The 139,584-nt window shown below is 47.1% G+C and overlaps 12 protein-coding genes, 1 long non-coding RNA gene, 1 other non-coding gene and 1 pseudogene across 24 annotated transcripts; 9 read left to right on the top strand and 6 right to left on the bottom strand.

Moving 5' to 3' along the window:
• Window positions 1-4,542: 4,542 nt before the first annotated feature.
• On the bottom strand, window positions 4,543-9,897 carry LOC120702371 (cellulose synthase-like protein D2). Its single transcript, XM_039986143.1, has 4 exons — window positions 9,464-9,897; window positions 8,046-9,045; window positions 6,751-7,558; window positions 4,543-6,530 (listed from the first exon to the last, which is right to left on the bottom strand). The coding sequence occupies exons 2-4, from the start codon at window positions 8,993-8,995 to the stop codon at window positions 4,773-4,775; spliced, it is 3,516 nt and encodes a 1,171-aa protein (XP_039842077.1). The 5' UTR covers window positions 8,996-9,045; window positions 9,464-9,897; the 3' UTR covers window positions 4,543-4,772.
• An 8,832-nt stretch (window positions 9,898-18,729) lies between these two features.
• Window positions 18,730-20,363, top strand: LOC120702370. The gene is made up of 2 exons (XR_005686357.1): window positions 18,730-19,771; window positions 20,085-20,363. It is a non-coding gene; the product is annotated as an uncharacterized LOC120702370 (long non-coding RNA).
• A 10,273-nt stretch (window positions 20,364-30,636) lies between these two features.
• On the top strand, window positions 30,637-34,696 carry LOC120702369. Its single transcript, XM_039986141.1, has 4 exons — window positions 30,637-31,399; window positions 31,463-31,604; window positions 31,716-31,850; window positions 33,372-34,696. The coding sequence occupies exons 1-4, from the start codon at window positions 30,780-30,782 to the stop codon at window positions 34,509-34,511; spliced, it is 2,037 nt and encodes a 678-aa protein (XP_039842075.1). The 5' UTR covers window positions 30,637-30,779; the 3' UTR covers window positions 34,512-34,696.
• Window positions 34,697-49,111: 14,415 nt separating this feature from the next.
• On the bottom strand, window positions 49,112-51,611 carry LOC120702368. The gene has a single exon (XM_039986140.1). It carries the CDS (start codon window positions 51,468-51,470, stop codon window positions 49,239-49,241), a length of 2,232 nt encoding a protein of 743 aa, XP_039842074.1. The 5' UTR covers window positions 51,471-51,611; the 3' UTR covers window positions 49,112-49,238.
• A 2,566-nt stretch (window positions 51,612-54,177) lies between these two features.
• LOC120702367 (thioredoxin H5-like) lies at window positions 54,178-55,297 on the top strand. Its single transcript, XM_039986139.1, has 3 exons — window positions 54,178-54,538; window positions 54,626-54,828; window positions 54,928-55,297. Exons 1-3 carry the CDS (start codon window positions 54,463-54,465, stop codon window positions 55,207-55,209), a joined length of 561 nt encoding a protein of 186 aa, XP_039842073.1. The 5' UTR covers window positions 54,178-54,462; the 3' UTR covers window positions 55,210-55,297.
• Window positions 55,298-63,655: 8,358 nt separating this feature from the next.
• Window positions 63,656-68,757, top strand: LOC120702365 (pentatricopeptide repeat-containing protein At1g11290, chloroplastic-like). Of its 4 annotated transcripts, none has more exons than XM_039986133.1 (3): window positions 63,656-65,976; window positions 67,805-68,035; window positions 68,380-68,757. In XM_039986133.1, the coding sequence occupies exon 1, from the start codon at window positions 63,686-63,688 to the stop codon at window positions 65,885-65,887; it is 2,202 nt and encodes a 733-aa protein (XP_039842067.1). In that variant the 5' UTR covers window positions 63,656-63,685; the 3' UTR covers window positions 65,888-65,976; window positions 67,805-68,035; window positions 68,380-68,757. The 4 variants fall into 4 exon arrangements, with proteins under 4 accessions (XP_039842067.1, XP_039842068.1, XP_039842070.1 ...); XM_039986134.1 differs by having other exon boundaries at window positions 68,367-68,757; XM_039986136.1 differs by lacking the exons at window positions 67,805-68,035; window positions 68,380-68,757 and adding an exon at window positions 66,529-66,733.
• Window positions 66,426-69,522, bottom strand: LOC120702366 (bark storage protein B-like). Its single transcript, XM_039986138.1, has 6 exons — window positions 69,020-69,522; window positions 68,097-68,164; window positions 67,851-68,006; window positions 67,306-67,497; window positions 67,036-67,209; window positions 66,426-66,922 (listed from the first exon to the last, which is right to left on the bottom strand). Exons 1-6 carry the CDS (start codon window positions 69,255-69,257, stop codon window positions 66,731-66,733), a joined length of 1,020 nt encoding a protein of 339 aa, XP_039842072.1. The 5' UTR covers window positions 69,258-69,522; the 3' UTR covers window positions 66,426-66,730.
• A 1,482-nt stretch (window positions 69,523-71,004) lies between these two features.
• Window positions 71,005-74,026, top strand: LOC120702363 (5'-methylthioadenosine/S-adenosylhomocysteine nucleosidase-like). Of its 2 annotated transcripts, XM_039986130.1 has the most exons (9): window positions 71,006-71,193; window positions 71,313-71,382; window positions 71,668-71,745; window positions 72,079-72,170; window positions 72,379-72,485; window positions 72,568-72,642; window positions 72,998-73,072; window positions 73,282-73,374; window positions 73,541-74,018. In XM_039986130.1, the coding sequence occupies exons 1-9, from the start codon at window positions 71,112-71,114 to the stop codon at window positions 73,736-73,738; spliced, it is 870 nt and encodes a 289-aa protein (XP_039842064.1). In that variant the 5' UTR covers window positions 71,006-71,111; the 3' UTR covers window positions 73,739-74,018. The 2 variants fall into 2 exon arrangements, with proteins under 2 accessions (XP_039842065.1, XP_039842064.1); XM_039986131.1 differs by lacking the exon at window positions 71,668-71,745 and having other exon boundaries at window positions 71,005-71,193; window positions 73,541-74,026.
• Window positions 74,027-74,086: 60 nt separating this feature from the next.
• On the top strand, window positions 74,087-75,220 carry LOC120702364 (B3 domain-containing protein Os06g0112300-like). The gene is made up of 3 exons (XM_039986132.1): window positions 74,087-74,211; window positions 74,283-74,513; window positions 74,602-75,220. Exons 2-3 carry the CDS (start codon window positions 74,283-74,285, stop codon window positions 74,911-74,913), a joined length of 543 nt encoding a protein of 180 aa, XP_039842066.1. The 5' UTR covers window positions 74,087-74,211; the 3' UTR covers window positions 74,914-75,220.
• Window positions 75,221-76,257: 1,037 nt separating this feature from the next.
• On the top strand, window positions 76,258-79,673 carry LOC120702362 (binding partner of ACD11 1-like). 2 transcript variants are annotated; one of them, XM_039986128.1, is made up of 5 exons: window positions 76,258-76,431; window positions 77,530-77,633; window positions 77,753-77,828; window positions 78,222-78,305; window positions 78,880-79,673. In XM_039986128.1, exons 1-5 carry the CDS (start codon window positions 76,387-76,389, stop codon window positions 79,384-79,386), a joined length of 816 nt encoding a protein of 271 aa, XP_039842062.1. In that variant the 5' UTR covers window positions 76,258-76,386; the 3' UTR covers window positions 79,387-79,673. The 2 variants fall into 2 exon arrangements, with proteins under 2 accessions (XP_039842062.1, XP_039842063.1); XM_039986129.1 differs by lacking the exon at window positions 76,258-76,431 and adding an exon at window positions 76,866-76,884.
• Window positions 79,674-79,850: 177 nt separating this feature from the next.
• On the top strand, window positions 79,851-79,922 carry TRNAD-GUC. The gene has a single exon. It is a non-coding gene; the product is annotated as a tRNA-Asp (tRNA).
• A 21,450-nt stretch (window positions 79,923-101,372) lies between these two features.
• Window positions 101,373-103,282, top strand: LOC120702361 (transcription factor MYB53-like). Its single transcript, XM_039986127.1, has 3 exons — window positions 101,373-101,806; window positions 101,936-102,673; window positions 102,885-103,282. Exons 1-3 carry the CDS (start codon window positions 101,538-101,540, stop codon window positions 102,931-102,933), a joined length of 1,056 nt encoding a protein of 351 aa, XP_039842061.1. The 5' UTR covers window positions 101,373-101,537; the 3' UTR covers window positions 102,934-103,282.
• Window positions 103,283-108,163: 4,881 nt separating this feature from the next.
• LOC120704706 lies at window positions 108,164-110,193 on the bottom strand (annotated as a pseudogene).
• Window positions 110,194-113,052: 2,859 nt separating this feature from the next.
• On the bottom strand, window positions 113,053-119,203 carry LOC120702360 (late embryogenesis abundant protein 6-like). 2 transcript variants are annotated; one of them, XM_039986125.1, is made up of 5 exons: window positions 118,895-119,203; window positions 115,495-116,359; window positions 114,579-114,678; window positions 113,719-113,841; window positions 113,053-113,611 (listed from the first exon to the last, which is right to left on the bottom strand). In XM_039986125.1, the coding sequence occupies exons 1-2, from the start codon at window positions 118,979-118,981 to the stop codon at window positions 116,093-116,095; spliced, it is 354 nt and encodes a 117-aa protein (XP_039842059.1). In that variant the 5' UTR covers window positions 118,982-119,203; the 3' UTR covers window positions 113,053-113,611; window positions 113,719-113,841; window positions 114,579-114,678; window positions 115,495-116,092. The 2 variants fall into 2 exon arrangements, 1 of the variants encoding a protein (XP_039842059.1); XR_005686356.1 differs by lacking the exon at window positions 118,895-119,203 and having other exon boundaries at window positions 113,724-113,841; window positions 115,495-115,699.
• A 369-nt stretch (window positions 119,204-119,572) lies between these two features.
• Window positions 119,573-124,445, bottom strand: LOC120702358 (eyes absent homolog). Of its 5 annotated transcripts, none has more exons than XM_039986121.1 (6): window positions 124,174-124,445; window positions 122,871-123,120; window positions 122,188-122,412; window positions 121,391-121,484; window positions 120,627-120,782; window positions 119,573-120,301 (listed from the first exon to the last, which is right to left on the bottom strand). In XM_039986121.1, the coding sequence occupies exons 2-6, from the start codon at window positions 123,111-123,113 to the stop codon at window positions 120,051-120,053; spliced, it is 969 nt and encodes a 322-aa protein (XP_039842055.1). In that variant the 5' UTR covers window positions 123,114-123,120; window positions 124,174-124,445; the 3' UTR covers window positions 119,573-120,050. The 5 variants fall into 5 exon arrangements, with proteins under 5 accessions (XP_039842055.1, XP_039842056.1, XP_039842054.1 ...); XM_039986122.1 differs by having other exon boundaries at window positions 124,195-124,445; XM_039986120.1 differs by having other exon boundaries at window positions 124,147-124,444.
• Between the last annotated feature and the right edge of the window lie 15,139 nt (window positions 124,446-139,584).

Below are 139,584 nucleotides of genomic sequence, written 5' to 3'. Positions count from 1 at the left end.
CGTGGTGGTCCCGGACCCCCTGGTGGGAGTGCGGGCGTGTACACTAGAAGGTCCGGGGGACACGTGGAAGTCCCGGACCCCTTCCCCAGTGGGAGGCGAGTCCGGATGGTTGGCGTCGGCAGAACAGTAATGGGAGCAGTGCCGAGCCCATCTTGTTCCCCGTGCAGGTCCCAAGGCACTGCTACAGCATCCAGGATGGCGGAATGGTGACCGGAGTCAGCGGATAGGGACCCCGGTCACATCCACTGTGGGAGTGGCAGTCTGACGCCGCCCGTCCTTTGAGCCGTGGCGGAGTGGCTGGCCTTTAATGCCTTCGTACGGCGGTCGGTTGGGCGGCGGGGCCGTTTGTCCCTTGTGCCGAGAGACGGCCTCGAGCGAGGCGGAGATGAGTCACCTGCTCGATGGTAGATCCGCTACCCTCGAGCGAGGCGGAAGTGTGTTGCGCGGTCGAGGGTCCCGAGGGGGGCCCTCGAGCGAGGCGGAGATGAGTCACCCGCTCGAGGGTAGATCCGCTACCCTCGAGCGGGGTGGAGATTGCCCTGCGGGCCCGAGAGGGACCCTCGAGCGAGGCGGAGGTCGTTCCACTGGCTCGAGGGGGACATGAATGGGCCGCACACCGGGCTTCTTTGAGTCCTTTCCTTTCTTCCGAATAGGGAGCAGGCCGTGGGCCTTCGTGGGCCTAGTTGTCTTTATAGGTGTTTGTGTTTTAAAGCGATCTTATCACCCCAATTAGGGTGTCCCTAATTGTGGTACCCGACAGAGCCATATATACACATTTAAAACCTTTATACATATGTTGCTTGTGTTTGCATTGAGCATTGTCAAATTCTTTGTGATCCTTGTGAGATTCGCTTCATAGTTTTAAGATCAAGATCACGTACACTCCATGTACTCAACCACTCATATGCTGACTTCTACACTAGAAGTTACGCAAGTATATGCCTTCCATCCATAAAAATGCTCCATTCCTTTTTTGACAGAACTCTTTATATTCATCATGTAGAAACATTTGGGCTATGTAAAAATGAAGAAGAAGAAGAAGAAAAAATATAAATGTCAGTGCCCCAAAAAGCATGAAAAAAAGAAGAAAGAAAAATGAAAGATAGCTCGTATCTCAGTAAAAGATAAAAGGGAGAGTTCTGCAAAAGGGGGATGCGAGTTCCAGCCACAAAAATTCCACACACATGCACATCTTGATCTGATTGTATGACTTGCTTTCTCTATTGGATCCGGTCTTTGACTTTGCAACATGTGCGACCCGAGTATGCTACCTCTTCATTCCCTACCCTGAACTCCACAAAAAGCCATACTAGAGATAGGGAGAAAGGAGGCAATATAATGCTTTGGTGAGGAATCATACACATTGAGCGATTTGAGAGAATCATTTGAGGAGTGAAGTTATTTTCTGTTCAAAAGATCCAAGTTGTTTAGCAGGAGGAGTAAAGTCGATTCGTCTCTTTGCGTCGGCTATTAGTAAAGCATCAGCTATCGGAAGAGCAACATCAGAAGAGCCGAGGCGCTGAGTCCATCATGCAGATTGAGGCGTCGACTATACAAAGTTTCAAAGCATTCATACTTTGAAACTTGGGGGGGCATGTGTTATCGGCATAAATTAACAGGTTAATTAATGGGCCGCGAGTGAGTTGGGCTTACTGGAGAAATTAAAGGAGGCTTACGAATCGGCTCCTGCGTGAGCGTTTGGGCCATGTGGGCCATGTATCTTTAGATTTAGTTCAGTTTGAGTTAAAGATAGAGTCCGATATGGACACGTTAGTTTAGATTATTGTCCAAGTCTCCGGACTATAAATATGTACCCTATGATATTTGTAAAAGGAGAACGTCATCACGTTTTGCAAACAACAACTCTCGGCGCACCGCCACCCCTAATTCTAGGGTTTCTTCCAAGTAAGCGCCATGCTGCCCTGATCGCTTCTTGCGATCAGGGCAACGTTGTTCTTGCTTTTATCTTGGTATTACTCGTACTGAAGCGTTTTTTTATGGCGAGTAGTGCTAGTTATCCTAATTTTCATAGCATGATTTTTAGTAGATTCATCGTGCTTTCGTTGCTTATCATCTACGAACATCATGTCATCTCTGCGCGATCATGTTTTAATCTTATACTAATTCTCGTTGCATGGAATTAGTCGCGTAGAGATGACACTCTGCTCCTTTTTTATCTAGTAGATCTAATCTGTTATGGTTAGTTCTTATACTTAAGAATTGGCGTAATATCTGCTAGTTTAGGCCTTGCAAACGGGTTGGACGATCCGGCGACGTATTAGATGCTTTGCCTTGATCTTAATAGGGATTGATCCGGGAATCGGCTTTCGCTTGTTCTTAGGCCTCTTTTCTGGTCAAGGTTCGGTTATCTTTTACGCTCGTTAGGCCTAACTACGTGTAGGATGTTCCGATCTAGCAGTGAAGCTTTTACCGTCGTGGATTAGATTAGCTAGATTTAATTGAAGCAGTTTTTGCAGTTATTTGCTTTATCCATTACTATCTGGATATGCAGATCCAATCTGACACCGGGACTCGATCGGCTCTTTAAAGCCGATGCAAGAGTCGTCCCGGGGAGCCGACCACGGCTCGGACTAATGTTTACACGTGTCTGTGTTTGTAGGCAAATCATCTAAGGCACGTTCGCACCCTCCTGATCGGGTATAGATCAGGTGGCACGCCCTGCATCTCCGGAAGCGACAGCGTGTGCCAGGATCTGGGCCGTTGACCGAGGGACCGGTGCCAACCAGCGCCCCGGCAGCCTCCCGGCTCCTCGTGTTGCCTGTCACTACTCGCCGGTGGGTTTTGACCGACAACAGGGAGCTAGAAAAAATGGTTCCGTGTGGCTCCTCCCACCCATTGACAAACATGTCATCGCGAGGCAGTCGACAGCGGCGCGGAGGTGGAGGCAGACGACAGCGGCACAGAGATGGAAGCAGTCAGCAATGGACGTGAAGGCGGTGGCCAGCGATGAAGCAAGGCGGCTATGCGAGGCGCAGCAAGAGGTGGAGGGAGCGAGGCGGCATGGAGCTCACAGCTTAGCGGGGGTGGAGGGAGCGAGGCGCAGCACAGGAGGCAGAGGGAGCTGGGCAGGCGGTAGGGGGGGAGGAGGAGGCGAGGTGGACTGGACATGAGGAGAAGAAGCGACAACGAGGAAAGAGAAGGGAAGAGAAGAAAAAAAGGAAATATAGAAAGAAAAAAGAGAAAATAAAAAGGCCTATTATGGATATTTAATATTTTTATATATTTTAAATAATTAGATAAAATTATTTTGTCAAATATTTTTTAAACAGCTACAGCTTCTCTAAAGAACCGCTCCTCCACAAGAGAAACGGAGCGGGGAGCTATTTTTAGATGAGCCGCAACCCTTCTAGACAGGCCCTTGCTGGGCCGGCCCAAAGGCACCGTGTTTCACTGCTTCTGCTGTTTGTTGATGAGTGTGAAGGAGCCGTAGCTTTGGGCCCATAATAATTCACTGCTACAGGGACGGGGTGGTGGATCGGCAGCCATCCATCCCAAAGAATATAAATCAAATCATTTGCCGTTGAGCAACCACAATATTCGTCATAAAGCAGTCCATAGTATTAAAATATTCACTACAGACTAGCTGAAACATTGTAGAAGTGGTCCATATAGTAGTTCATAGCAAAAGTTACCCATAGTGCTATGGACTAGACCTGGGCATGGGTCACCCGACCCGAACAACCCGACCCAACCCGCCCGAAAAAAACCCGACCCGACCCGAGCTACGTGGCGGGTGGGCGCGGCCGTATTTTTTGACCCGCAACAATCAACGGGCCGGGCACGGGCTGTGATTTTTGACCCAAAACCCGACCCAACCCGAAAAACCCGACCCAAAGACCAAAAAACCCGACCCAACCCGAAAAAAACCCGACCCGACACGCCCGCGCAGGGTGCACGGGCCAACCCGACCCGACCCGGTGATAGGTACGGGTCGGGCGCGGGCCGTCCTATGCGACCCGTGACCCGGCCTTGACCCGACCCGAACCCGACCCGACATTTGCCCAGGTCTACTATGGACTACCTATAAAAAAATAAATAAATATTACTCTCTCTTCCATCTTATTCTCTCTCACTCCAGATTCCATTATAACAGATCCATATACATTTCAGCAACAGCAATAGCTATAGACTACTTACACAAAAACTATCCATATAGACTACTTATATACATTGTGGTTGCTCAGGAAGAGAAGAAAGCGTATGGGCCAACAAGTCGTGCCACGTCTCTATCCAAAACTCTCTGTCAATCCCTCTCTCGCTCGTACCAAACCCCACAAGAAACAATCGCCAGGCTCCGAGCGAACCTGAATGGGTCACAGAAAGAAACAGCACGCACTCTCCTCTGACCTCTTCTCCGCCATGCCTGGTCTTGCAGACCCAGCAACGCCACAGGTGTATCGCACAAGCATGCTGCCGAGGAGCTTTCACTGTCATTGCTGATGTCTTGACACTGTACACGATAATTCAGAGTAGCCAATGCAGCACAAGCATCCCAACACCTAGCGAAAAACACAGGCACAGTGGAACAACTTGAAAATTTGTACTCGTTTCATGGTCCAGCAGAACCAATTCTCATATCGGGACAGTACAGGGCAAAAATTAAATAAAGAACAAAAGAACTATTGTAACTCATATGACAGCACTATGGATTTTAACCGAAGCACTTAGCCTTTTCAGCAGTCAGAATTCCCCTTCCCACCAGCGCTGAGCAACCGGCACGAAGCAAGGAATTCATGTAATGGTGTGACCGCTCACGGGAACGTGAACGACCCACCGATCTGGGAATTCTGCGAGGGCGGGTTGATGGCCACCCACAGCAGCGAGATGGTGATGGACAAGAGGCCGGCCCAGACGAAGACGATGGTCGGCGTCCGGCCCCTCCGCCCCATCAGCCCCTTAGCGAACGGGTACAGGTGGGCCAGCACCCAGAAGCTGAAGAACACGCCACCCAGGAGCTTGCTCCACTGCGGGATCTCGCTGTAGATGGTCCGGCTGAACCCCACCGCGATGGCGATCAGGTTCACCATCATGATCACGATCGGCGGGATCATCAGCGACGTCCACTTCACGGTGTACAGGTCTGCAAACTCGTCGTCCACATCATCACCGCCTGACTTGGATGTCAGTGTGAAGGAGATCTCGATGCCGGCAATCACCTTCAGAAGGCCCTGCAGCACAGCGGCAAGATGGGCGCTCGTTCCTCCGATCAGCCAGAACTGCTCGTTCCTCCACCATTCCTCCAGGCTGATCCCTGACCACTTAATCTCCAGCACCGCAAGCATGCACAGAGTTAGGGTGATCACCAGCAGGTATGTCAGGAAGGTCACGTTGAGTTGCTTCACAATGAACTGCCCAGAGAAGAGGGACAGCGCTGGCAGGAAGCAGTAGACAATGAGGAAGATTGATGTGAATGGGTAGATGCCCACATTCAGGTACGCGATCCTCTGAAGAACCTTCATCTTGCGGCTTGCGAGCAGAGCGTTGTTGCGGGAGAAGAAGATTTCCACTGAACCAGTAGCCCATCGGAGCACCTGGTGGAGCCGGTCAGTGAGATTAATTGGTGCAGTGCCACGGAAAGCATCACGCTTGGTGACACAGTACACAGATTTCCATCCACGGTTGTGCATCCGGTACCCAGTAACCACATCCTCTGTGACTGAACCATAAATCCAACCAACACGGTGGCCCCACTCAGTCTTGTCTTCATACCAGCATGAGATGACACTGATGGCCTCAGCAACTGTGGAGGCATCAAGAAGGTCGCGGGGCACAGTGAGAGCACCTGGAGGGCGGCCATTCTTGACACCAGGGTGATCGGCCAGAGGACGCCCTTGGAATTCAGCAATTGGAATAGAGTTGATGAGGAAGTTCGAGTTACCAAACTTCTTGGGGAATGATGACATGTTCATTTCATCCTCATCAAAGTCTGCCATCCGCAGAGCCCGGGTCTCTTCCGGTGCAGCAGCTGAAGTTTTGACCTTGCGTCTCTGAGGGAAGCAGCAGCTGCAGCAGCCACCATGCTCCTTGGTGCGGGGAGGGTCAAATCCATATAGTGCAACACGGCGGAAAAGACAGCCAGTGCCCACATAGACTGGTCCCATGAGACCATCCAGTGCGCGCATGTTGACATCAAAGAAGACAGTGTTGTGGTTAGCATACCGATCAGATGGATCAATGCCCTCAAACCGCTGCGGGAACTGGACATAACCAATACGGTCACCACCACGGTCCATCATGAAGCACATTCCTTCACGGAAAGCTTGGGAGTTGTAAACGTAGTGGTCGCAGTCAAGATTGAGGATGAAGGGGCCATTTGACATCACAGCAGATGAACGGACCAAGGCATTCATCGCACCAGCCTTCTTGTTGTGGTCGTAACCAGGGCGCTTCTCTCGGGACACGTACACCAACATTGGCAAACGGATGTCAACCTCAGTGAAATCAAGAGGTCTGTCTTCTTCACCAGGGCTGCCATACAAGGGATCATCACTAGGAGGTTTCAACATCACCTGAAAGAACAGAACAATAGTGATCAGTTGGGTGCCTTTTTTCTTTGCAGACAACTAGAGTAGCAGATTCAATTATATTTCCTACTGTTTGTAATGCAGCTACATATAAAATACCAAGGCACCAATGTACTATGTACAAGAGATTCTTAAGTTATGATACATTTTATTTTTGTATAGAAGCTACATACAGAATAGAATTAGGAAAAGGAAATATGTATACCTGAATTATTCCAGCATGGTCACCACGGGTATGCTCAGCGGAAGGCTGAATCCAGGTACCAGGCCAATGTGTGCCATCAGCCATCCAGGTGGCTTTAGGGATCTTAACGGGCTCCACTGCATCATCAAGAGCAGCCTCTCGCTGCCTTTTCATGGCCTTGATTTCCTCCCTGGCATGGTATGCATCAGAGCGACGGCGGATTGAATCAGGCAGCCCATTGATCCTGACCTTGAACTCATCGTACTCCCTCTTCACCCTCCTTCTGTCCTTGACAAAGTCCGGACGCACCTTGTTCTTGTATGGATCCCTCTTCAGGTTGAAGTAGCTCTCAGGATTGCGAGGCTCAATGTTGTGCTTGCGACAGAAAGGAACCCACATGTTGGCAAAGCTTGCAGCTTCAGCCATGGCTTCAAATGTCAGGAGAGCTCCTCCATCATCAGAAACATAGCAAGAAAGCTTCTCCACAGGGTAATCAGCAGCAAGGATGGAGAGGATAGTGTTTGCTGTGACCAGTGGAGGTTCTTTCTCTGGATCAGCAGTGGACACAAATATATCAAGCCCTGGTAGATCTGATCGTCCAGTAGGGTTCGACGGAGTTGGAGTCTCAAACTTGTCTTTCAGGACAGCAAGGTCGGTTGCTCGGTTCACAGGGCACAACTTTGGCAACTGATCGAGTAGCCATGAAAAGCCAAACCAGAGTTCACAAACAACAGACATGCCCCACAGCCACATTGCGTCCTCATTTTTGTGCTTAATTCTCCATGCAAGGAACAGACCAAGGACGGCCATACGAATCAGAATGAGAAGTCTGCAGGAAGCAACAAAACAGGATTAATCTACAGAAAAATGTTATGAAACAATTGTGTATCCATGGGGGGAGAACTCAATGGAAACATGTGTGCCAATGCAAGTATCTACTGTGCTGTTGAGGATATCAAAAGGCACAAGTTGTGGGAGCCAGGAATTTCAACAGCAAAAACATACAAAATTGAATAGAGTACTACTAAGCATTAAGTTCATAGGTTTGGAAGATAGTAAGAGATCTGAAGAGGAAGCACAGATCTAAGTATCTAACAGCCCACCTAACCCCCTAGTTTATTCAACAGATGCTACAACATAACAACTGGGAATAATCTACACATCCAGGTCTAACCAAAGTTTGACTAGCAATGAGAGTAGTATATTTTGAAAATAAATAAAATCAAATGGATCATAGACAGAGAACAGTGAATTTCAAACGTGATGATCAAAGTAGTAGTCTTCTATGTGCACATGAACCCAATCAAGATTCATACCTGTACGGGCTAAGGATGCCAGCAGGGATGGAAAGCTTGCGAGTGAGCGGCCTCCATGGCTTGGTGGTGAACTCAGCCGGCTGGCCGTCAGCTCCACCTAGCCCGCCTCCACCACCACCACCGCTCTCCACCTCATTCTCCTTGGGCCATATTGCATTGCCATACCCATATGTCCCTTTCGTCTCAAAGAGCCAGCGGTTGTGATCCCAGTCCCCGGTCTGGCTCCTGGTCATTGCCTTCTGCGACCGCATTATCGACAGCCGCCTCTCCATCCTGGACGCTGCAGTGCCACCGGCACCAGGCGGCGGTGGCAGCGACAGGGTGGCCCTCGCCCCAGCCGCGCCGCCAACCACATCCTCCAGCTCTGTGTTCTTGTATGGCTCCTTGCAGCCGGGGCAGACGGCGCCGCCGTTCTTGACGGCGTCGCCGAAGCACTCGGCGCAGATCTTGAAGTCGCACTCGCAGGGGAGGATGTCCTCGCCGCGCTCGTCGCTCATGACCTTGGCGTCGCATCCGTTGATGGCACAGGAGGACCCCTTGGCGCCGGCCATCTGCGGGTGGCTGGCCTCGGACTCGATGACCTTGTCCATGAGGTGGGCGCGCGTGACGCTGTTGAAGCCGCCGGTGAAGAGCGAGTTGGAGACGTACTGCTCCTCGACGCGGGCGGAGATGGCGGGGTCCATGGGCTGGTTGTCGGGCGTAGCCGGGATGTGGACGTGGTAGCTGTGGAACTCCTGGTGGTCGGGCGAGAAGTCGCCGCCGAGCTCGCTGTCGAGGTCGTCGCGGGAGTAGCTGACGTAGCGGCCGGAGTGAGTGCGGCGGGCGAAGGTGACCATGGGGCGGTCGGCGGCGGGGGCCTGGGCGCCGCGGCCGTCCTCGCCGGAGTAGGACATGCGCGAGAGGCGGCTGCTGTTGCTGTGGCGGAGGCCGCCGCCGCCGTTGGAGGCCATGGCGTCCGTTTCAGGGAAGTGGAGCAGCTAGGGATCGGTCAGTGGTTGATCTGCGAGAGCAGGAACAAATCAGATTAAGCTTCAGAAATTGGGTCATTTCCTTTGAGACGCATGTGAGAGGTAAAAATGGAAGATTTTGGTTAAATAAAGATGGCAGGTTTCCCCCAGTGGAAAAGCAGCAAATCAGACAGAGATCGAGAAATCCGCCGGAATCCCGGGTGAAGATTCAAACTTGGGCAGCGAAACGACACACAGGAATGACGGGGCCGCACAAATCTGACGGCAAGAAAGAAGCACGAGCACAGACCCCAGCAAAAAGTAAATAAAAATCCCAACTTTATCAACTCCCGGCGATTACCGAAACCACGCCACACTCCCACAGACGGATGAACAAATCGAGAAGCAGCCACCCAGAAGACCACAGATTCAGATGTCAGAACAGAAGAGGTAGTACCAGCGGGTTCTTACCATTCGACTCCGAACCGAGGGCGGGTCAAAGGCGCAAGCAGGAAGGGGAGAGTAATGGCGGCGTGCGGTGCTCCTCCTCTTCCTTGATTGAACTAGTCTCTGGTGAAGGAACTGAAGGGAAGAGGAGGGGGCACTGGGCCGGCGGTGGCAATGGGGAGGGAAGCTCTGGGGACGGAGCGAGGGGTGAAGGGGGAGGGGGAGTACTAGTAATAGTGGGGATCGGAAGGGGTGGATTTGGTGAGCTCGTCTCCGAGCACCGAGTGGGGGGGAGAAGACGAAGTCCGCAGGAAGCAGCAAGCAGGAAGCAGCAAGCAGGAACGAGTCCGCGGAGGAAAGGGTGGAGACACGCTTCCAATCGCTTGCATCACATGGGATGGGATTGGGGAGACGAGGAGGCGGTGCCAAAAAAAAATTCAAACAAAAGGGAGCCTGTGTTTCTGTTTTCTATTTGGTAGGATTAGATTTTTCATTTGGCTCTTTTGCATTTATTGATGATTGATTATTGATTTTTTATGAAAGCTTCCTGTTAAAGCCTCTTTTGGCTTGGCTCATGCAGATACAGTCATGCGGTCATGCCTACCTGGGAAGAGAAGCTGTACAAGCAATCGGAACGGAAGCGCGGCGTCCATGCCGTGCAAGAGCCAGCTGGTGCAGCAGCGGCGGTCAGCAGCTCTCTGCGTGCTGCCGGTGAACACGGCCCGGTCGTCCCGTCTGCAATTCTGCATGCTTGGGTTTGGGTGGGCCCTTGTTTGTTTAGGATTTTTCCTTTCTTTTCCCCCTTTTTCAATTCTATGTTGGGCTGAGAGAAAATGATTATTATCGCTGGAAACATTGGCATCAGATGATGGTGGATTTGCTGTTGATCTGTTGGTTGGCATGGTCAGGATTTGCTGGGGGTCACTGTGAAAATTTCTCCTAAAATAACAAACCTTCCCAGCAGCGGTGGATCCTGTCCTCCTGGCATGAAAAAAATGTCCTCCCCTAGGCATTTCGCATGCAAGAAACCGTCGTCCTCTTTCATTTGTACTGTGTAGGTGACGGATTATTTGCACTAGGTACTGGCCCCATCAGTCCATCACCATCAGATATTCAGATAGCAGCTGGGCTGGGCTGGGGTCGATCAATTCGCTCGCAACGCGCAAGTTTAGTTTTTGGTGCGAGCTGTTTGACCGATCGATCGACGATGGTGGTGGACAGGTCGTTTTTTTAAATAAAAAAGAGATTGAAACATGCCTGCATGGACAGGTTATCAGTTTGCATTGGTTGAAGGCCGGCGGCCGGCTTTGGCGTTGGACACTTGGACTATATACTGCGTGCATGATGCGTAGGTGTATCATCAGCAAATGGCAGCAGTAGATCAAGAAGGCTACTTACTGTCCAATTGCAAGCTGGGAGGATTCTTGCTTTGCTGCTCCCCAGCACCAGACCAGAGCAACAACAATTGTCCTCGCGTGCCTTGGTTCAGCATCCCCGACGACCGGCCGGCTGATCGATGGCCGGTCGATCTAATCTCTACTAATAAATCTCTAAAGGTTGGGTTTCTTATAGCTGGAGTACTTTCAACAAAGTATATACAGTATATATGAACTCACAAAAGCATTTTATTATCATTTTATTCTAATATTCTATAAACGACAAAAGTACGCGATTGCACTTGTGGATTGGACTGCTTTTATTTAGAAAAAAAAAACAAAAAACAAGAGTAGTGAACTCATACTTCAGGCCGGATGGAAGCCTCCCCTCCTTTGATTCCCCTATGCAAAAAAAAAAAAAAAAAAAACCGTCTAAACAGTGTGCTGAAGTACTAGTATAGTAATATACTCCCTCCTTCCCTGTTTATAAGGCATACACGTATATCAAGATTCAAACCTTGTCATCTTTGACCAATAATTTGACTATTAAATTTTTATTTTTATAATGCAAATTTCATATGATTGGATTCATAATCAAATATATTTTACAATGATTATAAGTTTATAATCAAAAGTGATATAATATATGATAAATAAATGGTCAAAGTGTTGTTTAGAAGACCGTGTCATGTTCCACCATGCCTTATAAACGGGGAAGGAGGAAGGGGTGGATTTGGTGAGCTCGTCTCCGAGCACCGAGTGGGGGGGAGAAGACGAAGTCCGCAGGAAGCAGCAAGCAGGAAGCAGCAAGCAGGAACGAGTCCGCGGAGGAAAGGGTGGAGACACGCTTCCAATCGCTTGCATCACATGGGATGGGATTGGGGAGACGAGGAGGCGGTGCCAAAAAAAAATTCAAACAAAAGGGAGCCTGTGTTTCTGTTTTCTATTTGGTAGGATTAGATTTTTCATTTGGCTCTTTTGCATTTATTGATGATTGATTATTGATTTTTTATGAAAGCTTCCTGTTAAAGCCTCTTTTGGCTTGGCTCATGCAGATACAGTCATGCGGTCATGCCTACCTGGGAAGAGAAGCTGTACAAGCAATCGGAACGGAAGCGCGGCGTCCATGCCGTGCAAGAGCCAGCTGGTGCAGCAGCGGCGGTCAGCAGCTCTCTGCGTGCTGCCGGTGAACACGGCCCGGTCGTCCCGTCTGCAATTCTGCATGCTTGGGTTTGGGTGGGCCCTTGTTTGTTTAGGATTTTTCCTTTCTTTTCCCCCTTTTTCAATTCTATGTTGGGCTGAGAGAAAATGATTATTATCGCTGGAAACATTGGCATCAGATGATGGTGGATTTGCTGTTGATCTGTTGGTTGGCATGGTCAGGATTTGCTGGGGGTCACTGTGAAAATTTCTCCTAAAATAACAAACCTTCCCAGCAGCGGTGGATCCTGTCCTCCTGGCATGAAAAAAATGTCCTCCCCTAGGCATTTCGCATGCAAGAAACCGTCGTCCTCTTTCATTTGTACTGTGTAGGTGACGGATTATTTGCACTAGGTACTGGCCCCATCAGTCCATCACCATCAGATATTCAGATAGCAGCTGGGCTGGGCTGGGGTCGATCAATTCGCTCGCAACGCGCAAGTTTAGTTTTTGGTGCGAGCTGTTTGACCGATCGATCGACGATGGTGGTGGACAGGTCGTTTTTTTAAATAAAAAAGAGATTGAAACATGCCTGCATGGACAGGTTATCAGTTTGCATTGGTTGAAGGCCGGCGGCCGGCTTTGGCGTTGGACACTTGGACTATATACTGCGTGCATGATGCGTAGGTGTATCATCAGCAAATGGCAGCAGTAGATCAAGAAGGCTACTTACTGTCCAATTGCAAGCTGGGAGGATTCTTGCTTTGCTGCTCCCCAGCACCAGACCAGAGCAACAACAATTGTCCTCGCGTGCCTTGGTTCAGCATCCCCGACGACCGGCCGGCTGATCGATGGCCGGTCGATCTAATCTCTACTAATAAATCTCTAAAGGTTGGGTTTCTTATAGCTGGAGTACTTTCAACAAAGTATATACAGTATATATGAACTCACAAAAGCATTTTATTATCATTTTATTCTAATATTCTATAAACGACAAAAGTACGCGATTGCACTTGTGGATTGGACTGCTTTTATTTAGAAAAAAAAAACAAAAAACAAGAGTAGTGAACTCATACTTCAGGCCGGATGGAAGCCTCCCCTCCTTTGATTCCCCTATGCAAAAAAAAAAAAAAAAAAACCGTCTAAACAGTGTGCTGAAGTACTAGTATAGTAATATACTCCCTCCTTCCCTGTTTATAAGGCATACACGTATATCAAGATTCAAACCTTGTCATCTTTGACCAATAATTTGACTATTAAATTTTTATTTTTATAATGCAAATTTCATATGATTGGATTCATAATCAAATATATTTTACAATGATTATAAGTTTATAATCAAAAGTGATATAATATATGATAAATAAATGGTCAAAGTGTTGTTTAGAAGACCGTGTCATGTTCCACCATGCCTTATAAACGGGGAAGGAGGAAGGGGTGGATTTGGTGAGCTCGTCTCCGAGCACCGAGTGGGGGGGAGAAGACGAAGTCCGCAGGAAGCAGCAAGCAGGAAGCAGCAAGCAGGAACGAGTCCGCGGAGGAAAGGGTGGAGACACGCTTCCAATCGCTTGCATCACATGGGATGGGATTGGGGAGACGAGGAGGCGGTGCCAAAAAAAAATTCAAACAAAAGGGAGCCTGTGTTTCTGTTTTCTATTTGGTAGGATTAGATTTTTCATTTGGCTCTTTTGCATTTATTGATGATTGATTATTGATTTTTTATGAAAGCTTCCTGTTAAAGCCTCTTTTGGCTTGGCTCATGCAGATACAGTCATGCGGTCATGCCTACCTGGGAAGAGAAGCTGTACAAGCAATCGGAACGGAAGCGCGGCGTCCATGCCGTGCAAGAGCCAGCTGGTGCAGCAGCGGCGGTCAGCAGCTCTCTGCGTGCTGCCGGTGAACACGGCCCGGTCGTCCCGTCTGCAATTCTGCATGCTTGGGTTTGGGTGGGCCCTTGTTTGTTTAGGATTTTTCCTTTCTTTTCCCCCTTTTTCAATTCTATGTTGGGCTGAGAGAAAATGATTATTATCGCTGGAAACATTGGCATCAGATGATGGTGGATTTGCTGTTGATCTGTTGGTTGGCATGGTCAGGATTTGCTGGGGGTCACTGTGAAAATTTCTCCTAAAATAACAAACCTTCCCAGCAGCGGTGGATCCTGTCCTCCTGGCATGAAAAAAATGTCCTCCCCTAGGCATTTCGCATGCAAGAAACCGTCGTCCTCTTTCATTTGTACTGTGTAGGTGACGGATTATTTGCACTAGGTACTGGCCCCATCAGTCCATCACCATCAGATATTCAGATAGCAGCTGGGCTGGGCTGGGGTCGATCAATTCGCTCGCAACGCGCAAGTTTAGTTTTTGGTGCGAGCTGTTTGACCGATCGATCGACGATGGTGGTGGACAGGTCGTTTTTTTAAATAAAAAAGAGATTGAAACATGCCTGCATGGACAGGTTATCAGTTTGCATTGGTTGAAGGCCGGCGGCCGGCTTTGGCGTTGGACACTTGGACTATATACTGCGTGCATGATGCGTAGGTGTATCATCAGCAAATGGCAGCAGTAGATCAAGAAGGCTACTTACTGTCCAATTGCAAGCTGGGAGGATTCTTGCTTTGCTGCTCCCCAGCACCAGACCAGAGCAACAACAATTGTCCTCGCGTGCCTTGGTTCAGCATCCCCGACGACCGGCCGGCTGATCGATGGCCGGTCGATCTAATCTCTACTAATAAATCTCTAAAGGTTGGGTTTCTTATAGCTGGAGTACTTTCAACAAAGTATATACAGTATATATGAACTCACAAAAGCATTTTATTATCATTTTATTCTAATATTCTATAAACGACAAAAGTACGCGATTGCACTTGTGGATTGGACTGCTTTTATTTAGAAAAAAAAAACAAAAAACAAGAGTAGTGAACTCATACTTCAGGCCGGATGGAAGCCTCCCCTCCTTTGATTCCCCTATGCAAAAAAAAAAAAAAAAAAAAACCGTCTAAACAGTGTGCTGAAGTACTAGTATAGTAATATACTCCCTCCTTCCCTGTTTATAAGGCATACACGTATATCAAGATTCAAACCTTGTCATCTTTGACCAATAATTTGACTATTAAATTTTTATTTTTATAATGCAAATTTCATATGATTGGATTCATAATCAAATATATTTTACAATGATTATAAGTTTATAATCAAAAGTGATATAATATATGATAAATAAATGGTCAAAGTGTTGTTTAGAAGACCGTGTCATGTTCCACCATGCCTTATAAACGGGGAAGGAGGAAGGGGTGGATTTGGTGAGCTCGTCTCCGAGCACCGAGTGGGGGGGAGAAGACGAAGTCCGCAGGAAGCAGCAAGCAGGAAGCAGCAAGCAGGAACGAGTCCGCGGAGGAAAGGGTGGAGACACGCTTCCAATCGCTTGCATCACATGGGATGGGATTGGGGAGACGAGGAGGCGGTGCCAAAAAAAAATTCAAACAAAAGGGAGCCTGTGTTTCTGTTTTCTATTTGGTAGGATTAGATTTTTCATTTGGCTCTTTTGCATTTATTGATGATTGATTATTGATTTTTTATGAAAGCTTCCTGTTAAAGCCTCTTTTGGCTTGGCTCATGCAGATACAGTCATGCGGTCATGCCTACCTGGGAAGAGAAGCTGTACAAGCAATCGGAACGGAAGCGCGGCGTCCATGCCGTGCAAGAGCCAGCTGGTGCAGCAGCGGCGGTCAGCAGCTCTCTGCGTGCTGCCGGTGAACACGGCCCGGTCGTCCCGTCTGCAATTCTGCATGCTTGGGTTTGGGTGGGCCCTTGTTTGTTTAGGATTTTTCCTTTCTTTTCCCCCTTTTTCAATTCTATGTTGGGCTGAGAGAAAATGATTATTATCGCTGGAAACATTGGCATCAGATGATGGTGGATTTGCTGTTGATCTGTTGGTTGGCATGGTCAGGATTTGCTGGGGGTCACTGTGAAAATTTCTCCTAAAATAACAAACCTTCCCAGCAGCGGTGGATCCTGTCCTCCTGGCATGAAAAAAATGTCCTCCCCTAGGCATTTCGCATGCAAGAAACCGTCGTCCTCTTTCATTTGTACTGTGTAGGTGACGGATTATTTGCACTAGGTACTGGCCCCATCAGTCCATCACCATCAGATATTCAGATAGCAGCTGGGCTGGGCTGGGGTCGATCAATTCGCTCGCAACGCGCAAGTTTAGTTTTTGGTGCGAGCTGTTTGACCGATCGATCGACGATGGTGGTGGACAGGTCGTTTTTTTAAATAAAAAAGAGATTGAAACATGCCTGCATGGACAGGTTATCAGTTTGCATTGGTTGAAGGCCGGCGGCCGGCTTTGGCGTTGGACACTTGGACTATATACTGCGTGCATGATGCGTAGGTGTATCATCAGCAAATGGCAGCAGTAGATCAAGAAGGCTACTTACTGTCCAATTGCAAGCTGGGAGGATTCTTGCTTTGCTGCTCCCCAGCACCAGACCAGAGCAACAACAATTGTCCTCGCGTGCCTTGGTTCAGCATCCCCGACGACCGGCCGGCTGATCGATGGCCGGTCGATCTAATCTCTACTAATAAATCTCTAAAGGTTGGGTTTCTTATAGCTGGAGTACTTTCAACAAAGTATATACAGTATATATGAACTCACAAAAGCATTTTATTATCATTTTATTCTAATATTCTATAAACGACAAAAGTACGCGATTGCACTTGTGGATTGGACTGCTTTTATTTAGAAAAAAAAAAACAAAAAACAAGAGTAGTGAACTCATACTTCAGGCCGGATGGAAGCCTCCCCTCCTTTGATTCCCCTATGCAAAAAAAAAAAAAAAAAAAAAACCGTCTAAACAGTGTGCTGAAGTACTAGTATAGTAATATACTCCCTCCTTCCCTGTTTATAAGGCATACACGTATATCAAGATTCAAACCTTGTCATCTTTGACCAATAATTTGACTATTAAATTTTTATTTTTATAATGCAAATTTCATATGATTGGATTCATAATCAAATATATTTTACAATGATTATAAGTTTATAATCAAAAGTGATATAATATATGATAAATAAATGGTCAAAGTGTTGTTTAGAAGACCGTGTCATGTTCCACCATGCCTTATAAACGGGGAAGGAGGGAGTATCTGTCATCACTACTGGAGTATTGTCTACTCCAAACACAGACACTAGTTCTTTATCACGGTTCCATGCATGGGTAAAAAGACCAAATACCGTAGTTTTAGGCGATCAACGCCGTAGGCCGTACGCGTTCAGTTGCCCCATGCGTCAGCTTTAATTTGCTGTCTGCCCACGTTGATGTATAAAATAAGTTGATGGATACGTATCTGTCATCACTACTGGAGTATTGTCTACTCCAAACACAGACACTAGTTCTTTATCACGGTTCCATGCATGGGTAAAAAGACCAAATACCGTAGTTTTAGGCGATCAACGCCGTAGGCCGTACGCGTTCAGTTGCCCCATGCGTCAGCTTTAATTTGCTGTCTGCCCACGTTGATGTATAAAATAAGTTGATGGATACGTACCATTATATTGTTAGGAACCGTGATTCTGATGAAAAAATACCCTACAACATCTTTTTTAAATGTTTATTCAAATGTAGTCGTCCTTCATTCCGCATTTCTCACTATAGTTAAAGAACGAAAATGGTTTTCTACCATGTACACAAGATATAGAAAAACCATTAGAGTGAAAACTTATAGAAAAAAATTTCTAGCAGAAGGCTCTCCAAATGGTAATTTATATAGAGAGTGAAATTTAGAAAGACTCTTGAATGTGCTCTAGGTATGGTCCCATTTGCCTCCTCATTATAGTTTAAGTACTAATATACCAAATAAATGATTACATTATGTTGGCATACATTTCATGGTAGCATATATTATTACCGGCTCCACTACCACCATCACAATTCAATAATGATGGCTTCAAACCACCCATACATCTGTAATTATACTCCTTCCGGCCCAAAATGTAATTAAACCTGTGCGATATCGATCTTACTCGGCCCAACCACATTAAGTAATAATGATGGGCATCACGGTGATCGATACATGTGCTGACGGATGAGGAGTCCATCAGGGGGGTCCGATCCATCGGGTTGAAGTTGTTGCCAATATAATGTATGCCATATGGCACCACATGGATGGATGCACCCATGTATGCTTTTGCTGCTTTGACCTAGTATTTTCTTTAACAAAAAATCAACCCCAACTACCGTAGTAAATTAAAGTTATCAACTACAGTAGTATAGTAATTTGGCTGCAGACATTCACTTGTGGTGAATGATTGAGGCCAGGATTTTTTTTATCTAAAAAAAATAGTATAGTGATAGAGGAGAAGGAGCACGGGGAGGCTGGCAGATCTAGTATTGAATTAGGGAGTAGACGCACAAGCGAGGACAACAGTCGAGCATCGTAGGGTTAGTTCATCCTCTTTTGTATGGCGCGCCTCAACGTTTTGGCTCGCTAGCTAAGCCAAGGTAGCTTTTTAGTGCTCGTTTAGATAACGAGCCGGTCCAAGCCAGGGTGAGCCGAGCCGAACCATCTCATTATCTAGCCCTAATAATAGCACGGACAGGACAGCAGGAGACGAAAACGACCGTGGCAATGAACGGCATATTGGCATGGATCAGGATGGGGAGGGAACACAATACAAGCAGCAACAACGAAGGAACACGCAGGTCCTCGTCAGGTTGGGCGCATTCCCAGGGGCGATTCCTTCAACCACCTGACCAACGCGCCGTCTCTCCCTGTCTGTCTCGTCAGCAGCAGCAGCTCCTGCTTCATTCTTGTGATGTATGTCTGCTGCTTCATTCTTTTCTTCCCTTTGCGACATGGTATTGTCTCCTGCTTCATTTTTGATGTATGCTTTGCTCAATATGTCTGCTGCTTCAAAATTACAGTTAACAATTGTTGAGCATTTCAGTTCAGAAGGTACTGAACACTGCAAAATGCTGAGTTGGAGGACAAAATTATCAACAGATTTCAAGTTTCAAAGCTTATAATGCTTATAAAGTAGCATTGTTTGAGACAAGAAATTCCAATCCTTTACTTGGACAACACATCCTCCTAATTGTTCCACAAAAATTGCACAAGGTGCTGGTTTGTTTTCACTGTCACTGAAAGTCTGAAACTAACATGAACACTTCCTCCATCATGCTACTGAACTTGTCTGCATTGGTCATGAATCATGACCGTGAGATACTGATGCTCTAACTGACAGGATTTTTGACATGTTAATCAAATGCGTCTGGAATGCAAAGTTGGCAACTCTAAGTTGACCTGCTAGCAAAATTAGTGAATTACAGTTGCAGCAATCTTAGCCTTTGCTCAGATGTGTAAACCTAAACAGAATGCAATGCCTGAATGTGTAAATGTTCAGAGTCAGACCATGCCTTTGCTGAAACGTATTAGCACTTAACGAGGTACAAGAGCTCACATGCCAATTCACTAATACTTAGCGCTGTCAATTGGCAGTGTTCCTAGGCAGCAAGCATTTATCGTACTGTACTAATATGATTAACATAAGCTTAAAGATTTAGGTACAAAGTAAGCTTTGGCAATCATATATCAAAAATTCAGAAATTAGTAATGCTGGACAGACAGTAGCAAAGAAGAGCATAGCAGGGATATGAAGTCTGACCATGCAAGAACAAGGTGAGGCTGCCCTTGGGCATGTAATCGAAGACCATGCTTCTGAAAATTGGTGAATGACTGAATGAGGATTGGAGATCCTTGTGTTGGGCTTTAGCTAATTGGAGAATGACATGTGAAGAGCAAATATGAAATGTTATAAGGTAATTTAATGCTCCTGGGATGCTACTACTGCTTCTATAAATTGTGCAACTTCATTGTATGAAATTGGCCTGCTTCTATTTTAACTGAATGTTTACTGGGAGCATGATTCAGTTACTGCAAAAATGGATCAGGCAGCTTACTTATTGAACTGCACATCTTGGTTTCATTGCTGTTCAGTTACTGCAAAACACTCCAAAAGTTACTGAATTATTTTCAAGTATTTATTCTAATTGCCTTAGGTTCATCAATTATAGGAGAACAATTTAACTATTATTATTTCAGCTTGTCACTGATTGTACTTCCTGATTGCAGGGGAACAAATGCAACACCTCTTTCTTTTCAATCGTCATTTTTATTTTGTCAAGTGTGAACTGATAATGGAATTTGTTTGTTAGACTCTCTTCCTTTTCAAGTGTCAACTGAAAATTTATTTGTGAAATAGGTGCATGTATTCATGTGCGGTGGCTATTTACATTCATGTCTAGTGAACTATTCCCATTCATGTCTGGTGAGTAACTTAACTATTATTCATGCGTGTACTATTTCCATTCATTTGTGAACTATTTATATTGATGTCTGGTGAACTATTCCCATTCATGTCTGGTGAATTATTTGTATGTGCGGCGCATTCTCTCATGTATGCAACAAAATGACTACAAAAATCAATTATGCACTAGATCACCATGAGTTTGTATGTTAAAGGATAAATTAATCACCCTGCAGATAGTTAAACAGGCAGCTCATTGTACAAGTTGTCTGTTCAGCTGTCTGTTTGTGATAAAAAGACAGCAGCTGTATGTACTGTTGCACATGCCCTTATCTTATTCGCACTTATTGTCATGCGCTTTTCTCTTTTTTTTTTCTCGTGGCCCAAGGTACTATCAACTAGAGCCTATAGCCCCACGTCTATATGCTATATGCGCACATGCGGGAGCTGGCATGCCATCACACGTTAACATGCAAGAAGGAAATCCGTAGGCTTGCTGTTTCCCGTTTTAATTTTCTGCACTTTTTTTTCATCCGGTACTAGCTTGGTTTCTCCCATTCATTTTCCCCTTCCGTCACACGCTTTCTATTTTATCCATTCTACAAATTTTTTTCAGTCTTACTTTATTTTTCTATCTATTTTCCTTTTCCTTTTATTTGCTTACTTATTTTTTCAATTTCTAAGTAGATGTTTTCTCTTCTTTATAAACCGTCTCATTCTTCTTTATTTTCTATATCTACACAAATTTATTATTGATTTTTTTAAAAAAGGAGCATATCTCACATGTTTGTTATTTCTCCCCTCTCTTTTCTATTTTCTTTTTCATTCTTTTCCCCTTCCACCTTTTTCTTCCATATATTTTTCTTTTATCAGGCAACATGTGCAATAATGGACCAACCCAAAACATGCCCTAGAGCTACCGTTACGGGGGTTTGCTTCAGATGATGGTGTGCGGAACTATTATCTGAAGCAATAGAAAACCGCACCCGCAGCCCTCTCTCGGCTGACCAACCTAGCACCGCTCGGTTCTCTACACCAACCTGCTCGGAATACAGGTATGTTAGCTAAAAAAAAAAACCTGCTCGGAAGGGGAAGTGAGAAGGAAATAAGCTTATTTTCTTTAGGCTGCTGGCCCAGGCCCAACTCAACTCCTTCCTCGACCCATAGATACACCAACCCGCTTGGAGCCCCTCAAAAAAAAAGAAGGAAAAAACCAACCCACTTGGAAGAGAGAGGTAGAGAAAGAAGCTGTTTGGGCTGGCGGCCCAGGAAATCCATCCACGGTTCACTACCTACCCACCTGTTTGGGCTGTTTGGACTAAGGCTCTGTTTAGTTCCTAATAAATTTTTTACAGTACCCATCACATCGAATTTTTGGACATTTGCATGGAACATTAAATGTAGTTGAAAAAATAACTAATTATACAGTCCAACTGATTAACACGAGACGAATCTTTTAATCCTAATTAGTCCATAACTGAATATTAATTGCCAAAGGAAAAAATCTATATCATCCTCAACTATGGAGTGTGGACTACATAACCCCTCAACTTATAAAACAGTTTATATCACCTCCTGAACTTTCCAAAATCAGTCAAATTACCCCCTAAAGCAGTTTTGAAAAATCATAGTAAATCACAGAAAAATCATAAAATAAAAAATCCAATTGTGTTCGACTCCAAATAATTAGATCTACAAAGTGAACATATAATATGGTATGCTTTAGTACATTTTTTTACAGCTATGAAGAAAAGTATAGACCTAAAGCTACAGCAAAAAAAATATTAAAGCATACTATATTATATGTTCACTGTGTAGATTACTCATTTGAAGTCTAACACAATTGGATTTTCCATTTTATGATTTTTCTGTGATTTACTATGATTTTTCAAAACTGCTTTAGGAGGTAATTTGACCGGTTTTGAAAAGTTCAGTGGATGATATAGACCGTTTTATAGGTTGGAGGGTTATATAGTCCACCCTCCATAGTTGGGGGGTGATATAGATTTTTTTCATTGCCAAATAATAACGAAAATACTACAGTATCAAAACTCAAAAAAATTCGCGAACTAAACAAGGCCTTGGCCAGCTGACAAGTGACAACCACACCATTCAATTCAGAGGTCTCCCAAGAAAAAAGAGAGAGAGAGCACAACATTGTAGGTGCCTCCTCCTCGCCACCGCCACTAGCTATATATACTATCTATCTATCTATCTATCTATGCAAGGTACCGTATATATGCATGGAGGCGATCGTGATGAAAAACGCAATTTATATATAATTAGTACAAACATGCATTCGCAGCTAAGACTGCAAGGTATCAGGGAACAACCCGCTGAGCCCGGCATCTCCCGATTTCCTATTCCTGCCTCAAGTGGTTGCCAGGAGTCTTATATCTGCTCGGGCCAAGAAGGGATTCTCCAAGCTGTGTCCGTTCTTTCTTTTCTTTTCTTCGCGACAAATATAGAAGCGGCAAGCTCTGTCGTCGGTTCTGCCATACATGCATGCATTTCATTTGTATTCCCACCGCTAGGATGAAACGCGCAGTGTTTGTATAATAATAACAGCAGTATCCACGCCAATGCAAGGTTCTTAGCTAGTTAACCTTTAATTTTCTTCCGATGTTAAGCAAGCACGCACGATTTGCCTGGTGCCTGTACACATGCATATTCCATATATGAAGCTATCTACTCCCTCCGTTCCTAAATAACTGTCGTTCTCGTTTCCCGAGAAATGACTTTGATTAATTTTATATAAAAAAATATTAATATTTATGATACATAATTGATATCATTAGATAGATCTTTTCATCTAGTTTTTTAATAAATTTATTTGAAGATATAAATGTTACATGTATTTTCTACAAATCGAGTCAAATTTGTGGCACGCACACTAAAAACGACAGATAAAAAGGGATAGAGGGAGTATATACGAATGCATGCAAACAAATGGTGAAATGGGCCCAGCCCTCTCAACCGTATATATTGTTTTTCCTTTTGGGATTCCATCGCTTTATTAATTAATAATAAAAGGGAGAGACTTTATTATTTGTTGTGCAGATTATGTACTTGGTATGGTACCTACATGAGATGGTAAATATTAATTGCATCATGGTCACCACATCTACCCCCAACGCTCGCTTGTACTAGTCAAGTACATGCTGCACAAGGGGTAAAACTAGCTACCAATTTTCTCTGCAACGCATCCTCACCATCTTATATACATATATATAGGCTCCTCCTCCTCTTCCTGTGAGCTAGGCCTCACCATCTCATCCTATATGCGAGAAGCCAATTAGATCGATGTTAGATGGTGAAGATCAAGGAATTTCCTAGCTATATGAATGGAAGGTATTGAGAAATAGGCTAGCACTGGGGTTCTCCTTGTTTCCTCATGATGACTGCCGCTAATACTAAGGAGCAAGCAATAAGTCACTGCAACAGCAACAAGAAGCAGATGAGAGCGCATGCATGTGCATGCATGGCAATCACTAGCCAGAGGTAGTGGCTTTATCGATGCTTGAATCAGGAACTCATTAGACTAGCCAGAGGTAGTGGCTTTATCGATGCTTGAATCAGGAGAGAGAGGGTCTGGCACCGAGCCAGCCACTGCAACAACGATGCTAGAATCCAAAATAAAAAATATCGAGACATGTGGGTGCACCGAGGCACGCCATGTTTGGTTTGGTGTCAAATCAAGTTTGCACTAAAAGACGAATATTCGCATGAAGTACTAAACGAAGTTTATTTGCAAAACCTTTTTAGAAATGGGTGTAACTTTTCGAAACGAATTTAATGAGCCAAGTTTCATCATAATTGGCTACAGTGATGCTACAGTAACCGCGCTCAATCATCCTCCAATCGTGCGGTCAAAGACCTCATTAACTAGAGCAACTGCTGCAGTACCATAATTGTGGAGGTAATTTTGTAATTAGACTTTATTTAATACCCCTAATTAGTAGTCAAAGCATCATTTCTCTCTCATCAAAATATTTTCACACTTCAACCAAACATGGCCTAGCAACGGTGGCCTGGGTGATGGATTACTCTGAAAAATCGGCCCCACTACTACTCAGCATCGATGCTTCCGCTGTGTGCATTTCAAGTTTTACGGTATCGACCCAGGTGGCGTGGATGCAGGTTGTTTCAGCATCGGGGCCACTATGGGTAGTCTTATACCACCAGCGTGCTTCATCCTTGCAGTTTGTCAGTGGGCTCTCAGGGGAGGATAATGGATCGATGTGGCCGTGTTGCTGGTGGACTAGGAGAAGATGGACATGCAATCCATTTTCACGAGGGGAATAAATATTGCCCACTCCACACCAGACCTCCACCGCCAATACGCCAATCCAATTCAGGCATTTTAGCTTATAATGTAATAGACTATTAGCCAAATTATGATTACAAGACAACAAGAACACATTTCCCAAGGATTATAAGACAACAAGAACACATTTCCAGTGAAAACCAGATATCCTGTGCAAACATGAAAACTCTCAATCAAAAACACATTATGCTCATCTGAAGGCTAGGGATAGAGATAGACTAATTTTGCATTTAGCGCGCCCGTCGCCCTTAGCTCTGCTACTTTTGTTTTTTTTTTTTTTGCAAATCCCCCCTAATCCCAGCTCTCGTTCGCCCGCCCGCCCGCCAGCGACCCGCTGCGCCGCCCCTTCTCCAAGCCTTGATTCGAGTGGGGATTTGGGTCCGCGCGCCACCCTCACTACTCCCACCATTGACCGGTGGACAGCTCAGGAGGCCGGAGCAGTGTCCTCTTGAAGCGTCTGAGGGAGGAGGAGTAGGGAGGCAGCTAACCTCTCCCGCAGCTTGGAGAAGGGGCGGCGCAGAGAGTCGCGGGCGGGCGGCGGGGACTCAGGCGAGCTGCGGCGAATCTCGTGTGCCAGAAATGAAACGACATGGGGCAGGCGGGCGGATGCGCGCTGGGATTGGGGGGATTTGCAAAAAAAAAAAAAAAACAAGATTAGCATAGCTAAGGGCGGGCAGCTAAATGTAAAATTAGCCTATCTCTATTCCCAGCCATCGGATGAGCATCCTGTGGTCTTAATTGAGAGTTTTCAAGTTTGCATGGGATGTATGGTTTTCACCTTATATGCTGTCATTTCCCAAACTATTGTCTATGCATAGTTTTGAACAGTAGGGGGGAGGGATCCCCACTTACTATTCATTGAAACTTGTTTAGGTCAATACAAGTAGGGTCCTTGGCATACCAAGGGAGAAAGGTTACCACAGGGGTTGGGAAGCAAGCAGGAGTAAGGGGAGATTAAGAAATACAGTGTTGAAGTAATTCACGCCAAACATAAACATCAGGCCGTACTCTTTTGTAGCGGCAGCTCCACGTGTCAATATCTCTGAGAGTCTTGCGTATGATTCCAGTAGGGGAGAGATCATGGCGATCAAAGACCAAGTCATTCCTAGCCTTCCAGATGTGCCAAAGAAGCATGAGGAGCATGTCAACAGAGACGGTTTTAGGGAGGGTGTTCACCGGGTCAGTTTCCCAAGGCCGTCTGAAGCTGTCATTCCGGATAGAGATATGCAAACTGCCCCAGACTCTTGAAGAGATGTTGCATTCCTTGAAAAGGTGTTCATCCGTACTCCATGACAGCGTTCACACAAGATTCCTCTAGAGTTGATGTTACGGAGAAATAGATGGGCACGGGTGTTTAGCCTGCCATGGTAGAGGAGCGACGCGAAGAACTTAATCTTGGAAGGAACTTTAGTGGTCCAAATCCGGGACGCATCAATCAGTGGAGACAAGCCATGGAGGACACGATAAGCACCACCGGTCTTAAAGTTCTGTTCAGTTAACGCAAGCAACCGGGAATCCGGTGTATCCTGTAGAGAGAGCGGAGCAAGGTAATCAGTCAGCATTTGAAGCTCGTCCTGCACAACGCGTGTCAGCCGTGGCCAGAGGAGGGACTGAGTGCCAGAGGCTAGAACCGCGCGTACGGTGCCATTGTCATGCACGCAGTGGGAGAAAAGTGCCAGGAAAGTTTCAGCCAAAGTAGATTCAGTGAGCCAATGATCGTGCCAAAAGGATGTGTGGTTGCCGTCACCGATTAGGACAGAGGTCACAGAGCGGTAGCTCTCGAGTTCTTTGTTCACAAAAGAAGCAAGATAAGAACTAGAGGAGCCAGATAAAACTGACCCCCGCATGAGACAAGAACCAATTTTTCCAGACAATTGTTAGAAAGACAAAATTTATGCGCGAGAAATTTATAAGAAAAATTATATAAAAACTCAGGAACAAAAATATTTGGAGAAACTTAGATCAAAAAATTTCGGGGACAAAAATTTTGGAAGAAAAACTTAGGAATCAAATTCAGGAGACACAAAATTCAGGGAAAAATTTTTTGACGAACAAAAAAGTAAAAAAATTGTTAATAAAATTTCAACTAGAAAAAAAATTTGTGACAAAATTTATATAAAAATTTTTGGAGAAAAAGTTTCACAATGTTGGAGACAAAGTTCTACTGATTTGGAGAAAAAAGTCCAAGAACAATTTTAGAGAGAAAACTTCTACTAAAAAAAGAAAAATATTAAAAATAAACTGCATGCGCTGCTGTGGTGCGGGCCACCCTTTTGCATGCATGGAGTGGCGACTCCTGCGGGGACGGGGAGCTCCTTCTCCCCCACGGGTGGGCGTGTTGCTTCACAGCGTGCAGCCATCCGACGAAAAGCTCCACCACACTACTCTAGTAGCCACGCGCATAATCTTGCATCTAGGCCATCGGAGCTTGGAGTTAGGAGGACAAAGGGTGTGTGTGTGCAGCGCATTAGGATTTAGGCGGAGGTTGGAGTGAGATAGAAGCGGGGAAGGGGAAGGGGAAGGGGAAGGGGAAGGGAAAGGATAGGTTCGAAGACAAAAAAAAAAAAAGAAATGGGTGGAGCCGCGGAGGGCTAGCACGTGGATATGTTGTGCGGTCCATCCCAGCCAGCAGCGCATCGACCACTGTGAGAGCTACACACGGTCGGCCGTAGAATCAACTTCTCGATTAAACTGTACTCTCGCCTCGTCCAAAGAAAAAAAAACCCCACTGTACTCCAGATACGTACCTACAGTTCGCTTTAATAGCACAGTTCACTTTCGATTGCTAATTAAAGCTTTAATTTTCTCTAGCTACCAAGTGTACGTAGTCCGATGAAAACAGATCAGCTACCTGCTATGATGTATCTATATATTTGCTACTAGCACGATGGTACGTTTCACACTCTCACACTTAGATCAGCTACCTATATACTAGCATGAAAATAGAAGATAACGAAAAAAAAAGCAGCAGCGGCAGCAGCAGTAGAGCAATTCTTTATAGGAATGGAAGTCATCAGGAAATAGCCTACCACGTACAAAACATCAGCACGATTCTTTGCGAGCATGTAGCATCAGACTTTCCTATATGAATAATGGAAGGCATTGGGCAATAGGCAAGCACAAGGGTGCTATCTCTTACTCTCTGTACCACCAGCAGCGTGCTTCATCCTTGCAGTATGTCAGCGGGCTCTGATGAGGGGAGCACGATGGATCAATGTGGTCGTGTGCTCGTGGCCTAGCTATGAGAAGAAGATGGGTAATGTAGTAAACTGACTATATCAAATTAAAGCATAATGCCAACTTATCCTTACTCTCAAGATGCCATAGAAAGCTAGGAGAATGCATGCATGCAAATAGAAGTGGGACACCGCACCAAATTAAGAAGAGAAATTATTGAGCACAATAATAATCTATGCACACACTCTTGACATATGTTAATTGAGGTAGTAGTTTCTGAGCCGTTAGTTGTGACAGGAGCACCAAGAACAAGGTCATGATAATGATGATACGGCAGACCAGTCTATCACTTACTACGTACAACATGTTTTGTTCAAACTGCTGTAAACAACAAGGATATACAGTTTAACAAGAGGGATCGGACCAGAGTTGTGCTTTTATACGAATAAAAAATCTGATCGTATCATTTTGCACTGCGTTCTTGCACGTTTTGTTCAATAAACTTGCATTGGCGTGCCTCAAGGAAGGCTCTGGTTATCAGGACTTAATAATTTCTCTTTCTTGCCTTGATGAGATGAAGTTAAAGCAGCAATGGAATTTGTTTATGCCAAGTTAATCGCAGAGTACTGTTTCATACCATCGGATGGTTGATATATTTAATCAAATCATATCAATGCAGGCCAACTTCTTGACGATGTGGATTATTACTGAATGAAGCAGGGCAGCCTCTAATTTGTTTGATCTCTCTCAGGATTAAAGGCCGGAGAGGGTGACTAGATAGTGTACCACGCATTGATATGGTCACCCACCAAGCAATTGCGACATAATTAATGTCCTATGCTATGCATGATCTGCCAAGTTATTGATCCACCACCAGTCCACCATAGCATGCCCAAACCATAGATTACTCGTGCCTTGTTTCTTGACGAGCTAGTCGGCTGCCAATACCAGGGAGCAAGTCTCTGCAAAGAGCAACAGAAACAAGAGAGCGGGGAGGCATGCATGCATGACAGTGAGTGAAGGAAAAATAAATAAAGAAAAGCACATATACTTCATCCTTGCAGTGTGAATGGAAGGTATCAGGAAATAGGCAAGAACAAGGGGCATCTTTGTCCCTTTGTACCACCAGCATGCTTCATCATTGCAGTCTGTTAGCGGACTCTGAGGGGAGGATCATGGATCAATGTAGGTGGTATTTGGATTCAGGGACTACACTATAGTCCCTGTCATATCAAAGAGAATTTTGTCATTTAGAAGTATTAAATAAAGTCTGATTATGAAACTAATTGCAGAACCCTTGAACTAAATTGCAAGATGAACCTAACGAGGTATATTAATCTATGATTAGTGGATAGTTACTGTAGCATCATTGTTGTAAATTATGAATTAATTAGGCTCATTAGATTTGTCTCGCGAATTAGTACCAATCTATAAAAAATTATAATTAAATTTATTTAATATTCTTAAATAATAATCTTTTTTTATATCTCAGGGACTAAAGTTTAGTCCCTCTAAACCAAATAGCCCGTTTGTCCGTGGGCTCGGAGGAGATGAACATGCAAAGATGCAGCTCATGTTGCAGGTTTCAGTGATCCGAGACTCAACGTCACATTGAATGTGGAAGACAAGGGACTCATGCTTAGCTGGGTACTGATGATCTTGCGCCTGTCATCAGTTCCAGAAGCGATTATGGCCTTATTTATTTCCGATTATAATCGGCTTATTGGTGAAAATAAGCGATAATCTCCGTTTCGCTTATTTTCGCTTCTGTGGTAATTTGCTTCAGAGATTTGAACTACGAGAAGCAAGAATCAAGAAGCAAGAATTCACATTTTCACTGTCCATGAAAACGTGCTAAGTGATATATATACCAAAAATTATAACTTGACAGGTATCAAAATTTGGCACTGAGGACCTCTCACGTTAGAATTAATTAGTAGGGAAACCATAAAAAATTTGTTGAAGTTGTTTAAGACAGCTAAACCATCGATTGTGGTCACAATAAGTAACATTGATTTTGGTCACGATAAAAGGCATTTCAAACTGGATAATGTTTGACTGGAAACATGTACATTTTTCTTCTAGAAAGTGCAGGAGGACTATAGCATCAATTGAGCAATGAACACATGGTCGTTCGAATAGCATCAGATATATCCGCTATCTATTATTATTGTCATCTATACTTGTGACCAGATGAGTTTGGCACCATTGTACCTGGAGCTAGGGAGAAGGAAACACACATGTTTTCTCGGTTACTCTGTTCCATCTGAATGGAAGGCGTCACGGAATAGCCTACGGCGATGTATAGCCTTGGCACTCATTGCACTAGTCTGAGTTGATCCAGAATTCTTCTTAAATCCATGAATTAGTCTTCAAAACACCAACACATTGTTTTTAGGAATTATAGCGCAGGTGCTCTGCTTGTGCATTAAAGCAGGAGGAGTCCAATTTTTTTTTAAGAATTTATAGTAGCAAAAGAAATTTAAAAATGACAGGGAAGAGTACGTGTACATTTCGACACACCGCGTGTGCGTGGAGCTAAGAACTAGGCAACCGGGTTTGCAAGCCTGGAAAACACCAACACATGGCGAGCATACTTAAGATTATGGTTTCTATCTTCACTATTCGGTGGATGGCAGATAGTTGGAACAAGATACTTACCTTACTGCTTAGATCATCACGAAAGGGTGCACACTATCAAAGGCTAGTGACACAGCCAAGTTAGAAATAAAGCAACATCGTCGCTAACATGCATGTTGAGAACTTGGAATATTGCACGGACACGCAAAGGGGCTGCGACCAACTAACTTTCATTATTTTCTTGTTGTCGGGGGAGAAGATGCATTATCGCATTGCAAGAGTTTCAGCTCGGAAAGAAATTAAATGTTAGTTCGCTGAACATCTTTTGAGTCATTGACTTTATTAACACACACACGTCCTCAAGAGGGCAGTGAACAGGCACATCATCGCATAGAGCTAGCTAGCCAGCCAGCAAGAGAGAAAATTAAGAGAGATCATGGCCAAGATCTGGGGGGCTATGCATTGTTGGGAAGCCTGGCAGCTGCGCATCCTGGTCCTCGGCAGCCTTGGCGTGCAGTGGTTCCTCCTCTTTGCCGCCCCGATGCGCAAGTACACCATCCCGCGCTGGTTCAGGACCTTCATCTGGCTGGCCTACATCGGCAGCGACGCCCTGGCCATCTACGCGCTCGCCACCCTCTTCAACCGCCACGCCAGCAGCAGCAGCACCAGCAGCAGCTGCGGCAATGCCGACTGGTCCAAGGCCTTGGAGGTGCTGTGGGCTCCCGTCCTCCTCATCCACCTCGGCGGGCAGGAGGAGATCACCGCCTACAACATCGAGGACAACGAGCTGTGGACGCGCCACACCGTGACGCTCGTGTCCCAGGTCGCCGTCGCCGTCTACGCCTTCTGCAAGTCGTGGCGCAGCTCCGGCGACCGGCGGCTGCTCGCGTCGGCGATCCTGCTCTTCGTCGTCGGCATCCTGAGCTTCAGCGAGAAGCCGTGGGCGCTCCGGAGGGCCAGCATCAACCGGCTGGCGGCCGTGTCGTCCAGGCTGCACGGACGGGACAGGAAGCCGCATCGCAGACGATGGGGGCTCTTCACCAAGCTGGAAGACAAGTACATCGGTTGGACAAGAGCCGCGGCGCATTTCTATTACTGGACGGCGACGGACAAGGACAGCCATCATCATCAAGCCGCAGATCATCATCAGGTAATCCTGCCGGACGCAGATAAAGTCCACATGATCCTCTCCGACATGTCCCTGTTCGCCGCGTCCTCCGACCTCGCAAAACGGGAGCTGATGAAGCAAGACAGCATCAGAGCCGCTGAGACGAGGCGGCAGCGCGAGCAAGGAATAATGACAGTGCAGGTTGAGGTCGACGCCGGCGAGGGGGAGGAGGAGGAGGAGGAGGACCAATTGCAAGCTGCAGAGCAGCGCCAGCAGGTTCTGGGGCTTCTGAGCCCCAGCGCGGAGATGGGCTCCCAGCGCTGGCTGCGCAACGCCTTCGGCCTCATCTACACCAGGGTCAACGTCGCCACCACGCCGGCGTACCTGGCGTTCCTGAAAGTGATCGGGTGCTCTAGTCTAAGAGGGGGAGGGGGTGAATTAGGCACTAATAAAAACTTAGACCTATGGCTCCAACTAGTTTGCACAAAGCTTAAACTAAAACAAGCTATCTAGATGTGCAACTAGGTTGTTCTAGTGTAAAACCCCTATCCCAAAAGAGTTTAGCAACCTATAGCCTTTCCTATCAAGAAACTATTCTATGAAAGTAAAGGCATACAAATTACTAGAATGAAATGCGGAAGCTTAAAGAGCGGGATAGGAGATAGCAAACTCTTGACGCGGGTGTTTATCCCGTGGTTCGGTTAGCCACAAAGGCACACCTACATCCACGTTGTTGTAGCACTCACTAAGAGTATTGCTACTCGGCCACCAAGTCTTTTCCGTGAACACAATCACGGTCACCTTGGCCCCGGGTTCCACTAAGGAGCTTCTCCACAAAGGATGGGGGTCTCCACGTCCCCCGCACAAAGGTGTCGTCGCCGCTCCACACCAAGTCGGAGGGTCGATGACGTTGCCGGCGAGCTCCACGCTCCAAGGTGCCGGCGCACCAAGCTCTTGTTTTGGTTCACTAATGAACCACAGCACAAAGGCTCTAAGCCTTGCAAACTCACTCACTAAGAGCTAATCCTTTACACAACACTCTCAAAGTGTGCTAAGGGCTAAGGATATGATCTTGATGCTTTTGTATGGCTTGGAGATGTTCTTGGGTGTGTGTGGGATGTCCAGCAACTCCAGCAAATCTTCAAATGGCCGGGGTGAGGCGTATATATAGGCCACCAAGTCTTGTAGCCGTTGCTCCAACGGTTAGCTGAAAATCTGCGTACCACCGGAAGAACCGATGCCTCTTGGCAGGGTAGCGTCGGTTCATCCGGTCACTCATAACACGAAGTAGCCGTTGGACTCCTGACGACTGACGCAGAGACCACCGGTTGAACCGATGCTTTGCACCGATGCCTTACCGGTTCAACCGGTGCTGAAGGAATCTTCTCCTGGACGCTGACGTCATTACACCGGTGGTATGCACCGATGCACCGTCGGTTGAACCGGTGCTGAAGAAACTTCTTCTGGGCACTTGACATCGTCTCTGGTACAAAGGACGGCCATTGCACCGATGCCCTATTTTAGACCGTCGGTTCAACCGGTGCCTATAGGCTGACTTGGCTTCGATTCCCTTCTGCACCAAAGTATCAAGGCGTCGGTTCTTCCGACTACCATCGGATGCTCCGATGCCCTGGCGTCGGTTCTTCCGGTGCTCCCGAATCGAAGAGCTTTCAGGGCGCTGCCCTGAGACCCGCGAGGGGCGGCTCCCCCTCGACCCCCGTCCGCTAACCGGGTAGCGGAACCCCCGTAGGGGCAGTCCATCGGGCCTTGCTACGCCTATCTTCTCTTCCTCTTTGTCATCACTTGAACCTAAAAGCCTGAGAATGATTATCTTAACAATCATATTAGTCCAAGTGTTGTGTTGTCATTTGATCACCAAAATCACTCGAAATGGCATCAATGGTGCCATGTTCGTTACAGTTCCACTTCCTGCTCGTCCCGGCGATCCACGTCGCCGCCATCTCGCTCTTCGCGGCGAGCTGCAAGCGCGGGTACGACCCCACCGACGTCACCATCACGTACGTCATCCTCTTCGTCACCGCCGCCCTCGACGTGCTCGCCGAGTCCATCCGCCAGCTGCTCTACCAGGCCATGTCCGCGGCCGGCGTGCCGGCGCTGTGCGAGACACTCCCCCAGCACAACCTCATCGGCTCGGCTCGCCGGAGGATGCACCCGGCCGCCGGCTGGCTGCTCAAGTGCGCCGCCCGCCTCGGCTTGGAGGAGGAGTATTTCTTGTGCGGGCGCGAGAACCTCTACAGGAGGGTGGCGGGGTTCGTGATGCTGGACCTGGTGCGCGCCACCTGCGACACGGCGACCGGCCTCGACCTCGCCACCTACCGGAGCTTCACCGCCGCCAACTGGGCGCTGAGCTTGGAGCTGCAGCGGCAGTGCGGCCCTATGGTGCGGCGCACCCTGCGCGAGTCCTTCGACAAGAGCGTCCTCATCTGGCACATCGCCACCGACCTCTGCTTCCGCCGCAGTAGCAGCCCTCGGCCCGCCGGCGGGACCGGCGACCATGAACTGTGCACGCGGGCGATATCCAACTACATGGCGCACCTGCTCAACTTCCGGCCGGACATGCTGATGACGGGCAGCAGGCGCCACCTGCTCACCGAAGCCCTGGAAGACCTCGAGTCCATCATCCTCCGCCCGGACATCGGCGACACGGCCATGCTGGAGGCCATCCAGAAGGCCGGCAGGTCGGAGCGGCACAGGTACCCTCTCATCCACGACGCCTGCAAGCTCTCCGACGAGCTGATGGAGGTGCGGCCGGAGGAGACGCGCTGGAAGCTCATGTACAGAGCCTGGGTCGGCATGCTCTGCTACTCCGCCACCATGTGCAGGGGGTACCTGCACGCCAAGAGCTTGGGCGAAGGCGGCGAGTTCCTCTCCTTCGTCTGGCTCGTGCTCTCGCTCAAGGGGACCAAGACCTTGGCCGACAAGCTTCAGATGCCGGAGCCTGACGCCCCTCATCAGGACGACGGAGGAGCACCGCAACCGCCGCGGCAGGAGATGCTGCCGAGAACGTCCACCGATGACCTGGCTTCCCTGGTCGACTGACTCACAAAAACCCACTGCTGCCGCCTGCTGGTTTGGCGGTTTGTGTTTCTTGCTTGGTGTTCATTTATTGTTAGTATCTGACTTTTTTTTTGTTGCAAAAATCAACATGTTATCACGTGATTATCCCTATCACACTTTCATGGTATCAATCATATTTAATTAATCAGAGGTCAACAGTTTTTATATATCTTTTTAGATCAATAATGGTACCACCACATGCCATGAAATTAAACACTTTATTAGCTAGTACTAGTCTGCTAGAGTATTGTGCTTAAAAAGATAAAGAAAATAAATTAACTTTTTTTTTGGAGGCCTGATACCCAGTGCAGGGGAACTATTTTTTAGACAGGTATCCACTGATTGTGGTCAAAATAAGTATACATTCATTGTGGTTGCAACCAAAAGTATTTCAAACTGGCTGGTTATGTTCGATTGGATGCAATACACACTTTTTCTTAGAAATGACCGACTGTGCAGGAGAATTACGCATCGTTATATTAAGAAGAATGCCAACCATACATCGCCATCAATCGATCAATAAATCATGGTCCTTCCGAGATCGAATATGATTAGAGCAACTCCAACAGACCCTCTATTAAGCTTTCTACCTGAAATTTAAAGGGTGGAGTCAAGAAAAACAACACCAATAGGCCCTCTATTTGAATCCCTAAACTAGAGATGCCTCCATATCTCCCCCTTCCACCCACTAGGCCCAGGAATCTTTAGGGAGCTCTCCATCTATGGGCCCCCACTCAACACCCTCTTGCTGGATGGATGGGGACTGAAATATGGGGACTCTTGCTGGACTTAGATGCATTATTTGAAGGCTGTGAGATGGGGACCAGTCCCCAAAGACTATATATCAGCTACCTATAACTATCATATATACTTAACGCCTTGAGTTTGGCACCATCATATATACTAGAGCAATACAACACAAATCCAAATTGCCACTTGCCAGAGAAAAGAGTGTACTACGGGAAAGGAAACCACATATTTTCTTTGCTTCACTGTGCTTTCAGCCCAAACTTGCATCAGCTCGGCTCGCCCCAAGGCCCATGTGCGGCGCGCGCCATCCCGCATCCCAGGCCACAACCTGGGCCTGGGCTAGGAATTTCTCTTGCCACCTGGGCCGAATTCAACCCGAGCGACCGTCGGCCACTCTCGGCCATCGATCTGGATCGGACGGCCGTTCGTCTTCCTCGCTGGATCAAAACCCCGCCAGACGCGCAGCTCCCCCAAAACCATAGTTCTCATTCTTCTCCTTCCTCTCTGTCTCTTGCGTCGCCCGACCTGCAGGCGCGCCGTCGCCGGCGCTCAGGCCACCGCGCTGCCCAGTCCGGCAGCCGCGCCATGGCTGCGCGACGCCGGGCTTGGTCTTTCTTTCTGTCTTTCTTCTTTCTCTCAGCCTTAAGCGGCGGTTGCCATCACCGGCGGTCGGAGGGGATGGTGGCGCCGCCGCGGGCCTCCGCCGGTGAGCGTGTCCACCGGAGGGTGAGCGCGCTGCCGTCGAGTGGCTCCGTGTCAGTGCTCTAGCCCACGCGCGCACAACAGGATGGAAGTCCATCGAGCGCGGCGGTTCGGGCCTGCCCCACCATGGCGGTGATGTGCCGGCAAGCCGGCACCTCTGGTGGCTGTCCCGCGCGCCAACGGCCGAGGGTGGTGGAGGCAGCAGGTGCGTGCCCGCGGCCTTATCTTTGCTAGGGTTTGTGTTTGTACTTTCAATTTGAGATCGAACTGTTCTTTCTTTTGAATCTATTTCTTTGATTCGTGACCGAATCCTCTTTTCCCATCTCGATCTACTCACTAGATTGACTCTAGTACCATTGTTTGAGGCTTTAGGATCTCTAGGAGTAGATCAAGGGGATAAACGATGACCAAGAGGACAAACCTTTCTTGTAGCCATTGTTGCCGCTTACCATGGCGCCGCCGTTGGGGTTGATAATGTCGCCATGGTGTCGACGACGTCGTGGACGACGAGGTCGCAGAGGCATGGCGGCGTGGCACAGGACAGGGCGGTGGCATCGCGGTACGGTGGTGGCGGCTTCCCATCGCTTCAGCGCCCCCGCAGATCGGATCGTGGCTAGGGTTTTCGGTGGGGTCTCTGGGTGGCGGTGAACCTCGTGCCGTGTGTCATTGATCCCACCTCTCTTTCTTTTATATGGCACTACACGATGAGGCCCCACCAGCCATGTTGGGCTGGGCGTCCCCGATCAGGAAGGGCCCAGGCATGGCCGTTGAGCCAAGTCTGGTGGAGATAAACCTAACAATAAATAGTAACAAACTACCCACACCGGCTGTAATCTCGCCATGATCCGGAAGCAACGCGCGCCATCCCACGCATGCCCATGATTCGTTCTTGGTGGCGACTCAGCCCATGGCGCACGCCCTCACGACGCAGCGCTGACGTGCGTATGACTCGGGTGGAATCCAACTGGGATCCGGCGGCTAACTAGCAACAAGAGAAAAATAAAAGGAACAACTAGCTAGATACGCTAACAAACTAACATGTACAAGATTTGGCTAACATTTCTCCCCCCAAACCTTGTACTCACTTGATGTCAATGACGCCGATCTTCGAGCGCAGGTGCAGGAATCTGACCCGGCCTAGAGGTTTGGTAAGTATGTCCGCCAGCTGGTCGTCGGTGTGAATTTTCTGGACGATGACCTCACCGCCCTTGACGCTCTCCCTAATGAAATGGAAGCGCGCCGCGATGTGCTTGCTCCGGCCATGGAAGACCGGATTCTTGCACAGCTGAATTGCTGATTGGTTGTCGATGAAGATGGTGGCGATGCTCGGTGCCTTCCTGTAGAAGCTCCCGAGCAGCCACCCCAGCCAGATGCCCTGGCAGGCTGCAGATGCCGCTGCGATATACTCGGCTTTGCACGACGACAGCGCGACCATCGACTGCTTCTGGGACTGCTAAGTCACAGAGGCGTTCCCAAGGCAAAACAAAACACCGGTGGTGCTTTCGCGATCATCCATGTCTGCAGTCATGTCGGTGTCGCTGTAGCCTCGTAGCTCGATGTCGCCACTACCCTTGGTGTAGCAGAGGTCAAAGTGCAGCGTCTCGGTGATGTACCGGAGGATGTGCTTGACGGCGCTGAGATGCTCCGCCGCTGGGTTCTCCATGATCCGGCTCACGTACCCGACCGCAAAGGCAATGTCCGGCCGGGTATGAACCAAGTACTGCAGGCTCCCCACGATACTGCGATAATGTGATGCATCAACCAGAGGAGATGAGCTTTTCTTACTAAGCTTGAGGCGATTGTTGTAGGAATATGGGGTAGCAAAAACAAAAATTTTCTACCACATAAACCAGGATTACTGCAGTTATAGATCACGAGATTACCACTAGACGCGCGGTTGCGGAACTTCTGTAGCGCGTCGGTGTAGTGCAGATGGAACCCGGCAGTGCAGTTGCGTGAACCTCCTCTCGAACGGCTCGTCCTTGTGCAGCAGATGCGGCACCTCTAAGGTATCCACACGTACGGGAAGAAGCGTCGCGATCCGGACTGCTAGATCCGCGAAGGCGACCTAGGGCTTGGCGCACGGGAGGGGCGGCACTATTCACGGTGGATACTGTAGCGCGTACTGTTCACACGCGGGTACTATAGCACGATTAGGGTTTTTTAGGCGCCCCCTTCTGTTTATATAGCCCCTTAGGTGGGCTGCCTTGGGCCCCACCTTGGGTGCCCCTTTTGGGCCTAAAAGGCACATTAGTGCACCTAAGCCCAGTCTAATTCGGATCTCATCCTTATTAGACTTCTTTCCAATAAGTGTGGGACCCTATGGGCTCACATGCGAATAGACATGGCCCGAGTACTCTTACTCGGCCCAATAGTAGACAGTGGCCTCTAATAAGACATGTCAACTCCTATACGCACACAAAGATCATATCAGACGAGCCGCCAGAATATAATGTACATGTTGTTCCCTTTGCCTCACGATATTTGGTCTTGCTTGAAGCCGACCACTCTTTCTCGATCCTGTGATTCAGAATCCTTGATTAACTCTTAACTCTAGCATGGCCATGCATTTCTTGATCCGAATCACTCGAGGGGCCCAGAGATATCTCTCTCTTGTAGAGAGGGGCAAATCCCATCTTGACCGACTATATCTCACAGCATGCTTCTTGACAGACCCGAAAACCACATTTATAACTACCTAGTTACGGTGCAGCGTTTGATAGCTCCTAAGTAAGTCGGTTCACATCTTGAGTACATACGACGATCTCAGGTCTTAGGACACAGCGTACATATTGTGTAATGAGAAGTCATCATCTCGTGTTGGGTCAGTTCAATCTCATGTCTCACATGAGCCCACATTATTAGTTTGACATCCCCATGTCCATGACTTGTGAAACATAGTCAATCAACTAATACATGTGCTAGTCTAATATTCATGTGTGTCCTCACATGAACTCCGACTAGGAACACTTTAGAATATTCATATCAGTAAAGAGTTTCACAAATACTTCACATAAGCATTAATCAATACAAATCATCATCCATGAATATTCAATGAACACTTTATTAATCATAAATACAAGAAAATATGATTACATCTAGGTCATATTTCTAACAATTGTCCATCGGTGCCTGCACACTGTTGCAGTCAGACAAGCTGGCCTTCTCCAGACCTTGGCCACATACGCTGCTTGCGAAAGCGTGATCAGCCCTGGCTGCTGCTTCACTTCGACGCCCAGGTAGTAACTCGGGCACCCAAGGTCACTCATCTTGAATGAGTTCTTCATCTCCAACTTGAACATGTTCACTTCATCATTGTCAGCGCCTGTGACGATCAGATCGTCGACATACATGCTGAGCAGGACGCGCTTGGGCCCCTGGCCGCGTGTGTAGACGCCATGCTCCTCAGAGCACCTGCTGAACCCGAGCGCTGACAGCGTGCGGTCCAGTTTCTCGTTCCACGCCCTCGGTGCTTGGCGCAGGCCGTAGAGCGCCTTGGACAGGTGGAGTACTTGGCGTTCGTGCCCGGCCACTGCGAACCCAGGAGGTTGTGTGACGTACACCTCCTCCGTGAGGTCTCCGTTGAGGAATGTAGACTTCACGTCAAGGTAGTGCACCGCCCACCCCTCGTGCGCCGCGATCACCATCAACGCGTGGACGGAGTCGAGCCTCGTCACCGGCGCGAACACCTAGTCGAAGTCGATCCCGGCGTGCTGGACATAGCCTTTGCCTACCAGGCAGGCTTTGTGTCGGACCAACGCCCCGGTCGCATCTTTCTTGAGTTTAAAGACCCATTTAAGACCGATCGAGCGATGTCCCGATGGGAGATCTGCTAGTGCCCACGTTTCATTGTCGACGATGGCCGCCAGCTCTTCCTGCATTGCTGCGCGCCAAGCAGGTTCAGTGTTCGCCTGCTCGAACGAAGTGGGTTCCTCTGAAGGCACCAGGAGGAGCTCGTCCGGATCGAGCTCCCTCGGCTCGGAGGAGTTGATGCAGTCCACCACGGTGCGGAACCGCCGCGGCGCCCCTTCATCGTCCAGATCAATATCGGACGAAACGTGCGATGGTGGCGTGGTGAACCTGATGGTGCTGTCGCCGTCACTTGATGGAGAGTGTGGCTTCTCCACATCTAGTGCCACGCCTTTGGAGGCAGCTGGGGATGCAGGCACCTCAGGCTCGCCGCCCGCTGTTGTGGCGCGGACTGTGTACTCGACGGTGAACGTGTCGGGGACGTCGCCGTCGATGGGGTCTTCCTCCCAAGCCCATCCCTTTGCTTCATCAAAGACAGCATCTTGGGTGATGTGCAGCTTGCCACTTGCAGGATCATACACAGGGTATGTCTTTGAGCCTGGCTCGTACCCGACGAAGACCATCTTGATGCTTTTGTTGTCGAGCTTGCCGGCGTGATGGAGGGTCACCTTGACATGGGTGATGCACCCAAACGTCGCATGAAGGGGACCGCTGGCTTCTCACTGTGCCAAGCTTCATACGGAGTCTTGTTTTTCAGTGCTTTGGTGGGTGATCTGTTCAGGATAAACACAGCAGTGCTCACTGCCTCCCCCCCAGAACATGCACGGGACCGCCCTCGCCATGAGCAGGCAGCACGCCATGGCCATCACAGTCTGGTTCCGGTACTCGACAACACCGTTTTGTTGTGCTGAGTACAGTGCCGTGAGTTGACACTGCACCTCCATCTCGGCGCAGTACTCCCCGAACGTGACGGCGGTGAACTCGCCACCACGGTCAGTTCGGACCGCACGGAGCTTGCGGCCGGTCGAGACCTTGACGCCGGCTTGAAACTTCTTGATCGCGTCCGCCGCTTGTTCCTTGCTTGACAGGAGGACCAGCCACTTGTACCGGATCGCGTCGTCGATGAGGAGGAGAAAGTAACGCCGCCCGCCGTGCATCGCTGGGGTGATCGGGCCGCACAGATCACCATGGACGAGGTCCAGCCGCCCAGTCGCCCGGTACTTCGCCTCTTGGAGAAAACGGCGCCCGCTTCTGCTTACCGACCAAGCACGCGTCGCACAGATGGTCGACGTGATCCAGCTGCGGCAGGCCGTGCACCAGGTCCTCCTTGCTGAGCTTGCAGAGTGCATCAAAGCCGAGGTGGACGAACCGGTCGTGCCACCGCCAGGTGCTGTCGCCGACGCGCGCCAACAGGGACAGGGGCTGGGCCACCGTAAGAGTGATTTTGTACAGGCGATTCACTGAACATCGTACCTTGGTAAGTAGTCCCTTCTGCGGATCGCGAACCCGCAGGAGCCCTTATCAATCAGCACCTGGCAGCCAGACTCATCGAGTTGGCCCAGGCTGATTATGTTGCTGCGGAGGCGAGGGATGAGGAACATGTCGGGGAGCGCTCGATGTCGTCCATCCCACGCCGCGAAGATGATTGTACCGCGGCCGACGATGTCCACCACCGAGCCATCGCCGAACTTGACCGTGCCCGTGATGGATTGGACCAGCTCGGAGAAGATCACCCGGTTGCCGGTCATGTGGTTTGACGCACCCATGTCGAGGTACCACACGTCGAAGCTCGGCTTGCCGGAGTGTTCTTCGTTGAGGTATACTTGCCCGCCGACGTGGACCGGCGTGACGCGCGGTGCGACGCGCTTGGGCTCGATGTTGACGATCGCCATCAGCAGGGACTGTTGGAAACTCAGTTTGTTTCAGCCCGTTTTGTCAGAGGGAATGTTAGTTAGCGCTTGTTAGCTTTTGGTCAATAACTGAATCCGCTTTGGATGCGTCGTGTACGCCTGAATCGCGCTTTGTTCGCGGTGTGGCATTGGTCTTTCCGTTGAGTCGTAGCTGAAGCTTCGCGCTCCACTCGTTCGGTCGTGGGATGGCGCGATCAAGTAGGAAGGAGTGGCGCGCGTGGCGCTCGTCGTGGGTCGTGGCCGAGAGTCACTCGTGTATGTATATATTGTGATCAATAGAGTCAAAAACGCTGCGCATTAGCGGCACCAAAAACACCGTGTGTTTCTTCGTTGTTTTCCACAGAACTCGCGTGTGTTTAGTTCGCGTGTGTGCGTCCGGTGATCGCCGGCGGCGTGGGGTCGTCGGTGTTCATCTTCAATTGGCATCAAAGCGGTTACCGCGTTCTGGGAGTGCCCATGGCTTCGCGCACACCGCCGGCCAGTGGGCGCCGGCAGTCACCGTCGCCGCCGCATAGGCGGGCGAGGCGCCGGGAGCAAGTCGTCGTCGAGCGGCAGGTCGTCAAGGAGATCGGCAACGCGGGGTGGCCGATGCTCACCAAGACCAACTACGCCGAGTGGTCGGCGATGATGAAGGTGATGCTCCGCCCACGCGGTCTGTGGGAAGCCGTGAACTTCGCCGACGTTCCGGAGCATGAAGACATGATGGCCATGGAACTGGTGACGACAAACAAAGAGAGCGCCAAAGCGGCTTGGGACGACATCAAGATGGCGAACCTCGGCGTCGAGCGCGTCCGCAAGGCCAAGGCGCAGACCCTGCGAAGGGAGTTCGACGGCCTCGTCTTCAAGGACGGCGAGAGCGTGGACGAGTTTGCGGTGCGGATCAACAACCTCGCCGCACGGCTGAGGACGCTCGGGGACGACCACACCGAACCAACGGTCGTACGCAGGTTCCTGCAGGCGCTCCCTCTGCGCTCCCACCAAATCGCCATGTCGATCGAGACCCTGCTCGATCTAGAGACCCTGTCCGTGGAGGAGCTGGTTGGGCGCCTGAAGGCGGCGGAAGAGCGGCACGACCTCAGCGGTGGCGGCAACAACCTCGCGCGGCTCAACCTCACGGAGGAGGAGCTGGTCGCGCGCGTTTCCAAGAAGCTGCAGCTCTCCGGGGCCCGTCGAACTCCAGCAACTCTGGCTCAAGAGGGTCTGGGGGAGGCCGCAGTGGAAGCTGGGGGCGCGGCCGTGGTGGAGGCCGTGGCGGTGGGCGCGGTGGTGGAGCCAAGAAGCCTGGTGGTGACGCCGGGCGCGAACGCAGTGGCGACGTCGCGAGCGACGAATGTCGTTACTGCGGCAACAAGGGGCACTGGGCCCGCGAGTGCCGCAAGAAGAAACGTGACGAACAGGCCCATGCAGCCGAGGTCGAAGAGGACGGCGCGCTTCTGGTGGGGATCACCTCCATCACCGTCGACTCGGAAGAACAGGTCCACGTGGCGGTCGGTGAAGGAGGGGCACGCGCGCGCTGGGTGTTCGCCGACCCGGTGGCGCACGTGGCGTTGGCGTCTCCCGCTGCAACGCCCGCAGGTACGAAGGAGGTACACATCCGCGAGGAGAAACTCTTTGTCCAGCTCGGTGAGAAGAACCGCGACGGGCTCACCCGGTGGATCCTCGACACGGGCGCCACGAACCACATGACCGGGGAGCGGTCATCCTTCTCCGACCTCGACACCAGCGTGCACGGCACCGTCAGGTTCGGCAACGGGTCGGTGGTCGGCATCGAGGGGCGCGGCACGATCCTCTTCACCTGCAAGACCGGCGAGCATCAGAGGCTGCCTGGAGTGTACCTCATCCCCAAGCTCACGGCCAACATTATCAGCCTTGGCCAGCTGGATGAGGACCACTACAAGATCCTGATCGAGGAGGGGGTCCTGCGCGTCTGGGATCAACGCCGGCGTCTCCTGGCAAAGGTGCAGCGCTCGAACAGTAGGCTGTACACTCTCGACCTCAACATCAGCACGCCGGTCTGTCACACGGCGTTCGGGGACGACATCGCCTGGAAGTGGCACACAAGGTATGGACACCTTGGTTTCCGTGGGTTACAGCTGCTGTCGAAGAAGAATATGGTCTATGGCCTGCCGGCCATCGATCATGTGGAGCAGGTGTGCGAGAGCTGCCTCGCCGGGAAGCAGCATCGACAACTGTTCCCAACGGCGAGCAAGTTCCGTGCGTCGCGGTCCCTGGAACTGGTGCATGCGGACCTGTGCGGACCGATCACACCAGAGACGCCCGGCGGGAAGCGGCGGTTCCTGCTCGTCGTGGACGACAGGAGCCGTTTCATGTGGCTGGTCTTGTTGGCGTCCAAGGATCAGGCCGCGGGCGCGATCAAGCAGCTTCAAGCGCGCCTGGAGGTCGAGTCTGGCGAGAGGCTTGGCACCCTGCGTACCGATCGCGGGGGAGAGTTCACGGCGCGGGCGTTCATGGAGTACTGCGCCGATCAAGGGATCCAGCGTCATCTCACCGCGCCGTACACGCCGCAGCAAAACGGCGTGGTGGAGAGGCGCAACCAGACTGTGCTCGGGATGGCTCGCAGCATGATGAAGGGGATGCAGGTGCCCGGATGGCTCTGGGGTGAGGCGGTGAGCACCGCCGTGTTCGTACTGAATCGCTCGCCGACGCGTAGCGCGGAAGGAAAAACTCCGTACGAGGTCTGGTATGGTTCTAAACCGGCTGTGCATTTCTTTCGCACTTTCGGTTGCGTTGCTCATGTGAAGGTTGCCGGGGGACATCAGAAGAAGCTGGAGGATCGCAGTACGCCGATGGTGTTCATCGGATATGAGCCTGGATCAAAGGCGTACAGGTTCCTGAATCCAAGCACTGGACGGGTGTTGATCTCCCGTGACGCGGTGTTTGACGAAGGGAGGGCCTGGAACTGGGATGATGCTCCGACATCCACGGCGAACAACAACTCGGGGGAGCCGTTCACCGTCGAGTACATGACCACGTTCATTCCGGGCGGTGGAAGCCTGCCGCCGCCGCTCGGAGGCTCACCACCACCACCAGGGGCGGCGCTGTCTACTCCGACTGGAGTTCTCGGCACTCCTCCAAGCTCGCCGTCTCGAGGGGCAACAACGGCGAGCACCCCAGTGCCGGGACCACCGGCGGGCGTGGAGTTCGTATCTCCACCATCAGGTGACCTGGAGCTGGATGCAGATCATGAGGACGACGCGCCTCTGCGATTTCGGGCATTGGACAACGTCCTTGGGGACGTTCCAGTCCCTAGCGAGGCAGGCAGGGAGCTCGATGCGGGGCTGCTCCTCGCTGTGGATGATGAACCCACCTCATTCGACGAGGCACGCGGGGAGGAGGAGTGGCGCAAGGCCATGCTCGACGAGCTGTCGTCCATTGAGCAGAACGACACTTGGAGCCTCGTCGACCTGCCGCCCGGTCACCGCGCCATTGGGCTCAAGTGGGTGTTCAAACTCAAACGCGATGAGCAGGGCGCGGTCGTGAAGCACAAAGCGCGCCTGGTGGCAAAAGGGTATGTCTAGAAGTCCGGCATCGACTTTGATGAGGTGTTTGCACCAGTGGCTAGAATGGAGTCAGTGAGGATGCTGCTCGCCGTGGCTGCTCAGGAGAACTGGCTTGTACATCACATGGATGTTAAGTCAGCGTTCCTGAACGGGGATCTCGCCGAGGAAGTCTACGTGCAACAGCCGCCTGGCTTCACAGCGGCTGGGCACGAGCAGAAGGTGCTGCGTCTGAAGAAGGCGCTCTATGGACTCCGTCAGGCTCCTAGAGCGTGGAACCAGAAGCTAGATGCAAGCCTACACGAACTTGGTTTTGTGCGTTGCACGAGTGAACACGGCATGTACACCCGTGGGAAGGGGCCATCACGGGTGATCGTCGGCGTCTATGTCGATGATCTGATCATCACTGGAGCCAAGGAAGGCGATGTCGAGGCTTTCAAGAAGGAGATGCAGCGCCTATTCAGGATGAGCGACCTTGGGTTGCTGTCCTACTACTTGGGCATCGAGGTCAAGCAATCCAAGGCTGCTATCACTCTCGGACAGGCTGCGTATGCGCACAGACTGTTGGAGAAGGCGAACATGGGAGGGTGCAATCCCTGCCATACTCCGATGGAGGCGCGGCTGAAGCTGTCAAAGGATGGAATGACGGCGTTGGTAGACGCCACCGAGTACCGCAGCCTGGTGGGCAGCCTCAGGTACCTGGTTCACACTCGCCCGGACATCTCGTTCGCGGTTGGATTTGTGAGTCGTTTCATGGAGAAGCCAAGGCATGAGCACATGGCAGCGGTGAAGCACTTGCTGCGGTACATTGCCGGAACGATCGAGTTCGGCATCGTCTACCCCAAGCTGACAGGCAGCGACAACAACCTGATCGGTTACAGTGACAACGATTTGGGGGGAGACACTGATGACAGGAAGAGCACCACAGGAATCATCTTCTTCCTTGGGGACAAGGCGGTGGCTTGGCAGTCACAGAAGCAAAGGGTGGTGGCGCTCTCGTCCTGCGAAGCTGAGTACATTGCTGGCGCTGCTGCAGCTTGCCAGGCAGTGTGGCTCACGAGGTTGCTGAAGGATGTCATGGGAGATGATCCTCGAGTGCCTCAACTCAAGATGGACAACATGTCTGCAATTGCTCTCAGCAAGAACCCAGTGCTGCATGATTGAAGTAAGCATATTGACACTAAATTCCACTTTATTCGTGAATGCGTGGACAAGGGGAGCATTTTGCTGGAGTTTGCGAGCTCACAGGAGCAACTCGCTGATCTGATGACGAAGGCACTTGGCCGTTCGCGGTTCTGTGAGCTTCGGGAGAAGATTGGCGTGGTCAATCTGGGCTGAAACAACAGACTTTGGGGGAGAATGTTGGAAACTCAGTTTGTTTCAGCCCGTTTTGTCAGAGGGAATGTTAGTTAGCGCTTGTTAGCTTTTGGTCAATAACTGAATCCGCTTTGGATGCGTCGTGTACGCCTGAATCGCGCTTTGTTCGCGGTGTGGCATTGGTCTTTCCGTTGAGTCGTAGCTGAAGCTTCGCGCTCCACTCGTTCGGTCGTGGGATGGCGCGATCAAGTAGGAAGGAGTGGCGCGCGTGGCGCTCGTCATGGGTCGTGGCCGAGAGTCACTCGTGTATGTATATATTGTGATCAATAGAGTCAAAAACGCTGCGCATTAGCGGCACCAAAAACACCGTGTGTTTCTTCGTTGTTTTCCACAGAACTCGCGTGTGTTTAGTTCGCGTGTGTGCGTCCGGTGATCGCCGGCGGCGTGGGGTCGTCGGTGTTCATCTTCAGGGTCGGCTCCTCATCGTCATCGTCGCCGGCTTGGGCAAAGAGCGCCGCCTCATCGCGCTTATTCTTGCGGCATTCTCGGGCCCAATGGCCTTTCTTGCCGCAATACTTGCACTTGTCTTCCTTGGTGGCTCCACTGGCCGGCTCGCCGGAGGGACCGCCAGTGCGCGCGCCACCATTGTTGCCGCCGCGTGGACCACCAGACGACTTGGTGCCGGAGCGAGAGCTCTCACCCGCGAGGCTATGCTTGTAGCACGCCAGCCACTCCTCCTCCGAGAGGAGCAGCTTGCCGTTGGAGTTCGTGGCCAGTGGAGGGTTCCGGCTCTGATCGCGCACCTCCGCCGCCTTGAGCCTGCCGATGAGCTCTTCCACAGACATGTCGTCGACGTCGAGGAGAGTCTCGATGGAGTGTGTGATTTGATCGTAGCGAGGAGGAACCTCCTGCAGGATCCTTCTCACCACGGTAGTTTCCTGGGGCGGATCGCCGAGGATGGTGAGTTCGCTGACGATGTTCATCAGCCAGTGGGTGAAGTCATCCACCGACTCCCCATCGCGGAACTCCAGCGCGTCGAAATCGCGCGAGACAGTGGTCGACGCCCACGCGCTCCGTCTTGATGGCGTCCCACGCCCGCATCGTTGTGCCCTTCCCGACAAGGGAGACACGCATCTCCGGCGGCGTCCAGCGGAGGATGGCTTCCATGGCCATGCAGTCGTCGTGCAGATCGACGCCGCCGATGCTCACCGCCACCCAGAGTTGACGTGCCTCAAGCATGACCTGCATGAGCACCGCTCACTCGACGTAGTGGGTGCGGGTCAGCATGGGGTAGTTCGCCGATCCCACCTCGCGGACGACGCGCTGGACTTGCGGTTCGTCGCCGCCCCGACGCCTGCCGTGGCGTGGAGGTGGCGATGGCTATCGGAGCGCGCGGCGAGGTGGAGGCATGCGAGATCCCGTCCGATGGCCCGGCACACTCGACATCCCAGCGTTAACCGGCTCTGATGACAATTGTTAGCTCGGCGGCTGCGCCGGCGAGCTTGGAACACATGCGAACACAGTGGACAACACCAGAAGTTTTGGTGCCGCAGCAGTAGCGTTTTCTGGTTTATTCCTTGCATATAAATAGTAACAAACTACCCACACCGGCTGTAATCTCGCCATGATCTGGAAGCAACGCGCGCCATCCCACGCATGCCCATGATCCGTTCTAACATCAAAATCCTGCAGCCTAGTTTTGTCACATCAGCCTAGTGATGGTTTGGTGATACGATTAGACTTTTAGATTAGACTTTTAGAAGGATGAAACATGAACAAAGAAAAAGATTGAAACAGTCTTCTAGTTTCTTCCTTCGTTTTTAGAATTTTTTCCTTGTATTTTCAAAAACCTTATTCGAGAATCCGAGTATAAGAAATCTTATAACTCTTGGCTATAAATGTTGAGCTTTTAAATATGAGAACATATTTGGTGAAAACCACAACTTTGTGAAAACCCGTGCAAACCACGGCAAAAAAGTCGTCTAAATTCACCAAAAAAATCATACATGTAGATGATATGATGATACACAATCTTGTAAAATATCTTGTTGAAACTCGACTTCGTTTGTGAGATATAAACATAACAAATTTCTAACAAATCATCTGGACAGCTTTCTGGTTTGAAATTTGCTATTTTTATATCTCACAGACGAAGTCGAGTTTGGACAAGATATTTTGCAAGGTTGTGTATCATCATATCATCTACATATGTGATTTTTTGGTGAATTTAGACGGCCTTTTTGATGCGGTTTGCACGGGTTTTCACGAAAGTTGTGGTTTGCACTAGATACGTTCTCTTTAGATATATAGGCTGGTTCATCCTCTATCTAAAAAAGAAAATATATAAGAAGACCAACATTTTACCTTTATAGCACATTGCTCCTGCGTTGCTACGGATAATATAATAGACCTAAGAAATACTATCAATGTTGTGTTCATTCACTTTGTGTACATGTTGTGTCGTGATTGCGCGAGATATTGATTGTTCGCATTTTGATTAGAATTCTGATTGATTTGTCCGGATTCTGATTAGAATTTGGATTGATTTGTCCGGACTTCGTTTATGATTCCGATCGACAGGTAAACATTGCTTGTCTTAGAAATAGTAGAAACTCGGTGTGCGTGTAAGCAAATGGATGTGGTATTGACATTGACACTGTATGTGATGTGGCATCAATTAAGTAAAGTTACGCAAGCACAAGAAATAAAAGCAAATTTCTGCAAGGCTGGCAGGCTGCAGGAAATTAAAATGCATGCATGGATCAGCGATTTTTTCCCGGTCGGTCGACCAGCGACTCCAGATCCAGGTCATCGTCGGTCGACGGCATCGCGGTGGCGGTCGCCGTCGCCGCCGTCTCCTCTCCACCAGCAGCTTGTGATTCCTGCTGCGCGTCGGGCTCCGGCATCTGAAGCTTGTCGGCCAATGTCTTGGCCCCCTTGAGCGAGAGCATGAGCCAGACGAAGGAGAGGAACTCGCCGCCCTCGCCCAGGCTCTTGGCGTGCAGGTACCCCCGGCACATGCTGGCCGAGTAGAAGAGCATGCCGACCCAGGCGCGGTACATGAGCTCCCACCGCGTCTCCTCCGGCCACACCTCCATCAGCTCGTCGGAGAGCTTGCACGCGTCGTGGATGAGAGGGTACTTGTGCCGCTCCGACTTGCCGCCGGCGGCGTTCAGGATGGCCGCCAGCACGGCCGCGTCGTCGACCTGCTGCTTGGTCGTCCTGCTGCTCGAGCCCGTGCTACGGATTATGATGTCCTCGAGGTCTTCCAGGGCTTCAGTGAGCAGGTGGCGCCTGCTGCCCGTCATCAGCATGTCCGGCCGGAAGTTGAGCAGGTGCGCCATGTAGTTGGATATCGCCAGCGTGCACTCCTCATGGTCGCCGGCGCCCGGCCGCCGCCGCGGGCTGCGGCGGAAGCAGATGTCGGTGGCGATGTGCCAGATGAGGACGCTCTCGTCGAAGGACTCGCGCAGGGTGCGCCGCACCATGGTGCCGCACTTCCGCTGCAGCTCCAAGCTCAGCGCCCAGTTGCCGGCGGTGAAGCTCCGGTAGGTGGCGAGGTTGAGGCCCGTGGCGCGCACCAGGTCCAGCATCACGAACCCGGCCACCCTCCAGTAGAGGAGGTTCCCGCCGCGCCTGCTGCACACGAAGTACTCCTCCTCGAGGCCGAGGCGGGCGGCGCACCTGAGCAGCCGGCCGGCGGCCGGGCGCGTCCGCCGGCGAGCCGAGCGGAGGAGGCTGTACTGGGGGAGCGTCTCGCAGAGCGCCGGCACGCCCGCCGCGGACATGGCCCAGTAGAGCAGCTGGCGGATGCACTCGGCGAGCACGTCGAGCGCGGCGGTGACGAAGAGGATGACGTAGGTGATGGTGACGTCGGTGGGATTGTACCAGCCGCGCTTGCGGCTCGCCGCGAAGAGCGAGATGGCGGCGACGTGGATCGCCGGGACGAGCAAGAAGTGGAAGGCCAGGTACGCCGGCGTGGTGGCGACGTTGATCCGGGTGTAGATGAGGCCGAAGGCGCTGCGCAGCCAGCGCTTGGAGCCCATCTCCGCGGTGGGGCTCAGAGGCTCCAGAACAACATCGTCGTCGCCGGCGATGTCACCTTGCACTGTGACGGTCTTTCCTTCTTCTTCTTCTTCTTCGCGCTGCCGCCTCATCTCATCGGCAGCGGCTCTGATGCTGTCTTCCTTCATCAGCTTTCGCTTGGCGAGGCCGGAGGAGGAGGCGAACAGGGACATGTCGGAGAGGATCATGTGGACTTTGTCTCCGTCCGACAGAATAACCTGCTGGTGATCTGCAGCTTGGTGATGATGACTGTCCTTGTCCGTCGCCGTCGAGTAATAGTAATGCGCCGCCGCTCTTGTCCAGCGGATGTACTTGTCTTCCAGCTTGGTGAAGAGCCCCCACCGTCGGCGAGGCTTCCTGTCCCGTCCGTGCAGCCTGGACGACACGGCCGCCAGCCGGTTGATGCTGGCCCTCCGGAGCGCCCACGGCTTCTCGCTGAAGCTCAGGATGCCGACGACGAAGAGCAGGATCGCCGACGCCAGCAGCCGCCGGTCGCCGGATCTGGGCCACGACTTGCAGAAGGCGTAGACGGCGACGGCGACCTGGGACACGAGCGTCACGGTGTGGCGCGTCCACAGCTCGTTGTCCTCGATGTTGTAGGCCGTGATCTCCTCCTGCCCGCCGAGGTGGATGAGCAGGACGGGGGCCCACAGCACCTCCAGCGCCCTCGACGGGCCGCCATTGCCGCAGCTGCTGCTGGTGCTGCTGCTGCTGGCGTGGCGGTTGAAGAGGGTGGCGAGCGCGTAGATGGCCAGGGCGTCGCTGCCGATGTAGGCCAGCCAGATGAAGGTCCTGAACCAGCGAGGGATGGTGTACTTGCGCATCGGGGCGGCGAAGAGGAGGAACCACTGGATGCCCAGGCTGCCGAGCACCAGGACGCGCAGCTGCCACTCGTCCCACCAATGCAAAGCGCCCAAGATACCCGCCATGAGCGATGCTCTAGCTCGCTCTAACCCTCTCGATCTGACTCACTACTCTCACACCAGTACTTGTGCTGTGTCTTGTGTCTAGATCTCACCAAGTTACGTTATATTGCCGAAATGACGTTCAACTAAAACATGTACACCTGAATAAACATTGGTTGATTAAGTTGGCATACTGATCAGTAGAGTAGAGTGTTACACACTATCAAATGATCAAAGCAAAAGGTTAAAGGAAAAGAGGAAAAAAAAGTCTTCATAGGTTATATATACTATGTGTGTACTATTGTAGCTTTGTTAGCTCAAAAAAGGAGAAAAAAAAAGAAGACCTTATTTACGTTACGCACTGCTTTACATTGTGCTGTTAGATCGCTTTGCGTGCCCGTGGCTATGTTCTATGTGTCATCACCTATTATTAGCAGTGATTCTCATGCCCCTCCATGCATGTTTATGTCCTGTCGTGATGATCACTCTGATCCATATGTGTACCATATATAGTAGAAACAATGTACCACTCACGGTGATCTAGCAGGCTAGGTTAGTATACTTTTTCAACGGTTGATGATCTTTTTGAAATCCTAGAAAAAACCAATCAAATTTCATACATTAGAATTCAATTGGATAATAATAATATGTAGCTTGAGTTACATGAACTGAATGTGTGGACTTCATGAAACATCGCGCACATGAACAATATAGTGCACACACTGTTCACTAATAGGAGACAAAACCAATCAAATTACATAGCTTTGAATTCAATTCACTACTCCAGACCATTACTACAGAAAGAGTCTTTGATCCTGCATATTAGGCCCAGCCACCATGAGCTTTGATACAAAGGATTAGTCGCTTGGAGTAGTACGCGCGTACATACGTACTCTGCTATATATATATGCATCAATGAGCAGATACTCGTCTCAGTAGGCTGCAGTATGCGCAGGCACATACTCCCTGGCATACTCTCTCCGTCCAAAATTATTATACACCAAGGGAGTTAACTTATACGTCCATACAAACAAAGATTGATTGGAGCATAACCTCCTTATCAGGTTCCATTAACAAGCTAGTAGTAGCTACTACTCATCCGTTCTAAATTATAGGTCGTTTGACTTTTTTGATATCAAATTTGACCACTCGTCTTATTCAAAACTCTGTGCAAAATATCATTTATTTTGCTGTGGCATACTTTATCAATACAAGTTCTCCAAGAATGACTTAAATTCGATTATGTTTGCACAACTTTTTTTGAATAAGACAGATGGTCAAACTTGATGTTAAAAAAGTCAAATGACCTATAATTTGAAACGGAAGGAGTAGCTAGTAGCGCCCGTGAAGCTGACTTGGGCGGACTGCGGACGTACCCTAGGTAGGAGTAGCTACACGCATGTGTATATATATCATTTTCTCTTTACACCACTTATATTAGTGTTTTATTATAATAAAAAGAATTGCGTGTTTGCCTCATTCCTATTTTTTGCATGAAGCATTGGGGTCACTGAACCGTTAAATTGATTTTTTTTACCATGATGAACGTGACATAGAGTGGTCGTCAAGGAAATGGCGTAAACACGCGCAAAGTTAATAACGAAAGGAATCACGTGATGAATAAAGTGCAAAGCATATGTAATAATCTACTGCTCTATTTTACTAGTATATAATATACGTGAGAAGATGGAAATATGGAATGTTATCATGGACACGCAAAGCCAGCAAGCTAGGACATAGTAATTAATTTAAAGCTGTAACAATGTTTTTTAATCCTGATCTTTGGGCAAAAGCTAGCTAGTACGCAGCATATAGACGTAACGACTCTATTCCCCTACTCTTTGGCTTACTAACTTGGTCTTGTAACAGTAAACCGAATGCATGCCTCCATGAAACTAAATTCTTGCTCGGCTGCTGCTGATCATAGTATATAGTGGTCATTTTATTCAGGTCTCGATCGGAAAAAATAGACAAGAGACCTAAGAGAGCGCAGACAAGAGACCTAAGAGAGCGCAGAGAGACCAATATGTGGAGTGGAGTGCTTGACTATATATTATCATTCCATGGGAGAGCAAGATGCAACCTCTTGTATTGTATTGTATCTATCACAGCCAAAACAGAGCTTTAATTTTTCGAACTAACTGATGAGGGGGACAAATAAATAAAGCTCTCTCTCTCTGTCTTTTTTTTTTTGACAAAAGACGCCGGTAGCGTAGATGGAACGGGGGTCATTTATTTCTCTCTCTCTCTGTTGTTTCTAGAATAAAGTAGAATAAAGGAGGGTACGTGTGGAGATGGAATCATCAGTAGTACTAAAGGTGACACCACCCATGGTAAGCTACCAGCCGTCTGCTTTGTTCAAGATGCCCGGCCATCGCCTATAATATTCCTTCTGACTCTTGGGCCAATAAATAATAAAATTTCAAATTTGCACACCCGTATCAACAGATGGGATTCCGACAGTGAATGGAAATCAGTGTTGATGAATCATGATACCTAGTGTCAAGCAGCTGTTACTTGAATGAGATGGGGGAAAATGGAGCAGCTCGGTCGATCGATCGATCGATCGGTTGCTAGCTAGAAAAAGTGGAAAAATGAAAAGAACCTCACTAGGGAATAATAATAGGGATTGGTTTGCATTGAGGAGGACACGCCTCCTAATTCAATGCAAAACCGTGTGTGTGCAGCATGGGAAAGAATCGATTCGTTCACACGTTTTGCGTCGCCGCCACCGCAAAACTAAAGCACAAGATAGAGAGTGGAGGAAAGCTGGCGGGCGAACATCCGATCCCTTTTTCTTCTTCCCCGCGCGCAACCGTACGTGCAGTGCGTGTTGATCTCATCATCAAACACAACTAGATCCAAGTCGACACGCACTCAACAGCTAGCTCCGACTCCGATATATGTATGATGCAGCTCAGTTATATATAGATAGATAGATGGAGCCATGGCCTCGCACTGCCTCTTCACCATCATCAGCTTCAATTCATTCTAGCTCCTTCCACACGCGTCGTAGATGAACGCACGATCGAGCTCACACCGAGAAGCAGCCACCGACCAAGACGAAGACGAAGCGGCGCTAGGGTGCATGGGTAACTAATTAACAATTCTTGTTCTTCTTTTGATTTCATTCTCCTTTCAATTCCGATTTGCGCTGATGAACATCTATCTATATACAGGACTTTCCTTGTGTTCCCAGCAGAGATCTCCGGCCAGGCCAGAAATTGCGACCAGGGGTATTCGTGATCGCCTGCAACCCAGCGCTGCTGCTGCTATTCAGAAGTGCCGTGGTGAGGGCGATAAGATCAATATGCCGCCGATCCAAAGCAACGAAGAGTTGAAGAACGTCTTGAGGCAGGCCAAGGAGCCAAACTCCAACCTGGTACGTACGGTATATATTCATTCATTCTCGATCCATCTCTTTAGCCTTTACATGATGATGAGTAAGTGAATAAAAAAATGAAATTCATGATCAATGAAGGTGGTGCTGGAGTTCACGGCGCCGTGGTCGGAGCCGTGCAAGTTCATGAGGCCGGCGCTGGAGAAGATCGCCTCCGACTTCAAGGATCACGCCCACTTCTACACGCTCGACGTCGAGCAGTTCAAGACATTTGCTCGGAACACCCGGGTGGAGGCGCTGCCGACGTTCCTGCTGGTGAGGAAAACTATCTTGGAGCGCGTCATCGGCGTCAGCAAGGACGAGCTGCAGCGCAGCATCCAAAAGCACATATCTGGCATTGCCATTGATCATTTCCATCCATAAATTAAATCCACGTCTTCATCGGTTGGACTCACATTCATGACTCATCAACACGTATATACATGCTTGTTGCACAATGTTTTAATTTCCTGATCGAATGGTGTGTGTGTGTGTGTATAGACATGCTTGTTTGTGGCCGGCTAGAGAATAACTAATTCTATAGCCAGGTTCTTTTCGCCAGGCTCGACAGCTCGACCCGGCTCTTCGGTCGTGCGGCTCCACTCGGCTCATCGAGCATCCTCCAGCGCAATAATTCATTACGCCAACAAATTATTGATCCCTAAAATTGCTCTCGTTTTCAATGCCTCAAGCGAAAACACCACCAAATCTCATGATTCAATTGCCGAGCGGTAAATCTCCTGATTCTCTCGCCGAGCAGGGAGAGATGCACAAATTCACCGGCGGCGATGCCGTTCTGGAATCGCAGGAAGAGATTCTCTTGGTTGCCGCTGCTTCCGCATATGCTCGTCAAAATCACCGATCCTCTGCTTCATCCCCCAGCCCCAACTCGCTATAGGAAGGCCACTTCTCCCCTGCTGGAGAAGTCCCAACTATATATATATATATATATATATATATATATATATATATATATATATATATAGTTTCTTTCGGTGAAGCTGTCGGCCACTGTCGACTAGAGACTACCTAGAAGCACAACGGTTGTTTGATATAAGATGAACGAGAACATATATATAGTATGTGGATGCTGAACCCTTTTGTTGACGATCAAAATTGGCAGCAACCTGAATAAACCGATCTGACCGGTATGTCCAGGCGGTCTGACCGGTCTAGATGCTGTAGCCGATCCGACAGGAGCCGACCAGTCTGACCGGTGGGTCTGACCGGTCTAAGCAGAGTCCGAGTATAACTAGTGATTTTCATAGATTTAAGATTTGTAATAGGATTTCTTGTGGGGCAAGTCCATCCCACCCTATAAATATAAAGGGCCACGGTCAATTGAGGGTATCCAATCGATCAAACACACAACAATATATTACTTTTCTTTATCTTTATTTCCTTTACTTTTTATCTCCAAACCCTACCTCTTCCAATCTCGTATCTGCTGTTCTTCCTTCGTCTCCGCAACGTTAAGACGTTCTAGGTGGCCTGCCAACCCTAGAACAACCCTACATGCGCCTTCTTTGACAGGGTCCCTCCCGGGCGAGCGTTCGTCGGACTTCGCCGCTTCACCCCAGCGACCGGTCTGACCGGTATAACCGCTTCACGCAGGAGGTGCTGCATCGAGCTCCTCCTCACGCCGCGCGACCGTGCACGTTTGTGTGTTGGCCCAGATCGTGCTCCAATATATTTTGGCAACTCCGCAGGGGAAAGGAAAAAATCAATCGGCTGCCATGGCCGGTAAAGTTCCTAAACCTGGTGATATTAATGTTGACAACATCAAAAGGCCGAATTTTGAACAACTTTCGGCTGAAGATCAGAAAGCTCTCAATGAAGTCAAGAAGAAGATCAGAGAGGAAAAGGAGGAGGAGATTCGGCGACAAGAAGAAGAAGCCACCAAGCACTATATGTCGCACTTCTCCATAGATCGACAAGGGAGGGTCACCAAGGACAAAGACATTGTCTTCCCTTCTACTCCTACCACGGATGCATCCGCTAAGGTAACAACCCCTGTAAGTGCAACATCTATTGGTGTTACTATGGTGCAAGTTGAGAATTTGTTCACTGAGCGAGATGTACAATTGGTTAATCTGATTACTACTAAATTGCTGATAGCAGCCGGTAAACAACCATAAATAATTGATGATGCATCGCCTGTTTCTACTGTTGCATCTACTGAAATTACTGTTTCTCAACCATCGGTAACATTACCTGTGAGTCAACCGCAGTATGGAATGCCGATGCATTATTTCAGTGGTAAATTAGTAACACCAACTAATGTATTGGTGGCTCAGCAAACATACTCTGATTCACTTACAAGCATCCATGGTTCGGCTAACTTTTGCCGAACGTATGAGTTGGAAAATTCTACACCGGCATATTGCACTCATGCTTATAACATGCCACAAATACCCCTCAGAGGTACCATACCACATATCGGTCCTATAACGGACAAGATGTTTGACTGATACATGTAGCGATGGCAAAACAGGCAGCAACCGGTCAGAACGACCCCATAAAACGGTGAGACTGGTTCACCTCAACCGGTCAGACCAGTTCCTCAGGTCACGCAACCCCAAACCAGCCAATTGCGTCTACCTCCACACAGCCAAATTCATCGATTAATATTGAGAAAATACTTGCTGAATGCAAGAATGATTTGGCTAAAATGATCAAAGAAAATCTTGCAATAGATGTTAGAGGCAAAACTCAATCTTATCAAAAGCCGTATCCTATTTCTTTTGATATGGTTACTTATCCCACTGGTTTTAGGTTGCTTGAATTTGTTAAGTCTAATGGAGAAGATAATAAAAGCACCTTTGAGCATGTTAGTCAATATCTTTCCAATTAGGAGAAGCTAGTTCTATAAACGAATTGAAAGTGCTCTTATTTTCTTTATCTTTAACTGGAACCGCTTTTTATTGGTTTAGTTCTTTGGCTCCTAACTCCATTACTTCATGGGAATAATTAGAGCAAAAGTTTCATGATCATTTCTTTTCTGGAAATTATGAGCTTAAATTATCCCATTTGACATCGGTTAGGCAAATGCGTGATGAGTCTGTTAATGATTACATTAGAAGATTCCACGATAAAAAAACGATGCTTTAATGTGAATCTTGCCGAAAAGAATTTAGCATATTTAACTTTTAATGGCTTATGATCTCACATTAAAGAATAATCAGAGGGCCATGACTTTTTTGCTGTTAATCAAGTGCATCAAAGAGTTTTGGCGGCAGAAAGCCGAAGTAAAGAGTTGCAAGAAAGTCATAGACATCATCGTCCCAATACTCATGCTCTTGAGTATCATTCAGATTCTTTGGACGATGAGTCTAAAGAGGTTTATGCCGCTGAATTTGTGTGGTCACCAAGTGACAAGCCAAGTACTTGTTCTTCTTTAAAGCTGATTAACAAAAATCAGAAGAAAGAGATCAAATTTACTTTTGATGTGTCCAAGTGTGAGAGAATCTTTGATGAATTAGCAAAGCTTGGAAAAATTAAATTCTCTCACACAATTCCATCAATAGAAGAATTAAAACGGCGTGCCTATTGTAAATTCCATAATACGTTTTCTCATGCTACTAATGATTGCAATGTGCTTCTTAGAAAGGTACAATCGGCCATAGATGAAGGACAATTGATTTCTCCTATAATGTAAATTAATCAAAATCCTTTTTCAATGCATACGCATGTGCTCGAATTGAAGAATTCCAAGATTTTAATTCGGCCAAGTCAAGCCGAATCGACAAAAAGGAAAAAATGTAATCATTGGAGAAGAGATGCCTAAGAAGCAGAAGCTGCAGAACAAGATTTCCCGAGCTGCAACAAAGACCTCAACACTCGAGGGGCAAGGCAAAGAAAAGAAGACCGGTAGCAAACTGGCCGGTCAGACCGGTTCATCGAGCGGTCTGACCAGTCCCTAGGGCGGTCTGACCGGTGTCCAGACCGGTCTAACCGGTGCGCTCAGCGAATCTGGAAATTACTCCAAGGCCGAAAATAAAGCAAGGCCGAGCTTCAAAGAGCTCTTGACCAAGTATGAGAAGGAGGGAACTGCCCAAAAGCAAAAGGGACAGCCAGATGAAGCCAAAGATATAAAATCTACGTCAATATCTGGTGAGCAATCGGATCTTCGCCCATATCAAAGTAATGGTGTTGATATGCCACATTTAGGGCCGGTTACTCTATGGTTTTGGCCATATCCTTGTTATTATACACCTTTGAATTATAGTAGGATGTATATGCAATCATATTATATGCAACATCCTTCTGTATATCGAAGTTGTATCCCCCGAAGACCGATTAGCAATAATCTGATCGAAAAGGATCTTAATTGCAGTAAGGAGGGTGAGAAGGACGTGAAGGAAAATTCAAAGTACTTACAGCCGAGGTGGTGTCCCTCAGGCTTATCTCACACCCAAAAAAGGAGGCTGCAATATTTGCGCAAACAAGAGTCGGTGGAGCAACAAGTGGACGTCAAACGAACAAAATCAGTAGTCACAAAGAAAGTTTGGAGGCCGAAGCAAGTTGTTTCATCATCAACTTGAAATAAAACAAGTCATGGCTGATAATTTTTATCGCTCTTAGCACAAAAAATGGCCGATGTATTAGTAATCATCGCCCTTAGACAATTTTGATCCAGAGGAGTGTTCTTTGGCACGCAAGCTTTGCCAAAGAACAGGGGGGCATATGTTGACGACCAAAATTGGCAGCAACCTGAACAGACCGGTCTGACCGGTATGTCCAGTCGGTCTGACCGGTCTGGATGTTGTAGCCGATCCGGCAGGAGCCGACTGGTCTGACGGGTCTGACGGGTCTAAGCAGAGTCCGAGTACAATTAGTGATTTTTATACATTTAAGATCTGTAATAGGATTTATTGCGGGACAAGTCCATCTCACCCTATAAACATAAAGGGCCATTGCCGACTGAGGGTATACAATCGATCAAACACACAATAATACATTACTTTTCTTTTTCTTTATTGCCTTTACTTTTTATCTCCAAACCCTAGCTCTTTCTTGGTCTCCGCGATATTTAAAGGCATTCTAGGTGGCCTGCCGACTCTAGAACAACCCTACGTGCGCCTGTCCTGACGGGTCCCTTCCGGGCGAGCGTTCGTCGGACTTCGTTGCTTCACCCCGGCGACCGGTCTGACCGGTCCCCTTGACCGGTCTATCCGCTCCACGCAGGAGGCACTGCATCGAGCTCCTCCTCGCGCCGCACGACCGTGCGCGTTCATGTGTTGACCCAGATCGTGCGCCAACACCTTTATTGCATTGTATATATAAAGTGCACGCACCCTGCTAGGAAATGGGCAACAATAATAATAATTGTTTGATTTCTTATGTTGTAATCCTTGAGAACTCAATTTGTGAAGAAATAAATGACTCCTGATTCCTCTGTATCCACAATCGCTTTTGGATGACAAATAAATTGAAGCGTCTGATCATGATTTTTTTTAAAAAGAAAGGCATATCATGAAATGGATTCGAAAAATTGACAGTTCACCAACCTTGATTTATGAGACGAGGGTACACATACATAAATACTGCTCGATCCATATATATGTTCACCTATGACTCCTCTGAATCATGTGTTAGGCTGAACTGAAATTCCTGCATGAATTTCAGTTCAGCCTAACATAGGAGTAAGGCATCACTGGATGCTTGCAACAACCAAGTTAAGGGGTCCAGCAATTTATATGCAATATAATAGTTGTTGAGTTGTCTGCATACTTGAACATCGCCAGGCACATTTCTTTGGTATACAAATGAAGCCGAATCAGACCAACAACCGTTGCAAAAATTTACACGATGTAGGAGAGAGAGATAGGAAAGCACAAGAGTAGAGAGCGTATGATGAGGATGGGAGGCGTCTGGAAGGAGACATTTGGGGTAGTGCAAAGATTTGATCGTCTGATGATACAATCCAGAGCACCACAATCTTGCCAATCCTTGAGTCTCTCCAACGGCGAGTCTCTGAAGAGGGAAGGAGGAGCTGCACCATTGGACCTTTTGCTGGCTGATTCCATGTACTCCCCGATCGAGCACCATCAACTTGCGTGAGTTCATTATTCAAGCGGAAATGACAATGGAGTGCGGAGTGAGTGAGGAGCAAAGAAAATAATAACACAAGGAATGTGCTCAAAATAACCAAACTTAACTTGCTCCAGCTTTTTTGGCACGTACGTACTGTGATAATCGACGTACCGTGAACTGAAACCTGGATGGAGTTTGGAGAGGATGTCTCGCACAAGTTGTAGGCCCGTACATCCGAGACTAGCCAGTGAGGGATTAGTCAATTTAATTAGCCTACTTCCAACATATACTATGTATATCATGTCAATCTTCATTCCAAGGTACAATACTGTCAATACAATATATCATATACCAATCCATTCCATATATAGCAAATACAAGTATATATGCTACAATAATCATTCGCCCTACTAGTCTATCAACCCGTGCTCCCGCAAGGGCTAGTTAAAGATATCTAATAATTATCTATCTCACGCTCTTTTTAACCAATTAAATATTATAATCTAGTACTGTAAAGATACATATTTATCATTATGTAGTTGTAATAAATGTGATAGGTTTACTTACTAATATTTTTTTCTCACTTTGCATCACACATTCATATGTGTTTGATATGTATTCAATTGAACATTTTGTTTGAGCTATGTGAACAGCATGAAAATTGGTATTCTTATATCTTCTCTTATACATGAATATATGGTGACACACACATTACGGTTAGAATTTTATATATAAATAATATATTAATAATGATAGAAATAGTAATTTAGAATTTTATATTGATGCGCATTAAGATTTTATTATAATAATATAATTTAGATTTAGATTTTGGGTTTATTTTAACTTTTTATTATGTTATCATTGAATTATATGTATAAAAATTTAAGGGGTTATTTGATATTATTTTATAATGACATAAGTGGATAATTTTCATAAAGATTAGGGGGTTACTTTAGATTATTTTTTATAATGGCAGAGGTGGATAATTTAGATACATATTTAGGGGGTTACTTTAGTCTATTTTCGTAATGGCAAAGGTGGATAATTTATTAAAAAATAATAGATCCAATGGCCATTATGATTAGAGTTGCCGAATTGATGGTCGGATGTTTCTAATTTTTGTGAGAATTTGTAGGATTTCTCTATTTTTTTAGACTATCCACCTAGGATCCTAGGTGGCTTCACCTGGAGGCTTCAAAAGGAGCCTCCAATTAGTAATAGTAAGATTGCTGCATATTACTAACTTGGTTTGTTTCTCAGGAATCCCGTGTCAATAAATTGTTGCATATCAAGCTCAAATTATATCACTCTTCTTTTTCTCTATATCATTGTCACAATGCAAAGATCTTAATTACACGATCCTCATTTATTGCGCAAGATACAATCATACAATTAATGCAATTCGCCGGGAATAATAGCATTTCTATCTTCACTTCATGTAGTATTGCCACATTTCTATCTTCACTCACTATATATATACCAATGGATAACACAATATTAAAGCACTCTGGGACAAATAAAGAGGAGGACCGGGCATGCATGAGATCAACTCAAACTCCTCTTCGATCATCCATGGTAGCTAGCTAGTTGTACGCACAATGGGGATAGGAGACACTAGGAAAGAAGAAGAGGCAGACGCTGCTTAGTGTTTGAGGGTTTGAAGACAGCGCAGCGCTGCGATGCCATTGATCGAAACAAGACTTGCTAGGTCCAATATTCAGGATGGCTCAACCTGCATGCTTGTTTTGGTATGATCTCTAGGGGGACAGGTGCCGCATTAGCAATACCCAGAGAGCTCTTCTCCTTTGTGAAAAAAACAAACTCATTTCTTTGCGAACAGTCTCACAAACTGATGAGCCATTTCACATGCTCTTTCATTTACCTCTTTTAGATGAAGCCTTTGAACAAATGGAATTGTTGCAGCATTTGTTGAATAATCTGCCACTTTCAGACGATGTGCTGGTGGCACTATATATGGGGTAATTAATAACCAGTTTTCCTCAAGAAAGGCCTATCTGCACCTCACTTGTCAAGCTCAAGTCCCTCGGGTATTCAAATGGCTATGGAATTCAAGCTGCCATAACTAACACACAAAATTTTTCTGGTTATTACTTAAAAATCGTCTAAGCACCAGAAATATTCTTAGACACAAAACAATGGTACTTGATCCATATGAATGTGAAATGTGCAACTCAGGAGTGGAGGAAACCTTGGAGCATCGATTCCTAATTAAGATGTCCTTTTGCCACTGCTTGCTGGAGACTCATAAATATACATGCCTCCCTTCAAGCTTTAGTTATTAGGCAATCGACAGCTTCAAGGCACAGCTAAACACACCTATATCTTAATTTGAACCTAATCATCTTGCTTTGCTGGCTATCTGAAACTACAGAAATGATGTCATCTTTCAAAATCAGCCTGTGTCCTTCTCTTTGAGAGCACAGCCAACTTTGGATAATCTTCTCACTTAGCTTAATTTTCTTTGTGTCTCTTGAGTTGTATTTGTAAAGACTTTCCTTCTTTTTGCTTATTTATAAAATTATAATCAGTAGGGGATGCTCATCCCCTCCTATTGCTTCAAAAACAAAAGTACATACTAGAATAGTTGACGCTATTGCATAGCCTAGTACAATAATCTTGGTTTGTTTCTCATGAGCCCCGCCGGCCCGTGTCAATTAACTAACTTTTTTTTTGAGGAAGTAGTAATTAACTAACTGATATGCTGCAGATTAGACAGACAGTACTACTAGTAGATACTGGATGGGCCGTGTTGGGCTCTGCAACTGGACGGCGTCACTCTCTCTCTCTCTCTCGGCAGCGAGCAATGCTGTGCTGTCGCGCCACCGCCTCCCTCCCGCCGTCTCCTCCCACCCCCTCGCATGCCGCCGACCCGCACGCGCGCCTCAGGGCGGCGGCCGCGCGCTCCGACCTCCCGGCCGCGCTCGCCGCCTTCGCCGCCATGCCCTCCGCCCCCGCCCCCGCGCGCCCCGTCCTCCGCACCTTCACCGCCCTCCTCAAGCTCTGCGCGGCGCGCGCCGACCTCGCCACGGGCCGCGCCGTCCACGCGCAGCTCGCCGCGCGGGGGCTCGCCTCCGAGTCCCTCGCCGCCACCGCCCTCGCCAACATGTACGCCAAGTGCCGCCGCCCCGCCGACGCGCGCAGGGTGTTCGACCGGATGACCGCCAGGGACCGCGTCGCCTGGAACGCGCTCGTCGCCGGCTACGCGAGGAACGGCCTCGCCGAGGCCGCCATGGAGATGCTCGTCCGGATGCAGGAGGAGGACGGGGAGCGGCCTGACTCCGTCACGCTCGTGTCCGTGCTGCCGGCCTGCGCCACCGCCCGGGCGCTCCGCGCGTGCAGACAGGTCCACGCGTTCGCGCTCCGCGCCGGGCTTGATGAGCTCGTGAACGTTTCCACGGCGATTCTTGACGTGTACTGCAAGTGCGGAGCGGTCGAGGCAGCGAGGGCTGTCTTCGATTGGATGCCGGCCAAGAACTCTGTGTCCTGGAACGCCATGATCGATGGGTACGCCCAGAGTGGCAATGCCACGGAGGCGCTGGCTCTGTTCAAGAGGATGGTTAGGGAGGGTGTGGATGTGACGGACGCGACCATACTGCCAGCATTGCAAGCGTGCGGGGAGCTTGGACATCTTGATGAGGCCAGACATGTTCATGAGCTACTTGTGAGGATCGGCCTCAACTCAAATGTGTCGGTGATGAACGCCCTTATCACCACCTACTCCAAGTGCAAGAGGACTGACCTTGCTGCCCAGGTTTTCAATGAACTGGGCAACAAAAAGACGCGGATCTCGTGGAATGCCATGATCCTTGGCTTCTCGCAGAATGGATGCTCCGAGGACGCAGTGGGGCTTTTCTCTGCTATGCAGTTGGAAAATGTGAAACCTGATTCGTTCACTCTTGTCAGCGTGATTCCTGCGGTTGCGGAGATTTCAGATCCTCTGCAGGCAAGATGGATCCACGGATGTTCAATCAAGCACCACCTGGACCAGGACGTCTATGTCCTCACAGCCCTTATTGACATGTACTCAAAATGTGGGCGTGTCACCATAGCTAGAAGGCTCTTCGATTCTGCAAGGCAGAGGCATGTTATCACCTGGAATGCGATGATCCATGGGTATGGCTCGCATGGTTTTGGCAAGGTTGCAGTCGAGCTGTTTGAAGAGATGAAAGGTACTGGCAGTTTGCCGAACGAGACAACATTCCTCTCGGTCCTCGCAGCATGCAGTCACGCTGGTTTGGTTGACCAAGGGCGGAGATATTTTGCTAGCATGAAGGAGGACTATGGGCTTGAACCTGGGATGGAGCACTATGGCACCATGGTGGATCTTCTTGGGCGAGCTGGGAAGTTGGATGAAGCATGGTCATTTATGAAAGACATGCCTATACAACCTGGCATTAGTGTGTATGGTGCAATGTTAGGTGCTTGCAAGTTGCACAAGAATGTAGAATTGGCGGAAGAATCAGCACAAAAGATCTTTGAGCTGGGGCCAGAGGAGGGTGTGTACCATGTCCTCTTGGCAAACATTTATGCAAATGCTTCTAAGTGGAAGGACGTTGCACGGGTGAGGACTGCCATGGAGAAGAAAGGCCTCCAGAAGACTCCTGGATGGAGTATTATTCAGCTTAAAAATGAGGTCCATACCTTCTACTCTGGAAGCACAAATCACCAACAAGCAAAGGAAATATATGCAAGGCTTACTAAGCTCATAGAAGAGATCAAAGCTGTGGGCTATGTGCCAGACACTGACTCAATTCATGATGTGGAAGATGATGTCAAGGCGCAGCTGCTTAACACTCACAGTGAAAAGCTTGCAATTGCGTATGGGCTCATTCGAACAGCCCCTGGAACAACAATTCAGATAAAGAAGAACCTTCGAGTTTGTAACGACTGCCATAATGCGACCAAGTTAATATCTTTGGTGACAGGAAGGGAAATAATCATGAGAGATATTCAACGATTTCACCACTTCAAGGATGGAAAATGTTCATGTGGAGACTATTGGTAGTGAAATGTGAAGGTCGTCTGAATATGCATTTTCAGATTAGGGACCTCATGGAGCTGGTTACAAATAAGAATACTAAATTAGACTAACAGGTAAAGCTTACTAACTGTGGAACAGATCATGTTTTGATCACAGCATTCTCTATACCATTGTGATGGTCAGACAATTATGACTGTCAATGAAATCCTGGTGAGTGTATATCATGTTTTGGTATAGGCCTTGTAGCTGCCCTTTGCGTTGATGCCAGTTGTCTGAGCTAGTGAAATATCCAGTAGCTCTTATGATCACTTCACATTTTTGGGAACCTATTGCAGACTGCAAAGCTGTAGACTTCGGTTTGTTTTGAGTTAATCCTTGATACATTCTAAAATTAAAGTGTTTGCCCCTTTACTTAAATATAGAAGTAGTGCACATTGGAACTGTTGAATACTAAGGATATTGCTATTCATCTTCATGTCTTGTCTGAAACTAAATGTGCGTGATGGATAAGTACCGATAACTGAAAAAATGAGTCTTCTTTACTGTTAGGTGCGATTGTGGATTCTGGTAATGACCAAGTTGATGATTGTTTATAAAAATCAAACAATATTACATCAGCTGGCATTCTTCTAATAAAAATGAAACGGTTCACCTTTTTTTTCCAGCATTATCGCGAAACTACACTTAAAAAATCATGGCCAGAGGCAAGGTTACAATGTGGCTATACATCCCAACATTTATATGTTTATTTGAGGGGACACAGGACTTGAAGCCTCAAGATTCTGTATCATTCTGAGGGTAACTTCCAATTATTGTTGTAGAATTATTTTGGAGTGGTAATGGATGAGCATGGCAATTATCCTTTTCTCAGTTATTACTCTTTTGTACTGATTCTATTGACTTCTGCTTGCCAACCGTTCCGATGAACTCCACTGCCACTTTTAATGCATTAATAGATGCTAGGTTCATCAGGCTTGTTGACGACCATGTTGGCTCCCCGCCAGCCAAATCAGATACGCCACGGATTACAATCACAGGTACACCAGGAGATGTTGTTGTCTGTTGAATTAATAAGGTAATTCATAGTTAACATGATTGCCTCATAATGCTGTACTGCAAATATTGGAAAACATATAAATGAAACACAAGAGACATGATATATTAAAACTCACCATCACCACTGCTGCGCTCTCCTCATCTACTGTTGACACCCCAAATTCTTTGAAAAGGAACTTCCTGTATTCTGCATTGTCAAGAAACATGTCAGCTGATGATCCTTTAAGCCCATAGACAACTTGTGGAGTTGTCGGTAAGCAGAAAGTGTCATTGCATCTTTCAAGTTTGACCTGCAGAAATTTCACCAATTAGTATGTTGTGATTAGCCGTGCGCAAAAATATATTTGTTGTACAGTTATGCTACTGATATATTTTGCATCACTCACCTTGAGTTGTTCTGCAATTTTGAACCATGCTGAATCTACAGGTAGCCAGAAAACTTCTTCCATAGGCTTACCCACAGAGTATAGCTCCTCGTTTCTGAATTTCAGAGATCCTAGCAGGTTCTCTCCTCCATTTGGGGTATTATATTCTCCAAAGCTGAGTTCTGCTGATGACTCTTTTGGTGATCTGAACTTCTGCAATAATCAGGATACCAGAAATCATTCTAATAATCAGGATGCCAGAAATCATGCTAAGGGGCTGAGTTTGCTGAACTGTGCACAAACTACTTTGAAGTTGTAATTGTATTTATAAATTATACATCATATTCCTTGTTGAGATGTTGCCTACCCGAAACTTGTGGAATTTGATTTGATTAATGTAGCACACAAAATGACAAAAATTTTATGAGCATTTTGAGTTAGCAGTTACAGTAATTTTTCTTTCACTAGAGTATGGATGAGATTTGATTAGATTCCAATAACTTTGCATCTATATGTGCAGGTGCAGCATTACATCTTGAGGTGTGTTAAAGAAGTTGGATGAGTACCTTCCATGTCCAGGCACCTGTGTAAGCAACAAGCTTGGGGACACTGACGTCGCCAAACGACATGGAATCATTAGAACTCCCTGCTGTGCCGTAATGAACAATGCCAGACACGCTAAAGACATCGATGAGAGTCTGTACAGTGACAGCTGCATTCAACTGGAAAAACAAAAAGGTAGTGGTAACAGGTAAGCATGAAAGGTAAAGATATGCAGACTGTAAATGCTGAGTGGGCTTGAATTTGAGTACCCTGCGTTGTCCTGTCAGTGCGTATATAACATTCACGCCACGAATGCTACCGATGTGAAACCGTCGTCCTGAAACATCCTAGTAGGTCAGGTTGTATTCTTGAAAGACCAATAGAGTATAAATACACACTCAGTGACCAAGGAGGAGAACGCCATATGATTTGGAAGTGAACACAGCACTTAAGCTAGTGAAGTAGAATGTTATTTTTTTTCTGGTGCATTTATTTCTCTTCTCTTGAGGTAACATATATATATTCACTGCGTTCGGCAGGCTGGAGCTGGAGGCTGGAGCTGGAATAGTGTGAGAGAAAAATACTGTTGGGCTGGTTGGAGCTGGAGCTGGTGGCTGGAGTGGTGTGAGAGGAAATTACTGTAGCACTGGAGGCTACAAGACCAGCCGAACGCAGTGATTAAGGCGACACGGGTCTTGATGAGCCCACGAGTTAGTTCTGCTAGTGCCGGTGCTCAACAGTTCTTGTAGTATGTTTTTGTCCAGGGCAGGGAAATTGTACATGTAATGTCTGAAAGCATCTATCTTTAATTAACTTTTGGCCTTCAGATTACTGCTAATGAAGCTAGTTTGCATTTTATGGGTAGCATCCTGACACTTGCAGAGCTTCAAGACTTGAAGTAAGTTTTGAATTTTGCAAATTATCCTTAAATTTGTTGGAAAAAACAGTCATATCAAATCCTTGGACAGATTTGTGCATCTCTCTGTCCTCTTTTCGCTATATGCAGGTAAACCAGTATCTGAGCTTATCATCTTGCAGTTTGGCAGCCTCTACCAGGTGCTGGAGAAACGGCACCGGAAAAGTCAACTAACTGGGAACAGAACAGTGAGGGCGGGCATGCCCGTACGGTACGGGCGAGATGGGCGACAGGTCAGCGTGCGGATTGGCAAACAGACGGCGGAGATTTACCTACCGTAGAGGTCAATGAACGGGAGGACGCGCCAGGGCGTGAAGTAGCCGGAGGCCTGCAGCGCGGTGGCCTCGTCGACGTAGGACATGACGAGGCCCAGGGAGGGGCCTCGCCGGCTGACCCTGTCTACCTGCCACCTGGCCGGCAAGGCCGCGGCCGACGCGGCGAGCAGCAGCAGCGCGAGGAGCAGGAGCTGCAGCGGGGCCGCCGTGCCGGAGGCGGAGACGAGCGCCATGGCCATGGCTGGCCGGAGATTGTTGTGGCCTAGCTGCTACTAGTAGTGGGGGCGTCTTGTCTGCCTGCTGCCGTGCTGCGGCGTGCTAGGAAGGGTGCGTCGTCGGAGCTTTTGAAGGCAAGCAGGCAGAGGGCAGTAGGAGAAGATCAGAAGAGGGAGGGAGGGTTGGTGCGCGCCATGCGAGGGATGATTGGGGGCATGATCCGCGTGCTTGGATTTTACAAGTGCCAGTGTGGTGGCCTCACGCTATCTTGGTCGTTCGTAAATAGAATAGAAATAGAATGTTCCTCGTGTTGTTTAGGTAAAATAAAAAAAAATGTTCGTGGTATGTCTCACCAAAATATAATGCGGGGCGAGGCAAACTCTACCCTTGAAGAGGAGGACAGCTGACCAAGAAGTTGCCCCTCGCCATACCAATGTCAAGCACACGTCACTTGTTGTAAGGTGGGAGTACGGGATTAGAGGGCGGAAAAAATAAAGTGGCAGGCACATTGGACAGTTTCGTGTGTCCTACTAAACAACTATTTATGCGGCCCGTTAAGACGAAAGATTCAGCTCAATATCTTTTTCATATTCCGAACAATTATTTCATATAGGCCTGGGACAATTATTAAACAGCTATAAAGCGTATTTTTCTTGAACTATAACACCGCAAATTAGACCATGGAGCGAGCAACTTTACTCTTGTGCCTTGCTCCCAGCTTTTGTGTTTGCTCTGTAATGCCAACAGAAGTAAGCAGTTGCAATTAATGCTGATCACGCCGTTGTGTTAGACCATGACCATAAAGAAAAGAGCTTCACATTGTACCTCAAGATAAGACGACATGAATCCCGATCAAAAAAAAAAAGACGACATGAATCAAGTCGGCACCCACTCCACCTAGATGTGACAACTACTCTTCGAATTGCCAATGTTATTAAAATTGGAGTACAAGTTTGTAACAAAAGGGCGGCCCATTTAGGAAACAATCGAGTATTTTTCTTGGCCCACCAAATGCTCAAATTCTATAACCAGTTGGATTTGATCCAACGTATGAGATGTACCCATTTCGATATAAAAAAGAGGCGTCACACAATCTCCTCTTACCGCAAACGATATAAAACGCCTCACAATCCCTCCTCCCAACTTCACTTCGCCACCGCCACTCTCACCTTCGGGGATCCATCTACCTCGCCCTCGCCCCCGCCCCTGCTCCGCCCTCTCATCCATCTTCGAGGGGGCGCAATGCCGGATTTTGCCACCGTGGACACGCCCTGATGAATCGACTCTTCACGAGTCTCGCCGTGACTCCCCATCCGAGCTCGGCCCTTTCAACACTGTTCTCCCCTACCGCCATGGCTCTACTCGCCGTCGCGGGGCCCGTCCGAGATCTAAAAGAAACCAATGTATGCCATCGCGCCATTCGGTTGGCTGATCAGCCAGCGCTGGTGGTTGATTCGTATACTGTAGCAACAATGTGTTATGTGTCACAACGGTCACCAGCAAAGGCCACAACGGTCACCAATCCAGCCGTCAGCCGAGCCGCTTCCACCAATCCGAACGGGGCGCATAGCTTTTCCATAATTTTTTGAGAGAGAAAAGCAACGGTATTACAAGATGCATTTTCCATGCCGCTAGGAATAGAAGACATGGGTCCCCCAGGTCCGGTCCAGGAGCGTCAGCCGGCTGGCGGCGCCAGTCAGGCCGCCCGCGGCGTTGGACCCGGTCGGACCCCACCAGACCACCGGTCTATAAGAGAACTGCGAACCGGCTCGCCGCTGCTGCGCCTCTCGTTCGGAACCGGGTCGAGCCCCACCTGTCAGCGACGAGCCGCCTCGCCGCCGGGGGCAATCCCACTGCTAGGGTTCAAGCTCCCGGCCATGGCACCGCCGCCGCCGTCCGAGCAGCCGGACGCCGCCGCTCCCGGGGCCGGCGCGATCTCCAGGGTCCTGATCGTCATGGGTAACAATTCGAGCCCCCCGCCCGCTCCGCCCCCTTCCATTTCCTACGGCTGCTCAGTCACCTCTCCTCGTTTCGCTCACTCCGCAGCTGTTCGCTTTTTTGCTCGGGTTTCGTTGCAGCGATGGAGAAGGAGGCGACGCCGCTCGTCAACAAGTTCAAGCTCGTCGAGGCGCCGGCCAGCGAATCCATGTCGGTGCCCCCCTTCTCTTTTTTTCTTCTTCTTCTCTCTCTCTTTTGGTTTTATTCATCTGCCTACGTCTCGTGCTCTGCCCTGAGTGCGATTTCATTGGATTAGGGCGATTTCGAACCGTAGAAGGTTTGTCTTTTTGCCCCTTTTTGCTGCGTGGCGAGTAGGGCGATTTCGTACCGTAGCAGGAATTGTTCTTTGCCCCTTTGCTGCATCCTGGATAGGATAGGAGTTACTAGTATCTCTGGATATTTCCGTCCCTGATTTAGATTTCTGGATGCGAGCAGATTGTTGCGTCACCAGAATGAGCTATCAAAATTGTACCGATTAAGTGCCGGTGTTCATTCAGCACGGTTCACCACACGGTTAGTAGCAACTATGCCATTCTGTACTAGAATGCAGATTGTTGCTGGAGCTAACAAAATGTCACTAGTATAATGCTCTCTAGCTTGATTGCATTCTGTGCTCTGTATTCTACTATTCTGCTCGTACTCTTAGCACTTCAGCTTCTTACAGATCCTCTGTTAAGTCTGTGGTACATAAATCAGGTGTCAGCATATGGCTGTTGCCTGGTTTCACTGAAAGTAAATATGCCTTTCTGTGGTGGAAATGAGATGGCATCCATTATCATAGTACATACTGCCTGAATGATGATAATACGAAGCTAGCACTAATTTGTTATATTGTATACCTCGCAGATTTCCTAAAGGTGCCCCATGGACTAGGTTCTATGGCTGCTACAAAGATCTCCACCTTGACCTTGTCATGCCTGGAAAGGATGCTGTTTTTGGTAAGTTCTGGATGGTTTCACATTTCCATTACTTGGTTGTCAAGTTATCTTGACCCCGGAGTAGATTATACTAGTATTTTAGTTGACTAAGAGCTTCCATCGATAATAGTTCATCGTCTTCCTTTCTTTAGTCCGTGTAATGTAATTCTCTTTGAGACAATTCTGTGTCAATCAACTTCATTCCTTACCAAGAACTGCATCCTTGCAGGAGTTGACAGTGTTGGTACTGTATCAGCAGCCCTTGTGACTTATGCTTCCATTCAAGCATCGAAGCCAGACCTTATCATTAATGCTGGAACTGCTGGTGGCTTCAAGGTATGTACTAGAACTTTGCTGATCTTGCTGTCTATGTTCTGGTTTTTCAACTATGTTTGAAAATTGGATTTCTTTTTTGTAGGCCAAAGGAGCAAGCATTAAAGATATCTTCCTAGCATCAGATGTTGCATTCCATGACAGGAGGATACCTATACCTGTGAGTATTGTCTCACAGTTTTAATACATGTGTTGAGCTGCGGTTACATCCATTTTATTCATAGAGATGAGCAGATCATTTATGTTCCAAACAATATGACTTGTTTGATCTAACAAATATTCTTGATCTATCTTCTTTGCTCCAACTTATCTGTGTTCCTTGCCCTGTTGCACCATCATGATTAGTCACTTTTAGATATTTCATGTATACCACTTGCTCAAGATTGCGGCTGTAATTATATATACATTTTTTAAAAAGTTTAGCATGATTTATTCTTTAGCTATTATTGTTCTTTTGTCAGTCTTTCTTTCAATTTCAGCCATACTAATATGGACCTATTGATGTGTATGTGTAGGTTTTTGACATGTATGGAATTGGAGCACGGAAAACTTTTGCAGCCCCTAATATCTTGAAGGAACTCAATTTCAAGGTGAGCTGTAGTTATCTCCTGTTGTCAAACTGTCGAGTTTTTTTTGTTCCATTTTGTGCTTAGAGTTGCATGCCTTTTCCTATTGAGTTTTAGTGGGTATAATTTCTGCTATAAATTTGTAGTTCCATTTGCGAACTTTTGAGCTTGTACCAATCTGCAGGCAACAATTGTAGCACTTGTTGTCTTACTGAATGCTTCCTTCATTTCAGGTTGGCAAGTTGTCGACTGGGGATTCTCTGGATATGTGTTCCGAGGATGAGGAGGCTATACTGAGCAATGATGCTACAATCAAGGATATGGAGGTATGCACTTCTTCTCAGGCAATCAGTTCAGTATAAGTGCAGGAGGCGACTACTCCTAAAGTTGCTATTTTATCTACTTTGCCCGCTTCCTCTCCACTTGGTAAGAGTGTAATCCAAAATTTGAAGTCTGAAAGTGGTTTAATTTTTGCCTCGTTTACCTTTACAGGGAGCAGCGGTGGCGTACGTTGCGGACATGTTCTCAACTCCAGCAATCTTTGTGAAAGCCGTGACTGATATTGTGGATGGGGACAAGCCAACAGCAGAAGAGTTTCTGAATAACCTGATCTCGGTGACAGCAGCACTGGACGTGGCAGTCACCAAAATGGTGGATTTCATCTGCGGGAAACGCATCTCTGATCTTTAGAAACTCCAACTGCCTCTCCATGCTGTTTCCCGGTCGGCAGAAACTGAATATGCTCATGAATCGAAGATCACCCCTTTGCTTTGATGCACAATACAAGTAGGATACAATACAATTAGTCTGTATGATTTACTTTTGGAGGGGTTCTGTATGTGAGGTTTTACATTCTTAACACCCCGTGTGCAAAATTCTGGTCGAGCCGTGGTGTGGAATTTTGTAGAATAATTTGCGAGCCATACTTTTCTTGCGGAAATAAAATGCGATGTGCTTGGGAAGCTTTCCAGGAATTCATAATCCTATCTGAACACCTCATTAATTTTTGTCTATTGGTTGGTTGGGTGGCTCTCCCCTAGTCTCCTCTATCGTCACTGAATCTCAATCCCCTTTATGATGGGCTGGAAGTGGAAGGGTCGTGAGGCTTGGCTAGTCGGTGCCCGCGGAAGCAAGCAAGAGCCTGACCTCCTCCCCCCGCTCAGGTACTGCTGCAGTGCTGCTGCATCTGCGTACTGCAAATATAGTATCTCCTTTCTCAATCCATTTCTGTCAGATGGAGACCCCTGGCTTCCCATGGCGGCAGCAGCAGCTGGATCCGGATGGCTGCACCAAGCTGGAGCCTCATGCCGGCGGCATCAAGCCAAAGGGGGAGCCCTGCGAGGAGCAGGAGCCGCCGCCGCCGGCGGCGGCTCCAGACGACTGGGAGGTCACCCCGCTCTCCGGCGAGCACCCCTTCTTCACCACCGTCATGTCCAAGAGTCATGTCCAGAAGCAGTTCCAGCTGGTAAGACAGCCGATGTATCTCATTCCCTCCCTCAGGCGCAGCTCACTCAACTACTGAACGGCAAGAAAACTTTCTTGTGACTGCTCAGGTCATCCCGGCTCGTCTGCACCGCCACCTCCCGGCGGCGCGCGTCCCCGCGGTGCTCCTCTGCCGCGGCCGGTCGTGGGCGGCGAGCTACTGCGGCGACCTCAAGTGCAAGAAGATCGACACGGCGGCGTGGAGGGACTTCGCCCTCGACAACGCGCTGCGGGTCGGGGACGCCTGCGTCTTCGAGCTCATCGCCGGGACTAGTGCAGGTAGTGAGGTGGTGTTCCGGGTGCAGGTGCTCCGCGGCGGCCTGCCGGAGGAGATCACCTCCAAGGGCGCCACCCCCGACGAGCCCCTCGTCATCGTCGACTAGAAGCCTAGAACCGCTGCTTCTTCTGTGGCTGCCTGTGGTTTAGTTCCTCTTCTAGCACTAGTAGTAGCCTGGACAGTAAGTAGTCGTTGCGTGCGTCAGCAGAGGAGATCATTCAGGAGCTTTTTTGGGTGTTTTGTTTGCTTGCTCTGTCCGATCTCCGCCGTCTGATCATCCTTGCAACAAGTTCAGTGGATGCTGATTTCGCTGCTGTAACCAGCCACTTTTGACTGACACTTTTGTAATCTGAAGTTTGGTTGTAAATTCTTCTAGTGATTGACCGCCTTATTTGGGTCGTCTTCTTTCTTTCTTTCTATCTTTCTTTTTATTTGTCATTTTCTTTGGAAAATAGCTCACCGCAGAGCATCAGGTTGCAAATTCATTGCGTCGTGAAGAGCAGCATGACCTCATACAGTCATACTGGAAATTTATGATTAACAGCAGGAAAATGGAGCGGTATTATGTTTGTGTTATCGGAGAGGTTCCTGAAAAGATCTCAGATAAGATGATGGACTTCATTCTGGTCAGAGCTTTCTTCAGGATGCAACATCAAGTCAAAGTCCAAGCGTTAATTCCAACTCTTCGTTTCAAAAAGCAACATAGTTTCCTACTAATTCTTTTCATCTCTGGGATCTCTCCTGTCGGCGTTCCATTGATCGAGTCAACCTCTGCTTCTTTTCTTTTCCAGGAGATCTTGTCCATTTTCTTATACAAGTTAAAACGAGAGAAGCAACTTCTGTATATTTATTATTCGTTCATTTCCCCAAACTTTACAGCAATTCTTATCAGGTAGTAACCATACTACCTGTTCTTGACTCAGACTCTCCAGAATTGTCAATTGTCAATACCGTGTGCTTGTCGACCAAGTTCTGAGCAGAAAAGATAACAAAAGAAAATCAGCGTGATCCCTGGAACAGTTTGGTATCTGATGTGATCTTGATTTTACAAAATATTATAGTATAGCTTAAAAATAAAAGAATTTATTGACCAACGGCCACAGTTGCCGAACTCGTCCGCCCGTAATTTGGAAAATGGATTGGCTTAGAAAGATATAAATATGTTGAGCAAATTAAATGTTATCCTTAACCAATTATCCATCACGCTACGGCACATCAACACTTTGCGAAAATACCACTGACTTTTTCAATGATACCTAGTCGTGCCATGATGATTTTGCCTTCTAGCGAATACCAAAATAAGATTCCCACGTAGGAAAGGAGACTAGTAGTATATCTCTTGGAAATGTTTTACGAAAAAAAGAAAAACAATCTCTTGGAAATGCTTTTTTTTTCCAAAAAAAGAAAGGAAAAGAGAAAAGATAGGCGGTTTGGGGAATAGGGCTTTGGTCTCTCTTTGGCTTCTTCGTTGCCGTTTCTACTCCAAGTCTTCATCTTCATCCATTCCATTCCACGCACTAGTGTTGTTATTAGCACCCAAGTCCCATCCCTAATCACCGTCTAATCAGGCTCCCCAACCATGGCGGCGGCGGCGGCGGCGGTGGAGGTCCCAGTGTCGGCGCCGGTGAGTCTCCCTCCTTCTCGCCCAAATCCTTTCGGTTGGCTGCCTGGTGGCGCTGGATCCGGCCGTGCTGGAGCGGGAGCGTGGGGGCAAGGTAGCGTCCGTGACAACTTTGTCCTAGTTAACCGCGGCGTCCCACCTGCCTCGTGGTTGGTGGGCTGAGTTCGTTGTTGCTTCGCGGCAGCAGTTTGCTGGGGGCAAGCTTCGCTGCCGATTGGGGCTAGGGTTTGGTTGGATCTGGGCGCGACGGCAGCGTTGGCGCTCCTATGTGTCTATGCAACTCGAGATTGCTCAACTCGTAGGTGCCAGATGCTGTGGGATTTGTCAACAGGGTTCCTGCAAGTGGGCTTACTAGTTGATATCCATGCATGAATACTGATTTGTACCAAGTTTTAGGACTTGCTTTCGTTCTTCTAGTACCAGGTTCTGCAATTGCAAAAGCATTCTCAGAAGATGGTAGGCTCAGTTCACCAGCAATTTTGTCTCGCAACCTCTCACCTCAGGTTTTGTGCCTTGGATGAATGACTGTGTGCATGGATTCTATATCAACAATTGCTTGATTGGGATTAATGGTGACAGGCTGCTTGATGAAATAATCTGTACCCATGCGGGGAAAGCTTTCGGTTTATGCTAGGTGTTGGGTGCTGTACCATTATAAGCCTGCGGAAATTAGTGCAGAATGCTTTTGCTTGGACACTCATCATGGTTTATTGGGCATCACATTAGTCTTGTTTCCATCCAGTCATAAAGAACAAGTCTATGCATGTTTTATGTGCCACAAGCTGTCATACTTGATGAACCTAGCTCCTAAGCTTAAAAGCTTTTTAAGATTTTCTAAGCTTGCCTGCCATGATAGAGAGAGAAACATTTTTTAGATGATACAAGCTCTTCCTCTTATGCCATTTAATGCTTATTGTCTGATTATTCACATTTTCGGTATGGTAGACATATTTTAGTGCAAAAGCTCATGCTTTAATTATATAGAAAAATCAAATGTTAAGATAAAAACAATATGCATTTTATCTCCGTTATTGTCGATTCTTTGCTTCATATTCATCAGCGCTCCTTGTGAAACTCATATTTATTCTTTATTTGCTACAGGTGAGAACAGTGAAGGTCACAAACGTCTCACTTACTGCAACTGTACAAGACATTAAGGAGTTCTTTTCCTTTTCAGGAGATATTGAACATGTGGAGATGCAAAGGTTTGTAAAATTTGCAAAATTCATCCAACTCTATTACTTCTTCTCTTTTCATGCCCCATATAGGCCTTTAAAAACTAGCATCCTGATTAGCTTGTTTACCTCTCTCTTTTTTTTGGCAGTGGTGATGAGTGGTCTCAAGTTGCATATGTGACTTTCAAAGATGCACAAGGTGCAGAGACTGCACTTCTTCTTTCGGTGAGTAATTGAAGGCCTTGTTGGAACAATTATGATCTCCTACTTCGACTTTGTCCTCTGTTGTTCACTCCACTCCTTTAGCTTTAATTGAACTTCCAATTTCTTTGTTGTAACATGCATATATCAAGTCTTGCCGTCTGATGTTTCGGATGCTATTGAAGAAGTAACTTAAAATCCACTTATATTTTTGTTTGCTGATGATGGTTGATCATCATATAGCTCCCACGGCATGCTTTCCTCAGAAATGAAAGTTTATCGCTGATCTTTTTTTCACCTAAAAGAACAAGTCCTTTTAGCAGCATTTGCATTTTGCATGGACTTTTTTGTCCTTGCAATATATTGCTTTCTGCTCCTAGAATACTTACATCAATGTCACCTACTTCATTGTCACAGGGTGCCACAATAGTTGATCTTTCTGTCATCATTGCACCTGCTCCAGAATATCAGCCACCCCCTACTGCCTCTGCTCCACCAATGGTATGATATGCTCACCTTCTTAGTGTTACATCGGTTATGTGAGGCTGTATCCTGAACTGAACATATTATGCAATTATGCTGTATTCATATATGGGTAACTGAGTTTTTTCTTTAATTTCATCAAAACCACACCGCTGTAGTTTGATGTATGTAGGGGCATTGGCACACATCTCCTTATTAACTACAAATCAAATGAATAGGTGCAACGGGCTGCCATTGCAAGTTCTAGTTGCATTGGCACGCTGAACCTCTGATATTTTCATTTACATTCCATTAGTTAGTATCTGTACTTTTGGTAGGTAATTTTGAAGGGATACCAATTAGGTGTCAAACTAGAATTCATTCAGTATTGCTAAGAATTAAGTTCCCTCAGACCAAGTATAATGGTGAACTGCATATGTTCATCTATTTGGCATGCAGTTGCTGCCACCTTCAAGAATTATCTAGTGCACTTTTTGTGCACCAGAGCTAATTCCATGGTTTGCCCAGATTTGTATTCTTAGTGACCAAAGAGTTCTTTATATAGGAACAATTTGCAGTACATTTGTCTGTTAACATTATATTCTGTTGTCAGAGTGGAACCAGAGTTCCAGTTGGTGGAGACAACAACGTTGTCCACAAGGCCGAGGATGTCGTCAGCACTATGCTTGCTAAGGGTTTTGTCCTAGGCAAAGATGCAGTTGGCAAGGCCAAAGCTTTTGATGAGAAGCACGGCTTCACATCCACAGCTGGTGCTAAGGCGGCCTCCATTGACAAGAAAATCGGCCTGAGCGAGAAGATCACCACAGGCACTTCCATGGTGAGTGAGAAGGTGAAGGAGATGGACCAGAAGTTCCAGGTCTCAGACAAGACCAAGTCCGCTTTCGCTGCTGCTGAGCAGAAGGTGAGCAGCGCTGGATCGGCCATCATGAAGAACAGGTATGTCTTCACCAGCGCATCGTGGGTCACCAACGCATTCAACAAAGTCGCCAAGGCTGCCACGGATGTTGGGACGATGACCAAGGAGAAGATGGCTGCTGAGGAGCAGCACAAGACTTCAGGGCCTTCTTCTGGGGGGCACTCGTATACGCCCATCCAATGATTCTTTGGCTTTGGTCTTATGTGCCTCCTTTGGCGTGTTGTATTATTGGTGGATGTAAAACATAGATATAGAACAGATCAGGCCTCCTGCCATATGTTCATCGTTCCATGTGTTAAATTTCATACTGCAGGAATTTTGTTTTTGTAGACCAGAAAAGTATGAATGATGGTGGTACCAATGCATTGGCTTATATGAATCCATGTTCAGGCTGGTTCTGGTTGAGATTCGAAGGAACTTTTGATGAACTGGTTGGATTCGAATAATAATATGATGGTGTTTCCAGAAAACTGGGTGTGTCCTGCTGACTGCTGAATGAAAGTGTTCTCGACTTATTGGCTTTGCAATTCAATAGGATTGATGAAAAATAATTCAACCTTTAGAGCATCGCACAGTCACATTTGGATATCGACAAACTGCAGTCTTTTGTACTCCTTCAGAATGAGTGTAAAATAGCTAACACCAAGGTCGTTGTAGTATAGTGGTGAGTATTCCCGCCTGTCACGCGGGTGACCCGGGTTCGATCCCCGGCAACGGCGTTTTTTTTCATATTTTTAACTTTTTTTTTAAGAAAAAAGAATCAGTTTCCACAGCCGTTCCGTCCCAGGCATGCTCACTTTTCTTACACAGGGGATTCTGTAATCTGTTTTATGCAGCAGAATTTTTACCATAGAAGACGTAAAAAGACAGACATAAATGCTGTGTTGGTCAGTTACTAGAAGACTAATCTGTCTCCAGAGAAGGCTCACCACCAATCACGACGTGGTTCAAGTCAAGCTCAGCTCAAAGCATCCCTTGCCAAGCGACACAAATGCCATCAGCAGCCAAGACAATAATAAATCATAAAAACATCAAGCTTTCAGAGACATAGATGGATTCGATTCGATGCTGTGGCGGCCACAGGAAGGAACAGTGACCTGCCTGTCACTCCAGAGAAGGCTCACCAGTCACAACCATTCACCATGTGTCAGCTCAAAGCATCCCTTGCCAAGCGACACAAATGCCATCAGCAGCTACTGGTGCTGTCAGCTACTTCAGATAGTTGGGCTTTGTGTCTCCCTCCAAAACAGCAATCACCATGTGTTCTTCCAACCCTCTTCTTCTCCATTGGACTAACCAACACTCAACAAGCTATCTATCTTCCTACTGGCCCTCTGTATATGTCCCCAGTAACCATCAAGTCACTAATCGAGTGCATCACTGAACTTTCAAACTCAAATGAACTACAAGCTAGCTTGAACAGGAACCAGGCGCTGTTGCTAGTCAATCATGGATGTGCGCATGGCTCTCCCATGCTTCTCAGCTATGCCTTTGACTTCATAGTCTTCTTCTTCCTAAAAAAATGTTGTTCCTGCTTGCTAGATTGGTTAAATATGTAATGTATTCGTGCAGGATTGCATGGTCTCAACTAACTAGGATTGAAGAAAAAAAAATCTGAAGGCACATTATTTGTTAATTTGATACATTTCAGTTCAGTTGGTGTTTTAATTTTCTGAAGCCAATCACTGGTCTTTTTCGCGACCGTGCCTGAGCACGTTTTTCATTAAGAAGAAAGCAGTTACAGACACAAATTTGATGCGGCCAAACAGAGCTTGACCAACACAAAAGCACAAAGGACTAAAAACAGAGAAACACTGAAAAAACACAGACACAAGCGAGAACACACAACAACACAGACAGCAGCAAGCAACATAGAGAGGACAACGCGCTCCACCCAACCAAAGAAACCCACACCACAGCTACAACCGAAACTTGCAAAAAGAAATGCCAAAACACTATGGTTGCACAGCCTCCGTCGCAGCACCAAGATCTCCAGCGGCAAAGCATCCGCCAAGGTGAAGAAGAACCACGGCGGCAAAGCATCCGCCCAAGCCAAGAGAGGTGGCAAAGCATCCACCGATAGACACGACCAGCGCAAACCCCGACGGCAAAGCATCCGTCCGAATAAAGTAGAGGTGGCAAAGCATCCACCTAAATGAACTTCGACTAGCAAGACGGCAAAGCATCCGTCAGACTGAAGGGAACTGAGCAACCTAAGTGATTGGTTGCCACCGTCGCCAATCACTGCTCTTGTTAGTTTCATATCAATTATTACATATCCTTATTGGTACGAATGACTCACTGTTTTCTTCTCATCATCTGCCTACCACACGTGAATACGATCATGCTGAAGTAGTCACAGTTAGATAACAAATTCAATTAAGTAACTAAGTGTCATCCTCGGCAAGTAACAACCTCCTGGTTATTTGGAACTCTAGGAAGGATGGAAGAAAGTCGCGCTGATAAAAAAAATGCTATCCCACAAAGATTATTTTTAGCCTCAATGACAAAAGTTTGGTCAGACAAAAGGTGGACAAGAGTTAACTAGCTGCTGCCTGGATTTGGGGACTATAATCTGTAGTAGTCCCATGGAGATTTAGCTGCTCAGATGGGTCTAGCAAGAAACCGCATATATCATCCTGATCTTGTTCTTACAGCCATAATCATCTCATTAAATCACAAAGACAACAAGAAGACAAGTGAAATTACTATTCCGCACATGATTAATTTCATTACTGCAAATAACCCCAAACAGGGCATATGGAGTATATATAAAGTACTCCCTCCTTCCCTGTTTATAAGGCATACACGTATATCAAGATTCAAACCTTTTCATCTTTGACCAATAATTTGACTATTAAATTTTTATTTTTATAATGCAAATTTCATATGATTGGATTCATAATCAAATATATTTTACAATGATTATAAGTTTATAATCAAAAGTGATATAATAAATGATAAATAAATGGTCAAAGTGTTGTTTAGAAGACCGTGTCATGTTCCACCATGCCTTATAAACGGGGAAGGAGGGAGTACTGTACAACAAACTGCATTTATTCTTTTGGCGCCCCTGAAGGTGTGCAGGATCATTTCAGAATCACACTGTTGCCACTTGTAAGTATGCAATTGCAGAATCCAATAACTTGTGCTTGTTTTCAGTTACAGACACAGGCACAGAGGTTCAGGATTCAAACAGTTTCCTACACCAGACCGAACTACTCCTCTGTTACTATTTATAAACAACAGTTGCTGCTAATAGTACAGACATGCTCCGAGACAAATCGGTTCAGGAATAGTCGATCTCAACACCACATTTTTTTTTGCTTCATCTGCACGCACAAGCATCAATGTCGACTCGGCATGCGCAGATGAAAATTGCTCGGAACTGAAATTTACCCCTTGTTGACACTAATTTGCGCCAACACACTCGAAAACGCTAGAACGCGCAGCAAGATCGTCAAAACGATCAACACCAGCAGCCTCCCTGCGCCGACCGGTTAGACCGGTATAGCGGACCGGTCAGACCGGTACTCCAGGAAGACGGCGAAGACCTAGAACCAAGAGCTCGGGAGGGACCCCGTCGGGGCTAATGGAGCTAGGGTTGCTCTGAGGTCGGCAGTCCACTCAGAACGCCATCGAACGCCGTGGAGACGAGCGAAGAACAGCAAATGGGGTTGGAAAAGTTATGGTTTAGAGGTAAAAGGTAAAGGATAAATGTGTGAATTGATTGAGATTAACCTCAATCGGCCTTAGCCTTTATATTTAGAGGCCAGGGAAGACGTACCCCTTCACGAGTAGGATTACATGAGGACTCTTTACAAAAACCCTAATTCTACTCGGACTGTACAGACCAGACCGGTCTGACCGGTTGGCCCGACCGGTCGACCTCAGCAGGTGCCAAATTTGGCTGTCAACATATGCCCCCCTGCTTTTTGGTGAGTTTCACAAGCCAAAAAGTAAGAATTATCTTGATGTACATGTTTTTCACAGAGCATACAACTCTAAAAATAAAACTAAGGGCGATATCCAATACCGACCGTCTTCGTCTTCACGCACTTTGCCAAACGCTAGGATAGAATTTCTTCAAGTATCTCCCATTGATAGCCCTGGGTAGACGTTCACCTTGCACCGTCTCCACCATATACGAATTTTCGGAGATAACTTTGACAATCTTGTATGGACCCTCCCAACTTGGCGACCATTTGCCAAACTTGTTGCTTTTCATTCCAAGAGGCAAAATTGTCTTCCAAACCAGATTCCCAACCTAAAAAGATTTAAGTTTTACCTTTTTATTGTAAGCTCTGGCCACCCGAAGCTTGTCTTTCTCAATCTCCTGCAAAGCCTTCAAACGCTTGTCGGTCACCTCATCAATATTATCCATCATCAAATCATGGTAATCAACAGCGGAGAGGTCATTTTGCTTTGCCAATCTATATGCGTCCAGATTTACCTCAACGGGTAAAACGGCCTTTTGACCATACACAAGCTCAAAAGGAGTAACCTTAGTAGTGTAGGATCAAGAACACCGACTAGAGGGGGGGTGAATAGGCGGTTTAAAAACTAAAGCCAACAACACTAGAGAAATTTAATTAGTAAGAAAGGAAAGCCCTATGTCAAGCTAATACTATCTCTAGATGGGTTTGCAACCTAAGGTGACAAGATGCAAAACAAGCTCTAGTAAAGTAAATTGCTCAAAGTAAACAAGAATTAAAGTGAGCAAGAGAAGTAACCAAGCTTGACACAAGAGTTTATCCCGTGGTGTCGATGACCCCTAATCCACGTTGAGGTGGATTCCAAGAATCAACCGCTCCTCTATCAAGAACCTCTTGATCTTGAGCCGGCTTGAATCAAGGAACCGCTCCACACCTCGATTCCACTAGAGTTGCTCTTCACCACTCCGATGAGGTGAGCACAAGACCTCTCACAATCGAAATCGGGGCTCCTCAACCATCTCCTTGGAGGAGCTCCACGAAATCCTCTTCTCCAAGCCGTCTAGGGAGCGGCAACTCCCAAGAGTAACAAGTTGATGACGCTTGCTTGAAATTTCCCTAATGCCACAAAGCTCAAACTCTTGATGCAATGCACTAGGAAGCTCTCACACTCTCAAGAATGCAATCTCTAAGCAAGTGTGTGTGAGAGAGGGATGCCTTAGCTCTAAGATGTCAAGTATGCAGTCCAAATGGCCAAGAGACCCTCCCAAAGGCCGGGCAAAGGGTATATATAGACATCCCTCCAAAAACTACCCGTTACACTCTTTTCTGCGAAATCGTGGATCGTCCGTATTTCAAAAACCGGACTGTCCGCCGTTATAAACCAGTGAGTCAGAGTGCATTTAATGCGTGTCAGAACTAGCCGTTAAACCCCGGCGGACCATCCGCGCCCCAGGGGCGGACCGTCCGCAGTTATGTGTTCCACACCACAGAGACCAACAACGTCTCTGGAACAACTTTGAAGTTAGCCTGCGGACAGTCCGCGCCTCAGGAGCGGACCGTCCGCAGTTCAATTTTCAGCCCAAACCAGAGAAACAACCTCTCTGATACAAAACTGAGATTAGCCAACTGACCGTCCGCGCACCATGGGCGGACTGTCCGCAGTTTAACTTTGAAGCCCACCAGAGAGACACCCTCTCTGGTACAAATTCTGAGTAAAAGTGGCGGACCGTCCGCCCACCTGGGCCGGACTGTCCGCCAGCCCACCAGAGCCTCTGCAAGCTCTCTGGAACGGGATCGGACTGTCCGCCCCTCGGGTGCGGACTGTCCGCCGTTACTCAGTCAGCTCTCAAACTTAGTCTTTTTCAAATCTTTTCAAAACGCCGTTAGCCCTCATGCATGCAACTAGACATTTTGAGCAAAATGGCACTAGAGACCTGTCAAGCATAAGTATACAACCCCTCTTGATAGTACGGCTATTTATCCAACAAATCCGGTCACTTTTCATCCACTAAACGCCTTGTGACCGGTAAAACGCAAAAGCCCTATTTTATACCTTTGCCTTGAGCCCGAGCTTTGCTCATCATCTCCAAAACTCCATATGTTCACAACCAAATCTCTTTCATCCGTGGATCAACCTATACTCATTATTTCAAATGAAATCGTTAATCCACATATCGTTGTCATTAATTACCAAAACTCGAATTAGGGGCTTAGATGCTTTCAAGTAGAACCATGTCTAGATATACGATGAGCCCACAATGCTTCGGATAACACCTCATGCCACCTCTTAGGATTTTCTTGTATCTTCTTCTTGACAAGTTTGATCAAAATCTTATTACTAGACTCGGTCTGCCCATTGGCCTGAGCATAGTATGGAGATGAATTGAGCAACTTAATCTTATAAGATTCGGCAAAGGCACGCACCTCTTTTGATATAAATAAAGGACCTTGATCCGTTGTCAAAGTTTGTGGAATGCCAAATCTATGAATAATATGCTCAGTAATAAACTCAATTACCTCCCTATGTGTCATATTCTTCAAAGGAACTGTTTCGGTCCACTTAGTAAAATAATCTGTAGCAACTAACACGAAACGATGCCCCTTTGAAGATGGAGGATTAATTTGTTCAATAAAATCCAACCCCCAACCTCGGAACGGCCATGGTTTAATAATAGGATGCATCAACGCAGCAGGCACCAATTACAAATCACCAAATCGCTGACATTCTTCACACCCTTTATAGTATCTAAAACAATTGGACAGCATGGTGGGCCAATAGAAACCAGCTCTTTTGAGTAACCACTTCATCTTGGGAGCCGATTGATGAGTACCACAAATACCTTCATGAACCTCACCCATAGCAACCCGAGCCTGATCCGAGTCTAAACATTTGAGGAGCAAATCTTCGGCAGTTCGACGATAAAGTTCATCGTCAATTAAAACATACTTGAAAGCCAAACACCGAATATTTCTCTTTGCGCCACGACCAGGATCTCTCAAATACGACATAAGAGGAACCCTCAAATCCTGGGCTTCGGCCAAGACGATTGAATCATCTTTTTTGGCCGAATCAGAACTAACAGCTGCATCACCGGTCAGACCGGTCTCTGGACCGGTTTGACCGGTCTGGGCGGTCAGACCGGTTGCGCTGACCGGTCGGACCGGTGCGTCCAGAACCAGACACTCGGCTTTCGTTTGCATCGGTTTGCGAATGTTGAAATATTTTTTCGTAACATTATAGCCAGATGCTTGTTGCGCCAGAGTATTTGCCTTTCCATTCTCCTCCCTCGGAATATGTTTGATAATAAATTCATCGAAAGAGGAAATAATATCGAGGTATTTATCAAGATATGCATTTAGAGAACCATTATAACACTGGCATACCTTAGATACTTGCTGCACCACCAGAAGAGAATCTCCAAAGGCTTCAACATGCTTCACGCCCATGGATTGCAAGAATTCCAAACCAAATAGAAGACTTCATACTCAACTTGATTATTTATGCAATCCTCCTTTGATCGGTTTGAGAACTCAGAATACCACTACTTGGAGAAATCAAGACAGCATCAATTCTTTGACCATCACCACAAACCGATCCATCGAAATATAATTCCGTGGTGTGCAAGTAACATAGCCGACTTCTAGATCATGCTTGTCATTAATCCGATGCTCAACAATGAAATCCGCTATGATTTGACCTCTCATAGATTCCAAGGATTCACAAGCCAAATCATACTCAACTAAAACATAAACCCACTCGCCGATTCTATCACTTAAAATCGGCTTTTGTAACATGCGCTTGAGCACATCAGTTTGACATACTACTATGCAAGTAGTAGATAGTAGATAATGTTTTAATTTGGTACAAGCATAATAGAGAGACAAATATAACTTCTCAGTAAAAGTATACCTTGTCTCCACATTAATAAGTCATTGGCTTATATAAGTGATGACATACTCTTTGTCTTCGGTTTCTTGAGTCAAAACAGCCACAATGATCTTGTCTTTAGCAGCCACATAAAGCCTGAAAGAAACCCTTCTCTTAGGCGCCTTGAGCACAGGTGGTGAAGACAAATAAACCTTGATCTTTTCGAAGACCTCTTGCTATTCTGCCTCCAAGTAAATTCGGTTTCATTCTTTAACCGAAGAATACAAGTAAGAGCGTCAATATGTCTTATTACAAATAGTTTGCCAATTTTCTAGCTCGAATTGAAAAACTCCTAATTTGGCTTTTATCCACTGATGTTGCAATTTTCAACCAGCTCAAGACCTCAAATACAAGATCAAAGTCTTGAGAGCCCCTTGCAAACTGATCTGTTGCATAGAATCTTCATGAGGTAAATTATCATTTGCTAATATTTTGCCCCCCGAGCACTTAAATGTCGTCGAGCTCCATATTGCTGCTCTCTTGGTGTAGCCTCATGATCCACTAGCTCCTCATTGCTTTGTACCGAGAATGTTAGCGGTGTTTCTCCATCGCAAGGAACCGAAACAGGCATTGCCGATTCGGCTTTCTGTTCTGCTGCAACCTCAACCGGTCTGACCGGTTGCTCTGGTCGGTTAGACCGGTCGCTTGTACCGATCAGACCGGTCTCCTGAGGTGGTTTGACCGGTCGTGCTGGCTGGTCAACTGCTTTGACCCTCCATACCTTGCCTTGAGGGACCATTGGTTTCTAGTGGTTGGATTGTTTGTCCCTCAGCCTCTTGAACTCTTTTTCCTTCTTCTCCTGAGCACGTAGACGTTGCAGCTTCCTTCTTTGAGTACGAGTCAACCCTGAAGGACACAATCTTAATTGAAAGTACTTTGATATCGAGTTACTACTGCTGGCCTCATGATCATTGGCCATGATCGGCCTTTGGATAGAAGGATTAACCGATTTACCAAAAACCATCGGCCTTGTACCCGCATTATTGACAACCACTTTGATATTGCCGATTTGCACAACATCATTGGCTTTAGCTTTCTCTGGATCAATAGTGGGTTATACCTCTTCTTTCTTCTCCTTGACATGGTAAACCTGTCTCGGAGAATGAGCTTTGCCCGGCCTCTGATGAGACCGGTCTGACCGGTCAGCGGCGACCGGTCTGACCGGTGCAGGCTGTCGCCTCTGACCTGATTGGTTGGATCTCAATCGGTCATGCACTGGTCACGCAACCTTGCCGAACACAGGCCTTCTGTGATTCTCCTCCCTGTGGTGAGATGGTGGGTATAGCATCGGATAACAATACATCCAAATTCCATCATGCCCCCATGTAGGACAAGAAAAACCCGATGCCGGTGACGCCCATGACGTAGCAGCATACACCTTCTGAGGAGGCAATACTATAGTGCTATCACCCCTACGTTTGCTGGATTCTCCCCTAGGAGAAGAATGCTTTCCTTGACGCGGAGGTGAACTTGGTTCTTTTTTTAGTGGCCGATCTTTTGGAACGGCCTTTGTGTATTTGTGCAGTAACTGAGCGAAGGTGAGCTTCTGCTTTGTAAAACTCCCCTGCACCTTTGACTCATTAACCTTTTGAGTACCTCCTTCCGGCCGCTTAGGCTTGAAAGTTCTGGGCCGGCCTTTTGTCTGACCGGTTGAGGCGACCGATCTGACCGGTCGTGCCTGATTTGCAGGCCGACTCGTCTTTTGAAAGGAACTTTCTTTCCCCCCGGGCCTTGAAGTTTTGACAGTGATCTTCAATGACTCCTTTCCATCAGGAGTTTTCTCCATCGTCACTTCCCTAGCCTGAATCTTGTCATTAATAATTTTCGGCCTTGGCTCACCAATGATAATATTTTTTCCTTTTGCTCCTTCGGCTTGTTCCGGCCAAATGAGTACCTTGACATTATCCAAATCAATCGTATGGACAGGGAATGACGCCTTGTCATCTTTTACCTCATGCATTACCAATCGTCCTTCATTAACGGCCGATTGGATTTTTCATCGAAAGATATTGCAATTATTAGTTGCATGAAAAAAAGTATTATGCCACTTGCAATATGCATGCCGCTCCAGCTCCTCAAGTGGTGGTATGACATGAGACAACTTGATGTTTCCGCTTCTAAGTAATTCATCAAATATACGATCACACTTAGAAAAAAATCAAAAGTGAAACGAGCTTGTTCTTGCCGATTCTTTGGAATCGGCTTAAGCGATGAACAAGAACATGGCTTTGCATCTGATGGCCATATGAATTCAGCAACATAAGCTTCATTTTTCTCATCGTCCGAATCAGATTTACAATCGACATGTATGGACCGATGAGTATTATGGGCATCTTTTGTGCTCTGGAGTCTAAATTCTAAACCCAAAACTTTCATGTGCAAATAATTAATAGTGTAGTACTCAAAGCCTTCGAGTTCTTTTTTCAAATAAGAACGCAAACCATCAAAAGCCAAATCAGCCAATTCCTTTTCAGAAACTGTTAAATTGAAACATCGGTTCTTTATATCTTTAAACCTTCGGAAGTAATCCGAAGCAGCCTCATCTTGGCCTTGCCTAACCGATGCCAAATCCGACAGTTTAGCTTCATTGTACCCATTATAAAAACGATCATGAAACTTACGTTCCAACTGATTCCAAGATTGAATAGAATTCGGGGCCAATGAAGAAAACCAAGAAAAAGCGGTTCCAGTCAAAGATAATGAAAATAAGCGAATGCGCAAAGCCTCATGAAAACCAGCTTTTCCCAGTTGTAAGATATATTAGTCAATGTGCTCCCAAGGTGCTTTATTATCATCACCACTAAATTTCACAAAATCAGGAACACACCAACCAGCAGGAAAAGAAACTAAATCAAATTCAGAAGGATATGGCTTTTGGTATAATGTAGAATTACCTATATCCACACCGAATTTAGTTTTCATCGCACTAGCCGGATCCTCTTTTAACCTAGCGGGATCGGCTGTACCAGCTGCAATGGTGATGTTTGCCCTGCAAAATAGCTCGTCGGCATGCCATATAGTGGTTCTTGAACAGATGCTAGCATAGCCGATGAATTAGCAGTTTGGAAAGCACAATTATCATCTACGGATTTGCCTTTTTCATGATATCTATTTGATCTTTTAAATCATTCATGGGCTTATATATATCAGCAATTTTCTTATCCATAATAGATGATAATTGGCTAAACAAGTCGGAAGATGAAGTGTTTACATTTCTTATTACCTCGACTTGCTTATTCTTGAGCGTGAAGGAGGGCATCACAAAGTCTTGAACCCTCGTGACCTGGCCTTTGCTGATTTTTCTTAAATCCCTTCAAGAATTGTGCTTTGAAGTGCTCCCTGACCACCAGGTACTCTTGGCGCTCCTCCTCACTGAGTTCCTCGATAGATGTGGAGATGTTGCCTTCGTCGAGGTCGGTGATGACGCCCATTTTCTTTGAGAACTAGATTAGATCGGTTTAAAAACCAGATTAATCTGTCCCCAGCGGAGTCGCCAAAAAGTGTGTTGACACTAATTTGCGCCAACACACTCGATCAACACCAGCAGCCTCCCTGCGCAGACCGGTTAGACCGGTATAGAGGACCGGTCAGACCGGTATAGCGGACCGGTCAGACCGGTACTCCAGGAAGACGGCGAAGACCTAGAACCAAGAGCTCGGGAGGGACCCCGTCGGAGCTAATGGAGCTAGGGTTGCTCTGAGGTCGGTAGGCCACTCAGAATGCCATCGAACGCCGTGAAGACGAGCGAAGAATAGCAGATGGGGTTGGAAAAGTTAGGGTTTAGAGGTAAAAGGTAAAGGATAAATGTGTGAATTGATTGGGATTAACCTCAATCGGCCTTAGCCTTTATATTTATAGGCCGGGGAAGACGTACCCCTTCACGAGTAGGATTACATGAGGACTCTTTACAAAAACCCTAATTCTACTCGGACTGTACAGATCAGACCGGTCTGACGGGTCGGCCCGACCGGTCAGACCGGTCGACCTGAGCAGGTGCCAAATTTGGCTGTCAACACCCCTGAACGGAACCAAGGACATCTCGCTGTCCATACGGGAGAAAAATGTGTAGCAGCACAGTTGTGTGTCCATGTCCATCTCAAATCCTGCACAAAAAGACCACAACAGCAAGTGAATGCGCTAGCACTAAATGGGTTGGATGCAATGTTGACAGAGGAAGTACTTCAACAACTAGATATAGAGGACCATCTAGCCTCTGACTTTGTCAGTTGTCCCTCAATGCCCTCGCTGGTACTGCGCAAGGGGAGGCCTTAGTAGTAAGAACTCTATTGCAGAACAAGACCATGTTGATTTTGGTAGATAGTTGTAGTGCTCACAGTTTCATCAGTTTATGCAAAGTCTGAATGTTCCAATAGTACCTATGTGTCCACAGCAAGTGAGACTGGCAAATGGTGACACCTGGTCACAGATCAGTGGGTTCCTCAACTGGCATGGTGGCTGTGTGCACTGACATGAAAGTGCTGGACATGCCAGCCTATGATGCAATCCTAGGTTATGACGGGTTGAAAGCTAATAGTCCTATGCAATGTAAAGCTAACAAGACTTTGGAGTTTCATCATAATGGCCAGCAGGTGCATGAACATGGACCGAGCTGTGACCGGATGCGGCAAACATCATGGTGCCCCCGGTTTCAGCAAGGTGAAGTCATCAGATGCATGCACCCATGCAACAGAGCCCGGCTTCTCCTAACTACCTAGTTTAGATTATGCGACAATTACAAATTGTCGTAGACATTAAGATTACAGAGGTTTCAGGCCACAGCACTTGTCGGTTTATTACTACACCGTGACACCATGGAGACCAACCTGTGCACTGCAAGTTGAACATCTGAAGAGGAAATGAACTGCATCTGCCCTTATAGTCAAAGTTGATCTTATTTCTGCAACTATCTTTTCAGCAAGATCCATATCTAATCCAAATCAAATAATGCATCTTGATCGAGTTCTCTGTAACCCGCGATATATCTTCTTTAGGGGGCAAAAGGAAGCATGTAAACCACGATAGTAACATATAGTACATTTTAGTGATACGTGATGACATCTGATGTGTTTCCCATTGAACAAGCAAAATGCTCATCCTATGTAATTGGTGATGTCAACACGAAGAACAGACCAAGGACCGGAGCAGGGGATTCAGTCTCCAACAGTCGTTGACTGGCTCATATTATCATATCCTATTGATGGCTTTCTACACGTCTGCAATAGGACAGTGTACCTTCCGACTATTGTTTAATAGACTGTTCTGCAAGTAAAAAAACAAAACCTAGTTGATCAATGCCCTGATTTTCATTAAGAGATGACAAGGTTCTCTAAACTGGGATTGTTTAACATGTATGCGTGGCGATACACGTGATGTGCCGATTAACATCTACGTGAAAGTTTGAGTCTTTGATAGAAGCCACACCAAATTGCAACAACTAGGTACAGGTTGCCTAACGGTGACATGTGTTGGACAATTGGATCATGTAAAGATTTGGTCCCATTTCTTTATCAGATTCCGTTTACTAACTACTACATTATAACATACTCATCAAGTTGCAGTTAACTAATGTGTCTCCCTGTTGTTCCAGCATAACTCTCAATGCACCCATCATAAGGAAGGTATGAGAAGTCACTTTATATGTAAGGTTGCATTAAACTAGGCTAAGAACCTTATTGAGCTAATGATCCCTAACGCTGTGCAACTGTTTACATATCCAAGGAATCCTCTTGTTGCATGCTTCCATTGGTTGGCTTAATATTTTGGAAATTGGATCCGTGTTTGCTTCTAAAACACATCGCGTCCAACACTAGTTAATTACTTGATTAGGATTTCAAGATACAGCCTAGGATTGCTTAATTCTAAAAAACTCGGTCTGCGAGGGACCAATTGACCTAGCACCCTTTGGCAGGATTGCTTAATTCTTGCAACTGAAGAAAATAAAGAAGTCACAATAATCTTGCTGGTTATTTTTTCAAGCTTCATAATACCTAAATGAAAAGTTTTTATCCCTCAAAATTGATTACCAAATCCTGTAAAAGCTTTTTCTTTGTTTATGTTTATGTGTACTTTTGCTTATGATTGGAAACCAGGAAAATATTGTTGCTTTTACAGCATAATGATGCAGCAGAAAAGAACATCCAAAGATAGGAATTGCCAGTGGTGTATGATACAGCATAAAAAAGCTGTTCTGTCACATTTGCAATATTGTTGCTTCCTATGGTACACATTAATGATGAGCTGAAAACGATTGTTTCATTGATGAACCTACAAGATGTGGATACCTGATAGTCTTACGGGAACAAGTAACCCTTTTGTTGAGAGTTGAGACTGCCAAGCTCTTGCTCAAGCACAGAATGAAACTTTACAATAGCATCTGACCGATGAAATGTTCATCTTGTATTCTTGAGTCTGCAATATCATCTCTGATTAGTATAAACATAATTTGTAGGTACTGTTACAATATTGTCTTTTATTTATCTAGGATGTTTCATTATCTTACTGTATATATACTATGGTATAGATTCTACACTGACAATAATACTTATATAACATGGATGGATTTGTCACATAAAAGTTGCTGAAAAGTAATATATATCTAGGTGTCTTGTGCGTCCTGATATCTACTCCTAGGTCACTAGCTAGATACTTGAATATCTAAATTCTACTGTGGCTTGCTTGCCAATTCATCCATGAGCTAGATTACTTGCTGAAGCTACCAAAAAATAAAACTAAGTTTCTATCTGTCACATCTGCTAACATATTAAAAAGGCAACTATTTATTGAATATCCATGTAAAATATATGAATATTGGAAACTACTCTTTCCCATATATATGTTTCTTTCTCAAATAAGGAAATTAAGTGCTCGATGTTTTTTTTTTGCAAAAAGCTACATTAATAGAGTCCTCCATCCATCTCGTTACACAGATAAAATGCTGACATTGAGTACGTATCTAATAAGTATACACCTCATTCATCATAAACCAAGGTGAGATATTAACCAATTCAAAATTCCAAGTTGGAAATCTCACCAAAAGATATAATATAGCTTTCTTAAATGGGGAAGACAATTATAATAATCAGGTAGTTGAAGGAAGCCTAACCAATTATGCTGCTTCTTTCAGCAATGCTAATGGAAATGAGGACAGATGCTCCAAATTTAAAAGCCCCTGTTGACATTGACAGTGATGCTCATGACGACCACTATGATGCGGACACACAATCTATTGATATATACGTATATAATATTGAAGCACATAGATCACATTACAGGCTGCATGATTGGTTCACACTAACTGAAAACCTGGCTGGATGCAAGCTGAAACTTCTACACAAGTACATGTGTATGCATGCTCATCCACCCACCATAACCGTTTTGGTTGTAACCACATTGGTGTCTGGTGATGATGAGTCATATGGGCGGGAAGAAACGTATTGGGTGCTAATTGTATCATCTGTCTAGGTTCTAATAAGCACGTTAATTAATTTGTACAAGGACCATTTGTATCTAATGCATAATCCATACTAAAATCCAAGATTTTCTTTCTACTCAGTACCTCTGCAGCTCTGCTTGTGGCTTAGTAATGTTAGGCACATGTCATATCTACAAATATTGGCTGGTTAGTTGGATGATTCGAACAGGACATGCGGGACAGAAGTTAAGGGATAGTCCATGGAACATATTGGATGGAGCTATGTGGCTGTATGCAGCAGACCAAGTGAAATTTGCACTCTGTTCTGATTTCTCCTCTTTGTTGCAGTTCAAACATTCAAAAGCTCTGGCATGCCATTTGTTGACGCTAATCTGGTCAACACACCGGTGCCCTAGAACGCGCGGATCGTAAACGATCTTCACCAGCGAGCTTCAGACAGGACCGGTCAGACCGGTTCCTCCAACCGGTCAGACCGGTTGGGGGCAGAAACTCACGAAAACCTAGAACCTCAAGCTCGGGAGGGACCCCGTCGGAGCTCGAAGATCTAGGGTTGCCTTGAGGTCGGCAGGCCACTCAAGACGCCCTTGAACGCCGTAGAGACGAGCAAAGAACAGCAAAGGGGTTGGAAAAGATTTGGATTTGGGTAAAAGGTAAAAGAGATTGTATTGATTCGATTGTGGTTAGAAAACCCTCAATCGGCCGCAGCCTTTATATTTATAGGCCGGGGAGGACATACCCCTTCAAAAACGGATTACAATAGGACTCTTAACATGAAACCCTAACCCTACTCGGATTACAGGCCCAGACCGGCCCAACCGGTCAGACCGGTCGGCCTCGGTTATTGCCAATTTTGGCCTCCAACACCATTCTGAGCGTCCTTTTGCTTAGCTAGAACTCAATCAGTATTAGTCAGGGATGAGAACAGCATGCAAGGTAGAAAGGAAGTTTCCTATGATGTATGTATATCTTTGACCTTCAAAAAAAATGTATGTATATCTTTTATCTATATTTGTTCTAGTTCAAACCTCAAAGTACGCAATTTTACCACGCCATCTCCCCTCTGTCAGTGAAAGTAGTTGTATGTTTGGTGAAAGATTAACTACGAAACCGTGTTGTTGTTGCTGCTGCTCTTCAGTTTAAAAAAAGAACCGAAGCAAAAGGAAAACGAAAAGGACAAAGAAAACAAATATTTGATATCTACAGAGAGAAAACAGAAAACCCTGAAGCATTGTGATGTGCAGCTAAACCACCAGATTATCGGTACAGTGCTTAATAATAGGAAAGCTATTTGCAATGAATAAAGCATCCCTGAAACTAATTCTATTGTTGAACATATATTACTCTCCTGCAATCAACATCCTGATGGAGTACTACTATAGATTGTTCCTTATTGCTACAGTATTTTGATGCGTACATCTCTTGAAGATTCTGAACAAAATTCCTTTTTGCTTGTGAATTTCTGACCACGGCCGCAACTAATGCAAATTGTATGCATGTACACAGGACTTCTAGGACCACAGGATGTCAGGATCACTCCAATTGCACAACTGATCTTTTGAAAAAGGCTTTAATTAGGGCCCTAGAGTAAGTATCACATATACGCGGTTAGTACTTAATGGTTCTCAACTTTTGTCCTAAGCTAATATAAAAGAAGACTAAATGTCAGACTATTTAGAAGTGGGCCCGCATACTATATATATACTACACATATTCGTGTGGGCAAAAAATCCACGTCTTGGAGGTCTTGCTGGAAGCACTAACAATGCGACACTTGTCCATTGTTTATACTTATAAGTACACTGTCTAATCAGCTTTCTCGACAGAAGGAAATATAACTACGTACTATGAGAATAGAGTAAACAACTTATGCTAAAATCAAATATTCAAATTTACAATGTTGCGTTGTGCGAAAACTGTGACTTTTTTGGTGTTGTTTTAATTTGTACTCGGTCAAAGAAGTAACCTGTCATGGGTGAGGGCCACATACTCAAACATCGATCTCGACCAAAAAGGATAAGGCCAGGTCAGGTGTATGTATACAGCAGATGAAGCTATAGGACGATTTACAAGTTGACGAAGCCTTGTTTGCCAGCACCAAAACATAAGCACGCTGTACAACATTGAAAGATCACCGTGTTCGGCTCCAGCCTCCAGCTCCAGCCCTACAGTATTTCTCTCTCACACCACTCCAGCTCCAGCCTCCAGCCACCAGCAGGTAACAGTATTTCTCTCTCACACCACTCCAGCTCCAGCTCCAACTTGCCGAACACGGTGAATGGAAAGACGATGGTTGGTATTCAACGTTGAAATTTGAGACCAACGAATCAGTTGATCTTTAATTAATTATATATATATCTAATAATGAGTCATGCATGCTAAGTAGTAGTGGTCAACTAACACTGACAAGTAGCTGATGAGCATCATGCATGCATGTTTGTTTATTTATTTATTTTGATGAACCATGCATAGAGAAAATTCGAGAAAATTATATTGTTGGCAACTAAAATAGCGTGTCATGTCCGCGGCCGTATCAAAGTGAGATTAACAACTAAAATAGCGTTGGCGTGCGTGTGACACACACAACGCTTTGCTTTGCTTTATTTGCCGCGCGCCAGGGCCAGGCCGGGGAAGGGAACAGGTAGCTCCTTGCGTTGTTAGTAGGGACCCTGCCTGGCACGTGTCAGCCCACACGAACCTACCTCTCCTGCTGCTCTATTCCATCTGTGTATATATCCGTCATTATACTAGTATTTTATTTCAGTGCAAATTTTCAAACAAAAAAACTATATATGTATTTACGATATGAATAATCATCCGTGCATGCATCTGTTTAATTTGTAGCATAAAAAGAATCGATCAGTGCATGCATGGTGCATATACGTACATATATATACCATGCATATACCTGTATATATATATATACGTACGTACGTACGTAGATAGAGATGCATGGCATCACACAATGCATTTATATTAATTTATTTGTGCATGCATGCATGCATGGGAGTTGAAGCAGATCGAGGAAGCTTCTAGTTTACTTGCAGTCCTTGATCGAGACTATATATGCCAAGTATATATATATATATATATATATATATATATATATATATATATATTAGCTAGGCTGTTGTTGCGCGCCTACGTAGGCGAGCATGATATGTGCAGGAAGCCACCAGCTACGTACGGACCATTACAAACACAAGAAAACACAGTGGCTAGCTGCTTAATAAGCAACAAGAGCCTAGCTAGCTAATGAAGAGGCAGCAGTGCGTTTGGTTGGCTCTCGGATCTGCAATGCATAGCATTTGGCTCTGGCTCCCTGCTAATCATCTTAATTAATTGTATATTAACGACGCGTCTTAGTATTAGATCGACTAGCTAATTAATCAACAAGCTATACCCAGCCAGCCACATATCATCAGCTCTGATCGATCGAGGAGAGAGAAACTAATTAACCAGACAGCAGGCTAGAGAGAGAGAGAGCCTAGCTAGGAAGCTGCGTGCGTCTCCCGCACACAAAGACTTGCTTTTTGGGGCGGCCGGCCGGCCGGGGCTGCCGCCATGGCCACCCATACATGCACCACCTAAACCTCTATAAAACCCCCCATGGCCCCTGCTACTGCTATCAACCCCAACGGATCGATCGGATCGGATCCCACAGCCTAGCCTGCTGCAGGCCTCCCTCCGATTTTGCTTTGCTTTGCTAATTAAACGACTCATCCCTCATCATCTTCCTCTCTTTCTCTCCAAAGCTAGCTATAGCCTACACACCTACAGCAAGCAAGCAAGCAGCAAGCAATGGGGCGGTCAAAACCGTGTTGTTGTTGTTGTTGTTGTTGCTCTTCAGTTTAAATAAATAACCGAAGCAAAAGGAAAACGAAAAGGACAAAGAAAACAAATATTTGATATCTACAGAGAGAACAGAAAACCCTGAAGCATTGTGATGTGCAGCTAAACCACCAGATTATCGGTACAGTGCTTAATAATAGGAAAGCTATTTGCAATGAATAAAGCATCCCTGAAACTAATTCTATTGTTGAACATATATTACTCTCCTGCAATCAACATCCTGATGGAGTACTACTATAGATTGTTCCTTATTGCTAATACATGCCTGCATTACACAGTGATGTACTACAGTATTTTGATGCGTACATCTCTTGAAGATTCTGAACAAAATTCCTTTTTGCTTGTGAATTTCTGACCACGGCCGCAACCAATGCAAACTGGTATGCATGTACACAGGACTTCTAGGACCACAGGATCACTCCAATTGCACAACTAATCTTTTGAAAAAGGCTTTAATTAGGGTCCTAGAGTAAGTATCACATTGCATCTATATATGTGGTTATAGTACTTAATGGTTCACAACTTTTGTCCTAGCTAATATAAAAAGAAGACTAAATGTCAGACAATTTAGAAGTGGGCCCGCATACTATATATATATATATACACATATTCGTGTGGGCAAAAAAAAATGAGGGGATGGCCCACGTCTTGGAGATCTTGCTGGAAGCACTAACAATGTGACACTTGTCCATTGTTTATATGTTATAAGTACACTGTCTAATCAGCTTTCTCGACAGAAGGAAATATAACTACTATGAGAATAAAGTAAACACCTTATGCTAAAAATCAAATTTACAATGTTGCGTTGTGCGAAAACTGTGGCTTTTTTGGTGTTGTTTTAATTTGTACTCGGTCAAAAAAGTATCGTGTCGTGGGTGAGGGCCACGTACTCAAACATCGATCTCGACCAAAAAGGATAAGGTGTATGTATACAGCAGACGAAGCTATAGGAACACGATTTATAAGTTGACGAAGCCTTCTTTGCCAGCACCAAAACATAGGCACTACAACATTGAAAGATTGCCTAATGGAAAGATGGTTAGTATTCAACGTTGAAATTTGAGACGAACGAATCAGTTGATCTTTAATTAATTATATATATCTAATGAGTCATGCATGCTAAGTAGTAGTGGTCAACTAACACTGACAGCTAGCTGATGAGCATCATGCATGCATGTTTCAATATTGTTTATTTATTTTGATGAACCATAGAGAAAATTCGAGAAATTTATATTGTTGGCAAAATGGATGGACAAAAATTGATGAGCTAGCTATTAGTCACTTGAAAAGTCAAATTTCCATGTGTTGTGGGCAAAACCCTGCCAACTAGAATAATGTTCACTCCCACCCACATGCCCAAGCAAAACAATACTCATATAGGTAGGTCACAGAGATGACCAAGATGTAATGGTGGTGCAGGTCAACCATGCATATACAAGTAGGCATGAATCGAATATATTATTATTCTAATAAAAAAGTGCTGGCTAATAATCAGAAGGGTCATCCATCCATCAGACCATCACTTGGCAAACTAATAAAGGCCAGTTGGGCCAATGGGGAGCACACAATCCACAAGTGGGCCCCACATGGCTAGCCCCCTATAGGTGGGCCCCAGCACCAATCCTATATATCTTCCGGTAGATTTTTTTCTCCCCCACCTTCCAGTGTTTGAGATTCGTGCAACTATCTCCAACCATTGGATCAATACATCCAAACCCTAACCCCTCACCCTCTCTCCCTACCGTGCTCTCCCCCGTGCTCCCGAAGCCACGCACCACCCAACGCAGGCCGGCGCCCGCACCGCCGCCGGCCCTTCCTGTCTCGTCGCCGAGCCTCCCCTGCTCCGCCGCCGCGCCTCTATGACGCCGCGCGCTGCCCCGCCGTTGCTGCTACTCCGCGCGAGCGCGCCGCCGCTGCCCGCACGCGCCAAGCTCACCGGCCGCCGCGTGCCGAGCTCGCCGGCTCCCGTTGCCTGCTCGCGCCGCCGGCGTGTGCCAAGCTTGCCGGCCGCTGCTTGCCCGTTCGTGCAGCCGCCGCTCCGAGCGGACCCGCGCAACCGCACGTCGACCTCGCCGGAGAAGAAGCAGGCTGCTCGCCGGAGAAGCACGTTCAACATTTCAAATTAGTATTTCCAACATTCCATTCTTCTAATTTCAACATTTCGTATATATTTACAGTTCCAACAATTTGAAGTCAAATGTTGAACCTGTTTATAGAAAATGTTAAGTGAATTCTGTTAAGATGTTGAACATATTTGCAACAGCTAATTGGGCCAAATGGGCTTTAAAGATGAATGATTTATCTACCTTCCACAAGAAGATATATATAGGAGCCCCCGGGCCCCTGACCGTAGCTTCGTTGTGTCATGTCCGCGGCCGTATCAAAGTGATCAGATTACCAACTACAAGTAGCTTCGTTGTGCAGTCCTTGATCGAGAATATATACAAGTATAAATTAGCTAGGCTAGCTGTTGTTGCCTACGTAGAGCATGATATTTGCAGGACGCCACCAGCAAGGTAGATCAGACTCAGAGGCACGCACACATATATATATATAACAATGGTCGTACGTACGGACCATTACAAACACAAAAAACACGTACAGTGGCTGCTTAATACGCAAGCCTAGCTAGCTAATGAATTAGAAGCAGCAGTGCGTTGCGTCAATAACGACGCGTCTTAGTATTAGACTAGCTAATTAATCAAGAAGCTAGCTACATACACCCAGCCAGCTCCCAAGTCAGCACTACATATCATCAGCTCTGATCGATCGAGGAGAGAGAAACTAATTAAGCAGACAGGCTAGAGAGAGACGGACACAGAGACGAGAGAGTGACTGAGAGAGAGAGAGAGAGAGAGAGAGAGAGAGAGAGAGAGATAGAGACTAGGAAGCTACGTCTCCCGTACACAAAGACTTGCTTTTTGGGCGGCTGGCCGCCCGGGGCTGCCGCCAATGGCCACCCATGCACCACCTAAACCCCTATAAAGCCCCCCATGGCCCCTGCTACTGCTATCAACCCCAACGGATCGATCTGAATCGATCGGATCCCACAGCCTAGCCTGCTGCAGGCCTCCCTCCGATTTTGCTTTGCTTTGCTAATTAAACGACTCATCCCTCATCATCTTCCTCTCTTTCTCTCCAAAGCTAGCTATAGCCTACACACCTACAGCAAGCAAGCAAGCAGCAAGCAATGGGGCGGTCACCGTGCTGCGACCAGGACGCCGGCGTGAAGAAGGGGCCCTGGACGCCCGAGGAGGACAAGCTGCTGGTGGACTACATCAAGGACAGCAAGGGCCACGGCAGCTGGCGCCGCCTCCCCAAGCTCGCCGGGCTCAACCGCTGCGGCAAGAGCTGCCGCCTCCGCTGGACCAACTACCTCCGCCCGGACATCAAGCGCGGCCGCTTCACCGACGAGGAGGAGAAGCTCATCATCCACCTCCACTCAATCCTCGGCAACAAGTACGTTGATTTTTGTTCCTTGCTTAGGCCTACCTGTCCTTAATAATAACCATGCATGCATGTCGCCGATCGATGAGCTCAACTAAGCTAGCTAGCTAGCTAATAATAACCATGGCGGTGTACATACAGGTGGTCTTCCATCGCCACCAAGCTCCCCGGCCGGACGGACAACGAGATAAAGAACTACTGGAACACGCACCTCCGCAAGAAGCTCCTGAGCATGGGCATCGACCCCGTCACGCACCGCCCGCGCACCGACCTCAGCCTCCTCGCCGGCATCCCCAACCTGCTCACTGCCGCCGCCGCCGCGCAGCAGCCACCCAACACCTGCTGGGACATCAACGCCCTCCGCCTCCAGGCCGACGCCGCCAAGTACCAGCTCCTCCAGGGCCTCCTCCGCGCGCTTTCCGCCCCTCCCGCCGTCGACCTCATGGCCCTCCTTGCCGCCACCAATAATAATGGAGGCGGGCTCGTCACCCAGCCCCAGCCCGCCGCCGGCGTTGACCACCAGCAGTACGACGGCCTGCTCAACCTGCCGGCCTTGACCAGCGTGCCGCCCGCGACGACGCTACCAGCAGCGATGTCCTCCTCCTTCTCCGGGCTGCTCAGCAGCAGCTTCGGCGGCGCCGGGAGCGCTCTCGCCGGGGACGGCCTCAGCTCCACGGACCTCGGCCACAGCGGGAGCAGCAATATGACGGCAGCGATGGCGCCGCCGCCGCCTTTGGTAGTGGCGGCCAAGGAATGCAATAATGGCGGCGGCACATCGACGCCTTGCGACGACACGCCGGCGTCGAGCCCGTTCGAGGGGCTGGAGAACATCAACCTCGATGACGAATTCAACAGCGACAGTTGGAAGGACTTGCTAGAGTGAGTATATATCGTAGCAGCAGCTCGATCTCCTATATACTATCAAACTGTTTTTTTTTCTCCTTCTAGCTAGTAGCTAATCTGCCTATTACAATTTTAGGGATATATATATATATATATATACTCTAGTATTTATTTATTATTAACAGCTAGACTTTTGCTAAACAATAAACTTGCCTCTGATTAACCGGCCGTTTTATTTCTTATGCAGGCAAATGTCATGGTTGAACAACCCGAATGATCAGCAGCAGCTGATGTGAGAATAATGAACAGATGACATATATCTTTCATATATAGCAGATGAAGTTGTTAAAAAGATGCATGGATGCATGGAGAGACGACAGTTCCTTTGATTGGTTTCACACTTCGTCGGAGATGTGAATGAAGTTTGTTTGTTGATAGGAAAAAAAGGTGGTTTGACTATATATACCCACAGCTAGCGATATGTACAGAGAAAGAACGACAGAAAGACATGCTGCACGTATACTCACTTTCAATGTTTTCAATTTGTTTTTTTTTAGTTTTTTCCCCTCGTTTTGCCTTTGGCAAGGAGGATGTGTGTAATGATTAGCTTGTGACGACATAAACTAAACGAAGTTTCATTTTCCACACCCAAGCAGTGCAGTGTGACTATCTGTTCTCAGTTGAAGACACGCCATTTTCTATTAATGTTTACTGTCTAAAGTGCTTCTATTGGGCGTCCTTTCCAATTGACCATTTTGTTCCATTATTATTATACGTATGTACTGGAGAGACCATTATTTCAATCACCCCATGCATACCATATCGGCGACACAAAGACTATATATATACATCCATGTATGGCTGCTAAATTCTACTGTCTAATTTAATATTATAACATTTTTAGACATGTTGAATATATATATATAGAGAGAGATACACAATTAATAAAGTGCTTAATAATTAATATGAACAAGCAGATGTGTGAGAAGACCAGTTTTAATCTAAGCAGTACTTTATTCAGTGTACAGTAGGACGGACGCTCTAAATTATACATGAAGATTAATTATATTATTATGCACGTCATTATCTAGAAAATGTTATTATCCGCATATATGTTGTTAACTAAATATAAAATCAATATAGAGAAGCTAGCTAGATAGCCCTCCCCTGCATGCATTGGGTCTTTTCAAAACGAGCGAGGTTACTTGTTTGAGGAGAATTGATCACTAGCACACACATCACTACCCAGGGTAGATGCATATGATAGCATGTAAACGGTATAACATTAAAAAAATAGTTAGTTGGGGTTGGAGAAGGATGGGTAACTTGTGAGAGTGGAGAAACTGTGAGAAAGTAAATTACTACCCTAATCTCATCTTCTAGAACTACAAATAAACTTGTGACATGCATGGTTTTTACTGACCAGTCCAAAAAACAGTATATATATAGTTGTTCAGTGTAAATCTAACTAGCTCGTACGTGCCTAGCTAGGTTAATATGTGGGCAGTCATAATTATTTGACCAAATTACTCAAATTAAATTAGGCTAACTGGTAGTCCGTTTTATTTCAATAACAGAGACGAATAACTTATGTTCAAAGGATGAATGGTAGGAATGCAGAATGAGAAAAGCAAATTAAAAAGAGACATGCATCCGGTGTGCTTGGACCGCTTTCTGCAGGCATGCCTTGTTTGCTTGTGCATGGCTTATTGTCCAGATTCCTGCTTTCGAATGAGAGAAATGGAAATATCATCAGCTGCTTGAGTGTACTTTTAGTTAAAACGGCAGCAGCTACTAATAGTGATGTGATGTCTCAGGTTCAAACAATAATATTCATATATAAATTTAATTTAACTATGTGATGCTTCCTCTTTTTTCCTCTGCAACTGCATGCCCCAGCTGGGGAACACAAGTCATGCAATTAGTTAGCAGTAGGTAGGCCTCATTTCCCGACACTACAAGCCATTGACGGTCCTACCTTGCACTTGCATATCATCTGCCCAGGCCTCCTCTATGCTTATGCTCAAAATAAAGCTTTATTGGAATCTCTTTTAGCAGACCTAGCAGCTATCCCTGGGTGCATGCTTATGCAATCCGTTTTACACCAAAAGCTTCCAGGCTTTGCAGTTGACAAAGTGATCACACTTAAACGTAATAAGCTACCTTCCTTGGAACTTCTTCATGGAAATTAAACTACTAGGTCAGTAAAAAGTTTTTTACTATATCCTCTTTCTGCTGGTAAGACATGCAGTTTTGCGATTTTACTAAGAATGAAAGGTGAATTATGGTTGTTGTAAATCTCAGTACTGTTAATATATACTAACTTATATATGGATGACGCTTCAATTTAATTTCAGGGCTGCATATGCATGCTTCAGTTTAAATCTAAGTACTATTAATACATAGAACTTATTTAGTTTGTGACGTGTCAAAATTTCTCCTCTCGTTGTCTAACAATCATGTCAGACTTTGACATGTCCAGTGTGTGGCAATGGACAGACGGACCACGTAAGGTTAATTGTTGAACGGCTCAGGTTCCGTCTGATGTTTGGCTCTTTGGATTGCCAAGTCGATCGGTCTACATGCAGTCATCACTTGTTCCCTTCACATGCTATGTTGTAGACTTGGCTTGTAGGACTGGGTAGACTGTCTCAGTACCAACTGCAGGACCGGTAGCTAGCTACGTATAGTACGTACTGCTGGATTTGCATGCATCTTTTGCCTATCTTTAGCTAAGTCACTTGTCTTAGGAAGATATAGACCCTAACTACTGTGTACTTGACCATTATTTGCATGCATGGTAGGTGAAAGCAGATAATTATTATTATAGTAATAAAAACTGCAAATATATATGCATACAAATAGAAGGGACCTGTTGTTTATTTCAGTCATGAAATGCGCACTGCATATTACAGCATATCCAGGTGGAGCGCTAGCAGTATAATCTGACAGGAGGTCAATACTAGTGGTGCAGTTACACCAGGAGATATCTATCGGATAGCTATAGTAGCTTTAACCCGGCCCAGTCGTTATTGGCCCTGTTTGTTTCCGATTATAATCAGCTTATCGGTGGAAATAAGCGATAATCCCACCAAACGCCTCGATTATTTTCGCTTCTGTGGTAATCCGCTTCAGAGATTTGAACTACGAGAAGCGAGAAAATCTTCGCTTCTCTCGGCCACGCTTAGATTATAAGCTAAGCGAAAACAAACAGGGCCATTATCTCTTCAGATTCTTTTGAATTAGTACCTTAGGTGATGGATAAGTTGGTCCATCACCCAGACTCAAAGGTGTGACCGAACCAACCAACGATCGAACCAGCCCATTGATCCAACTGACCAAACTGGGTCCGCGCTACAGTAAACGAGTCCGCGCTACAGTGCTCGCTATTTTTTTTATTCAGCCATTCCATGGAACTGATGTAAGCCACCTCGACTTTTGTTCAACCATTCGCGTTTATTCAGCGATTCCATGGAAATGATGTCAGCCACCTCAACTTTATTTTTGATTTTTTGTTCAGCCATTTCTAATTTTGTTCGGTCATTCGTGTTTGTCGGGTACCACGATCAGGGACACTCTGATTGGGGTACTCAGATCGCTTTAAAAACACAAACACCTGTTAAGGCAATTGGTCCCACGAAGGCCCACGGCCTGCTTCCCATCCGGAAGAAAGGAAATGACTCAAAGAAGCCCAGCGTGCGGCCCATTCGCATCCCCCTCGAACCCGCGAAGCGATCTCCGCCTCGCTCGAGGGTTCCTCTAGGGCCCGCCGGACAAACCCCGCCTCGTTCGAGGGTAGCGGATCTATCCTCGAACGGGCGACTCATCTCCGCCTCGCTCGAGGGTAGCGGATCTACCATCGAGCGGGTAAGCCATCTCCGCCTCGCTCGAGGCCGTCTCTCGGCACAGGGACAAACGGCCCCGCCGCCCCACCGCTCGCCGTACGAAGGCATTAAAGGCCAGCCACTCCGCCACGGCGCCCAGGACAGACAGCTTCAGGCCGCCACTCCCACAGTGGATGTGACCGGGGTCCCATCCGCCGACTTCGGTCACCGCTCCGCCATCCCGGAGGCTGTAGCGGCACTGTAGGACATGCGACGCGAGACAAGATGGGCCCGGCACTGCCCCCGTTCCTGTTCTGCCGACACCGACCACCCGGACTCGCCTCCCACTGGGGAAGGGGTCCGGCGATGTCACGTGTCCTTCCGAGCGGAGCGCTCAGCGTACACGGACGGAGCCCCGGACTTCCCCCTTTGAGGAGGTCGGGACCTCCACGTGTCCCCCGGACCTTCTAGTGTGCACGCCCGCACTCCGACCAGGGGGTCCGGGGCCGTCGCGCGCCACCACTATCGCTGGTGCATGCAGGACCCTAGTTTGAAGGGCCCACCGAATGCCACCGCGCCATATATAGAAGACCATGCACCAGCGATGACTACGCCACCTACAGGGGCTGGCAGGACGACCGGCGCGATTTTCGCAGGACCAAGGACGATATCCAGGACGACAGCGACGTGCGCCGCCTTCCGACAGTGTACTTCCTACAGTATCCGACCACTGTACCCCGTGATTCAGGGGAGGACGGCGACTTCCATGCCCCACTCATGTACGCCGCCCCTCCTTGTGACTATAAAAGGAGGAGGCAGGCTCCCCTTAGCGCTCTCTGGACTCGGATCTGCCTGGTCTCTCTGGCTTTTCTCTTCCAAGAGGACGTTCAGGGACTACTGAACACTCATCTCAACCGACTCCACTCCTAGCTGAGACTTGGGAGCTTCTCTCCCTCTCTCGCCTTGCTTGTACCCCTTACTACAAGCACTCCGGGTGCAAGATAATACAGTGTCCTCGCACACCCCCTTTGCTGGATGTACGGCCCCGCGGCCGGAACCAGGATAAACCGTGCGTTACTGTGATTGCCTCTTGCATCATCATCTGGGACGAGGAAACACGCAGCATTTACTAGTGGGGATCCGGGCCCCCGGGTCGGGACACCGACAGCCATTTCATGTAATTTCTTTCGGCCATTCTTGATCAGTTCAACAATTCTTCGCGAAAGTGATAGTGAGATAAATATATCAAGTGGGATCTAGTTTTGTAGCTTTAATCACGATGAACACGATGGTGAAATCGGTTTTCAATTTTGACTCTTAATTTAGGAGATATTAATTTTTGAGTAAAATGCACCGGAGGCCCCTTAACTTGTCCGGTGGTGTCATTCAGGTCCACCAACTTTGAAATTGCAGGTTTGGGTCCTTAATCTTTGTAAGTCGTTCACCGCAGGTCCATACCCCTTCGTTTTATATTTTCTTTTGCATTTAGCCCCCTAGAATTTCTCCCTCCCTATCACTTATGCCCTTCTTCCTCATCTACCTATCCACCGGCCGCCGCCGCCTTCCCCACGCCCGGCCGCCAGCCACGGTCTCCTCCTGGCCCGCGCCAGGCTTCTCCTCCCGACGCCACCACGGGCTTCTCCTCTGCGCTCGCCGGCCGCCGGCGCCTTCATCCCTCCTCGCCGCCGCCGCCGCCGCGTACCTACCTCGTCCGCGGCGGCCGTGCGCCGCCACCTCGCAGGAGCTCCGCCGCCGAATCCACTCCTCCGCCGCCGGATCCCGGTGGCACAGGGAGGAGGAGTGCGCGGCGGGCCCAGCCACGGGCGCAGGGAGGAGAAGGCCGCGGCGCGCGTGGGCGCAGGGAGGCCGTTGGAAGTGGAGGTTGCGGGCACATGCTTCTCTTGTACGGGTGTCGCATCGGGTCCGCCGGGTCCCAGAGCACCGGCGGGAAGCTGCAGTGCACGCCGCCGTCCGCGGCCGGCCTCGGCAGGGCGCTCAGCGAGAGCGGCAGCGGCGCCAGACGGTGCATCGAGAGGAGGTGGCCGAGGCCGCCGCCGCCGATGGCGTGCGGGTGCGGCCCGTGCGCGGGCCCCGGCACGGCGGCTCCCTCCATCTTCTTCTGCTCCTCGATCCGTAGCTTCTCGAGCTACGCGACGCCGAGGCCGCGCTGCGGGATCTTCTTGGGCTTGTTCTTCTTCGACGCCCGCGCCGGGGCCGCTGAGGCGGGCGCAGGGAGGAGCAGGGTTTTATTTCCCAACCGGAAACCGGTTACCGCCGCCCTCCGGTACCGGTTTACCGGACCGGTTAGGCCGGTAACCGGTGGAAACCGGTTGAATTCAAATCCAAATTCAAATAAATTCAAATTTTCCCGTGCAACCGGTTCCGACCGGTTTACCGGCCGGTTTGACCGGTTTACCGGTCGGTTTGACCGGTTTGAAATTCAAACGCTCCCGTGCAACCGGTTTACCGGCCGGTTTTACCGGTTTACCGACCGGTTTTACCGGTTTACCGACCGGTTTGACCGGTTTACCGGCCGGTTTGACCGGTTTGATCGGTGGGCCTTCATGGGCCGGCCCATTTTTTTTCTTTTTCTTTTTTGATTTAACTTTAAATTCCCACAAACTATACTAAATGAATGAATTTTTGAGAAAATTTGACACCATTAGATTCATCACACCTTGAAGTATTTTTAGGAATTTTTTGGGAATTTTTCATTTTTTGAATTCAAATTTAAAATTTGAATTTTGGCCGGTTGGGTACCGGCCGGAACCGGAACCGGACCGGACCGGTTTGACCGGTAACCGGTCAAACCGGACCGGTTCCCACCGGTTAGGTTAACCTTGGGGAGGAGGCCGCGGCAGCGCCGCGCGCCGGGAGGAGGCCGCGGCGGGTGCGGAGGAGGAGTGCGCGGCGGGCCCAGCCGCGGGCGCAGGGAGGAGAAGGCCGCGGCGCGCGTGGGCGCAGGGAGGGTGCTGGAGAGGAGGCCGCGGCCGGCGGCCGGGCGCGGGGGAGGCGGCGGCGGGCGGCGGGCGCAGAGGAGAAGTCCGTGGTGGTGCCGGGAGGAGAAGCCGGGCGCGGGCCAGGAGGAGTCCGCGGCCGTGGCTGCGTTAGGCGCGCTGAGAAGGCCGCGGCGGCGGCCGGCGGGCGTGGTGAAGGCGCCGGAGAGGAGGCCGTGGCTGACGGCCAGGCGTGGGGAAGGCGGTGGCGGCTGGTGGAGAGGTATATGAGGAAGAAGGGCATAAGTGAGAGGGAGGGAGAAATTCTAGGGGGCTAAATGCAAAAGAAAATATAAAACGAAGGGGTATGGACCTGCGGTGAACGACTTACAAAGATTAAGGACCCAAACCTGCAAATTTAAAGTTGGTGGACCTGAATGACACCACCGGACAAGTTAAGGGGTCTCCGGTGCATTTTACTCTTAATTTTTTAAACTATGAATGCATGATGGGTGGGTTTGGATGGCTGGGTCGTGCGATGCATGCCTAGGTGGCGACCCAGTCTGGTGCACGGTGTGGTTCGGGTGATGGATCTCCGGTCCATCACCTAAGGTGCGCTATATATATATATATATATATATATATATATATATATATATATATATATATATATATATATATATATATATATAACCAAGTCACCTGATGAAAAGATGGATGAGACCTGGATCTCAGGAAGTCTTGGCAGGCAGCATGTGCCACCTATGCAATCCTGTCCACAAGTATATGGTGACATCCACAGATTTACCTACCCGGAGAAAAAGAACTAATAGAGAACTCATATGATGGCTGCGGTGCATGGTCAAGTTGACTAGCTACAATCGAATTCCTGAAATTATGCAGCTTTTGAAAATGAGAAAAAAGCGAGCTGATGCTGGATCAATTGATCGAATTGATTCCCTAGTCGCGAGGAAACAGCGTGTATGTGGCATAGGATGAGAAATTTGAAAAAATGGGACCGCAAACATTGTCCTTTGCAGTTTTGCCATTGGCTCTATATTTCATAGGCACAGATAGTCCCACCGTGTCATTCACTGGGAGTGGCAAATTTACAAGTGGTCAGTGTTTGCAGTCCTAATATTGCAATTTTTTCACATAGGATAACCAACCATACAAGATTTTGTTTTGACCAACCAATCTATCCATCCATCCAAAGTGAGATGAGGAACTACTTGCTCTGTGCTGTGACCTCAAAAAGTTTCAAAATGTCACGGATTGCATCAGTCACTGCAGATTCTCTGCAACTTTCGTTTCAAACAAAATGGCAAGCATGGTTGGTTTAGCACAAGTAGCAAAACTTTTCTTTGGCTCCATCTACCTGCTGAAAGAGACGACGCGGTAGACTTGGATTATATTGCTCTCCTGTTGCCTCCAGCTTGCCACAGTATTTGGTCTTCCCAGGAAGTTAGCAACAGTGACATCATCTTCTCCCTCACTTCATGCGTTACACACGCAATTGCTATGGTGTAGGACTGCTTTGACAGGCAACGACGCAAGTTTATTACCAAACCAGGGGCTACATATATGGCAGCCTAGCTGGAACTGGAATAAACGATTACTTGATGATGTTCTCTGGTGAGTAAGTAAACGTGGCCCAATTGGTTTGTCATCCGCCTGTTCATAGATCTGAACCTAATTAATAAAGTACATCAGATCAATAAGCCTATGTATGATCTTGTTAACAAGTCACAAACTAATCATTTGACCAAAATTAAAGCATGCCACCTTGGAATTCCCACGCACTCTGCAACTGCTCCTCAGAAACCAGGGCGAATACACATGCGCATACGTAGCAACCAAGTTAACGACCTAGCTAGTGGTAGTGTTGAGGATCGGAGGATAACACATGCATGCAGCAGCAGGGTGGCGGCAGCAGCATATTCATCGATCAGGAGCGAAAAAACCTTGCCCCACAAGGGATGGCAAGATACTAAGTAGGTAAACCAGCATGGACCTAGAAAGGAACAACCACATACCTAACTTTCGCAAGAATAATGCTGTGTTCCAACCTAAAGCCTCCTCATCTCGGCCTCACTCTCAACCTTATTGCATCATCATCAACTAATTTAAGAAAAGGGCCGGGAGGTCAATGCAAATCAAATGGTGATGACACGCACACTATTGAAAAATGCTAGCTTTCCCTTGATCTATATATGTCCAACTAAAGGTGATATATACTGCAAGCCAACATGCATGCATATTTAAATGTTCCATTATGCATGTTAATTGCCTTGCCCTAATAATCCGATCCCATCAAATAAAGCTACCTTATTTTGCATTTTAACTAGTTGAATCTGAAGGTTTAAATCATCTGTACCATTATTAGAATATACAAGATATGCTAGCAGAAGATATATCTAGAGAAGAAGAGAAGCGTGCACACGTAGCTAGCTACGGTTGCTTCCTTGCAACTAGTCGTTGAAAATTAAATAATCACATCAGCCATGACTTAAGTCTTGAGAAGAGAGTGGAAAGGTGTTTCTGCTCCGCACGGTAAAATGGATTAGGTAAATATAGTATAAGAGATGATGATGAACGAACCCATGCAGTTGGCTAGCCATCATCAGTCAGTGCATCGATCATATCACCTTGATGGAAAAGGTGTTCATGTTTGATCCTTCACGTGGTTGAATTGAATAGCTAGTCAGATCATATATATCAGCTTTTACCTAGGACCGCAAGCATGCACTGCACACGCACATTTACCTGAATCTTTTCTTTGATAGCCCTCCTCAAAAGGTGTTTGTAATTCAGCAGAAATTTTACCCGACGGACTAACGGTGGGCGCGAGTGGGGACAAATATATATATATACAAAAACGGAACAGTTGATGCATGCATGATGCATATCCAATGAATTGAACGAAGCTAGCTAGTAGTTTCAATTCAAATGCAACGTGACACATTATGTACGTGTTAGCTAGAGACGATCGAGTTGTGGGGCTCGTCGTTGCTTATCGGCAAGATGTTGCTTGCATTGCGCGGAAGCATATCGATCATTTTACCAATATAATGTGCAAAAATTATAGCCAAAATTAAAGGTAATGCTGGTGATGTAAAATGATGGCGGAGCCTGACAAATAAACCATCGCAAGCATGCATGACTTTATTCATGTCAAGTCAGCTTCTTGTTATATTAATTATTAGGTCGTTTTAATTAATCTTGCAGTGATATACAGTGCTCAATTTGTATCTGCAGGCATATACCTGCATCTTTGACATGGACGGGGCATTAACGCACGGTATATAGACTTCATGTCCCTAGCTAGGTGTCAATTGTTTGTTCACCATGCAAGCTAGCTAAGCATGCATGCCGATCTTGCCCTCCATCAGTTTCAGTTTTACTTTTACAGGTGCAAATTAAAAGCAGGCAGGATGGCAACTGCACGAGAGATTTGTTCACCGAATCCAAAAGGAGAAGCAAAAGAAAGTAGCATCAAGTGACATTACCATACATGCACGTCCCCGTTGGTCGTTATGGCAGGCGCAGGGACCATCACGCATGATCGTTGACATGTAACCTGCAAGCTAGGCGTTGATTGTTGGATTATATATATTATTATATTATAGTCCTCGGAAAATAATATAATAAAGCCTTTAATTTGAAAAGCTTATTATGAATTTCTCACGATCCAGATGCATGCTGCAACTAATACATATATAGATCGACACCAGCTCAACCGATGGAGCTCCATCAAGCTTAACAACACTACACTACACCAGCTTCACCCGTGCAACAAGTTGCAACGATAGATACATAGCACTACCAGCTCAACATGTGCCCATGTTCCATCAGGTTACAACGTTGGCACGTACATAGGCTGTCCAAATGATTGGTGTCCAAATAATCGAGGCAATCATGCATGTACATAGGCTGTTTGCTGCTCAAACCGAATAATCCTTGCTAATAACTCGTTCAAATAAATTAAAGTAAGCAACAACCCTCACTAATCCAAGGAATGACGTATAATTGATGCGGATATATATGAGGCCTTCCATGTCTGCTGATTTGCTTTGTTTCCAGCCAGGATGAGGGAGAGATCTTCAGGCCGCGGCTGGGAGCTTGATTGAACAGGTGCGTTGCTGAAATGTCCATATGAATGGGAACATGCATCGCAGGCTAAGCAAGAGTATGATGATGTGCCACCGTTAATGCTGCATTTTTTTTTAAAACAACAAGAAGAATGCAGCAGAGATATTAGCAGAAGATACAACATAATATGGTCAAATCAAAGAAGAATTAGCTTAAGAAGTTTCCTTACCTTACCAGGGGCCAAATGCATATTGCAACAGGACTAAAATGTCTTTCGTCAGTTGTGGTGTGCATCCGAAGGGAACCGTGGCAGGCCCTTGCAGTTTTCAATTGCTGCTGTGACAACCCTGGCCTGATACAATCGCACAGAATTGTGTCAACAACACAAAGATATCTTTTATTTCCATAGCCTAGCTCCCCATCCGGATCATAGCAAACAAAATGGAATAGCATGAGCAGTATCATATCACACATAAGATTTATTTCAATGAATAACATAACGGGGGTAACCCTAGAGGGGTATATATTTAGGACTTAGGAGGATAGGATAGGCGAGACTACACTGTTTCCATAGGATTAATGAAAATTGATTTTGCAGCCCGAAGGAAAATTTGGACTGGGCATGGAAAGCCCTTCATAAACACATGGGGAATAGAATAACACTCAATTAACTTAGCATCAATCCTGTTTAAAAACGTGGCCTAGTGTTGGTGCCACAAATTAGATTATGCTCTAGCGGACAGAGTAGATAGATCACTCAACCCTATTTCTTGTTGATGGAGAACCCAAAGGGAGAGGGATGTTATAACATTGACATAATAGTAGCTTCAGTGAGAAAAGCTCAACCATGTAGTACTTGACATAGTAGCAGTGTTGAACTGTGGGAGGCAATGAGCTACCTAGTGGACATCAATGAATGCATAGAGAATAAGTAAGCAGCAAACCACAAACAACAACATGCACGTATCATCGTAAACAGCAGGATTCCATGGGAAGTTAGAAATAGTCCACCGAGTCATAAACTGAACGGAGATCATAGTACTAGTTTAGTACGTGTAGAGTCATGTTTTGCAGTGAGAGCAAGCATACCTGAATCAAGGATGGTAAACATGCCTTGGACTGCAGATAGGAAGCCCTCTCCATTTGTTTTCTGGGATCCAGATTCAAAGGCATTGCGTAGGCTCGTAAACTGCAACGAAGCAAGAATGATTACAGTCTTGCGAAAGCAACAGCGGTAACAAACATAGGTGATTTCATTTACGCAGAAAGCAAGCCTGAGATCGATGAGGTAGTGGGGCTTCTAGTCCAGTTTGTGTCTTTGTTGGCCGATGATTGCTGCTGTGTTTTCCTGGCTAAGCAGAACCGCGCCTGAAAGCACATTACCTTGACAATGTCATCTGCATTCAGCGTGATTATCTACTCACTGGTTGTCAGCAGCCCTGACAATGTGGAGGTCGTGCTAGTAACAGGCAAAGCACTTGATGGCAACAGACAATCGCGGCAGTGAGGATGTCGAGAGGTCCCCAAATCAGTTGAGCAGGTCAGGTTGTATTGTACCCAGTGCTGGAATCAGCCGTCAACTGCCACAAACTCTCTAGCCAGACAGGCCAAAGGATATCGGGCCAATTGGTTCCGGCAGTCCGGCGGCACTCCGGAGGTTGTGGGTTCGATCCCCGAAAGGGGCGAATTTCTATCTCCGGTTAAAAAAACCCCTATCCTGCCTCATGTTCAAAGCACTGTGGAGTCCGGCCTAACTCACAAGGCGACGGGCCCCGTGTACGGGTGGGACAGGGGTTCGGGGGTTTTCTTGGCCTGCTGTGAGAAAGTCATTCTACCTCTCAAACAATACCGTGGGGGCGGTCTTACCCCCCGCATGTCAAGTTTTTTCTAGCCAGACAGACGCGGCGACTATGTGCCAAGGGTCGAATGGAACAGCACTCCAGAGTCCAGACTCGAGACTCGAACTAAAAGAGGAACACAGAGGCGGAAGGAGAAGAAGACGTACGGTAGGGATCCGCGCGCATCGTCGTTCTGGATGCCGGCGGAAGGGGGGGCGGTCGATGCTGGCCGGCTCCCGGCGGGCGGCGGCGGTTGACTGGTCGTCGAGAGGCAGCCCGAGGCCCCGAATAGGGTGGTTGATGAGGTGGGCGTTTTGGGTTGGGCTTGGGCTGTTGGTTGGTTGGTTGGGCCTTTCTTGATTCACCAGCACGGTCCATAGCGGATAATAATCAGTCTGAGGCAGGCACCTAGCTTTTTGAGGAATTAGTATTTATAGTTTTTATAGTTGAGGGATGAAATTGAGCCAAACATGATTGCTTTTATGGTTATTTTTGCCTTATTACTACTGATATAATACAAGCATCTCTCTGTGTGTGTATGCAATGCAATTTTCTGATGATGCATGGTGAATGCATCATGTTCATGACAGATATATGAAGCTGATGGATCTCCACATCACAACAGCCAAGGAAAGCAACACTAGCTAGCTAGTGGATACACGTCACCAGGCAGTACAGATGACGATCACTACTCACACGCACACACTAACAGTGGTTTATTTTATTTTTTAAGAAAAAAAAGAAACGCTAGTAAAAGCGATCTGACTAGTAGTAGTGCTTGGCCGGAGCCGGGTTGTGGTGCAGCGGCCGAGCCGGCGGCACGGTTGTGGTGGCCGTCGTCCCGGCAGCCGGAGCAGTAGTAGCTCCGGCCACACCGCCGCCGCCATGGTGGTGCTTGTGGAGCCTGTGCAGGATGGCCTCCTCGCGGCGGAGGGCCTTCTCCTGGTGCAGCTCCATCTTGGCGGCCGCAACCCTGGCCTTGGCGCGCTCGTGCGCCAGCTCCTCCTCCGCCCGGGACCTCGCCGTCGCCACCCTGTGAGAGAACCGTCCAATTTGATATTATTTTAAACGAACCGTCGGTTATTATCATCCAAATAAGAGTTAACACGTGCTTGCCGAAGAGCGTGCCACGTGTTATCCCACATCTAGAAACACGAATAACCGACACGTCATTCATCCAAAATAATATCAAATCCGGTAGTCCCGGTATGTGCTCCAACATACGCCCAAAATCAGCATATGCACATATCGTTTACAATCGAATACATCACCAATAATCCACAAAGAGCAGTTTTACACACTTAATATTACAAGTTCGATATAGGTGGGTTCAAACTTCCTTTACAAGCCTTGGGCTCACCATAGTCATATTAAATGGAAACTTAAAGTTTATTGTATTTACATACTCTCACGGAGTTTGATTATGATAAAAACATACTTAAGATGATGATGCCTTGCTCAAGGACATCACCACAGCCACAACGACCTACTCCTCCCCCGCATTAGGATCAGCGGGGTAGAAGTGGCCGAACACCACTTCCGGTTCACCTGCAACTAGGTTTAGAAAGCAACCTGAGTACAAAAGGTACTCGCAAGACTTACGTGATTAAATAAGCAAGGATCATGCATTGATTCAAGTAAAAGCTTTGTTAAGTAATTATTGTATAAGCATTAGCTCTCTACACTATCACCTATTAGAATTGATTATTGTTGCCTAAACCCCTAAATAATTTTAGTTGATTAAAAGAATAACATAATAATCAGTAGATCATTGACAATACATGAAACCAACACCAACAAAACCGGAACTCTCTAGGAGGAATTCGGCGAACCAAGAGCTTGCTCATATCCGAGAGCACGGCAATTCGAATTGATTATAACCTTGCAAGGGTGTACTACTTTACCCACGCGACGCGAGGACCATGCGACTCACCCAACCGATCACGCCGGGCAAGGGGGTACTCACGTCAACCGTTCCCAACAAGGCTCGATCATTGAACCTCACACCTAGCTTACGAGTAGAGACTTAGTTCCACCAGGGACATCTCTAAACTTTCCTACACATAGGTCCACCTGGGGACACACTAAGCCTCTCTGCATAGCCCGTAGCCACGTATCTAGGACTGCACATCAATGATCAAGTCAAAGAAGGTAATTGGCTCATCCGCACCATTATATTGGATATGTGGTAGCACGGAAAGGTGCTCAAGGCCGATGGCATCCACTCGGTCCTTAATCGATCCAAGCGGACTATGCCCATGTGACTTCATTCTCTAGCCCATACCATTCCGCTCGAATATCGATACTACCAAACCCTTACCACTAAACCGAACCAGTGCGATCAAGGGTAGCCGGTAAGTGTCATACTCCAAACTATCCTTTGTAGTAAGCGAAAAGATTATTCTAAGCATAGCTCAACATCTAGTCAAGTTAAGTGAGTATTTGACTAATATGTGGCAAGGACATGGTTGAACAATTCAAGGAAGGCCAGTGCATCAAAGTAGGTACAAGAATACAATACATACATAATATATAACCCTAACAAACAGCAAGGAAACACATGATTAAGTTACACCACTGGAAAGAATATTTCACGAGGAACCTAACAAAATTTGGTTTGGCATTTTTCGAGCAGTATACAAATAACTAAGCATTAAACTCAATTTTGAAAGATAAAACTATAGATAAATCTATAGCAAGGTAACATGCAAAACAATATTTTTCCTAAGTAGATCTCAGCTAGAGGAATCCAACAAAACAAGTTTCATATTTTTCCGAGCTATACACGGATTTCTACAAATTTTCCAAAATTGCTGCTCAACTAAACACCCTGAAAAAAAATGCTAGATGCACCCCCAGCCGGCCAGCCCAGCGGCTGACAGGCAGGGCCCACGGGCTAGCGTCCCACCAGGCCGGGTCAAGGCAAAGCCGGCCTTGACCGCGGCGTGGGCGCGGCCACGACGTCGCGCGCAGCGACGGCGAGCGGCGGCGGCGCGAGGCAGCGCAGCGAGGCGAAGCCGGAGCGGGGCAAAGGGTGCGTGCATGAAGTGGAGGCGACGGCGGCGAGGCTCACCAGCGGCGGCGCGGGCAGGGAACGGCGACGAGGAGGCGGCGCGACGGCGCTAGGCGGCTGCGGGCAGAGGCGCTCGCCGGCGTCCTAGCAGGGAGGGGGAGGAGGCCGGGTTAGGGCCCAAATCGGTCTATGATGGGGAGGACTAGGTGGCGCGCATGCTAGATCGGGGAGAACCTCACCGGCGGCGACGAATCGCGGCGGTGACGGAGCTCGGGGGCGGCGGTGGCAATGGAGGATTGGGGAAAGGGCTAGGGTTTGAGGGGGAGCGAGGCCGGCCGAGCGCGGATAAGGAGAGGGGGCGGCTCAGCACGGATAAGGACGCGCGCGCGGAACGAGGATGGCCGACGCGTGTTACGAGAATAGCCGGCGGCGACGGGGCGACAGGGCGACGCGCGGCACCGAGCAGAGCAGGGGAAGGAGAAGGGCGGCTGACAGGTGGGCCCGGTGAGGAAAATTTTATTTCTCCTTTTTTTTTCCCTTTGGGTTGTGACAACCCCGGCCTTCTCCTCCGCCTTGGCCTGCTTCTCCTTGGCCTTGGCCGCGCTCACGCTGTCCTTCACCTTCTCCTTCACCGCCTGCATCTTAATTATTACTAGCTTCTTCTTCAATTATATGTAGCCTCTTGATCGATCTTATTAGCTTGGAGTTGCACCTGCCGACCCCTGCGGATGGACAGGACAAGCTATTTAAAGAGGGAGGAAAAAGACAGCACCCGCTCACAGGGCCACGTGGCCGAACCGAGTTCGACACCTGGGTGACACGTAGCGCAACGTGTTGCTGCCTTGAGACGAGAGAGGCCGGCCTGCCTGAGGAGAAGTCCTTGTTTGGTTTGGGTCCTTCCGTCCACTATCATCGTCTGAACATTATTCCAGCACTTGTCAAACGAATCAAGGCAGGCATCCCCGCCGGCCTGCACTGAGCCACGAAATTAAATTTTTAGACAATGGAATGGAATAAAAACACTACTCCGGCTTCCACGTCAATAGATGCTTTAACTGTTTCTTATTACAATAGCAGCAAAGCGGAAGCTTTTCATAAATTTCAGAACCTAGCTAGAATCTCTGCTTCAAACCATTGAAGCATACATAGGGAATTGGTACTTGCTCGCACTCAAATCTGATCAACATAGGCATGAATGCATCCTCTCCTGTGATGGTCAACCATGAACTATATGGATCAAGCACTGTCATGGCATTTCCAATAACACATGGACAGGTCCTACAGGAACATCACAACACAATAGCCAACCTATGATTCTTGCTAATCTCTCATAATAAGGCATATGCACCGCCTCATGTTTAAAGAAGCGGTAACATCCACCAATCTAAGACGCATATGTACAGATTTTAAATGGCAAATTGACAATGCAGAACAGGGGGGGGGGGGTGCGCCAGGACGCAACAACAAACAATTGCCTGAATCATAGTAAAATGGCAACACAAGACAGACAATCTATGACATCCTCTGGAACATGGACGAACTAATCAGGCTCTTATTTATGGCACCAGGCCTCCTAATTCGCCAGGGTAAAGATCGAGGGAGGACAACATGTTTCTTCCCACGACATCTCTTTGCTTACAATTTCCTCAGACCAGACCTCCATGGGCACTGGAGGTCGGAGGAGAAAACCCAACCAACTTGAATTGTTGGTCAACCATCTTTGCTTGATGACTCATATATCACATCCATGTACGTCTGGACTGTGGGCATGTCTAGGCCTGGGAACCTGTGAGGGGCGTCGGGTTGGAACTCAATCTTGATGAATGGCCACTTCATAACCTGCGCGGCGCTGCATTCTTCGTGCCCATCTCCGATCGCACAGAAGCGTACATTTGGACCGTCAAAGCGCTCCTTGATCCATTTGAAGCACTGCAGCTTCCCCACTTCCCATGAGCTGTAAACTGCAACACGAAAGCAAATTGTTACTGCAAACTTCGTGTAGTTGTTTACACCTAATCTTACGGATTCCATGTATGGTCTGATAGACTAATGCAAGTAATGCACATAGATTACTAACGGCAGCTTCCTTGTACAAAATTTTATAAGGTATAGAGAGCCAAAGAACACTAATTCATTGGATAAGACAAGTGTTATATTTTATTAAAAAAAAGCAAGTGTTATATTTCATATCCACTCATCAGGTAGATGTGTAATGTGTTGCTCGCAGAGTGCCATATACAACAGAAATGAAGTGCTCAAAGGGATGTTCCAGAACTGGACGTATACCATTCTCAGACGAGACCACATCATCCAGGCGATACAGCAAACATTTGGCAAGGCTTGGAATCAGCGACCCTGATGTAACTATGCAGTTAATGCTTGAAGAGTTGGTAGCAGGTGTAGCTGCTGATTTGCCCAATGCTTCTTCCAATAACTTATGAGCTGCATAACAGGAAAAAAGTGGTCGAGCGTCTAAAAGTGAAAATGATAGGACTGAAACTGGAGTTTAATAGGTAAAACTTCCTCCTTTCTATTAATGTCCTGTTTTTGTTTGTTCATCCACACAAATTTCAGTAAGCTTTTGAACACATCACAAGGCCAGACTGAGTTTGTACAGTTCAGTGTTCAGACCACCCTTTTGATTAGTGGGGTAAAAGCTATTGGCCAAGCAAGAGTATCAGAAGAGGATAATAAGTATCAGTAGCGAAGCAAGCTGTGACCAAGGTAAGGAGAGAACCTGTCCAGTGCAAGAACTAGACTATTATGAAGCAATAGATATGCTGGATTGGTGGTGACACATGTATTCAACACTCCTATAGAAAGAACCCTCCACAGCTTAAAACAGATAGAACTATACAATGACCCTCCATGCGTACAAACTAATGGAAAATAACCAATGAATTCTTAGGTTCCTAATGGAAGTAATAATATTCCATAAACTGGACACATATTGTAAAACAGATGGGAGCTATTATACTATTAATTTATTATAATAGAAGTATAATCAACAATAGAAATAATCAACGAAAAACTAGTGCAAATGAGAATACCTGAAGACAGCCAGCCATCAGTATAATTATCAGTCAAACTATACAGATCATTCCAGACTTTGACCGTGTGTTGGTCCAGAATTTTTTCCAGACCCTGCAAGCACAGAAACAGCCCAGTTAGAGATCACAAATAACCTATTAATAGAAGTATGGTTGCAAAAGCAATAGAGCTACATAAGAACAATACAAAAGTAACAGAGAGGTGCTGATAATAATATTGTTACTCTGAAAAATTCCCAGTACTGAACTTTTGGGAGCCAATTACTTACCTTTACTAAACTAAACTTTTTCTAAGACCAAAACTTCTTTACAAAAGGGCCTCCATTAATGCACACTGCTAGTGAACGCTGCAGGAGAGAGACTTCATATGGTTTGAAGATCCAGCTATAAAGTTCAGTTGCCTAATACTATAGTCTACAACATGGACATACTTTCTTTACATATTTCCCCTCTTCTAACATGATACAGATTACATAGCAAACCTTTATGTCACAGTGTGGCAAGTCGTTTAAATTATATATGCACAAGTATGTACATATTGCAACAGAAAACACAGACTGTTACTGTATGCAGACATCTCGCTAAATAGGCAGTAAATTCATTCTCAAGAAACAAAATGAGAGTTACAGTAGTCTCCACTACAAGAGTGATCAGGCCATTTAACCCACCATATTTAGAAGGTTCAATCTTAAATACATCCTTAACCATTGCATGATTGTCATATACCTTTGCATATCAAATAGGAATGCAATAACATGAACACCATAAAGCTAAAAACAGATACCAGGCTGAATCACCTTATGAAGCAAAACCTTTAAAGGAAATATTGCAAGATAAAGTAATTGTTGTGAAACCTTTGCATATTTCTCTCCTATAGCACGATGCCTGTAAGCAAGTTTCTTTTTGTTCACATCATCATAGGGTGAACTAAAACAGTCAGCCTCAAAATCATATGAGGTCAAGTCTCTCCCATCATCATATTCACTTAAAGCATTGAGATAGGGTTCATTGTAGTTCTCAATCTGCATTAGTGTGAAAACGACCAAATGAGTTGAAAAAAAAAGAGAGAGAGAAAGAGAGATGTGAGCACGAAAGGGAGAAACAGTGTGTCCAAAAATGAGCAGCTAAATGACCTTTTTAGATAAAGGAAGCAGCTAAATGACTTAGGAGGAACAGTGAAGCAATAGGCAATCAATGAGCAGTGAAGCTAGATGAATGATGTGAATTACAATGTCAGGGAAAGTTTCATCTATAAAACTAGCTTTCATAGGTATAACTACATAACCATCCTAGTCAGGAAACGGAAAATCAGAATGGACTGTTTGAATTTCTAGAATCAACATAGTAGGTATCTGAACAAATGTCTGTATAACTTTGCTACATGGTTCTGAAAAATATAAACAATGGACACACATAGAATTTGCTCATGATAAGTAGATAGCTTACATGTATGATAGTATGGGTTTAGGTTCTAACTGACCTCCTCATAAAAGAAGTGCTCATCACAGAGTTCAAGAATGAGGTTCTCCCAGCGTTTCCCAATTTCAACACTTTTCTCACGGTCCTTGAGGCCATCAAAGGCCCCAGCATAAGACCCATCCAGAAGTGACTTGAGCAAAATTAGTGTCTCATCCATGTCCCATATGTACACCTTCAAAGGCTTCTCCGTCAAGACATCGGTTGAAGCTTGGCCGGTAGCCAAAGCAGGGACAACCTCATCCATTTTGCTCCTGTTCAAAGACCAGACTACGTCACGCTAGAATCCATAATTACAGGCAACTACCTAAATTCTGATGATTCCAGTTTGGCATGCTATGAAAAAGGACCTCTGGCAGTTAGAGAATTCACTATTTGTGATCCGCATATTATAGCAAGAGGCATCGTATGCGACTCTGAAACTCTAAAAGAAAACCGATACACGAACCTACCAAAACAAAGAAGGGCCCTTTATTTGTCCAGCACTCTAGCACAAGAACAATTTGTTTTAGACATACGACAAGGTCGGCTTCATTGGCAGATAGCCAGATACCAACTGATTAACTCTATTGAATCCCCACCCACACAATTGGTAGTGACTGCGTGCCCCTAACGGTAACAGAACTTACTATTTGTACTAGGCATATTATTGCAAGAAAGTGATATGAGGCATCGTAACCGATCCTGAAACTCTGAAACAAATGATACATGAGCTCAACCAAAATGAAGAGGCTGTTTAGCACAGGGATCATTCATTTGTCGGCCTAGTACGACAACATTATGAAGTGGTTTCATTGACAGTTACTAAGTGATCTGGAATCCCCCCCCCCCCCCCCCCCCCAAATAGGGGGCGAGTGCTTGTGTACTTCCCGCTTCCCTCCGTAGCTCCAATTGTCCATTCTACTACACATGTCACCACACAAACATCTGTTCCTGGTTGTCCTGCCATGGCTGAGAAGCAGGTTGTCTGAGATCATTCATACGAACGTGAACCTGCAACTCAACTGGTAGCAGGGTTCAAACAAGTTAACCTGCGCTATGTGTAATTTGGTATGCAGTCGAATCTCCCAAAAAGAATCCAAGCGTCAGTGCCGAACAAGAAGGTAATCGAAGCATGGATGAACGGGTTAGATAGGATAAGCAGTGTGCCACTACCACTGAGCCCACAAATCAATCCGCGAGTACATAGTAACCACCGATTGGGGATAATATTAAGAAAGATTCTGACTTTATCCTCAGGCACAACAAAGCAAGTCAGACAGGGTAGGGTTCCTTATTACCAGCAAACGATGAAACCAATCGAGCACCTGACGGGTGGATCTCCGCACCTCGACGAGGGACGGCTGCTGCGGAAGGGGTACCCGATTGCTGCCTCCCGTCGCCGGCGGTGAGGCCGCCGATGACAAGACACAACAAGGCGTGAGGGAAGGGGGCGGATTTGGTGGGAGGAATCAGAACCAGGGAAGGGGGAGGAAGAAGAGCGCGGCGCAGAGCCCAAAGTGCCGACGCCTGACGGGAAAGAAGAGGGAAGGCAGTTCAGTTCGTTGGACCTGCACCTGCCTGTAGACTCCTTTTCGGTTTTGGTCTTGGGGCAAAATCCAAATGGCCTCGTGAATTCACCACCCTTTTTCATGTCACTTTTGCCCGCACAACAAACTTTAGCGTGTCAAGATTATCTTCCACATCATCGACATCGAGCATCCATCGAATTCAGGAGTTCAAAAGGTCCTTTGCAAAATTGAAATTGTTTGCTACAAGGGGAAACAACAGAAGATTCCTATATAGAACTCAAAAAAGAAGCAAGTGTTTGAGAACGAAAAGACCAAGATTACTGATTAAAAAGAATTCATGTTTGCTCATAAACACGTGACATGTAAGACTAGTTTTAATGGAGGTTTTACGGCATTAAATTTTATGTCATATTATCAATTTTGCTGATATGGGGAGAAGAGATTTTGCTGACATGGCGAGGAGAAAAAATGAGGGAGTTTCATCCTCATGAAATTCAACCGGTACAGTTGTCAGTTCTTAGTTTTTTATAATTATGTATGAAACTTTAAGCTAAGACCAATCTAATGTTACAAATAGTATTTATTGATACTTATTGGGAATAGTGTTATACTACCTAGGGTTAGAGTAAGTATTATGGATGAGTGAAGAGCCGGCGAAATTCGGAGAGAAAGCCGGAGTGAGAATAGTGCGGGCGGCTAGCGAAGTGCCCGTCGGGAGCGGACGCAAACACTGCTGCTCTCACTGCTGTGTAATAAATGTTAGTAGGATTCGCTGTTATGCATGGTGATCTGGTATCTTTGCGGCCAGCAGCCGGCAAAGACCATTAGCTTTCCTCTTAGCTTGTGACGCGGCGAGCATTATCACCCAAGGAGAGAGAAGGGAGAATGAGAGGGAGAACAGCTTTGGACCGACCAACACTCGGCCGGCGAAGAAGAATCGACAGAGACAAATTTGGAGGACAGACAACCTTTGCCTTGTTCGGCTGGGAGATTCAGCCAGCCACAACAATATTTTTCTCTCACGCCAAATCAGCCAGCCAACCAGCAGTATTTTTCTCTCACGCCAAATCAGCCAGCCAGCCAAACAAGGCACTTGTCTCTTGCCTGAACCCTCCGTTCGGATACCCGCCCGCCTTGGGCTCGATCGGTGGCATGGAAGGAAGCAGCGCGCCAACGCAAGAAGAGGGTATGTGTAAGTACCGCTACCTCGGTCTATGAAAGAATACAAACTCTAGCATTCTTTGCACAAACCAATAAACAGATATAAAGATGCATGTATCTCTACTAAAATATTCTCCAAATATGTTGAAATAGACACGCAAATCGTGCCTAATAGATTTTCATTTGGCCCGCAGCCCGCAAGCTCGGCAAGAAGCCCGAATTTTTGGCCCGTTCCAAACCCGGCACGGCCTAGAGTCCTTCAGGCTTGGACCGCAACCCTAGCACGTCGAGCGGCCCGCACGACCTGTAAAATGGCAGCCGAAGTGGTCCGGCCCTCTACCTAAGGTTCATCTACTCGTTCCAACCCTAGTTTATGCCCCCCTCTCCCCGCCGCCTCCTTGGCTCCCTCCTCTCGGCTTTGCGCGCAGCGCCGGCAGAGGCCAGCGGCGCTGCCGGCGGCAAACGCAGTCGGAGACCAGTGGCACGGCCGGCGGCAAGCGCAGGCGGAGACTGGCGGGCGCGGCTTTAGCAGGTGGGGCGGGGGGTAGGCGCAGGCGGAGGCCCGTGGCGTGACGCCCGCGGCACCGATGATGGCGTACGGCGTGGCAGCTGGCGGGCAGTGGCGGGGGCAGATGGTGCAGCTGGGCTCGCGGGCTCATGCTTGGGCCGAGGGCATGGCACGATGAGTGGCACGGCACGGCCCATCAGTCTGGTTGTGCCCCGGGCCAGTTCAGGCCCGGGCCGGGCCGGGCCGGGCACCCCGAATGGACATCTATACCGTATTCCGTGTCATGGTAAGTCTACTAGCGGGCCTAGAACTTTGTGGGACTCATGTGACATCCAATGTGGTGACCATGGATTGTGTAAAACCCAGAATTGTGTAGAAACAACCTAGCGATTTTTGCACTGTCATCATTATAATCCCTATAAAGTGGACCTCACGCTAGCTGGTGTATGCTAAAATTGCATTCTTTTGTGGATAATTAATTTAGCGCTGCTAGCGCCCGAACGTCCGATGGGAACATCTCCCATCGAATGGTCCATGCAACATCCAAAAACAGCTTCTGCAACATAGAAAATCAACGTATGCAACATCAAAAATCAGTGTTTGCACCACCAAAATATGTTGAAATTTTTTATTATCCATCCATCAATGATGAGCAAAAAAAACTCGCCGCAATATATGTTTCATGTTGCATGGAACATTCTAAATGTCAATGAAATTGCAACATCAATGTGAAACGCGTGCAACATTGCAACATCCAGATCTACTTTGTGCAACATTCAGATCTACTTTGTAGCATCCTCATAAAACACTCGCAATATTTCAAAATCTCTACTGCAACATCATAATGTACATATTGCAACATGACCACTCGGTGCTCGCCACAACTTCTGCTCCTCTTCAACTTCCAAAGCTGCCCGCCATGGCCGCCGCCCAGAGCTCCTCCGGGGGCCGGCGCGGCCCACCCCTAGCAGGGGAGCGGCAACCAGGGTGGGGGAGGCGCGGGGGAGCGGCAGCCCGGCCCCATCGCGTGCGCCCCCACTTGCTGTCTGCAATGACTGCTGCCTAGAGCTCCTCCGGTGGTCGGTGCAGGGGAAGTCACGAGAGGAGCGGCAGCCGACGTGGCTCACCCTCATCGCGGGGAGCGACGGGAGCTCACCCTCACCGCGGGGAGCGGCGGCCAGCACAAGGTGCGCCCAACTTGAGCTTGCACGGCGGTCGGCGAGGGGCACTGCTAGGAGGCTACAAGCTGGGACTCGAGCGTGTGAGAGAGAGGAGGGAGAGATTAGTGTTGATGAGAAGGAACAAGTGGGGAGAGATGACAGGGAATGGGTGGATGAGAAATGGTAGAGGATGTAGTGTGGGCCCTATCTGATATTTTTACTCCTTTCGAATGGTCGGGTCCAAGCATTCTTGTAATTTTTAAACTCTAGAGTTGCATTCTTTCATGGATCAAGGAAAGTAGATCCAATATTTTATTCTCAATATTTTCAAATCAAGACTGGCATTAAACTAACTAATCCCCATTAATCTTCAGGCCGATGATGACATGGACGCCGGTGAGGCCGCGCTGGCACCAGTGACCGCAGCTGATCCCAGACGTCCATACCTCGCGCACCATCCATCAACCGAACGCACCCCTATGCGACGCCGGAGCCGCGCGAGGTCCTTGTCGGGCCCATCCGTCACGGCGGCGGGGGACGACGTGCAGTGCGCGGGGCTCGGGAGCATGGCGTAACTCTCCTCAAGGTTTCCAAGGCCCTGTCGGCGGACGGCTTGGAGTGGATCCAATCAATCCAGGGCGGACGGCTTGGAGTGGATCCAATCAATCCAGGGCATCGAGCAGAGATGGAAGGCAACTTGCATTGGGAAGGGGCCTGATGGTCTGTCCATTGAGTTCTTTAAACAATTTTGGCCCCAATTAAGACACATAGTCCTTGAGATGCTGAATGATTTGCATAATGACACACTAGACCTTTGGAGATTGAATTATGGTGAGATAGTGCTGATCCCAAAGTTGAAACTCTCCAATAACATCAGACAATTCCGCCCCATTTGTCTCCTGAATGTAATCTATAAGATTATCACCAAGGTGTTAACTCTGAGGCTGACTAAAGCTGCAGCATGAGTCATTAGTAAGAATCAAACTGTGTTTATTCCTGGAAGATCGATTCTAGATGGAGTGGTCATACTACAAGAAGTACTGCATGATTTGAAGAGTGGTAAACAAGAAGGGATCATTTTGAAACTGGACTTTGAGAAAGCCTATGATAGGGTTAGTTGGAGTTTCCTGGAAGAGGTACTAATTAAAAAGGGTTTCTCTGAAAGGTGGGTGAGCTGGATGCTGAAAGTAGTTAAGGGTGGTAGAGTTGCAGTTAACTTGAATGGGGAAATAGGGCAGTTTTTCAGAAGCTTCAAGGGTCTGAGGCAGGGGGATCCTCTCTTTCCTCTACTTTTCAATCTGGTTGGTGATGCTTTCTCAGCCATGCTCAATTTGGCCTGCAGACAGGAAGAGTTAGAAGGCTTGGTGCCACATTTGATAGAAAATGGCCTATCACACCTACAGTATGCGGATGACAGTAATTTTCATTAAGAACTCCCAAATCTCCTTGAGAAGCTTGAAGTTCATTCTTTTCTACTATGAGGCAATGTCAGGGATGAAAATAAATTATGAGAAGAGTGAAGTGTTTGTGGTGGGAATTGAAGAGATTGAACATCTACATATTGCAGAGTTCTTTGGTTGCAAGGTGGGGGTGTGGCCCATTACCTACTTGGGGATGCCTGTGAGTGTAAATAAGATCACGAAGAGCCAACTCAACTTCGTGGCTGATAAAGCAAAACGGCGCCTGGGAGCTTGGAAGGGTGACACTCTCTCGACAGGAGGAAAAGCGGTACTGCTAAATTCCTGCTTATCCAGTATACCGATGTACACAATGGGTGTATATCTGCTTTATGAAGGGAATTATCAAGCTCTAGATGCTGTTAGGAAAAGATTCTTCTGGCAAGGCACGAATAAAAAGCGCAAATATCACATGGTGAAATGGGAAGCCTTGATAAGACCAAAAGAATTTGGAGGTGCTGGTTTCATGGACATTAGAGCTATGGACATTTGCTTGCTGGTCAAATGGATTGAGAGAGTGGAGAAGAATGAAAACAGTATTTGTGTTCAGCTACTTTGCAAGAAGTACTTGGGGGATAAGAGTATCTTCCAACTGACTAGAAATGTTGGCTCCCAATTTTGGAAAGGGCTACTCTCAGTTAGACAGTGGTGCCAGAGAGGGAGAAGGGTTCAAGTCAGGGGGGCAAACAAACTAGATTTTGGACATATTTGTGGGTTGGAGATTGCCCTCTAAGTGTAGAGTTCTACCATCTGTTCAAATATTGTAGAGATCCAAACGCCTCCATTTTTGATGTGCTTGGTACAGGTGCTATCCAGATAGTACTTAGAAGAACTCTAAATGATGATGAAATGAATGAGTGGATACGTTTAGAGGAACTAGTGAGCCAAGTACAACTTACACCGGGGAGGGACGAAATGCAATGGATCCTGGAAGGGAAAGGCCGATATACTACTAGGTCTTTATACAGAGCAATGACTTTCGGTGGTGTGAAAGATGTATTGATGACAAAAGTGTGGAAGTGCAGAATCCCTCTGAAAATCAAGTTCTTCCTTTGGATGGCGTTCAGTGACAGAATACAATCAGCGGTGCAACTCAAAAAACGCAAGTGGGCAGGCCCGGAAGAGTGCAAACTTTGTGGGGAGAAAGAAACAGCTGATCACATCCTTTTTGAGTGCCCGGTTGCAATCTTTGTATGGACCGTGATCAAAGATCTTTGTGGCCTTTTGTGTGTCCCGACGAAATGTGCCGAGTTGGTAGAGTTATTGACCCAAAGTAGAGTGAGGAATTTCAACTCTCTCTTTCTCTTTCTTTGCGCAGGGGCTCTTTGGGCTATTTGGAAGACAAGAAATACCTGGGTCTTTGAAGACAAACTCTTGAAGTCACCAATAGAGCTGATTTACAAGACAAGGGCGCTCCTGATGAGCTGGAGGGGGCTACTTCATGATGCTTTGTTGGCAGCGTGCGCCTAACTCAATCTGTAATTTTTCAGTAGAGAGGTTGTACCCGCAATTTACTTAAGTTCCCTTTGCGTCCAGTAGAGTTAGTCCGCCCATCTTTTGGTACGTCAGTTGAGAGTCTGTGAGCCTTGAGCTCCTTCGTGAACGCGTTATTGGTCGCTGGTAACCCCAGCCTGTTTCGTCCGAGGTGTAAACACTTTCTTACGCTTTCTATAAAGCTAGGTGTGATGCCTTTGGTCGAAAAAACTTGCATTGCGAAAGAAATAGAAATCAAATCCGATCCATCAACAAAAGCTAAACCTTCACAGTTCACAAATCTCAGCTGGGAGTGGATGCGCCAAGCGGAACAGGTGCAGCTTCCAGGACTGAAGCAACAAGGACACCAAACAACAGGTGCAGCTGGGCAAGGCCATTCTCTTTTTAGTTAACTGTTTCTTTTCTAGTTTTTACATAACACTCTGACAATGGATACGCTTCACCACACTTCAGCCACAGCAAATGTTTTTTCTGAATCTTTTCTGTATGAAGCTTGCTCCAGTCTTGAGGACTAAGCAAGGATATATACACCACTACCGCACAATCATCATTTGGGTCAGTTTGTTGCCTCTTGTCTGTCTTGTGTCCCAAAGCATCCTGATATTCAGTCACAAGCCATCAATCATGAGTTATGCCGGATCGATGCCAAATGCTGTAATAGGAAGCAGCTGATGCTAGTCTCCATACTTACCACAGAATAGGTCAAGGAACCCCTTGAATGGATTGCTCTGTGCTCTGCTCACATTGCCACCTTGGTTTGCCTACCGAACCAGAAAAACAGTTTCAAGCATATTACAACTGTCAGTTATCATCAAGTCAAGTGGATTCAACACAAAGAATCAATTACTTGTGCCATGTTTAATTTGCTGAACTAAGCAATTGGAAGAGGGAACATGAATGCGAACCTGGGCGTTCAGCTGCACGAATATGGCCTTCACATCTTCAAAAACCTCATCAACAGATTTAGCATGCGGCTCACGCCATTTGAGGTGGCCCAGCAGCGCTTGCTTGCTTTCTACCATCAGTACCAGGCCGGTGGCTCGCTTGTGTGAGAACCGCCCAATTTGATACTATTTTAAACGAACCGTCGGTCATTATCATCCAGATGAGAGTTAACACATGCTTGCCGGAGAGCGTGCCACGTGTTATCCCACATCTAGAGACACGAATAACCGACACGTCATTCATCCAAAATAATATCAAATCCGGTAGTCCCAGTATGTGCTCCAACATACGCCCAGAATCAGCATATGCACATACCGTTTACAATCGAATACATTGCCAATAATCCACAAAGAGCAGTTTTACAAAATCAGAGTTCGAATCTTAATATTACAAGTTCAATATAGGTGGGTTTCAAGCTTCACTTACAAGCCTTGGGCTCACACAAGACATATTATACAGAGACTTAGAGCTTATTGAATTTGCATACTCTCCCGAAGTTCAGCTACGATAAAACATACTTAAGATAATAATGCCTTACTCAAGGACATCACTACAGCCGCAACGACCTACTCCTCCCCCGCATTAGGATCAGCGGGGTAGAAGTGGCCGAACACCATTTCCGGTTCACCTGCAACTAGGGTTAAAAGCACCCTGAGTACAAAGGTACTCGCAAGACTTACGCGATTAAATAAACAAGGATCATGCAAAGGCTCAAGTAAAAGCTTTAAGGTTAAGTAATTATTGCACAAGCATAAGCTCTCTAAACTATCACCTAGAAAAATTAATTAATATTGCCCGAACCCCCATTAAATTTTAGTAGAACATGCTAAGAATAACATAGTTATTCCCGAGTTACTAAAATTCATTCCAACATGTCCGCACTTCTACGAGGAGTTCATGGGATAAAGAGCGTGCTCATAACCGAGAGCGCGGCAATTCGAATTGATTATAACCTTGCAAGGGTGTACTACTTTACCCACACGACGCAAGGACCATGCGACTCACCCAACCGGCCAAAGTTGGATAAGGAGGTACCCGCGTCAACCGTTCCCAACAAGGCTCGATCATTGAACCTCACACCTAGCTTACGAGTGGAGACTTAGTTCCACCAGGGACATCTCTAAACTTTCCTACACATAGGTCCACCTGGGGACACACTAAGCCTCTCTGCATAGCCCGTAGCCACGTAGCTAGGACTGCACATCAATGATCAAGTCAAAGAAGGTAATTGGCTCATCCGTACAATTATATTGGATATGTGGTAGCACAGAAAGGTGCTCAAAACCGACGTCATCCACGGACGGTCCTTAATCGGTCCAAGCGGACTATGCCCATGTGACTTCATTCTCTAGGCCTTACCTTTCCGCTCGAACCTCGAGACTGCAAACCTCTTGCCCCAGTTGCTCAAGTGCGACCAAGGATAATCAGGTAACTGTGATACTCCAAACCATTCCTTTCTAGCAAGCAATATGAGTATTCTAAGCAGGGCTAAGCATCTAGTCAGATTAAGTTATTAACTGACTAACAAGTGACATGGACATGGGTAACAATTCAAGGAAGGGTAATGCAAGAGAGTAGGTACCAAAATGCAGTACATACATACTATGTAACCCCATATTACCCGGTGATGTAACTAACTAACTCAGATTAAATAGGAGTAAGGAATCATACTTAGCTGCTTGCCTTGGATAGCTTCAGACTCGATCACGAACTGGACTCCGGGTTCAGGCCCAATGGACTCGGCGGGCTCCACGGGTTCGTTCTCCGACGGTTCGGTCACTAAAATGCATGAATGCGATGCAAAAATTAAGAAATGAATATACACCGCAAGCACAAATCACAAATTAAATTGAGCATGCAAAGAACATTATAAGGAACTCATGAAAATTGGTTTTGCAGCAAAAGCATTTTCCTATAAGTAACCATAAATATATAAATTTTCAGCTACTCTAAACAAGATAACTCGGGAAAGGCAAGCAGACTCAACTAAACAAATCTAAGAAAATTATCATAGAAACTAGACAGGAACACAAGGCTAACAAAAAAGGTTTTGCCATTTTACCAATTTCCGGCGCAAAGTTCTATATTAAACCATTTTCGGACAGAGCAAACAAAAACACACTAAAACCCTAACAAACAATAGTGAAACATACAAAAAAAAAATTCCTTAAATAGGTCTCAACGATACAAACCCAACGAAACAAGTTTCGTATTTTTTCGAGGTTTGTAGAATTTTCTACGCATTTTTCAACATTGCAGCACAAATAAAACCTAATGAAACCCTAGCAAAATTGCTAGGTGCACCCGGATTCGGCCACACCCGTCAGGCCAGAGGCCGACAGGTGGGCCCCACGGGCAGGCAACCCACCCCAGGCCGAGTCAAGGCAGGGCCGGCCTTGACCGCGGCGTGGGCGCGGCCACGACGTCGCGCGCGTCGCGAGGCGGCGCGGCGAAGCGGGGCACGGGAGGCGCGCACCGGGATGAGGAGGAGGCGGCGAGCCTCACCGGCAGTGGCGCAGGAGAGGAGCGGCGCCGGCCGGGCGGCGCGGCGGCGTTGGGTGGCGGCGGACCGAGGCGAGCGGCGGCGGCCCTGCACAGCGAGGCCCAAGGCCGGGTGAGTGCCGGGATCGGTGGAGGAGGGTGAGAGGGAGCTCCCCGTGCGAGGAGTTGGCGAGGGGCTCACCGAGGGCGGCGTACCGTGGCGGCGACGGAGCTTGGGGGCGGCGGTAATGGTGGTTTGGGGCTAGGGTTTGAGGGGGAGCGGTGGAGGATAAGGCTGCGGTGTCGTCGTGGGAGGATAAAGGCGAGCGGATGACGCGCGTGGCACGGCAGCCGAGGATGGCCGGCGCGTGTCGCCAGGATGGCCGGCGGCGGCGACGCGTGCGGCGCGCCGAGCAGAACAGAGAGGAGGAGGAGAAGAGGAGGCTGACAGGTGGGCCCGGCGAGGAAAATTTTATTTCTTTTCTTTTTTTTCCTTGGGCTGTGACAGCTCGCTTTTACACTCTCTTGCATCATGGTATTGCTGCTGCAATTCGATCATCTTCTCCTCTCTTCTTCCCCTGGATCGGAACGGATCGATCATTGGAGATCTGCTCTTCGGCCGGCCGGCGTCGATCGCATCAGTCTTAATTGGATCAAGTAAGCTCTTGGTCGTTCGTTGCCCATCCATCACCAATTCCCCAGCCGGCCCCAATGATCCACATTACATGCCTTCCAACTTAAATTTGTACCTCCAAGTGATTTCATCATAGGAGTCTTGGTTCATTTCTCGCTTCATTCAAACTACCTAGCTACTAGTATAATCGTCGGTTGATTTAGTTAATTTCTTCCCTAGCTAGCCAACTACAAGAATGGTCTCCCGCAAGGTGAAGACGACGGGAAGCAAGCCCAAGAAGCTCCCTCCGTTCCCGGTGCTCCACCTGGTGACCGCCCAGTGGGCGCTCTGCTTCGCCTGCCTCTACGCTGCCGTCGCCTTCCGCGCCACCATCAACCACCACGGCGACAAGGCCGCCTCGTGGTGGACCTCGAGCTACCAGCCTGCGCCCACCGACGCCGCCGAGGCCACCGCCCTGCTGCGCGCGCACCTCTGGTGCGGCGCGCCCCAGCATGCCGCCGCGGCGCTGGCGATGCTGCTCCCGGCGGGCCGACGCCGCCGGGCCCTGGCCCTGGCCCTGTTCGCGCTCGCGGCCACCGCCGTCCACCACGGCGTCCTCGCCAGGCTCCTGAGCCTCCTCCGCGCCGCCGGGGGACGTCCTCCTGCTCAGGGCGGCCGCCCTGGTCACCTGCGCCGCGCTGGTCACTGTAACACCCTAGGTGTCTGCACAGTAGTTGTGTATTTTTATATGCGTCATGTGCTTGAATTGATTGAAAAAAGACCTTTTTGTAAATATAAATATTATATGTGTAATTATGATTTTATGCAAGGTCCTTTCTGCAGTTGTATTTGGTTTGGGTGTGCAATTATAGCTTTTGTGGGAGGGTACTTTTGCAAAATTCAGTGCATTTATTGCTTGGCAGGAAACTTTTCAAATCAGCCTATGTTTGAAGTGAAATTTCATTGAAAAAGGCAAGTTTCCTTTGAATTCAAATTCTCTTTTATGTTTTCAAAATTAGCTCTCTATCCTTTGGTCAAATCAATTTTTGCACAACATCAAAGTTGTAGATCTTGAAAAGTTGAACAACTTTCATGTTGTGCACTTTTTTATTTGAGCCCTATTTTAAAAGTTATCGCTGGTTTACAGACTAGTCCCTGGAAATTTCAGAAATTTCATTTACGCCCTTTTCCCCTTTCTCCAGCTCCATGCTCTGTTCTCGCCGCCGCTGTGCAGAGCGCCACCGCCGGCGCCGTGGAGAGCCTTCCCGGCCACCTCCTGCTTCGCGCTGGCGCCCACGCGTCGCGCTGGCGCCCACGCGTCGCGCTGCTCCTCCTCCCCCGCCTGTTGCCTCGCGCTGGAGCCTCCCGGTCGTGCCACGCGCCCCGCCGAGCCCAGAAGCGTCCGCGCCGCCGCCACCTCGACGTCGCGGTGGCGAGTTCGCTGCAGAGGCCACCGCCTTCTCCTCGCGCGCGCACGAGCAATAAAAGAACCCCAGAAACCCATTCCCATCTTTCTTCCGCTCATTCCTCGCTCCCACGCCCCAGAACGCCACCGCCGCTCCACCCCGTACTCCGGCAAGCTTGACGCCGCCGCGGAGCCGCCTCACCGCCGCTCCTCCGCCCGCTCTGACTGCCTAGCGAGCACCGTCGTGGCCTCGCGCAACTCCCAGACCACTTCCCCTCGCCCAATCCTCACCGGAGCGCCGCCTCCGTCGTTTGCCTCCGCCGCCGACCCGCCCTGCTCCGTCGAACCGCCGCCTCCGAGCCCCTCTCTGCACCCCAAGACCACCCAGAGGTGCGCCTTGGACCCCTGTAGCTCCCACACCCCTCCACCCTCGCCGCCGGTGATCCCCTCGTCGGGATTCGGCCGGTCAACCACCGCGCCCCCCTCTGACCCGGCCAAGGACCTCGGTTTTAGAATTCTAGAAACTCCAGGGTGTTCTTTGAATAGACTGTGACTCATGTGAATAGTGCTCTAAGGACTTCTTTGTAATTTCTAGCTGAGAACTTTGAAATTCAGTATAAATTCGTAAAATAGCAAATCTTGATGTTCTGGAATCCTTGTGTAAAGCTCTTTGCATTAGAACCATAATATGGTAGGTGTTTGTTACAAGTTTTTGCTGTATAAATGGTTTTGTGTCACTAGGTAAATAAATCCTAGATGTTTATCTTTTTCTTAACTGGTGATTGAAGCCATGTTTTGCAGTGAAACTTTTATGGTAGTTTGTTCTTGTAACACTAGTATTGCTATAAAAATTTCGTGGTCAGTTCTCTTGTGTAGCTATTTATTTGATTTAATCCTTTTTTAGTAGACTTTAAATTATTATAAATAGTTTATGCTGATGATAAATCATGAAAATATTCTTGAGTGTTCTTTTGGAGTATCTTAGCTTGTACATGAAGTTTGATCATCAGTTCATGACTAGAACAGGAGCTAAAAATGAATCTTGCTAATCTGTTGTTCTATTTTGTTTATTTTCTCATAATTATTTCTTTGTATATAAAATCATGAAAAATTCACAGTAGCTAAATAATCCATGTGTAGACCTCCTGTTAAATTTTGAGCTTCTTCTTTGCTCTAGTTTGACCTGCATAATTCAAACTTGTTCTAGGTGTTGTCTGAATGAATAATTTGTTGTGAATAAATGTCTACATATTTTGGCATGATTTTTTACAGGGTAGCTTAGTCTGTTCATGTTCTGTTTAGGGTAATTTTTGATAAATTTATTTCTGTTTGTGCTTTGAGTTGTTTATTTATTAGCAAACCATGACTTTCTTGTTATAGGAAATCACCCCCACTTGTTTATGGAGTTAGTAAACTTCATTTGTGCTGTTGATCATGATGCCTTGTGTAGTTAGATTTGTTGTTTAACTACTCTATAAACGATTGCCCATGTGTATTTATAATACTGTTCTTGCATTACATATAGATACGACTACTTTGTCGGACGGGACGTACGAGCTGATCCCGGAGTCTGACGGAGGTGATCTCGAAGCTCAAGTGAACACTGCTGAACTAACTGAAGCCCCGGACCAAAGTTCGGAAGAGCCTAGAGCTGAAATAGTTAGTGACTACCGAGAAGGCAAGCCCCGGACATAACCTATATTTCAAATTATTATCATTTATTGTTATTATTTACTTGTGCATTTACAGTTCTTAGGATTTGAATTGAAACCCTAGATGCATGATCCTAGGAACCTATGTACTGAACACTAGACCTGAGTTCGACTACTTGCTAAGCTTATAGGACCGGTAAAAGTCGAGTGATTGCCTGTCACTCGCGAGCTTTATAGGAATTGCTTGTTTATTTTCTGTTATCAATGTAAGGACGACAGACGGGGTTGTGTTCGATATCATGACCTTGTGTGAGACCCCGTCTGTGTTGATGAACTTGTTAAGGTCGCGGTGTGTGGTAGCGGTGGTTAAGTTTTTTAAAGTACTAGCCACATGCCGTAAATATGGTACGTGGCAAGCCTAGTAGCCGATTGGACCGGGGAGTGGATATACCTTTCACTCTCTCTTAGGGATAGGTTTTATTTTTATGTTGCGCAACACTACGACTTCGAGGGACAAGGTTCGGCCTTGGAGCCCTGTAGTCGGGGAGAGTGACCCTATCCACAAGCCGGAAAGAAAGGTCAACGGTTGTTTGTAAACGACCCGACGGTGTTCCAAACGTGTGTGTTAGGTTTGTCTGGCCAGGTTGAATTTCAATTCAAAATCGTCCGCCTCTCACGATGAAATGAGACTGCTTGATCCCTTTGCCACACAGAGTAATAAGAGCAACAATATTATTTATCAGTCTTGATGTTTGCTTAGTTTTCTACCATGATTGGATAGTAGTTGCTTACATAGAATGGTTAATCAACTAGAATCTTGAAAGGTAAAACTTGAAAGTAAGGACCTACTCTTTATTGCTTTTCAGCAAAAAGGAAACCAGAGCCTCACAAACCCTGCATAGTCTAGCTACAGTAGGGTTTAGTATACCCGTTGACGGTTAAGTCTTGCTGAGTATTAGAATACTCAGCCTTGCTGTTGAAAACCTTTTCAGGTATGAGTTTTGAGGAGCAGATCGCTAGCTTGACCTACCCATGCTCTTTGCCTCCTGGCTGGTCCGTCAAGTGGGATACGTCCTCGGCCGGCAATGACTTTGACGAGTGATACCAGGCTTGGGCTAGCCTGGTATACTTTTGCGACATGTTGTAGCCGTCGTGTTTTATCTTCCGCTGTCTAAACTCTGAATTTATAGTTATGGCTTGTATAACTGTTTTACTGAAGATGGTTTTGTAATAATGGTTTGAACTGGTTTGTAATCAATATTATGCCTGTGTTGTAAAATTGTGGTTGTAATATCTCTGGACTCGCCTCCGTGCGGGGTATGCTTGTTCGATCCGAGAACCGGTGGTTGTATCGGAACGTTACCCGACAGACCAAGGATTGTTCCGTTTGAAGTGCGTTTGAGCTGGTATTGCCTTATGATGATGGCCAGCGCACTTGAGCCGGGATAATTCAGGTGGTTCTGCCACAGTCACGGACCTGCTCGGCTTCCTGGCCCTCCTCATCGGAAGCCAGGAGGATTAGCATTAGCTAGCTTGCATGTGTTACCGTCGCTGATACTACTTCACCTCAAGATGTTGGGCCTCGCAGGTCTGCTCGGCCCAAGGAGCCCAGTGTGCGTGTGTCGGGCCCGGAGTGGAGCCGGCCCGTGTAAGCGGAGTGAGTTGGCGTGCGTGCCCTGCTTGCTCGTGTTACAAATAGGAGAGCAGGCGAATGAACTTGTTATGCAAGATGAACAACATTACTCTATGAACTAAATCCTTCCTCCAAACAGCCTCCTCTCTCATCGAATCCCTCTTCCCTCTTCCCTCGACTCGATTCGATCGGGTTGCTAACAGCATGTTCTAATCCCTATGCATCCCCTAACACAATACTGTATGTCCCTAGCTAGTGCTAATTTATTCTCGACTTCATACATCTTCATTCCTCGTCACCTAGCTTAGCTACTAATTAGTTCAACGGCAGCTCGGTGCTGACTGCATCCAACTGTCCTCCTTTTTTTTTAATTTAGTGGACTATAAATAAGCACGAGACATTTATCATGCATGCTTAATCACTCTTTGATGATTCCTTAATCACTCTTTGATCAGCCAGGAGTATATATTGCTAGTTGCTACTGCAAGCAATCCTGCAGGGTAGGGTACTACTACTAGTAGTAGGGTTTTCCTTCCCTCCAAATAAAATGCAATGCACCAGCATTTGTTCCTATGAAGAGTCAATTGTCACATTTGGCATTGCAACAAACGATGAGTGCGTGTTCTTCTTTTTTAACACTAGTGTATGAACAATGGACACAGCTTCTCGTTTGTTATAAACGGAGGAAAAGCTCCTCA

The sequence above is a fragment of the Panicum virgatum genome, chromosome 4K (genome assembly GCF_016808335.1).
Source record: "Panicum virgatum strain AP13 chromosome 4K, P.virgatum_v5, whole genome shotgun sequence".
Lineage (NCBI taxonomy): Eukaryota > Viridiplantae > Streptophyta > Magnoliopsida > Poales > Poaceae > Panicum > Panicum virgatum.
This window is presented reverse-complemented; position numbering and strand designations above follow the sequence as displayed.

Excerpts from the sequence above, each read along its gene's own strand:
- LOC120702363 (XM_039986130.1), top strand. The coding sequence starts at position 71,112 with ATGGCACCGCCGCCGCCGTCCGAGCAGCCGGACGCCGCCGCTCCCGGG. Across the intron at positions 71,194-71,312 it reads CAGGGTCCTGATCGTCATGG|CGATGGAGAAGGAGGCGACG; the intron begins GTAACAATTCGA and ends GTTTCGTTGCAG. Across the intron at positions 71,746-72,078 it reads TCAGCACGGTTCACCACACG|ATTTCCTAAAGGTGCCCCAT; the intron begins GTTAGTAGCAAC and ends TATACCTCGCAG.
- LOC120702360 (XM_039986125.1), bottom strand. The coding sequence starts at position 118,981 with ATGCAGGCGGTGAAGGAGAAGGTGAAGGACAGCGTGAGCGCGGCCAAG. Across the intron at positions 116,360-118,894 it reads AGGCGGAGGAGAAGGCCGGG|GTGGCGACGGCGAGGTCCCG; the intron begins GTTGTCACAACC and ends TTCTCTCACAGG.
- LOC120702366 (XM_039986138.1), bottom strand. The coding sequence starts at position 69,257 with ATGGCCATGGCGCTCGTCTCCGCCTCCGGCACGGCGGCCCCGCTGCAG. Across the intron at positions 68,165-69,019 it reads CCCGTTCATTGACCTCTACG|GACGACGGTTTCACATCGGT; the intron begins GTAGGTAAATCT and ends AGGATGTTTCAG. Across the intron at positions 67,210-67,305 it reads AAATTGCAGAACAACTCAAG|GTCAAACTTGAAAGATGCAA; the intron begins GTGAGTGATGCA and ends AAATTTCTGCAG.
- LOC120702358 (XM_039986121.1), bottom strand. The coding sequence starts at position 123,113 with ATGGATGAGGTTGTCCCTGCTTTGGCTACCGGCCAAGCTTCAACCGAT. Across the intron at positions 120,783-121,390 it reads TGATGGCTGGCTGTCTTCAG|CTCATAAGTTATTGGAAGAA; the intron begins GTATTCTCATTT and ends CCTGTTATGCAG. Across the intron at positions 120,302-120,626 it reads TGTGGTCTCGTCTGAGAATG|TTTACAGCTCATGGGAAGTG; the intron begins GTATACGTCCAG and ends TTCGTGTTGCAG.
- LOC120702361 (XM_039986127.1), top strand. The coding sequence starts at position 101,538 with ATGGGGCGGTCACCGTGCTGCGACCAGGACGCCGGCGTGAAGAAGGGG. Across the intron at positions 101,807-101,935 it reads CACTCAATCCTCGGCAACAA|GTGGTCTTCCATCGCCACCA; the intron begins GTACGTTGATTT and ends GTGTACATACAG. Across the intron at positions 102,674-102,884 it reads AGTTGGAAGGACTTGCTAGA|GCAAATGTCATGGTTGAACA; the intron begins GTGAGTATATAT and ends TTTCTTATGCAG.
- LOC120702369 (XM_039986141.1), top strand. The coding sequence starts at position 30,780 with ATGGCCAAGATCTGGGGGGCTATGCATTGTTGGGAAGCCTGGCAGCTG. Across the intron at positions 31,605-31,715 it reads TGAAGCAAGACAGCATCAGA|CAGCGCCAGCAGGTTCTGGG; the intron begins GCCGCTGAGACG and ends CAAGCTGCAGAG. Across the intron at positions 31,851-33,371 it reads CGTACCTGGCGTTCCTGAAA|TTCCACTTCCTGCTCGTCCC; the intron begins GTGATCGGGTGC and ends TGTTCGTTACAG.
- LOC120702362 (XM_039986128.1), top strand. The coding sequence starts at position 76,387 with ATGGCGGCGGCGGCGGCGGCGGTGGAGGTCCCAGTGTCGGCGCCG. Across the intron at positions 76,432-77,529 it reads AGGTCCCAGTGTCGGCGCCG|GTGAGAACAGTGAAGGTCAC; the intron begins GTGAGTCTCCCT and ends TATTTGCTACAG. Across the intron at positions 78,306-78,879 it reads CTGCCTCTGCTCCACCAATG|AGTGGAACCAGAGTTCCAGT; the intron begins GTATGATATGCT and ends TTCTGTTGTCAG.
- LOC120702371 (XM_039986143.1), bottom strand. The coding sequence starts at position 8,995 with ATGGCCTCCAACGGCGGCGGCGGCCTCCGCCACAGCAACAGCAGCCGC. Across the intron at positions 7,559-8,045 it reads GGCATCCTTAGCCCGTACAG|ACTTCTCATTCTGATTCGTA; the intron begins GTATGAATCTTG and ends TGCTTCCTGCAG. Across the intron at positions 6,531-6,750 it reads ACCATGCTGGAATAATTCAG|GTGATGTTGAAACCTCCTAG; the intron begins GTATACATATTT and ends CTGTTCTTTCAG.
- LOC120702368 (XM_039986140.1), bottom strand. The coding sequence starts at position 51,470 with ATGGCGGGTATCTTGGGCGCTTTGCATTGGTGGGACGAGTGGCAGCTG.
- LOC120702364 (XM_039986132.1), top strand. The coding sequence starts at position 74,283 with ATGGAGACCCCTGGCTTCCCATGGCGGCAGCAGCAGCTGGATCCGGAT. Across the intron at positions 74,514-74,601 it reads TCCAGAAGCAGTTCCAGCTG|GTCATCCCGGCTCGTCTGCA; the intron begins GTAAGACAGCCG and ends GTGACTGCTCAG.
- LOC120702367 (XM_039986139.1), top strand. The coding sequence starts at position 54,463 with ATGAACGCACGATCGAGCTCACACCGAGAAGCAGCCACCGACCAAGAC. Across the intron at positions 54,539-54,625 it reads AGCGGCGCTAGGGTGCATGG|GACTTTCCTTGTGTTCCCAG; the intron begins GTAACTAATTAA and ends ATCTATATACAG. Across the intron at positions 54,829-54,927 it reads AGGAGCCAAACTCCAACCTG|GTGGTGCTGGAGTTCACGGC; the intron begins GTACGTACGGTA and ends TGATCAATGAAG.
- LOC120702365 (XM_039986133.1), top strand. The coding sequence starts at position 63,686 with ATGCTGTGCTGTCGCGCCACCGCCTCCCTCCCGCCGTCTCCTCCCACC.